Here is a 143,326-nt window from a genome sequence, read left to right as displayed (position 1 = left end):
GCAGGTCCTGCTGGAGAGAGTTCAGAATAGGTTGGGTTTGTGAGAGTGCTTAGTGTTCACTCGCCAGCCGTCCGCAGGTCCTGCTGGAGAGAGTCTAGAATAGGTTGGGTTTGTGAGAGTGCTTAGTGTTCACTCGCCATCTGTCTGCAGGTCCTGCTGGAGAGAGTCTAGATTAGGTTGGGTTTGTGAGAGAGTGCTTAGTGTTCACTCGCCAGCCGTCTGCAGGTCCTGCTGGAGAGAGTCTAGAATAGGTTGGGTTTGTGAGAGAGTGCTTAGTGTTCACTCGTCAGCCGTCTGCAGGTCCTGCTGGAGAGAGTTAAGAATAGGTTGGGTTTGTGAGAGAGTGCTTAGTGTTCACTCACCAGCCGTCTGCAGGTCCTGCTGGAGAGAGTCTAGTATAGGTTGGGTTTGTGAGAGAGTGCTTAGTGTTCACTCGTCAGCCGTCTGCAGGTCCTGCTGGAGAGAGTTAAGAATAGGTTGGGTTTGTGAGAGAGTGCTTAGTGTTCACTCACCAGCCGTCTGCAGGTCCTGCTGGAGAGAGTCTAGTATAGGTTGGGTTTGTGAGAGAGTGCTTAGTGTTCACTCGCCAGCCGTCTACAGGTCCTGCTGGAGAGAGTCTAGAATAGGTTGGATTTGTGAGAGAGTGCTTAGTGTTCACTCGCCAGCCGTCTGCAGGTCCTGCTGGAGAGTCTAGAATAGGTTGGGTTTGTGAGAGAGTGCATAGTGTTCACTCGCCAGCCGTCCGCAGGTCCTGCTGGAGAGAGTCTAGAATAGGTTGGGTTTGTGAGAGAGTGCTTAGTGTTCCCTCGCCAGCCGTCTGCAGGTCCTGCTGGAGAGTCTAGAATAGATTGGGTTTGTGAGAGAGTGCTTAGTGTTCCCTCGCCAGCCGTCTGCAGGTCCTGCTGGAGAGAGTCTAGAATAGGTTGGGTTTGTGAGAGAGTGCTTAGTGTTCACTCGTCAGCCGTCTGCAGGTCCTGCTGGAGAGAGTTAAGAATAGGTTGGGTTTGTGAGAGAGTGCTTAGTGTTCCCTCGCCAGCCGTCTGCAGGTCCTGCTGGAGAGAGTTAAGAATAGGTTGGGTTTGTGAGAGAGTGCTTAGTGTTCACTCACCAGCCGTCTGCAGGTCCTGCTGGAGAGAGTCTAGAATTTGTTGGGTTTGTGAGAGAGTGCTTAGGGTTCACTCGTCAGCCGTCTGCAGGTCCTGCTGGAGAGAGTCTAGAATAGGTTGGGTTTGTGAGAGAGTGCTTAGGGTTCACTCGCCAGCCGTCTGCAGGTCCTGATGGAGAGAGTCTAGAATAGGTTGGGTTTGTGAGAGAGTGCTTAGTGTTCACTCGCCAGCCGTCTGCAGGTCCTGCTGGAGAGAGTCTAGAATAGGTTGGGTTTGTGAGAGAGTGCTTAGTGTTCACTCACCAGCCGTCTGCAGGTCCTGCTGGAGAGAGTCTAGTATAGGTTGGGTTTGTGAGAGAGTGCTTAGTGTTCACTCGTCAGCCGTCTGCAGGTCCTGCTGGAGAGAGTTAAGAATAGGTTGGGTTTGTGAGAGAGTGCTTAGTGTTCACTCACCAGCCGTCTGCAGGTCCTGCTGGAGAGAGTCTAGTATAGGTTGGGTTTGTGAGAGAGTGCTTAGTGTTCACTCGCCAGCCGTCTGCAGGTCCTGCTGGAGAGAGTCTAGAATAGGGTGAGTTTGTGAGAGAGTGCTTAGTGTTCACTCGCCAGCCGTCTGCAAGTCCTGCTGGAGAGAGTCTAGAATAGGTTGTGTTTGTGAGAGAGTGCTTAGTGTTCACTCGTCAGCCATCTGCAGGTCCTGCTGGAGAGAGTTAAGAATAGGTTGGGTTTGTGAGAGAGTGCTTAGTGTTCACTCACCAGCCGTCCGCAGGTCCTGCTGGAGAGAGTCTAGAATAGGCTGGGTTTGTGAGAGATTAATTAGTGTTCACTCGCCAGCCGTCTGCAGGTCCTGCTGGAGAGAGTCTAGAATAGATTGGGTTTGTGAGAGAGTGCTTAGTGTTCAGTCGCCAGCGGTCTGCAAGTCCAGCTGGAGAAAATCTAGAATAGGCTGGGTTTGTGAGATAGTGCTTAGTGTTCACTCACCAGCCGTCTGCAGGTCCTGCTGGAGAGAGTTTAGAATAAGTTGGGTTTGTGAGAGAGTGATTAGTGTTCACTTGCCAGTCGTCTGCAGGTCCTGATGGAGAGAGTTAAGAATAGGTTGGGTTTGTGAGAGAGTGCTCAGTGTTTACTCGCCAGCCGTCTGCAAGTCCTGATGGAGAGAGTTCAGAATAGGTTGGGTTTGTGAGAGAGTGCTTTCTGTTCACTCGCCAGCCGTCTGCAGGTCCTGCTGGAGAGAGTTAAGAATAGGTTGGGTTTGTGAGAGAGTGCTTAGTGTTCACTCACCAGCCGTCTGCAGGTCCTGCTGGAGAGAGTCTAGTATAGGTTGGGTTTGTGAGAGAGTGCTTAGTGTTCACTCGTCAGCCGTCTGCAGGTCCTGCTGGAGAGAGTTAAGAATAGGTTGGGTTTGTGAGAGAGTGCTTAGTGTTCACTCACCAGCCGTCTGCAGGTCCTGCTGGAGAGAGTCTAGTATAGGTTGGGTTTGTGAGAGAGTGCTTAGTGTTCACTCGCCAGCCGTCTGCAGGTCCTGCTGGAGAGTCTAGAATAGGTTGGATTTGTGAGAGAGTGCTTAGTGTTCACTCACCAGCCGTCCGCAGGTCCTGCTGGAGAGAGTCTAGAATAGGTTGGGTTTGTGAGAGAGTGCTTAGTGTTCACTCGCCAGCCGTCCGCAGGTCCTGCTGGAGAGAGTCTAGAATAGGTTGGGTTTGTGAGAGAGTGCTTAGTGTTCACTCGCCAGCCGTCTGCAGGTCCTGCTGGAGAGAGTTCAGAATAGGTTGGGTTTGTGAGAGTGCTTAGTTTTCACTCGCCATCTGTCTGCAGGTCCTGCTGGAGAGAGTCTAGAATAGGTTGGGTTTGTGAGAGAGTGCTTAGGGTTCACTCGCCAGCCGTCTGCAGGTCCTGATGGAGAGAGTCTAGAATAGGTTGGGTTTGTGAGAGAGTGCTTAGTGTTCACTCGCCAGCCGTCTGCAGGTCCTGCTGGAGAGAGTTCAGAATAGGTTGGGTTTGTGAGAGTGCTTAGTGTTCACTCGCCAGCCGTCCGCAGGTCCTGCTGGAGAGAGTCTAGAATAGGTTGGGTTTGTGAGAGTGCTTAGTGTTCACTCGCCATCTGTCTGCAGGTCCTGCTGGAGAGAGTCTAGATTAGGTTGGGTTTGTGAGAGAGTGCTTAGTGTTCACTCGCCAGCCGTCTGCAGGTCCTGCTGGAGAGAGTCTAGAATAGGTTGGGTTTGTGAGAGAGTGCTTAGTGTTCACTCGTCAGCCGTCTGCAGGTCCTGCTGGAGAGAGTTAAGAATAGGTTGGGTTTGTGAGAGAGTGCTTAGTGTTCACTCACCAGCCGGCTGCAGGTCCTGCTGGAGAGAGTCTAGTATAGGTTGGGTTTGTGAGAGAGTGCTTAGTGTTCACTCGTCAGCCGTCTGCAGGTCCTGCTGGAGAGAGTTAAGAATAGGTTGGGTTTGTGAGAGAGTGCTTAGTGTTCACTCACCAGCCGTCTGCAGGTCCTGCTGGAGAGAGTCTAGTATAGGTTGGGTTTGTGAGAGAGTGCTTAGTGTTCACTCGCCAGCCGTCTACAGGTCCTGCTGGAGAGAGTCTAGAATAGGTTGGATTTGTGAGAGAGTGCTTAGTGTTCACTCGCCAGCCGTCTGCAGGTCCTGCTGGAGAGTCTAGAATAGGTTGGGTTTGTGAGAGAGTGCATAGTGTTCACTCGCCAGCCGTCCGCAGGTCCTGCTGGAGAGAGTCTAGAATAGGTTGGGTTTGTGAGAGAGTGCTTAGTGTTCCCTCGCCAGCCGTCTGCAGGTCCTGCTGGAGAGTCTAGAATAGATTGGGTTTGTGAGAGAGTGCTTAGTGTTCCCTCGCCAGCCGTCTGCAGGTCCTGCTGGAGAGAGTCTAGAATAGGTTGGGTTTGTGAGAGAGTGCTTAGTGTTCACTCGTCAGCCGTCTGCAGGTCCTGCTGGAGAGAGTTAAGAATAGGTTGGGTTTGTGAGAGAGTGCTTAGTGTTCCCTCGCCAGCCGTCTGCAGGTCCTGCTGGAGAGAGTTAAGAATAGGTTGGGTTTGTGAGAGAGTGCTTAGTGTTCACTCACCAGCCGTCTGCAGGTCCTGCTGGAGAGAGTCTAGAATTTGTTGGGTTTGTGAGAGAGTGCTTAGGGTTCACTCGTCAGCCGTCTGCAGGTCCTGCTGGAGAGAGTCTAGAATAGGTTGGGTTTGTGAGAGAGTGCTTAGGGTTCACTCGCCAGCCGTCTGCAGGTCCTGATGGAGAGAGTCTAGAATAGGTTGGGTTTGTGAGAGAGTGCTTAGTGTTCACTCGCCAGCCGTCTGCAGGTCCTGCTGGAGAGAGTCTAGAATAGGTTGGGTTTGTGAGAGAGTGCTTAGTGTTCACTCACCAGCCGTCTGCAGGTCCTGCTGGAGAGAGTCTAGTATAGGTTGGGTTTGTGAGAGAGTGCTTAGTGTTCACTCGTCAGCCGTCTGCAGGTCCTGCTGGAGAGAGTTAAGAATAGGTTGGGTTTGTGAGAGAGTGCTTAGTGTTCACTCACCAGCCGTCTGCAGGTCCTGCTGGAGAGAGTCTAGTATAGGTTGGGTTTGTGAGAGAGTGCTTAGTGTTCACTCGCCAGCCGTCTACAGGTCCTGCTGGAGAGAGTCTAGAGTAGGTTGGATTTGTGAGAGAGTGCTTAGTGTTCACTCGCCAGCCGTCTGCAGGTCCTGCTGGAGAGTCTAGAATAGGTTGGGTTTGTGAGAGAGTGCATAGTGTTCATTCGCCAGCCGTCCGCAGGTCCTGCTGGAGAGAGTCTAGAATAGATTGGGTTTGTGAGAGAGTGCTTAGTGTTCCCTCGCCAGCCGTCTGCAGGTCCTGCTGGAGAGTCTAGAATAGATTGGGTTCGTGAGAGAGTGCTTAGTGTTCCCTCGCCAGCCGTCTGCAGTTCCTGCTGGAGAGAGTCTAGAATAGGTTGGGTTTGTGAGAGAGTGCTTAGTGTTCACTCGTCAGCCGTCTGCAGGTCCTGCTGGAGAGAGTTAAGAATAGGTTGGGTTTGTGAGAGAGTGCTTAGTGTTCACTCACCAGCCGTCTGCAGGTCCTGCTGGAGAGAGTCTAGAATTTGTTGGGTTTGTGAGAGAGTGCTTAGGGTTCACTCGTCAGCCGTCTGCAGGTCCTGCTGGAGAGAGTCTAGAATAGGTTGGGTTTGTGAGAGAGTGCTTAGGGTTCACTCGCCAGCCGTCTGCAGGTCCTGATGGAGAGAGTCTAGAATAGGTTGGGTTTGTGAGAGAGTGCTTAGTGTTCACTCGCCAGCCGTCTGCAGGTCCTGCTGAAGAGAGTCTAGAATAGGTTGGGTTTGTGAGAGAGTGCTTAGTGTTCACTCGCCAGCCGTCTGCAGGTCCTGCTGGAGAGAGTCTAGAATAGATTGGGTTTGTGAGAGAGTGCTTAGTGTTCACTCGTCAGCCGTCTGCAGGTCCTGCTGGAGAGAGTTAAGAATAGGTTGGGTTTGTGAGAGAGTGCTTAGTGTTCACTCACCAGCCGTCTGCAGGTCCTGCTGGAGAGAGTCTAGAATAGGTTGGGTTTGTGAGAGAGTGCTTAGTGTTCACTCGTCAGCCGTCTGCAGGTCCTGCTGGAGAGAGTTAAGAATAGGTTGGGTTTGTGAGAGAGTGCTTAGTGTTCACTCGCCAGCCGTCTGCAGGTCCTGCTGGAGAGAGTCTAGAATAGGTTGGGTTTGTGAGAGAGTGGTTAGTGTTCAGTCGCCAGCGGTCTGCAAGTCCAGCTGGAGAAAGTGTAGAATAGGTTGGGTTTGTGAGAGAGTGCTTAGTGTTCACTCGCCAGTCGTCTGCAAGTCCTGCTGGAGAGAGTCTAGGATAGGTTGGGTTTGTGATAGAGTGCTTACTGTTCACTCGCCAGCCGTCTGCAGGTCCTGCTGGAGAGTCTAGAATAGGTTGGGTTTGTGAGAGAGTGCTTCGTGTTCACTCGCCAGCCGTCCGCAGGTCCTGCCGGAGAGAGTCTAGAATAGATTGGGTTTGTGAGAGAGTGCTTAGTGTTCACTCGCCAGCCGTCCGCAGGTCCTGCTGGAGAGAGTCTAGAATAGATTGGGTTTGTGAGAGAGTGCTTAGTGTTCCCTCGCCAGCCGTCTGCAGGTCCTGCTGGAGAGTCTAGAATAGGTTGGGTTTGTGAGAGAGTGCTTAGTGTTCACTCGCCAGCCGTCTGCAGGTCCTGCTGGAGAGAGTCTAGTATAGGTTGGGTTTGTGAGAGAGTGCTTAGTGTTCACTCGCCAGCCGTCTACAGGTCCTGCTGGAGAGAGTTAAAAATAGGTTGGGTTTGTGAGAGAGTGCTTAGTGTTCACTCACCAGCCGTCCGCAGGTCCTGCTGGAGAGAGTCTAGAATAGGCTGGGTTTGTGATAGATTGCTCAGTGTTCACTCGCCAGCCGTCTGCAGGTCCTGTTGGAGAGAGTCTAGAATAGATTGGGTTTGTGAGAGAGTGCTTAGTGTTCAGTCGCCAGCGGTCTGCAAGTCCAGCTGGAGAAAGTCAGTCTAGAATAGGTTGGGTTTGTGAGAGAGTGCTTAGTGTTCACTCACCAGCCGTCTGTAGGTCCGGCTGGAGAGAGTCTAGAATAGGTTGGGTTTGTGAGAGAGTGCTTAGTGTTCACTCGCCAGCCGTCCGCAGGTCCTGCTGGAGAGAGTCTAGAATAGATTGGGTTTGTGAGAGAGTGCTTAGTGTTCCCTCGACAGCGGTCTGCAGGTCCTGCTGGAGAGTCTAGAATAGGTTGGATTTGTGAGAGAGTGCTTAGTGTTCCCTCGCCAGCCGTCTGCAGGTCCTGCTGGAGAGAGTCTAGAATAGATTGGGTTTGTGAGAGAGTGCTTAGTGTTTCCTCGACAGCGGTCTGCAGGTCCTGCTGGAGAGTCTAGAATAGGTTGGATTTGTGAGAGAGTGCTTAGTGTTCCCTCGCCAGCCGTCTGCAGGTCCTGCTGGAGAGTCTAGAATAGGTTGGATTTGTGAGAGAGTGCTTAGTGTTCCCTCGACAGCGGTCTGCAGGTCCTGCTGGAGAGAGCTTAGAATAGGTTGGGTTTGTGAGAGAGTGCTTAGTGTTCACTCGCCAGCCGTCCGCAGGTCCTGCTGGAGAGAGTCTAGAATAGGTTGGGTTTGTGAGAGAGTGCTTAGTGTTCACTCGCCAGCCGTCTGCAGGTCCTGCTGGAGAGAGTCTAGAATAGGGTGAGTTTGTGAGAGAGTGCTTAGTGTTCACTCGCCAGCCGTCTGCAAGTCCTGCTGGAGAAAGTCTAGAATAGGTTGTGTTTGTGAGAGAGTGCTTAGTGTTCACTCGTCAGCCGTCTGCAGGTCCTGCTGGAGAGAGTTAAGAATAGGTTGGGTTTGTGAGAGAGTGCTTAGTGTTCACTCACCAGCCGTCCGCAGGTCCTGCTGGAGAGAGTCTAGAATAGGCTGGGTTTGTGAGAGATTAATTAGTGTTCACTCGCCAGCCGTCTGCAGGTCCTGCTGGAGAGAGTCTAGAATAGATTGGGTTTGTGAGAGAGTGCTTAGTGTTCAGTCGCCAGCGGTCTGCAAGTCCAGCTGGAGAAAATCTAGAATAGGCTGGGTTTGTGAGATAGTGCTTAGTGTTCACTCACCAGCCGTCTGCAGGTCCTGCTGGAGAGAGTTTAGAATAAGTTGGGTTTGTGAGAGAGTGATTAGTGTTCACTTGCCAGTCGTCTGCAGGTCCTGATGGAGAGAGTTAAGAATAGGTTGGGTTTGTGAGAGAGTGCTCAGTGTTTACTCGCCAGCCGTCTGCAAGTCCTGATGAAGAGAGTTCAGAATAGGTTGGGTTTGTGAGAGAGTGCTTTCTGTTCACTCGCCAGCCGTCTGCAGGTCCTGCTGGAGAGAGTTAAGAATAGGTTGGGTTTGTGAGAGAGTGCTTAGTGTTCACTCACCAGCCGTCTGCAGGTCCTGCTGGAGAGAGTCTAGTATAGGTTGGGTTTGTGAGAGAGTGCTTAGTGTTCACTCGTCAGCCGTCTGCAGGTCCTGCTGGAGAGAGTTAAGAATAGGTTGGGTTTGTGAGAGAGTGCTTAGTGTTCACTCACCAGCCGTCTGCAGGTCCTGCTGGAGAGAGTCTAGTATAGGTTGGGTTTGTGAGAGAGTGCTTAGTGTTCACTCGCCAGCCGTCTGCAGGTCCTGCTGGAGAGTCTAGAATAGGTTGGATTTGTGAGAGAGTGCTTAGTGTTCACTCACCAGCCGTCCGCAGGTCCTGCTGGAGAGAGTCTAGAATAGGTTGGGTTTGTGAGAGAGTGCTTAGTGTTCACTCGCCAGCCGTCCGCAGGTCCTGCTGGAGAGAGTCTAGAATAGGTTGGGTTTGTGAGAGAGTGCTTAGTGTTCACTCGCCAGCCGTCTGCAGGTCCTGCTGGAGAGAGTTCAGAATAGGTTGGGTTTGTGAGAGTGCTTAGTTTTCACTCGCCATCTGTCTGCAGGTCCTGCTGGAGAGAGTCTAGAATAGGTTGGGTTTGTGAGAGAGTGCTTAGGGTTCACTCGCCAGCCGTCTGCAGGTCCTGATGGAGAGAGTCTAGAATAGGTTGGGTTTGTGAGAGAGTGCTTAGTGTTCACTCGCCAGCCGTCTGCAGGTCCTGCTGGAGAGAGTTCAGAATAGGTTGGGTTTGTGAGAGTGCTTAGTGTTCACTCGCCAGCCGTCCGCAGGTCCTGCTGGAGAGAGTCTAGAATAGGTTGGGTTTGTGAGAGTGCTTAGTGTTCACTCGCCATCTGTCTGCAGGTCCTGCTGGAGAGAGTCTAGAATAGGTTGGGTTTGTGAGAGAGTGCTTAGTGTTCACTCGCCAGCCGTCTGCAGGTCCTGCTGGAGAGAGTCTAGAATAGGTTGGGTTTGTGAGAGAGTGCTTAGTGTTCACTCGTCAGCCGTCTGCAGGTCCTGCTGGAGAGAGTTAAGAATAGGTTGGGTTTGTGAGAGAGTGCTTAGTGTTCACTCACCAGCCGTCTGCAGGTCCTGCTGGAGAGAGTCTAGTATAGGTTGGGTTTGTGAGAGAGTGCTTAGTGTTCACTCGTCAGCCGTCTGCAGGTCCTGCTGGAGAGAGTTAAGAATAGGTTGGGTTTGTGAGAGAGTGCTTAGTGTTCACTCACCAGCCGTCTGCAGGTCCTGCTGGAGAGAGTCTAGTATAGGTTGGGTTTGTGAGAGAGTGCTTAGTGTTCACTCGCCAGCCGTCTACAGGTCCTGCTGGAGAGAGTCTAGAATAGGTTGGATTTGTGAGAGAGTGCTTAGTGTTCACTCGCCAGCCGTCTGCAGGTCCTGCTGGAGAGTCTAGAATAGGTTGGGTTTGTGAGAGAGTGCATAGTGTTCACTCGCCAGCCGTCCGCAGGTCCTGCTGGAGAGAGTCTAGAATAGGTTGGGTTTGTGAGAGAGTGCTTAGTGTTCCCTCGCCAGCCGTCTGCAGGTCCTGCTGGAGAGTCTAGAATAGATTGGGTTTGTGAGAGAGTGCTTAGTGTTCCCTCGCCAGCCGTCTGCAGGTCCTGCTGGAGAGAGTCTAGAATAGGTTGGGTTTGTGAGAGAGTGCTTAGTGTTCACTCGTCAGCCGTCTGCAGGTCCTGCTGGAGAGAGTTAAGAATAGGTTGGGTTTGTGAGAGAGTGCTTAGTGTTCCCTCGCCAGCCGTCTGCAGGTCCTGCTGGAGAGAGTTAAGAATAGGTTGGGTTTGTGAGAGAGTGCTTAGTGTTCACTCACCAGCCGTCTGCAGGTCCTGCTGGAGAGAGTCTAGAATTTGTTGGGTTTGTGAGAGAGTGCTTAGGGTTCACTCGTCAGCCGTCTGCAGGTCCTGCTGGAGAGAGTCTAGAATAGGTTGGGTTTGTGAGAGAGTGCTTAGGGTTCACTCGCCAGCCGTCTGCAGGTCCTGATGGAGAGAGTCTAGAATAGGTTGGGTTTGTGAGAGAGTGCTTAGTGTACACTCACCAGCCGTCTGCAGGTCCTGCTGGAGAGAGTCTAGAATAGGTTGGGTTTGTGAGAGAGTGCTTAGTGTTCACTCGCCAGCCGTCTGCAGGTCCTGCTGGAGAGAGTTCAGAATAGGTTGGGTTTTTGAGAGTGCTTAGTGTTCACTCGCCATCTCTCTGCAGGTCCTGCTGGAGAGAGTTCAGAATAGGTTGGGTTTGTGAGAGAGTGCTTAGTGTTCACTCGTCAGCCGTCTGCAGGTCCTGCTGGAGAGAGTTAAGAATAGGTTGGGTTTGTGAGAGAGTGCTTAGTGTTCACTCACCAGCCGTCTGCAGGTCCTGCTGGAGAGAGTCTAGAATTTGTTGGGTTTGTGAGAGAGTGCATAGGGTTCACTCGCCAGCCGTCTGCAGGTCCTGATGGAGAGAGTCTAGAATAGGTTGGGTTTGTGAGAGAGTGCTTAGTGTTCACTCGCCAGCCGTCTGCAGGTCCTGCTGGAGAGAGTTCAGAATAGGTTGGGTTTGTTAGAGTGCTTAGTGTTCACTCGCCATCTGTCTGCAGGTCCTGCTGAAGAGAGTCTAGAATAGGTTGGGTTTGTGAGAGAGTGCTTAGTGTTCACTCGCCAGCCGTCTGCAGGTCCTGCTGGAGAGAGTCTAGAATAGGTTGGGTTTGTGAGAGAGTGCTTAGTGTTCACTCGTCAGCCGTCTGCAGGTCCTGCTGGAGAGAGTTAAGAATAGGTTGGGTTTGTGAGAGAGTGCTTAGTGTTCACTCACCAGCCGTCTGCAGGTCCTGCTTGAGAGAGTCTAGAATAGGTTGGGTTTGTGAGAGAGTGCTTAGTGTTCACTCGTCAGCCTTCTGCAGGTCCTGCTGGAGAGAGTTAAGAATAGGTTGGGTTTGTGAGAGAGTGCTTAGTGTTCACTCGCCAGCCGTCTGCAGGTCCTGCTGGAGAGAGTCTAGAATAGGTTGGGTTTGTGAGAGAGTGGTTAGTGTTCAGTCGCCAGCGGTCTGCAAGTCCAGCTGGAGAAAGTCTAGAATAGGTTGGGTTTGTGAGAGAGTGCTTAGTGTTCACTCGCCAGTCGTCTGCAAGTCCTGCTGGAGAGAGTCTAGGATAGGTTGGGTTTGTGATAGAGTGCTTACTGTTCACTCGCCAGCCGTCTGCAGGTCCTGCTGGAGAGTCTAGAATAGGTTGGGTTTGTGAGAGAGTGCTTAGTGTTCACTCGCCAGCCGTCCGCAGGTCCTGCTGGAGAGAGTCTAAAATAGATTGGGTTTGTGATAGAGTGCTTACTGTTTACTCGCCAGCCGTCTGCAGGTCCTGCTGGAGAATCTAGAATAGGTTGGGCTTGTGAGAGAGTGCTTAGTGTTCACTCGCCAGCCGTCCGCAGGTCCTGCTGGAGAGAGTCTAGAATAGGTTGGGTTTGTGAGAGAGTGCTTAGTGTTCCCTCGCCAGCCGTCTGCAGGTCCTGCTGGAAAGTCTAGAATAGGTTGGGTTTGCGAGAGAGTGCTTAGTGTTCACTCGCCAGCCGTCTGCAGGTCCTGCTGGAGAGAGTCTAGTATAGGTTGGGTTTGTGAGTGAGTGCTTAGTGTTCACTCGCCAGCCGTCTACAGGTCCTGCTGGAGAGAGTTAAGAATAGGTTGGGTTTGTGAGAGAGTGCTTAGTGTTCACTCACCAGCCGTCCGCAGGTCCTGCTGGAGAGAGTCTAGAATAGGCTGGGTTTGTGATAGATTGCTCAGTGTTCACTCGCCAGCCGTCTGCAGGTCCTCCTGGAGAGAGTCTAGAATAGATTGGGTTTGTGAGAGAGTGCTAAGTGTTCAGTCGCCAGCGGTCTGCAAGTCCAGCTGGAGAAAGTCTAGAATAGGTTGGGTTTGTGAGAGAGTGCTTAGTGTTCACTCACCAGCCGTCTGTAGGTCCGGCTGGAGAGAGTCTAGAATAGGTTGGGTTTGTGAGAGAGTGCTTAGTGTTCACTCGCCAGCCGTCCGCAGGTCCTGCTGGACAGAGTCTAGAATAGATTGGGTTTGTGAGAGAGTGCTTAGTGTTCACTCGCCAGCCGTCCGCAGGTCCTGCGGGAGAGAGTCTAGAATAGATTGGGTTTGTGAGAGAGTGCTTAGTGTTCCCTCGCCAGCCGTCTGCAGGTCCTGCTGGAGAGTCTAGAATAGGTTGGATTTGTGAGAGAGTGCTTAGTGTTCCCTCGACAGCGGTCTGCAGGTCCTGCTGGAGAGAGCTTAGAATAGGTTGGGTTTGTGAGAGAGTGCTTAGTGTTCACTCGCCAGCCGTCCGCAGGTCCTGCTGGAGAGAGTCTAGAATAGGTTGAGTTTGTGAGAGAGTGCTTAGTGTTCACTCGCCAGCCGTCTGCAGGTCCTGCTGGAGAGAGTCTAGAATAGGGTGAGTTTGTCAGAGAGTGCTTAGTGTTCACTCGCCAGCCGTCTGCAAGTCCTGCTGGAGAGAGTCTAGAATAGGTTGGGTTTGTGAGAGAGTGCTTAGTGTTCACTCGTCAGCCGTCTGCAGGTCCTGCTGGAGAGAGTTAAGAATAGGCTGGGTTTGTCAGAGAGTGCTTAGTGTTCACTCACCTGCCGTCCGCAGGTCCTGCTGGAGAGAGTCTAGAATAGGCTGGGTTTGTGAGAGATTAATTAGTGTTCACTCGCCAGCCGTCTGCAGGTCCTGCTGGAGAGAGTCTAGAATAGATTGGGTTTGTGAGAGAGTGCTTAGTGTTCAGTCGCCAGCGGTCTGCAAGTCCAGCTGGAGAAAATCTAGAATAGGTTGGGTTTGTGAGATAGTGCTTAGTGTTCACTCACCAGCCGTCTGCAGGTCCTGCTGGAGAGAGTTTAGAATAAGTTGGGTTTGTGAGAGAGTGATTAATGTTCACTTGCCAGTCGTCTGCAGGTCCTGATGGAGAGAGTTAAGAATAGGTTGGGTTTGTGAGAGAGTGCTCAGTGTTCACTCGCCAGCCGTCTGCAAGTCCTGATGGAGAGAGTTCAGAATAGGTTGGGTTTGTGAGAGAGTGCTTTCTGTTCACTCGCCAGCCGTCTGCAGGTCCTGCTGGAGAGAGTTTGGAATAGGTTGGGTTTGTGAGAGAGTGCGTAGTGTTCTCTCACCAGCCGTCTGCAGGTCCTGCTGGAGAGAGTTAAGAATAGGTTGGGTTTGTGAGAGAGTGCTTAGTGTTCACTCGCCAGCCGTCTGCAGGTCCTGCTGGAGAGAGTCTAGAATAGGTTGGGTTTGTGAGAGAGTGCTTAGTGTTCACTCGCCAGCCGTCTACAGGTCCTGCTGGAGAGAGTTAAGAATAGGTTGGGTTTGTAAGAGAGTGCTTAGTGTTCACTCACCAGCCGTCCGCAGGTCCTGCTGGAGAGAGTCTAGAATAGGCTGGGTTTGTGAGAGATTGCTCAGTGTTCACTCGCCAGCCGTCTGCAGGTCCTGCTGGAGAGAGTCTAGAATAGATTGGGTTTGTGAGAGAGTGCTTAGTGTTCAGTCGCCAGCGGTCTGCAAGTCCAGCTGGAGAAAGTCTAGAATAGGTTGGGTTTGTGAGAGAGTGCTTAGTGTTCACTCACCAGCCGTCTGTAGGTCCGGCTGGAGAGATTCTAGAATAGGTTGGGTTTGTGAGAGAGTGCTTAGTGTTCAGTCGCCAGCGGTCTGCAAGTCCAGCTGGAGAAAGTCTAGAATAAGTTGGGTTTGTGAGAGAGTGCTTAGTGTTCACTCACCAGCCGTCTGTAGGTCCGGCTGGAGAGAGTCTAGAATAGGTTGGGTTTGTGAGAGAGTGCTTAGTGTTCAGTCGCCAGCGGTCTGCAAGTCCAGCTGGAGAAAGTCTAGAATAGGTTGGGTTTGTGAGAGAGTGCTTAGTGTTCACTCGCCAGTCGTCTGCAGGTCCTGCTGGAGAGAGTCTAGAATAGGTTGGGTTTGTGAGAGAGTGCTTAGTGTTCACTCGCCAGCCGTCCGCAGGTCCTGCTGGAGAGAGTCTAGAATAGATTGGGTTTGTGAGAGAGTGCTTAGTGTTCCCTCGACAGCGGTCTGCAGGTCCTGCTGGAGAGTCTAGAATAGGTTGGATTTGTGAGAGAGTGCTTAGTGTTCCCTCGACAGCGGTCTGCAGGTCCTGCTGGAGAGAGCTTAGAATTGGTTGGGTTTGTGAGAGAGTGCTTAGTGTTCACTCGCCAGCCGTCCGCAGGTCCTGCTGGAGAGAGTCTAGAATAGGTTGGGTTTGTGAGAGAGCGCTTAGTGTTCACTCGCCAGCCGTCTGCAGGTCCTGCTAGAGAGAGTCTAGAATAGGGTGAGTTTGTGAGAGAGTGCTTAGTGTTCACTCACCAGCCGTCTGCAGGTCCTGCTGGAGAGAGTCTAGTATAGGTTGGGTTTGTGAGAGAGTGCTTAGTGTTCACTCGTCAGCCGTCTGCAGGTCCTGCTGGAGAGAGTTAAGAATAGGTTGGGTTTGTGAGAGAGTGCTTAGTGTTCACTCACCAGCCGTCTGCAGGTCCTGCTGGAGAGAGTCTAGTATAGGTTGGGTTTGTGAGAGAGTGCTTAGTGTTCACTCGCCAGCCGTCTACAGGTCCTGCTGGAGAGAGTCTAGAATAGGTTGGATTTGTGAGAGAGTGCTTAGTGTTCACTCGCCAGCCGTCTGCAGGTCCTGCTGGAGAGTCTAGAATAGGTTGGGTTTGTGAGAGAGTGCATAGTGTTCACTCGCCAGCCGTCCGCAGGTCCTGCTGGAGAGAGTCTAGAATAGATTGGGTTTGTGAGAGAGTGCTTAGTGTTCCCTCGCCAGCCGTCTGCAGGTCCTGCTGGAGAGTCTAGAATAGATTGGGTTTGTGAGAGAGTGCTTAGTGTTCCCTCGCCAGCCGTCTGCAGGTCCTGCTGGAGAGAGTGTAGAATAGGTTGGGTTTGTGAGAGAGTGCTTAGTGTTCACTCGTCAGCCGTCTGCAGGTCCTGCTGGAGAGAGTTAAGAATAGGTTGGGTTTGTGAGAGAGTGCTTAGTGTTCCCTCGCCAGCCGTCTGCAGGTCCTGCTGGAGAGAGTTAAGAATAGGTTGGGTTTGTGAGAGAGTGCTTAGTGTTCACTCACCAGCCGTCTGCAGGTCCTGCTGGAGAGAGTCTAGAATTTGTTGGGTTTGTGAGAGAGTGCTTAGGGTTCACTCGTCAGCCGTCTGCAGGTCCTGCTGGAGAGAGTCTAGAATAGGTTAGGTTTGTGAGAGAGTGCTTAGGGTTCACTCGCCAGCCGTCTGCAGGTCCTGATGGAGAGAGTCTAGAATAGGTTGGGTTTGTGAGAGAGTGCTTAGTGTACACTCACCAGCCATCTGCAGGTCCTGCTGGAGAGAGTCTAGAATAGGTTGGGTTTGTGAGAGAGTGCTTAGTGTTCACTCGCCAGCCGTCTGCAGGTCCTGCTGGAGAGAGTTCAGAATAGGTTGGGTTTGTGAGAGTGCTTAGTGTTCACTCGCCATCTGTCTGCAGGTCCTGCTGGAGAGAGTCTAGAATAGGTTGGGTTTGTGAGAGAGTGCTTAGTGTTCACTCGTCAGCCGTCTGCAGGTCCTGCTGGAGAGAGTTAAGAATAGGTTGGGTTTGTGAGAGAGTGCTTAGTGTTCACTCACCAGCCGTCTGCAGGTCCTGCTGGAGAGAGTCTAGAATTTGTTGGGTTTGTGAGAGAGTGCTTAGGGTTCACTCGCCAGCCGTCTGCAGGTCCTGATGGAGAGAGTCTAGAATAGGTTGGGTTTGTGAGAGAGTGCTTAGTGTTCACTCGCCAGCCGTCTGCAGGTCCTGCTGGAGAGAGTTCAGAATAGGTTGGGTTTGTGAGAGTGCTTAGTGTTCACTCGCCATCTGTCTGCAGGTCCTGCTGAAGAGAGTCTAGAATAGGTTGGGTTTGTGAGAGAGTGCTTAGTGTTCACTCGCCAGCTGTCTGCAGGTCCTGCTGGAGAGAGTCTAGAATAGGTTGGGTTTGTGAGAGAGTGCTTAGTGTTCACTCGTCAGCCGTCTGCAGGTCCTGCTGGAGAGAGTTAAGAATAGGTTGGGTTTGTGAGAGAGTGCTTAGTGTTCACTCACCACCCGTCTGCAGGTCCTGCTGGAGAGAGTCTAGAATAGGTTGGGTTTGTGAAAGAGTGCTTAGTGTTCACTCGTCAGCCTTCTGCAGGTCCTGCTGGAGAGAGTTAAGAATAGGTTGGGTTTGTGAGAGAGTGCTTAGTGTTCACTCGCCAGCCGTCTGCAGGTCCTGCTGGAGAGAGTCTAGAATAGGTTGGGTTTGTGAGAGAGTGGTTAGTGTTCAGTCGCCAGCGGTCTGCAAGTCCAGCTGGAGAAAGTCTAGAATAGGTTGGGTTTGTGAGAGAGTGCTTAGTGTTCACTCGCCAGTCGTCTGCAAGTCCTGCTGGAGAGAGTCTAGGATAGGTTGGGTTTGTGATAGAGTGCTTACTGTTCACTCGCCAGCCGTCTGCAAGTCCTGCTGGAGAGTCTAGAATAGGTTGGGTTTGTGAGAGAGTGCTTAGTGTTCACTCGCCAGCCGTCCGCAGGTCCTGCCGGAGAGAGTCTAGAATAGATTGGGTGGGTGAGAGAGTGCTTAGTGTTCACTCGCCAGCCGTCTGCAGGTCCTGCTGGAGAGAGTCTAAAATAGATTGGGTTTGTGATAGAGTGCTTACTGTTTACTCGCCAGCCGTCTGCAGGTCCTCCTGGAGAATCTAGAATAGGTTGGGTCTGTGAGAGAGTGCTTAGTGTTCACTCGCCAGCCGTCCGCAGGTCCTGCTGGAGAGAGTCTAGAATAGGTTGGGTTTGTGAGAGAGTGCTTAGTGTTCCCTCGCCAGCCGTCTGCAGGTCCTGCTGGAGAGTCTAGAATAGGTTGGGTTTGCGAGAGAGGGCTTAGTGTTCACTCGCCAGCCGTCTGCAGGTCCTGCTGGAGAGAGTCTAGTATAGGTTGGGTTTGTGAGAGAGTGCTTAGTGTTCACTCGCCAGCCGTCTACAGGTCCTGCTGGAGAGAGTTAAGAATAGGTTGGGTTTGTGAGAGAGTGCTTAGTGTTCACTCGCCAGCCGTCTGCAGGTCCTGCTGGAGAGAGTCTAGAATAGGGTGAGTTTGTGAGAGAGTGCTTAGTGTTCACTCACCAGCCGTCTGCAGGTCCTGCTGGAGAGAGTCTAGTATAGGTTGGGTTTGTGAGAGAGTGCTTAGTGTTCACTCGTCAGCCGTCTGCAGGTCCTGCTGGAGAGAGTTAAGAATAGGTTGGGTTTGTGAGAGAGTGCTTAGTGTTCACTCACCAGCCGTCTGCAGGTCCTGCTGGAGAGAGTCTAGTATAGGTTGGGTTTGTGAGAGAGTGCTTAGTGTTCACTCGCCAGCCGTCTACAGGTCCTGCTGGAGAGAGTCTAGAATAGGTTGGATTTGTGAGAGAGTGCTTAGTGTTCACTCGCCAGCCGTCTGCAGGTCCTGCTGGAGAGTCTAGAATAGGTTGGGTTTGTGAGAGAGTGCATAGTGTTCACTCGCCAGCCGTCCGCAGGTCCTGCTGGAGAGAGTCTAGAATAGATTGGGTTTGTGAGAGAGTGCTTAGTGTTCCCTCGCCAGCCGTCTGCAGGTCCTGCTGGAGAGTCTAGAATAGATTGGGTTTGTGAGAGAGTGCTTAGTGTTCCCTCGCCAGCCGTCTGCAGGTCCTGCTGGAGAGAGTGTAGAATAGGTTGGGTTTGTGAGAGAGTGCTTAGTGTTCACTCGTCAGCCGTCTGCAGGTCCTGCTGGAGAGAGTTAAGAATAGGTTGGGTTTGTGAGAGAGTGCTTAGTGTTCCCTCGCCAGCCGTCTGCAGGTCCTGCTGGAGAGAGTTAAGAATAGGTTGGGTTTGTGAGAGAGTGCTTAGTGTTCACTCACCAGCTGTCTGCAGGTCCTGCTGGAGAGAGTCTAGAATTTGTTGGGTTTGTGAGAGAGTGCTTAGGGTTCACTCGTCAGCCGTCTGCAGGTCCTGCTGGAGAGAGTCTAGAATAGGTTAGGTTTGAGAGAGAGTGCTTAGGGTTCACTCGCCAGCCGTCTGCAGGTCCTGATGGAGAGAGTCTAGAATAGGTTGGGTTTGTGAGAGAGTGCTTAGTGTACACTCACCAGCCGTCTGCAGGTCCTGCTGGAGAGAGTCTAGAATAGGTTGGGTTTGTGAGAGAGTGCTTAGTGTTCACTCGCCAGCCGTCTGCAGGTCCTGCTGGAGAGAGTTCAGAATAGGTTGGGTTTGTGAGAGTGCTTAGTGTTCACTCGCCATCTGTCTGCAGGTCCTGCTGGAGAGAGTCTAGAATAGGTTGGGTTTGTGAGAGAGTGCTTAGTGTTCACTCGTCAGCCGTCTGCAGGTCCTGCTGGAGAGAGTTAAGAATAGATTGGGTTTGTGAGAGAGTGCTTAGTGTTCACTCACCAGCCGTCTGCAGGTCCTGCTGGAGAGAGTCTAGAATTTGTTGGGTTTGTGAGAGAGTGCTTAGGGTTCACTCGCCAGCCGTCTGCAGGTCCTGATGGAGAGAGTCTAGAATAGGTTGGGTTTGTGAGAGAGTGCTTAGTGTTCACTCGCCAGCCGTCTGCAGGTCCTGCTGGAGAGAGTTCAGAATAGGTTGGGTTTGTGAGAGTGCTTAGTGTTCACTCGCCATCTGTCTGCAGGTCCTGCTGAAGAGAGTCTAGAATAGGTTGGGTTTGTGAGAGAGTGCTTAGTGTTCACTCGCCAGCCGTCTGCAGGTCCTGCTGGAGAGAGTCTAGAATAGGTTGGGTTTGTGAGAGAGTGCTTAGTGTTCACTCGTCAGCCGTCTGCAGGTCCTGCTGGAGAGAGTTAAGAATAGGTTGGGTTTGTGAGAGAGTGCTTAGTGTTCACTCACCAGCCGTCTGCAGGTCCTGCTGGAGAGAGTCTAGAATAGGTTGGGTTTGTGAAAGAGTGCTTAGTGTTCACTTGTCAGCCTTCTGCAGGTCCTGCTGGAGAGAGTTAAGAATAGGTTGGGTTTGTGAGAGAGTGCTTAGTGTTCACTCGCCAGCCGTCTGCAGGTCCTGCTGGAGAGAGTCTAGAATAGGTTGGGTTTGTGAGAGAGTGGTTAGTGTTCAGTCGCCAGCGGTCTGCAAGTCCAGCTGGAGAAAGTCTAGAATAGGTTGGGTTTGTGAGAGAGTGCTTAGTGTTCACTCGCCAGTCATCTGCAAGTCCTGCTGGAGAGAGTCTAGGATAGGTTGGGTTTGTGATAGAGTGCTTACTGTTCACTCGCCAGCCGTCTGCAAGTCCTGCTGGAGAGTCTAGAATAGGTTGGGTTTGTGAGAGAGTGCTTAGTGTTCACTCGCCAGCCGTCCGCAGGTCCTGCCGGAGAGAGTCTAGAATAGATTGGGTTTGTGAGAGAGTGCTTCGTGTTCACTCGCCAGCCGTCCGCAGGTCCTGCTGGAGAGAGTCTAAAATAGATTGGGTTTGTGATAGAGTGCTTACTGTTTACTCGCCAGCCGTCTGCAGGTCCTCCTGGAGAATCTAGAATAGGTTGGGTTTGTGAGAGAGTGCTTAGTGTTCACTCGCCAGCCGTCCGCAGGTCCTGCTGGAGAGAGTCTAGAATAGGTTGGGTTTGTGAGAGAGTGCTTAGTGTTCCCTCGCCAGCCGTCTGCAGGTCCTGCTGGAGAGTCTAGAATAGGTTGGGTTTGCGAGAGAGTGCTTAGTGTTCACTCGCCAGCCGTCTGCAGGTCCTGCTGGAGAGAGTCTAGTATAGGTTGGGTTTGTGAGAGAGTGCTTAGTGTTCACTCGCCAGCCGTCTACAGGTCCTGCTGGAGAGAGTTAAGAATAGGTTGGGTTTGTGAGAGAGTGCTTAGTGTTCACTCACCAGCCGTCCGCAGGTCCTGCTGGAGAGAGTCTAGAATAGGCTGGGTTTGTGATAGATTGCTCAGTGTTCACTCGCCAGCCGTCTGCAGGTCCTGCTGGAGAGAGTCTAGAATAGATTGGGTTTGTGAGAGAGTGCTTAGTGTTCAGTCGCCAGCGGTCTGCAAGTCCAGCTGGAGAAAGTCTAGAATAGGTTGGGTTTGTGAGAGAGTGCTTAGTGTTCACTCACCAGCCGTCTGTAGGTCTGGCTGGAGAGAGTCTAAAATAGGTTGGGTTTGTGAGAGAGTGCTTAGTGTTCACTCGCCAGCCGTCCGCAGGTCCTGCTGGAGAGAGTCTAGAATAGATTGGGTTTGTGAGAGAGTGCTTAGTGTTCCCTCGACAGCGGTCTGCAGGTCCTGCTGGAGAGTCTAGAATAGGTTGGATTTGTGAGAGAGTGCTTAGTGTTCCCTCGACAGCGGTCTGCAGGTCCTGCTGGAGAGTCTAGAATAGGTTGGATTTGTGAGAGAGTGCTTAGTGTTCCCTCGACAGCGGTCTGCAGGTCCTGCTGGAGAGAGCTTAGAATAGGTTGGGTTTGTGAGAGAGTGCTTAGTGTTCACTTGCCAGCCGTCTGCAGGTCCTGCTGGAGAGAGTCTAGAATAGGTTGGGTTTGTAAGAGAGTGCTTAGTGTTCACTCGCCAGCCGTCTGCAGGTCCTGCTGGAGAGAGTCTAGAATAGGGTGAGTTTGTCAGAGAGTGCTTAGTGTTCACTCGCCAGCCGTCTGCAAGTCCTGCTGGAGAGAGTCTAGAATAGGTTGGGTTTGTGAGAGAGTGCTTAGTGTTCACTCGTCAGCCGTCTGCAGGTCCTGCTGGAGAGAGTTAAGAATAGGTTGGGTTTGTGAGAGAGTGCTTAGTGTTCACTCACCAGCCGTCCGCAGGTCCTGCTTGAGAGAGTCTAGAATAGGCTGGGTTTGTGAGAGATTAATTAGTGTTCACTCGCCAGCCGTCTGCAGGTCCTGCTGGAGAGAGTCTAGAATAGATTGGGTTTGTGAGAGAGTGCTTAGTGTTCAGTCGCCAGCGGTCTGCAAGTCCAGCTGGAGAAAATCTAGAATAGGTTGGGTTTGTGAGATAGTGCTTAGTGTTCACTCACCAGCCGTCTGCAGGTCCTGCTGGAGAGAGTTTAGAATAAGTTGGGTTTGTGAGAGAGTGATTAGTGTTCACTTGCCAGTCGTCTGCAGGTCCTGATGGAGAGAGTTAAGAATAGGTTGGGTTTGTGAGAGAGTGCTCAGTGTTCACTCGCCAGCCGTCTACAGGTCCTGCTGAGGAAATATAAATTTTATGGTCAAGTTGTGTTCCCTAGCGCGTACCCCACCGTCTCCATGTACAAGCTTAAAGTGCATGTAACTTCCCTCCTGTGCCAGCTATGAAGACGCAATTACATTTGCGTCCAACGTTAACATGTCTTTTTTCAGACCCACCCTGAATGGGTTAAATAGTCCGTTCCTAAGTATGCTATGCCAACGTCTTTTTGTAGTGTACCTTACACGTTTTTCAGCTCTGACAAAGTAGGCCCTGAATTTCTGCCATTGAGCCTTTTTTTCTGGCTTCTGACTCTGAAAGCCTCAGCCCAGGCTGCCTCTGTACCCGTGAACTCTGACTTACTCCCAGCGTGGCCCACCGCTCTTAGCTCAGCCTGCTGCCTGCCAAGACTGACTACAACCTTCGAATTATCTGTTCCGCTCCTCGAAAATACATTCCTGCCTACTAGTTCAAGTAAACACTCCCCAGTTGCAGAGCCAAAGGGCCGGCCTGTCTCCATGCAAGTAATTCATAGCCTCTGTTACCATGCTCCCCTGGAAGGCCCATGCCCCCACGCATCTCATGCAGACACTGAGGCGCTTATACACGCATTCATAGTCAGTATAGAATAGCTTCTGCCCCAGAGACCTTTTCCGTTCAGATAATATGGTTCCCAAACATCAGATATCAGATATGATAGAAGTACGAGTTGATCTGACATGCCAGACTTCTGTCTCTTTCCATCAGTGTAAATGTCAAGCCCCCTGCACCCTCCGGTTTCACGTCAATCACACGTCATGCAGCTGCGCGCGCATCCAAGCTTCCGATTTCTGCTGACATTGCAACATTTCTGTTTAGCACCACCCCTTTGTGACACCTGCCTGTGACGTTTCTAGCACACACCTCTAGTTCACGCCTAGTCCACGCCTTCTGATTACGTACTAGTAACACGTGGATACTGTTATCTTGTCTTCTCTCAGCTGTTACGCCTACTATATTGCTTTCTATGATGTAAATTAAGTATATAAGCTATGTACTGTTAATAAAATATAGCGCTCTATCCCTTCTTCCACCCCTTTGGTGGGAAGAACATGATATCCAGGTCTTGACCATTCCTTTTTAAGGAATAAAACCCCTAAGAACTCTAACACCACGGACTCTGTTTTTTTCTTTCCGATTTGAGTTATTATTGATTAAGTACTTACCTGCATAGAAATTAAGACGGTAAATTATATATTTACAACATTTTGGCGCCCGAATAGGGACCCCTCCCCCACCTCACGCGCCGGTTGGTGCGTTGCAAGCTCTGTCCCCTGCCATCAGTTAGAAGGAAACTACGCGTACCGGCAGGATTTCCTGCATCTCCCTCTGGCCCACGGAGGTGACGAAGACTGCGATCAGTACCCAGACGAGGCGGTGAGGAGTGCGGAGGATCCCGACCAGAGCCTAGCCGAAAGAAGCAAGGTCCAAGGTGTCAAGAGGCCCACCAGTTTTCCGAAGTTTTCCGAAGTTTTCCGAAGTATCCACGTGTCGAGTCCAGTCCAGTCGAGTTTTCCGAGGCCTTCTGTTTCCGTGCTTCCCGGTGAGTACCATTGCTGGGACGTATCTAGACGGGTTTGGGTACACAAGTCCGGTCTGCACTGTTTTTAGACAGTGTATCTGTGCTGTTTAGCAGTACATCAGTGATTTCAAGTTTCTGCACCGTTTTAGCAGTGTATCTGTGCTGTTTAGCAGTACATCCGGTATAGGGGGTAGTCATATATGTCTCAAATGTCTTCTTCATGTGATTAATGTCGTGGTACGAGTGTGACTGTTTTTAATGTGCATTAGTGTGTTCTTGTATAAACTAACTGTATCCAGTATTAAATAGCAAGGATTGAGCATTCAGTACTAAGTAAACAAGATGCCGTTTTTTAACAAGTTAAAGCAGATAGGAACTAGGAAAGGGATGTTAGAGGAAGAAATTCCTATCCCCCCTAGGGACACTCCAGGAAATTTTATGTACCACAAGCATGGCATAGATGCCATATTATATCTAGACTTATGGGCCGAGTATACTAAACATCTAGACGAAAGACACAGATGGCCTGTTACCGGAACATGGGATGCCGAGTGCATCATGAAGGTAGAGGAAGCACTATGGAAAAAGAAAGCCAGACAATCTCAGAAAGACGCCATAGAGTTTTGGCGTAAGGAATCACATAAGCGTGCTGAAAAAGAATTACGTAGAGAAGATAGACTTAGAGAATCAGACAAGGCCCAAGAAAACGAGTTAGTTACCGAGGGGATCCGAGTAAAATCAGAGCAAGTAGACCGCACCCGAAACAACCTCGTGAACTGTATGTATCTCGCGGCTGAGGGTTCGCCTGAGGCCATTTCAGAAATACCGAAAAATCTGCCGCCGCCATTGGTTCCAACTAAAGTAACTCATAGGACCACTAAAGACATATTCCTGAATTCCTATCTAGAGGATGTAGCACCCGCTTACACCAATCTGCCTGTCCGCGCCCTGCCTAACGACAGGGACGGGGGTGGTAACCCGCCCCAAGATCATATTCCACCAGTACCACAACAGAATCCTCCTGTTCCAACACCTCCACCACTTCCCGTACCTAAAGTTGATCTACCGAAACCACTTCTACCTGATCCTACTAAAAGACAAATTCAAGTTCAGGTACAGACTCCACAGAGAGATAATGTTCAAGCTTCCGCCTCAGGGGGTGCGACCGGGGGTCTTCACACCCCGCCATTAGCACGCAGGTTACAGCTCGGGGACTTGCGGAATCCTTTTACGTTCAAGTCACCCCGCCTTGACATATTCAAAGAAAACCTTTCAGTTTGCAGATATGATCCAGTACCCGGCAAAGACGATATAATGATGCTGGCATCACTACGGTTAAGATCTGCTACTGATTTCCTGCTGTGCTATGCAGGAATGAAGGAGCGCCTAGATAGAATATATGAGTTTGTTCAGACTGGGAAAGACCCTGACAGTATTAAGGATGCCATGGAGCGTCAGAAAGTTGACGTTCAAGCACAGATACTACGTTTTTTCATAAATTGCCTAATAAGAGAACGAGACAGGCCTGGGACAGATCAGAGTGAATTAGATGCACTAAACAAGTGGGGTCAAAATATATCTGAAGGAAAACACGACAAGGGGACTTGCATAGCCAGTATGTACAAGAAAATTAGAAAAGCAGTGATAGAAATGCACAAAAAAGAGAAAGAAAAGGCTTCCGAGGAGGAGGAAGAAGAACTCGAAGAACCAGAAAAGACTACAGATACTATAGCGTATGTAGGTAAGGGAACTTACCTTAGGAAAGGTATCCGTCCGGAAAGCAAGAGAGTTTTCCTCTCTGCCTTAACAAACCCGAATTCTTCTGAACATCAGTTCCAGGAAACTGATAAAAGACTCCGAGAGAGAATGGGGTACCATGTACTAAATTCTATGGATGAACAAGAACTAGCCCGGTCAGCCATATTATGGACTGAAAATCCGGATATATATAATGATGACACCGTAGCGCAGACATTTCTGAACCTCTCCCCAGACGAGCAGAAATTAGCAGGTGTATACATGATTCAGCACCTCCTCACGAAGTACAGAAACCAACATTCTGATCCAGGTCCCTTACCCGAAACATTAGAAGCACTACTCATGGATAGATGGAGAGGTCTCAGTACCAAGTTAATACAAATAATTCTAGAACAACGACATAGATATAACACTTTTATAAACTCTGAATATGTTCCCGCTCCACACCCAGAAAGAAAAATGTATCATATGGAACGCCTGAGTGGCATTGAAAGTCAGAACCCCTTACAAGAAGTACACCCAGTTATGGGTGAGGATCATACCTTGAAACGTGTGTATGTTCACACGCCATTGACTAAGTTAGAACTGTTAGAAATGAAGAAACTAGTCCCGTGTCATGATAAAGACCCTGCAGGTTTTCATAGAGAACTTAAAGACATGTTACTGATGGGGGATTACACATATGAAGATATCATGAAAATGTTAAAGGTACTGCTGCCCACGGGCATCTACGAGAAATTAAAGGAAAAAGAATGGGAGGTTGGAGAGAAAAAGATTGCATGGGCAGAAATAGAAGATGAAGAGAACAAACGTGTCCCAGGGCTAGGCCTTGGGGAGAAAACTAAAGCATTGCCAGGTTTGATAGTACAGGTTCTGCCTAGATTACTGACAACTAGAAAGGAAGACTGGGATGCAATCTCAGCATGTAAACAGAAACCCGACGAAGATACTAGTGACTTTTATTCAAGATTCGAGAAATGTTTTATTATAAATAGTGGTCTTAAACCAAGTAGTGAGTCGTACCCGCATCTTTTTGTATCCAAGTTAGTTGAGAATTCCCTGTTAGCAGTTAAAAACCGTGTATACAAGGTCGAGAGTACATGGCAAGCAAATACGCCATCACAGATGTTACAAATGTTACAATACCATCAGAACAGAATTAGAGAAGAACAGGATCAGGAACAAAAACGTATGAAAGACACGAAAATGAAAATGTTAGTAGCCCAGTCGGTCCATACCGACGGAAACAGAAAGGGTACGACCCAGACAGGTCACGCCGCAGCTCCCGTTAAAGGGACATGCAACTATTGCAAGCAGCCGGGTCACTACGTACATGAATGTCCAGTCCTGAAACATAACATATCAACAGGAAAAACTAAAGAGAGACCGCATCCACCAAGACAAGATCAGGTCCAGCAACAGACCTCACAGAATGTACAGCCCATGCAGAACACACAGCATACACATGCTCCATCCCATACAGCACAGACAGTAGCGGTACCGCAGCCACAGCCCATTGCCGCGACCCAACAAGTTTCTCAGCAGATGTACCAGTATGCCCAAGGTACTTACCCCGATTACCAGCGATACGCATGAAACAGCCTAGAGAGGGAGATGGGTTTGCCTCTTATTGAAATTCCTGTAGATCAAGAAGGTCCTTATGTACACAGTCAAGTATTGGGAAAAGACAGAAAGTTTTTAATTGACACAGGGGCAAGCCACACCACTATAAGCCATGACGAAGTCCCAGGGGCACCCCTCTCAGGCTCACAGAATGTTTCCCTTGGTTTTTCAGGACAGCCCATTGTAAATGAAGTATCAGAACCAGTCCCCCTGGCTGTGGGTCCATTATCACGAGTTACAGACTTGTTACTTACGAAATCATGCCCAGAAAATCTGTTAGGAATTAAAACGTTGAAGGCTCTAGGAGCCATAATTTGCTGTTCCCCGGAGGGAGTTAGACTCTTTCTGCGGGATTTCAAGGGTCATTATGTGTTGCGAGAATTCGATGTTAGATTGAAAAAGGTACCAGATCACTTGTGGGCAAAAGGCCCAACTGATGTAGGTTGTATGCATATCACACCATACCGTGTTACACTCAAGACAGGAGTTGTTCTACCACGAATCAGACAATACAAGTTACCACCCGATGCTGTAGTGGCTTTACTGGAAATCATTGAAGAGCTCATTGTCCGAGGAGTGGTCGTAGAGACCGACTCCAATATCTGTAATTCACCCATCATTCCAATTCTTAAACGTACTGATCCCAATGCACCGCCAGTATATCGGTTGGTGATTGATCTGCGAGAGCTGAATAAATGCATTGTTCCACAGTACCCTGTGGTCCCCGATATCTCTTCCCTATTGACTGCTATTGATTCAGAAGCAACGTTCTTTACTGTAATTGACCTCAAGAACGCTTTCTTCAGTGTACCTATTGATCCAGAGAGCCAATATCTCTTCGGATTCAGTTTAAATGGACGAAGTTTCAAATTTTCCCGCGCACCTCAAGGATTCACAGAAAGCCCCAGCATCTATAGTCAAGCACTGAAAAGACAACTAGATTGTATTCAAATGCCAGTTAACACCGCTTTACTGCAATACGTCGATGATCTGCTGATCACCGCACGAAGTGAGCCCGAATGTGAACAAGCATCACTGACAGTTTTACATTTCCTGGCAGACAAGGGACACAAGGTGTCTCCTTCGAAGCTACAATTCTGTGTTCAGCAAGTTGTGTACTTGGGTCACTTGCTGTCCAAAGTGGGGAGACAGCTCACTCCCGATCGTATTCAGTTAATTGTAAATATGCCACAACCCCAGACACAAAAGGAAGTGCGGGCCTTTATAGGCCTCACCTCGTACTGCAGACAATGGATTCCTCAATATGCATTTCTAGCTAAACCACTCATCCAGCTAACGACACAGGAGGCAGCGACTTCGACTGTTCTCCCTTGGACTCAGGAACACACACAAGCCTTTGAGGAATTAAAGAAAGCATTATGTCAAGCACCAGTTTTAGCGACACCATGTTACAGCAAACCGTTTACACTTTTTGTTACAGAACGTGATGGCACAGCATTGTCTGTCCTCACTCAAGACCAAGCCGGTTCACATAAGCCTTGCGCTTATTTTTCAAGTACATTGGATTCAGTAGCCCAGGCACTCCCTGCGTGCTTAAAGTCAGTAGCAGCAACAGCACTAGCGATCAGACAGAGCGATTCAATTGTTTTAGGCCATCAGTTGACAGTACAAGTTCCACATTCTGTAGAGGTTCTTTTAAACAGAACCCAGACTCAGCACTTGACCATAGCACGACTGACAGGTTACGAATTAACGCTATTCCAGCCACACATAGAAATCAGGCGCTGCAGCATTCTGAACCCAGCAACACTGTTACCTTCAATTAGGACAGATCCAGCCCCGCATGATTGTATAGAAATCATTAATGCAGTAACAAAGCCCCGACGAGACTTAACAGATGTTCCACTGACAAATCCAGACCTGACACTTTATGTGGATGGTTCATGTATGCGAACAAATACAGGAGAATTAGTGGCCGCATATGCAGTGACCACTGAAACCGAAGTAAAAGAAACACATCGTATTGACACACTGTCCGCTCAAGCGGCAGAGCTTATTGCTCTGACCCGAGCCTGTATTCTAGCCAAGAACAGAAATGTCAACATATACACTGATTCCCGTTATGCGTTCGGAGTTGTACACGACTTCGGCATGTTATGGCAAGAACGAGGTTTTCTGACCTCTCATGGTGCCAAGATCCAACACGGTCCCCTCATTCAAGCACTGTTAGAAGCAATACATCTGCCTTCAGGAATATCCGTCATGAAGTGTAAAGCACATACTAAAGTTACAGATTCTGTTTCCCAGGGTAACGACCTGGCAGACCAGACAGCAAAACATACAGCACTGACTCACACTCAGACAACCGATGTGACAAAGACAATAGGACCGACAAATTGTATGACAGTCAGGGATCCCACACTAGATGTAATCGATATTCAGACACATGCTACCCCAGATGAAATAAAGAAATGGATTGAACTAGGAGGGATCCAGACAGATCAAGGTTGGATGACGAAGGGAAAATCTACATGGTTTCTCCCTGATTCTATGGTTCAAGTCATGATCAATACAGCACATAGTCCAGCACATCTAGGAGAGAAAGCGATGTTAGACAGTTTACAAAATCTTTGGAGCAATAAACACTTACGAGCAGCAGCAAAACAGAAAGTGCGTACTTGCATGATCTGTTGTCAGTTCAATCCAGGTAAAAGCGTCCCTGTAGAGCAAGGTGGATTTCATCCTCCCGATCACCCTTTTGAAGTCCTCCAGATGGATTATATCCAGATGGACCGTTGTCGAGGATTCAAATATGTCCTTGTAATTGTTTGTGCACTGTCCCGTTGGACCGAAGCATACCCAGTCCCAGATTACACTGCTCCGACCACTGCCAGGCAGTTGGTTCGTGAATTCTTCCCACGGTACGGCATGCCTCGTATCGTGTACTCAGATAACGGTCAGCCATTCTCATCCGAATTAATGAAGCAGGTTTCCTTGCTGCTAGGATATCAATGGAAATTCCATTGTGTCCGACATCCCGAAGCCGCAGGCCTTGTAGAGAGGCATAATCAGACACTAAAGACACGCCTTGCTAAAATATGTCAAGAGAAAGGGGTCGACTGGATAGTCGCGCTGCCAGTGGCACTGTTCTATATGAGAATGGTCGCCCATTCGAGATCAGGACTATCCCCGTACGAAGTGGTCTTTGGTAGACCACCGAATATGTGGGGGACGCCCATTCCTAAGAAAATTACTGATGTTGATTGCAATATGTTGACAGATTACCTTGCCTCCTTGATGTCTGCACTCCAATCATGTCGTTCACAGGTTGCCGCAGCATTCCCTGACAACACTGATGTAAAGCCGCATGATGTCCGTCCAGGCGACCTGATTCTAATAAGGAACTTTGACAGGAAAAGTCCGCTGGAGCCCCGCTGGAAAGAGCCGAAGACCGTTCTACTTACTACGAGGACAGCGGTGAAAGTGGAGGGCCGAAAGGGGTGGATCCACACGAGCCATGTTAAACTATGTAATGAACTGAAATCCGACCCAGGCTCATCCACCCCTTCCAAAGACTGTATCGAGCCCAGTGACTTTAAAGTTTCCAAACGAGAGAAAACTACACAAGAAGAATACAGATCAAAGCTCCGATCTAGCAAGTCAGACAGTTTAATTGTTTAAGTCCTCCCCTAGGTGAATCGGTTAAATAGTTTCTGACATGTATCCCCTAGATCGAGATAGAGAGAGAGAGAGACAATTCAAGAAACGTACATACTGCAAATCACTGCGTAGTCACTGTATAATGACATTGTTAATAATGTTTTTTCTAAGTCTTCTGATCATTGTTGCCAGTATACTCCTTCCTATCTATTGGCCTATTTTCAAGCGTGAACAATCTGCTTACAATGTTTCTGCCGAACATACTTTCAGCGAGTTACCTCCACATGAACTCTCTTACAGACTTGCGCTGCGCAACAACACTTTCATTAGTATGTTACATCATTCCCATCAGACTAATAATGCTACAAATTGCTGGATATGTGGCCGACTCCCTCCCTACCAGAATTACAAGGGAGCTCTGCCCCTCTTTCCGTATCCGTTCACTCACAACGGCTCCTGTGGGGCATGGTTTAAAATAATTAATTCCTTGGATCCTGATATTGCTGTCTTCGATGGGGGCTGGGTTTGGGGAAACTTGAACTTGGTCCTGCTCGACGTCTGTTCCCCTGATAAGGAGGGACTCCCCATTAGAATAGGAACTGATCTAGAAAATGAAGTATATGGATTAAGCAATTACACAATTAACCTTATGATTCTTACTGTTGAATCCGAAGCTGCACCAGTTCTGCCCGCTATGTCAGTATTACCCGTCACTGGTGAATTATGTGTCAGGAAGAAAGGTTCAGTACACTTAGGTCATAGTAAATGTACTACTGTGGTTGAATTCAGTGATCATGGTAAATCGTCCTTTAAAGCTGTCCGTCATTCCTATTTTGTTTGTGGTCATACCGCATACATACGTTTACCTCTAGATTGGGATGGTACCTGTTATATTGCATTCCTTCTGCCACCTGTTTTTCTAGCTCCTCCTGATTATCACAGAAATACAAATCTAGTAAAGAATAGACTCAGAAGAGATATCCCACTTGTCGACTACACAGAAACGGCATGGGAACAGTACACCGATTTTAATAAAGGATTCTTTTTCTTTTTAGGCCCTGTCCAAAATAGTAAACTGATACACAGATTAACTAGAACACTTGAAGCAGTAGTGAATGAAACTGCCTCCGCCCTAGGTAACTTAACAGAAGAGCAGTCTGCCATGCGGGTTGTTGTTCTTCAGAATCGTCTTGTTATTGACGTCATCTTGGCAGATAGAGGTGGAGCCTGTAAGGTCATCGGGTCAAGTTGCTGTGTTTTCATTCCAGAAAACGGGCCATCTGTATACAAAGCTATTACACGTCTTCATAAAATTGCTAATCTGATACATCAGAATCCAGGCACCTGGACTTGGTCCGGTTGGTTCTGGACAACGTTAACCGCTTGGGGATGGAAGATCCTATCCTTCCTAGGCATTGGCCTAGTCCTAGTATTCAGTTGCTGCCTGTGCTTGCAGTGTGGGCCAGCGATTTGTGGACTGTGTGCCACTTCATGCATTGAACATTCCAGTTTCCTTTCAAGACGTGAAAGAAAGAAAGAAGAGCAAATGATGTTACAAGAACAGACTGATCGATTCATGAGGATCGATATATCATGAAGGGTCCGTAGGGAACAAGGAGGGAATGAGGAAATATAAATTTTATGGTCAAGTTGTGTTCCCTAGCGCGTACCCCACCGTCTCCATGTACCAGCTTAAAGTGCATGTAACTTCCCTCCTGTGCCAGCTATGAAGACGCAATTACATTTGCGTCCAACGTTAACATGTTTTTTTTCAGACCCACCCTGAATGGGTTAAATAGTCCGTTCCTAAGTATGCTATGCCAACGTCTTTTTGTAGTGTACCTTACACGTTTTTCAGCTCTGACAAAGTAGGCCCTGAATTTCTGCCATCGAGCCTTTTTTTCTGGCTTCTGACTCTGAAAGCCTCAGCCCAGGCTGCCTCTGTACCCGTGAACTCTGACTTACTCCCAGCGTGGCCCACCGCGCTTAGCTCAGCCTGCTGCCTGCCAAGACTGACTACAACCTTCGAATTATCTGTTCCGCTCCTCGAAAATACATTCCTGCCTACTAGTTCAAGTAAACACTCCCCAGCTGCAGAGCCAAAGGGCCGGCCTGTCTCCATGCAAGTAATTCATAGCCTCTATTACCATGCTCCCCTGGAAGGCCCATGCCCCCACGCATCTCATGCAGACACTGAGGCGCTTATACACGCATTCATAGTCAGTATAGAATAGCTTCTGCCCCAGAGACCTTTTCCGTTCAGATAATATGGTTCCCAAACATCAGATATCAGATATGATAGAAGTACGAGTTGATCTGACATGCCAGACTTCTGTCTCTTTCCATCAGTGTAAATGTCAAGCCCCCTGCACCCTCCGGTTTCACGTCAATCACACGTCATGCAGCTGCGCGCGCATCCAAGCTTCCGATTTCTGCTGACATTGCAACATTTCTGTTTAGTACCACCCCTTTGTGACACCTGCCTGTGACGTTTCTAGCACACACCTCTAGTTCACGCCTAGTCCACGCCTTCTGATTACGTACTAGTAACACGTGGATACTGTTATCTTGTCTTCTCTCAGCTGTTACGCCTACTATATTGCTTTCTATGATGTAAATTAAGTATATAAGCTATGTACTGTTAATAAAATATAGCGCTCTATCCCTTCTTCCACCCCTGTGGTGGGAAGAACATGATATCCAGGTCTTGACCATTCCTTTTTAAGGAATAAAACCCCTAAGAACTCTAACACCACGGACTCTGTTTTTTTCTTTCCGATTTGAGTTATTATTGATTAAGTACTTACCTGCATAGAAATTAAGACGGTAAATTATATATTTACAACACTGCTGGAGAGAGTTAAGAATAGGTTGGGTTTGTGAGAGAGTGCTTAGTGTTCACTCACCAGCCGTCCGCAGGTCCTGCTGGAGAGAGTCTAGAATAGGCTGGGTTTGTGAGAGATTGCTCAGTGTTCACTCGCCAGCCGTCTGCAGGTCCTGCTGGAGAGAGTCTAGAATAGATTGGGTTTGTGAGAGAGTGCTTAGTGTTCAGTCGCCAGCGGTCTGCAAGTCCAGCTGGAGAAAGTCTAGAATAGGTTGGGTTTGTGAGAGAGTGCTTAGTGTTCACTCACCAGCCGTCTGTAGGTCCGGCTGGAGAGAGTCTAGAATAGGTTGGGTTTGTGAGAGAGTGCTTAGTGTTCACTCGTCAGCCGTTCGCAGGTCCTGCTGGAGAGAGTCTAGAATAGATTGGGTTTGTGAGAGAGTGCTTAGTGTTCCCTCGACAGCCGTCTGCAGGTCCTGCTGGAGAGTCTAGAATAGGTTGGATTTGTGAGAGAGTGCTTAGTGTTCACTTGCCAGCCGTCCGCAGGTCCTGCTGGAGAGAGTCTAGAATAGGTTGGGTTTGTGAGAGAGTGCTTAGTGTTCCCTCGACAGCGGTCTGCAGGTCCTGCTGGAGAGAGCTTAGAATAGGTTGGGTTTGTGAGAGAGTGCTTAGTGTTCACTCGCCAGCCGTCCGCAGGTCCTGCTGGAGAGAGTCTAGAATAGGTTGGGTTTGTGAGAGAGTGCTTAGTGTTCACTCGCCAGCCGTCTGCAGGTCCTGCTGGAGAGAGTCTAGAATAGGGTGAGTTTGTGAGAGAGTGCTTAGTGTTCACTCGCCAGCCGTCTGCAAGTCCTGCTGGAGAGAGTCTAGAATAGGTTGGGTTTGTAAGAGAGTGCTTAGTGTTCACTCGTCAGCCGTCTGCAGGTCCTGCTGGAGAGAGTTAAGAATAGGTTGGGTTTGTGAGAGAGTGCTTAGTGTTCACTCACCAGCCGTCCGCAGGTCCTGCTGGAGAGAGTCTAGAATAGGCTGGGTTTGTGAGAGATTGCTTAGTGTTCACTCGCCAGCCGTCTGCAGGTCCTGCTGGAGAGAGTCTAGAATAGATTGGGTTTGTGAGAGAGTGCTTAGTGTTCAGTCGCCAGCGGTCTGCAAGTCCAGCTGGAGAAAATCTAGAATAGGTTGGGTTTGTGCGATAGTGCTTAGTGTTCACTCACCAGCCGTCTGCAGGTCCTGCTGGAGAGAGTTTAGAATAAGTTGGGTTTGTGAGAGAGTGTTTAATGTTCACTCGCCAGCCGTCTGCAAGTCCTGATGGAGAGAGTTAAGAATAGGTTGGGTTTGTGAGAGAGTGCTCAGTGTTCACTCGCCAGCCGTCTGCAAGTCCTGATGGAGAGAGTTCAGAATAGGTTGGGTTTGTGAGAGAGTGCTTTCTGTTCACTCGCCAGCCGTCTGCAGGTCCTGCTGGAGAGAGTTTGGAATAGGTTGGGTTTGTGAGAGAGTGCTCAGTGTTCACTCGCCAGCCGTCTGCAAGTCCTGATGGAGAGAGTTCAGAATAGGTTGGGTTTGTGAGAGAGTGCTTAGTGTTCACTCGCCAGCCGTCTGCAGGTCCTGCTGGAGAGAGTCTAGAATAGGTTGGGTTTGTGAGAGAGTGCGTAGTGTTCTCTCACCAGCCGTCTGCAGGTCCTGCTGGAGAGAGTCTAGTATAGGTTGGGTTTGTGAGAGAGTGCTCAGTGTTCACTCGCCAGCCGTCTGCAAGTCCTGATGGAGAGAGTTCAGAATAGGTTGGGTTTGTGAGAGAGTGCTTAGTGTTCACTCGCCAGCCGTCTGCAGGTCCTACTGGAGAGAGTTCAGAATAGGTTGGGTTTGTGAGAGTGCTTAGTGTTCACTCACCAGCCATCTGCAGGTCCTGCTGGAGAGAGTTCAGAATAGGTTGGGTTTGTGAGAGAGTGCTTAGTGTTCACTCGCCAGCGGTCTGCAGGTCCTACTGGAGAGAGTTCAGAATAGGTTGGGTTTGTGAGAGTGCTTAGTGTTCACTCACCAGCCGTCTGCAGGTCCTGCTGGATAGAGTTAAGAATAGGTTGGATTTGTGACAGAGTGCTTAATGTTCACTCGCCAACCGTCTTCGGGTCCTGCTGGAGAGCGTTTGGAATAGGTTGAGTTTGTGAGAGAGTGCTTAGTGTTCACTCGCCAGCCGTCTGCAGGTCCTGCTGGAGAGAGTTTAGAATAGTTTGGGTTTGTGAAAGAGTGCTTAGTGTTCACTCGCCAGCCGTCTGCAGGTCCTGCTGGAGAGAGTCTAGAATAGGTTGGGTTTGTGAGAGAGTGCTAAGTGTTCCCTCGCCAGCCGTCTGCAGGTCCTGCTGGAGAGAGTTAAGAATAGGTTGGGTTTGTGAAAGAGTGCTTAGTGTTCCCTCGCCAGCCGTCTGCAGGTCCTGCTGGAGAGAGTTAAGAATAGGTTGGGTTTGTGAAAGAGTGCTTAGTGTTCACTCGCCAGCCGTCCGCAGGTCCTGCTGGAGAGAGTCTAGAATAGATTGGGTTTGTGAGAGAGTGCTTAGTGTTCAGTCGCCAGCGGTCTGCAAGTCCAGCTGGAGAAAATCTAGAATAGGTTGGGTTTGTGAGAGAGTGCTAAGTGTTCCCTCGCCAACCGTCTGCAGGTCCTGCTGGAGAGAGTTAAGAATAGGTTGGATTTGTGAGAGAGTGCTTAGTCTTCCCTCGCGAGCCGTCTGCAGGTCCTGCTGTAGAGTCTAGAATAGGTTGGGTTTGTGAGAGAGTGCTTAGTGTTCAGTCGCCAGCGGTCTGCAGGTCCCGCTGGAGAGAGTTAAGAATAGGTTGTGTTTGTGAGAGAGTGCTTAGTGTTCACTCACCAGCCGTCTGCGGATCCTGCTGGCGAGAGTTAAGAATAGGTTGGGTTTGTGAGAGAGTGCTTAGTGTTCACTCACCAGCCGTCTGCAGGTCCTGCTGGAGAGAGTCTAGAATAGGTTGGGTTTGTGAGATAGTGCTTAGTGTTCACTCGCCAGCCGTCTGCAGGTCCTACTGGAGAGAGTTCAGAATAGGTTGGGTTTGTGAGAGAGTGCTTAGTGTTCACTCGCCAGCCGTCTGCAGGTCCTGATGGAGAGAGTTCAGAATAGGTTGGGTTTGTGAGAGTGCTTAGTGTTCACTCGCCATCTGTCTGCAGGTCCTGCTGGAGAGGGTCTAGAATAGGTTGGGTTTGTGAGAGAGTGCTTAGCGTTCACTCGCCAGCCGTCTGCAGGTCCTGCTGGAGAGAGTTCAGAATAGGTTGGGTTTGTGAGAGTGCTTAGTGTTCACTCGCCATCTGTCTGCAGGTCCTGATGGAGAGGGTCTAGAATAGGTTGGGTTTGTGAGAGAGTGCTTAGCGTTCACTCGCAAGCCGTCTGCAGGTCCTGCTGGAGAGAGTCTAGAATAGGTTAGGTTTGTGAGAGAGTGCTTAGTGTTCACTCGTCAGCCGCCTGCAGGTCCTGCTGGAGAGAGTCTAGAATAGGTTAGGTTTGTGAGAGAGTGCTTAGTGTGCACTCGCCAGCCGTCCGCAGGTCCTGCTGGAGAGAGTCTAGAATAGATTGGGTTTGTGAGAGAGTGCTTAGCGTTCACTCGCAAGCCGTCTGCAGGTCCTGCTGGAGAGAGTCTAGAATAGGTTAGGTTTGTGAGAGAGTGCTTAGTGTGCACTCGCCAGCCGTCTGCAGGTCCTGCTGGAAAGAGTTTAGAATAGGTTGGGTTTGTGAGAGAGTGCTTAGTGTTCACTCACCAGCCGTCTGCAGGTCCTGCTGGAGAGAGTCTAGAATAGGTTAGGTTTGTGAGAGAGTGCTTAGTGTTCAGTCGCCAGCCGTCTGCAGGTCCTGCTAGAGAGAGTCTAGAATAGGTTGGGTTTGTGTGAGAGTGCTTAGTGTTCACTCGCCAGCCGTCTGCAGGTCCTGCTGGAGAGAGTCTAGAATAGGGTGAGTTTGTGAGAGAGTGCTTAGTGTTCACACTTGCCAGCCGTCGGCAGGTCCTGCTGGAGAGAGTCTAGAATAGGTTGGGTTTGTGAGAGAGTGCTTAGTGTTCACTCGCCAGCCGTATTAATGAATGAATGAATTAATTGGAGATTTGTAAGAGCGCAACTTAACCCGGAGGCATCAAGGCGCATCAGATGGAAAAACAACTGAGTGGTCAGAGGCATCTGAGAGAAGCAGAACTTAAAGGTAGGATTCAGCAAATAGCCAGGTTTTAATATTTTTTTCTGGAAGAGGGCAAGAGATGGCTGGGTTTTAAGGTCAGCTGGAAGCATGTTCCACAGTTTGGGGGCGAGGGAGAAAAAAGCCCTCCCTCTCCATCTGGCCTTGGCGATCCGGGGGGTCGCTAGAAGATTTTTGTGAGCAGATCTCAGGGCTCTGCCCGGGGTATAGAGGGACACGAGAGACCCAATGTCCTCAGCACCCAAGCCCTGTAGGGCCCGGTAGGTCAGAACCAGGACCTTAAAATTGATCCTGGCCTGAACAAGTAGACAGTGGAGATTTTTTCTGATTCCTGTAACAGAAACACGTCTTGGGGCATTCACCACAAACCTGGCTGCAGCGTTCTGGATAGTCTGTAGGCGGTGGATGAGCTTTTTGCAAATACCAAGATAGAGGGCATTGCAATAATCCAGGCGGGGTGAAATGAGGGCAATAACCACCTGTTTCCGGGCATCGGGGGAGAGGTAGTGTACTAACTTCCTGAGGATCCTCAAAACCCCACAACAAGTTGACACAGTTTTGTTAACTTGTTTATCAAATGCCAGTGGGGTATCGAAGGTGACCCCAAGTTTCTGGCAACTAGGGACGGCAGGGGGCAGGTTCCAAGGAAGGGTGGCCACCAATCAGCCGACCAGAGATCTTGTTTGCCACCAAAGATGAGGATCTCGTTTTTTTCCCCATTTAGCTTAAGGAAGTTCGAGGACATCCAGCCTGCCACGGCTTCCATGCAATTCTTAAAATTGAGGGCCGTGGACTCCACAGAATGGGATAGGGAGACCATTATCTGGGTGTCGTCAGCGTACGATAGGACTTCCAATCCGTAAGATCTAACAAGCCTTGCAAGTGGAGCCACATATATGTTGAACAACGTAGGGCTCAAAGATGAGCCCTACGGGACCCCACAATGCAAAGGCTTAGCAGAGGAAAGGAAGTCACCCAGTTTGACTTTTTGGGAACGTTGGTTAAGGAAGGATGTCAGAAGACTAAGGACTGGTCCTTCCACTCCCATCTCACCAAGCCGCCTAGACAAGATGGTTGGGGACAGGGTGTCAAAGGCGGCTGTAAGGTCGAGCAGGATCAGTATGGTAGAATGACCTCTGTCGACCTTAGCGCGGATGTTGTTGACTACCACTGTGAGGGCTGACTCGGTGCTGTGCGCCTTTCAGAAGCCATACTGTGAAGAGTCAAGCAGGCTAGCTTTGTCCAGAAAGGCGCTAAGATGGTGATTGAGGTGGGCCTCAAGCATTTTGGATGGGGCGGGGAGAAGGGATATGGGACGAAAACCTTTAAGAGTACCAGGGTCTAAAGTTGGCTTTTTCAATAAGGGCTTTATGATAGCCAGCTTCCAAGATGCAGGGAAGACACCATTAGAAATTGCCAGATTCATAACCTCAAGGTAAGGGGGGAGAAGGACTTCTCTGCAGTCTTTCTAAATTTTGAGAGGGCAGGGGTCCAGGGGGGAGCCAGATTTAAGTTTATTTAGAAGAGCATTTAAGCCTTCATGGGAGGGGGGGGGGGGGGGGGGGAATTGGACAGGCGTCCTGGAGCTGCTGGAGGCAAAGCGGGGTGGGGCATGGGGTCCAAGGGTGGAACAAGAGCTTGGGTGGAATTAAGGGCTTCTAAAGCAGAGTGAATATCCACGATTTTGTTATGAAAAAACGTGGAGATCTGGTCACAGAGTTCTTGTGTCGGGACAGTGGGATCGGGAGACGGAGCGAGAGAAAGAGAGTCCACAATTTTAAAAAGATCTCTAGGGGAGCTGAAGGAGGTGGTCAGGTTGGTGAAATAGGATTGTTTGGCCGCTAAAATTGCGGCCTTATAACCTATGATAAGATTTTTCAGTTTCAGTTTCATAAACTTTTATTCGATTATCAGTTGTATAATCATAAAAAGTACATACAGATAGAAAAAGCTTTTTAACACATGAATGAGTTTAAAATAAGTCTAGCTATAAAGGAACATACTAAGAATAAAATTTGCAGTTCTGCGTGCTTCCGGTTAAATTAGAACATTTTGACGTATTGTTAAGACTGCTTTAAGAAAAGTCACTATAAGTTTAGCTTCATGTGGCGTGTTCAGGGACTGCAAAAAGAGAAAAGCAGAATGGCATTGTCTATGGCCACTAGATCGGAGGAATGGAATAATCCAGGTTTTTCGTGGAAGTTTGTAAAATTTGCAAAATAAAACAACGTGGATCGTTGACTGTTCGGAAATTCCATCGCATGGACACTTCATCAGGTTGCGGGACCAATTTTGGATTTCCGGAAATGAAACTAAACGGAAAAAGATGTTAAAACGAAGTCTTGTTAATAAAAAAATTTCGTAGTTTGATAAGAAATACGTCAAATATGCTTGGATGCCTTTGCCGGATTGTTGAGCACAGATTTTTTCGTTTAGTGGTTTTGAGATCTCAGCTTGGTTCCGTAACTCCCTCAAGTGACTCAGACACATTGATTTTAACTGTTTCCTGGAAATATCTTCTACCGAAGCAGGATCTTCGAAGTAAGACTCATGGCCCAGGTCTTTGAAGAAGTTCCATATGTAGGTTAGCCAAGGAATTTTTCGCCAGTTTGTCAAGGCTAAACAGTCGGTAATAAGGGATCGAGTTAAATGACATTCAGGGTTGGTCCATATTCGATGCCACAGTAAAATTGGCTGGCAGTGAATAGTGTCAACAATATATTCCATACCAAGCTCACGATGAGAGGCTAGTATCGGGGAACTTTGAGGGAGAGCTAAAATGTATTTTTAAAATATTTTTATGTTTGGTCTTTTCCTCAGGCTCAAGGTGAGCTCTCCAGAGTCTTTCCTGTCTCCTACATTCCTGCCTACGTAATCTGAGGGAGAACCAAGGGGCCGAAAGGCGTTTCCTGGCGCAGTAGTGGGGTTTCACAGGGTCTAAAGTATTGACAGCTTCTGAGATGGTATTAATCAGCTCCAGAGCGACAGCATCTGTATCGGGTTTGGAGGAGGAGATGAAGTTAGAGATAAAGGGGCTGAGTGCTACATTATTGAGGCCTCTATAGTTCCTTTTGAGAGTCCAGACACTATTTTCCTTTGGAGGCGGATCCCGTAGTCCAGGATCAAACTCAAAGGGAACTGCCTTATGATCAGACCACGAGAGGGAGATGGGAGGGCCTACTTCCAATCTGGAGTCATTGGTAAAGACCCTGAGAGAGCGCAATTTGAATAAAAAGTATGTATGTACCATATTCACAAGCACATAACGCAAACGTAGAATCTATAACGTGAAGTTAACACTTGTAGCGTAAAATTAGCCGATGTAACCAATGTAATAGGAAATGTATCTGTACCTATTCTATAAAGTGTATTAGAATTAGAAAGGCCCGTATACATAGTGGGCTAATATAGAAATGTATAGTAATGCTTAAGAACAGCAGAATGTGCAAAACTGAATATACGTGTGTAATCATTAGACGGAGAAAGAAGACGAAACGTAAAGCGAAGAAATGTGCAGAGTATGTATAGCACTATGTAACGAACGAGAATAATGTTGTATTCTATGTAAGATGTATTCGCGTATAATCATTGCTTTGCTAAATTCGATTATATATAAATGTGTGTTAAAGGTTATACTGTGTAGAAGGCTTTTTGTAGGAATGTTAGAAAGGTTTGGTCATGTGTGATTTTAACCTAACTGACCAAGAGTTCGCAGGAGTGTAGTCCGCTGTATGTAATTTAGTGGGCTCACAGGAATCGTGGATAGCCTTGATCTGAATGTGCGAGACAAGAGTCAAAGGTCTTGCTAGATTTAAGGTGACAATGCTGGACGAAGTTTATGGCCTAAGTGAGATAAGAGACGCTTGGAATTTGAGTCTTGTTTAGAAATGACCGTTCACAGGACCAAATGAGGTTAAGAACATAGTCGTAAAGAATAAAGGTCTGTTGAGGTGATAGACTTTGCTCCGAAAGTGTCAATTGGAATGTCAATGAAGTCACCAGCAAGAAGACGAAGATGGTGCCTACGAAGCAAGGTCAACTTAACGGACGACGCGAAGAGATGAAGCTATGGAAAGAGCTAGAAATGACCTCATGTGAATGTGTACGTGGTGGGCGTCAAGGGGCGTTCCACCCATACTGTGATTGTGTATTTAGGGACAGCACCCTGGGGAGGAGAAGTTATGCGCAGATGGCCTGAGAGAAGTTAGGAGCGCAGAGAGAAAGAGCAGAGCGCAAGAGAGCAGTAGGCCGAGGACCCTTAGAGAGCGGATGGGTAGGCAGAGAGGGTACTGCTTCTCGACACAAGTTACCTTTAGAGGCTAAGAGAGTTTGAACTTCTTTGGAAGTCAAACTGCTGACACCTTTTTTAGGTAAGGAACTTGCGAAGTAGGGATGTCACCTAGTACAGAGTAGGGACAGAATTAACTTGTTTATTCTTTTTGTAGATGACGCAACGGAACCACTTTGTGTCTATGCTTTTTAATCTGCTGATATTGGAATTGACTTTAATTGTATTCTTTTGTAGACTGAGGTGCTTTAGGGAATTTATGTTCCTTTTTGTTCCTGTATACTTGTTGAATCTTATCCTGAGAGGATTGTATATGCACTTAATTCTGATTTTATATTAAACTTTTAAAACTTCATCAGTCGTAAGTGGTTCTTCAGAGTTGCGTCAGTTTATGGGGTTTATTTAACCCATGCGGGGTTTGTCTTTTACTCAATGACAGAAAATAATCGATCCAAATAGATGAATGAGATAGGTATCTAAGTGATCAGAAAAGGTATCAAAATCTCATTCCCCGCAGTTGGTAGCAGAGAAAGATGGTTTTCTTCTTGAGGAAGACAACCTAGGTCAGGTCTAGATTACCCCAAGGTCCCTAGTCATCGACGACCAGAAGAAGAATCCCTGCCGAAGACGGTGCTGACGGTGCGAGAGAAAAGCAGCAGAATCGGTCGAGAGTGAGTATAAGGGTCATGCGTTGCCAGATTGCGGTGTTTTGTGTTGTACCTATGTTGTAATGTCAAGCGGAGTTGAATGCCTGTAGTGTGATTGAGGGAAGGTTGTGAGCGCGCGCAACCGGATAAAATCTTAAGTTCAAGGAGAGCTTAAGTGGTTCGGGTGTATCGAACACCCAGAGTAATTGTCTACCATTGAAAGGGGGTCATGAGGTACCATTGATCGCCCGAAGGACCGATGATAGGGGGAGTGACAGAGTGAGTGTATGAGTAACGGACGCTGGTCGGACGTTTACTGTGTGTAAGTAACCTATCAGTTAAGGCGAGCGTCTGACCGTGAGAGGAAAGACGTCTCGTCAGTTGAGGTGACAATTACAATTAGACTGTGGCCGTACAGTCAGAGAAAAGTGATCGCTTGGACGGAAGTAGTCATTTTTCGGCGTATGAATGAAAACGCATGCAAGACCGTGAGACGAGTTGAGAAAGGAGGGGAACTGCTGCAGAGGGGACGAGTGACGTCAGCGTAGAGCCGCGCTGAGATTGGTCGGTCAGCGTAGAGTCGCGCTGGGATAGGTCGGTCAGCGTAGAGCCGCGCTGAGATTGGTCGGTCAGTGTAGAACCGCGCTGGGATAGGCTGATCAGCGAGAGCCGCGTAGGGATTGGTTGTTTGTCATCAGGAAGTAAAAAAGGAAGAGAATAAAGGAAAATCGTAGATTTTGAAAATGAAGTGTTTTAAACGTTTAAGGGCAATCTTTAAGAGAGATAGAGGAAACTTGTATGCAGGAGAAGAAGCTCCACCAGAAGGCACACCAGCTTAACATATGGCAGTGAATGTAGGCTTACACTCAATATTATGGATCTCTGAGTGGAATAAGCTAACAGAAGGGAATAAGGAATTGACGTTTCCGAGATACGGGACGTTTAAGCTAGAAGTATTGAACCAACTGAAAGCAGTAATGCTTGCAACGAGACCTCTACCGAGGCCAACACAGTTCGAAGCCCTTAGTGCATGGTTTAGAACGGCACACGAAAAGAGCTTGAATAGGCGCCAAGAAAGAGTGAGACGATCGGTAAAAGCAGTGCAGGATGCTAAATGGGACGATGAAGCTAAAAAGTGGAGGGTGCAAAAGATAGAAGCAGACAAACTGTTCACAATGCTAGAGACTACGGGAGAAAAGAAACCTCTAGAAGAAGATGAGGATAGCGAGCCAGATGAGGATCTGATAGATAGGCTATTGTTAGATAGACCACCTCCGTACAACAGAGAAGCCGAAAGTCCCGAACTACAGCAAGGGGACGGAGCTAGATGGGGGGAATATAAACCGCTCCCAGTAACAGAGTGGGATTCTAAGAAAGGTGAGGAAGTACCTCAATCTAGTCCCGTACAGAGAGTAGTAGGAAGATTCGTGGTCCAGAATGTGCCAGAAACGCAGCATGCAAGGTCGTATCAATTGCCAGATGCTCTACAAGTACCTGTTACCATAGGTCCTATAGTGTCAATCTACAACCCAGAGGGAGTCCAGCAGGAGGAACAGGCACGATGGGACAGGGAAAGGGCAGAGATGGAGAGTAGGAATAATACGATCAATTCCCAAAGGCAGTTGCTAGGACCAAAGAGTCGGAGTACCCCATTGGATTCGGCAACGGGTCCCTGGATAGAACAGAGGGAGAGAGGACAGATGGATTTGAGGGGACCGAAACCGAAAACCTTTAAAGAATTAAGGGAGTATTTGAAAGAATGGGATGCTGCCGAAGAGACTCAGAATAAAAAGTTAGAAACAGAAGCAGAATGGAGAGATCAGGATAACAGGATCCTCTCTCACTGCGGAGCTGGCGAAAGCAGCCCAGAGTGGGAGAGAGGGAGTCAAGGAAGCAAGGGAGATACTTGCCATACCACTAGTGGCAGTAGACAAATGTGCGACGACAGGAGTACAGGGTGCGGGGGAGTGCCTCGCCTCATTCTTAGTGAGGGCGAACGAAAGACGCAGGAGTACCGAGATAGCTTCAGGTGCACTCACCATCCCCCGGGAGAAAATGTGCGACATTGGAGTCACGAGAATATAGAGAGTCGCGAAAGGTCTCGCCATACATCCAGTGATCACGGACGGGATCGCGGGAACATGGAGGACCGTGAAGGACCTTTCCATTTATTAAGTGACACCAGACAGCAAGGAGGTTGCAGTGATGTAGAACAGAACGAAAGATCCTATCTCGCATCTAGAGAGACCGAGCCGAAAAGACAGAATGTAGTAATGGGGAATAGATCAATGTTCCACCATACCCCAAGGGAGGATGGAAATGCTTGGGATCTAGAGAGGTGGGAACAAAGAGAAACAAGAAGGACGCCTCATAACTCACCTGCACCGAGACGTAGGGCTCGTAGTGGGGGTGAGAGGGATGTAAGCGAACCACCTAGGACTGAGGTACTGAGAGCCGAGATAAAAGCAAAACGGCTCGATGTAATGAGTTTGAAGTCAGACTTGGATGAAATAATAGACGGCACAGTGGCAATGGAAAGGATAGAGCTGTATGAACCGGATGAAATACTGTTTATGTCTAAGGATGTTACTCGGAGAGCGAGGTCAGCTCATGAAAATGTATCTAATTTGGCAAATAGGTATATGATAGACCTATCACGAACTAAAGCTTTACAGGGTAACCATAGGCTAACTTGCACGGATCAGGATCTGGATGAGCGTAGAACGATCGCGCTGAAAGTACACATAAGGGAACTGATTCAGAGTATTAGATTGTGGAGGAATTTGGATAAATGGGAGGAAAGATGGTCTAAGAGGGGATCCGTCAGAAGGAGTACACTTGCGAGGTCCCAAGATGGAGAGCTAATGCGAATGGAAGCTTTCCCTTTGCGAGAAATCGCGAACGGAAACTACGTGCATGTGCCCTGGAGTAGGGGAGATTTAGCGGCTTTAACCAATTCCTTTCCAAAGCTCAGAGAGAACCCCGTTGAGTGGTACAAGCAGGTAGAGAGGTTCGTGAAGATCTCTAAGGTACTGTGGATCGATTTGAACACTCTGTTTGATATCGTAGTACCCGGAGATTTGTGGACGGCATGCAAACTTAGTATTGAATGGCCCGCTTGTGAGCCCCCGAGGGATGCTCAGACAAATGGTCCATCAGAGAGAGTAATGGAAAAGTACGAAAGAGTAATTGCATGGTTAAAAGAGAAAGTGCCAGTGCAAGACATAGACTGGGTTAAGATAGATCGAACAACTCAGGAGCCTAAAGAGACCGTTCATGAGTTCTATGAGAGATTGCTGAAAGCATTCAAACAGTACAGTGGGTTGGATGTAATGGACCCCAAGGACATAGGACAGTTTGTGTCGAAGTTTGTCCTAGGATTGAGGCCAGACATAAGCCTGATGATTCAACAGCATTTGATTTGTTGGCAGAACAAACCTTTAGATGAGATTCTGAGGTATGCAAGATACTGTAGCGACGAAATAGATTCAAAAGCAAAGAAACTTAAGGAAAAGCTGATGTTGGTGCAGATGCAATCAGCTGGAAAGGGTGGACAGCGGCAACAGGGAACAGGAACCCCAGGAAAGAAACAGAATAATCAAAGCAGAGATGAGGAAGAAAGACCGAGACCGAGGGTAGATATCGCGACACTGAAAAAGACAACGAGGTGCCATCAGTGTAACGAGGTAGGACACTGGAGACGCGTGTGTCCTTATAATGTCGAGACGGGGGAATTAGAACAGGAGGAGGATGAGGTTCAAACCAGCATGGTTAAGGGAGCAGTAGTCCCGAAGGGAAAGTTTATCAAAGGGGGGACTCAGACTCCTCGAGCCCCGTTCCCTCAACCGCCTCGCATTACAAATGGAGGGAAAGCCTATAGACAAATGCCATTGTTCGTAGGAGGAGAAGAATGCTACTACGTTGATCCTCTTACAGGGCAACGAGTGAATAGGGAAGAAGACTGTACTCTAGGAGCAGCCCTGGAAGTAGACCAGAGAGGACCATACGTAGAAGCTGAGGTGGCTGGATGTCCTACGACCTTTTTGGTAGATACGGGGGCAACTCGATCCACTTTGAGATCGGCGGTAGTCCCAGGTTTGCCAATGTCGGGAGAGACGATTCAGGTGGTAGGAGTCGCAAACAGGAGAATGACGAATCCTCTGACTGAACCAGTGTCAGTGAAGATAGGGAATTACAGTGATGAACATCAGTTTGTGATCTGTGATTCTAGCCCTGTGTGTCTGTTAGGAAGAGATCTGTTGTGTAAACTAAATTGCACCATATATTGCACGCCTGAAGGAGTAGAAGTGCAGACTAATGATGATGATGCCGATTTTAAGGTTGTAAACTCGCAGGAATGCGTGGAACTATATCCTACCCTAACGGTGGAGGAGCTTCCACAGGACTTGAAGGAGACAGTGTCAGCTGAAGTGTGGGATTTTACTGGAGAAGAAATAGGACTGATTAAAGGGGTAGAACCGGTAAAGATCATGGTAAAACCCAATGCTGAATATCCAAGAACACCACAATATAAGTTGACACTGGAGACAATTGCAGGAATAAAGCCTGTGATCGAATCCATGATTAAACAGGGAATACTGAAGGAGATCGTGGGAAGTCCATGTAACTCCCCGATTATGGGTTTGCAGAAGCCTAGTGGGAAATACAGAATAGTGCAGGACCTTCGAAAGATTAATAATATCGTTGTCTCATGTTGTCCAGTGGTACCGAATCCATCAGTGATATTGTTTCAGATACCGTTCCAAGCTGAATGGTTCACAGTGATAGACTTGTGCCAGGCTTTCTTTTCGATTCCTTTAGATGAGGAGAGCCAGTATCTTTTCGCTTTTAAGCTGGAAAATCGCGTTTTAACATGGTGTCGTATCCCCCAGGGGTATACAGAAAGCCCATCGATTTTTAACCAGCTGCTGAAGAAAAATCTTGAAAGTCTAGTACTGCCCAAGAACTCGGTTCTAGTCCAGTACATAGACGACCTCCTATTGGCGTCAGAAACTGAGGAAGCTTGCAAGGTAGACACCATCACCTTGTTAAATCACTTGGCCGAGAACGGACACAAGGTGTCTCCAAGTAAATTGCAGTATTGTCTGACTGAAGTGCAATACTTGGGCCATAGGATTGAAAAGGGAAAACGGAAGGTGTCTCCAGACAGAATAGAGGCGATCATGAAAATGAACGCGCCTAAAACACAAAGAGAAGTCAGGATGTTTCTAGGCATGGTCGGTTATTGTCGGCAGTGGATAGCCAACTTTTCACTGAAGGCAAAACCTTTACTACAACTGACGCACAAAGGAGTAAGTGATCCGGTACCATGGGACAAAGATTGTTTGATGGCATTTTTGCAGCTGAGGGAGGACTTGTGTCGCGCCCCGGCTTTGGGAATGCCTGATTACGAAAAGCCATTCTTGCTTTACTGCTGCGAAAGAGAAGGTTGCGCTTTAGCAGTTTTGGCCCAGATACACGGCAATGCGCGTAGGCCAGTTGCTTACTTTTCGGCTACATTAGACCCAGTAGCCGCAGCGTTGCCCGGGTGTCTCAAATCCGTAGCTGCAACGGGTGTCAGCATTGAAAGATGTGAAAGTGTGGTAATGGGACATCAGTTAGTGGTGTACGTACCGCATTCTGTGGAATTGTTAATGACCAGGACTAAGACTCAGCATTTGACAAATAGTAGGCTCACACGCTACGAGCAAGTCATTTTGGCTGCCGAGAATGTGACCCTAAAAAGATGCTCTGTCTTGAATCCTGCTACTTTGATGCCACTTCCAAATGAGATTGATGATGAAATTTGTACAGATCATGACTGCCTTGATGTGACTGAACTATGCACCAAACCGAGACCTGAAATCGTAGATGAGCCATTGACTGACCCCGATGAAATATTCTTTGTTGATGGTTCATGCGTAAGAGACGATATCGGTCAGCTGAGAGCAGCATATGCAGTTTGTACAATTACCAGAGTTGTGGAAGCCGCTTGCCTGGAAGGAGTACATTCCGCTCAGGTAGCTGAAATTATTGCTTTGACCCGTGCCTGCTTAGCAGGTAACAAAATTCGAGTCACCATATACACCGATAGCCAGTATGGTTTCGGGGTAGTTCACGACTATGGGCAGTTATGGTCTCAAAGAGGTTACATGACCTCCTCTGGTTCTCCTATTAGGAATGGAGAATTCGTGAGATTATTGTTAGAGGCATTACAAGGTCCGACAGCCATAGCGGTTGTCAAATGCGCCGCGCACACGAAGAATGTAGACTTTGTGTCGCAAGGCAACCGTTATGCCGATGAGGTAGCACGTTACTGTGCAGAACAAGGTTATTCTCACACCAATGTAGAAGTGGGGGGAATACAGGAAAGAACTGAATTGACTATGTTGTTAGACACTGTAGATACGTGGGACGAGTTAAAATGTGTTCAGGAAAATGCACCAGATGATGAGAAAAAGAGCTGGGAAACAGCTGGATGTACTAAAAGTGAAATGAATTTTTGGATTTCTGCAGATGGGAGAGCAGTTTTACCAAACGAACTTGTTAGTCCAATGGCAAGGAAATTGCATGGATCAACACACATAGGTAGAGATGCTATGGTGAGAGTATTCAGACAAACGTGGTTTAATCTGAAATTTAGAGTAGCGGCAGAAGCAGTATGTCAGCGTTGTGCGATCTGTCAGCAACTAAACGTAGGAAAGAGAACACCAGTTACTTTGAGTCACATAGGGAGGTCTGGGGGGCCTTTCAATAGAATGCAGCTGGATTTTATTGAAATGCCCAAGTGCAATCGACTCAGATATGTCTTAGTGATTGTCTGTATATTTTCTAGATGGGTTGAAGCTTACCCGACACGTAGGTGCGATACACTTACAGTAGCAAAATTGTTACTTAGAGAGTTGATACCGAGGTTCGGGGTGCCATCCTCTTTGGAATCGGACAGAGGAACTCATTTCAACAGCGAAGTAGTGAAGATGCTATGTTCAGCCTTGAGTATCGATCAGAAGCTCCATTGCAGTTATCGACCAGAAGCTTCAGGGATCGTAGAGCAAATTAACAGTACGATAAAATCCAGACTTGCCAAAGTTTGTTCATCAACATCTCTGAGTTGGCCTGATGCACTTCCATTGGTTCTTATGAGCATACGTAGCACACCAGATAGAAGAACAGGTCTCTCTCCACACGAGGTGCTAATGGGAAGAGCTATGAGATTGCCATCGGTTCCGACTGCAGCGTTGTTGAACATCACAGACGATTTGATCTTGGACTACTGCAAGGGACTATCTGATGCCATTCATTCTGTGTCCCTCCAGGTCCAGGCTGCAGAGGTTCCATCAGCACAAGACTTGTGCCATGACCTGTGTCCGGGGGACTGGGTCCTGGTGAAGAAGCACGTCAGGAAGAACTGTCTAGACGTGCGCTGGCGAGGACCGTTCCAAGTCATACTAGTTACGAACACTGCAGTAAAGTGTGGAGGCTTGCCCAACTGGATACACGCCTCACACACCCGAAGAGTGCCAAAACCTCTGGAAGAAACAGCTCCTCTCTCGGATGAGAATCCAGCAGAAAGTGGAGAAGCCATAGAGGGGGAAAGCAAAGCTGTAGAGGTGATCGAAGAGGCTGAGCCTGTGTAGGAACAGGCCGACGACGGTCAGGACACCAGTGAGACCGAAGTCGTCTCAGAAGAGGAAAGTAGCTGGGAGTTCGAATCAGATACCGAACAAGCTGTGAGTGATCGAGAGACAAGTCCAAGAACAAGGAGCAGGAGGACAAGGAGTGACGAAGCTAGTTGGCCGGAGAGTAGGAGAAGGCCAAGCTTAAAGGCAAATCAAGAGAGAACCCTTGTCCCGATCTCTGAAGAGTCGGATCAAGAAGAAGAAACTACGGATTCAGGCTCTGAGAGTCCGAGAAGATCAAGAAGGGTACGTGTGCCCTGCAGAAGGTACGCCACCCCAGAGTGGACTTATCTAGCAGATGTCTTGGGGACAGAAATCTGGGAGAGTGAAAGAAGTGAAAGTGATCAATCTCGATCCATTTGTGGCAGTGGAGATATGGATGTTGACGCCTGGACTCGAGACTGAGGGGTTACTGACTTTCACACTTCCCATACCCCCTTACCTGAGTCGGATCAAAGATCTAGTACTGAATAGATTAGAGTTTCCGACTTTTGGTCATCAAATACCAGAACAAGAAGAAAAAGTCATTCGTTTAGAACTATTGGAACATGTTATTAGAGCTGCAGGTGCGAGAATCATTGTAGATGCATAAAGACTTTTGTGTTTAAGCTATAAAGAAGAAGATAACCTAGCGCCGAGTGGAAAGAAGAATAAAATTAGGGATTACATTTAGAGGACGGAGAAGGGTTAGGGTTGTCTGATGCTGAAGAGAAAAAGACATTGTTGTGAAAAGAGACTTTTTGTTGATTAAGAGCACTTTACAGACTGAGAAAGCAAACAAAGCAAGACAAAGACTCGAAAGAAACTTTTCTTCGAAAAAGAAAGAGCTACGCTGTTTTGATAACATGGAGAATGGCAACCCAAACCGAAGAGCTAAATGCATAATAGGTACACTAATAGCGGTAGTAATTTTTCTTATTATTACAGTAGTTACCACATCGTACATGGTAGGACATGCAAGTGAAAAAGAAACAACAGATGTAAAGCCTGTAACGACTTTGAAACCTGCTCTTGTTGGGAAGAAGGAGGAGAGCAATGTCATCCGTGAAAAGACGTTACTGGCAAATGAAGCTCGTAGGTTGCACGTAGACGAGTCACAGGGAAATTTTAGGTCAAATGCATATGCAAAGTTATTGTACGAGTATATTGATGCCATGGAGGCCAAGGATTGTTATGTATGCATGCAATTGCCGGCTTCCGTAGACGAAGGCATCAGATATCACCATCTCCCACTGACATATGGGATAACCTGTAGTTTATTGCTCAGTATATTTTATGGTAGAGAAGGGTTTGAGTACTACTTTTCAAATTATGATTCGGTACTGCCTGAAGTCCCGAATTATAAACAAATGAATAAGTGGGACTATTACAAAAAGGAAGATAGATTAACAAAGTTCTTTCTTCCTTGGGATACATTAGATACTTCATATGCACGCAGAAATAATCTGACTTGCAAAGTGTCAGAGGTAGAGAAAAAGTTCATAGGACAAGTAGATGACCGATACAGAAGGCAGAAGATTCTAAAAATGTCAGGACAGTGGAAAACTGATTGGACCGAAGAAGAAAAAGCACACAAGAAGAAGGGTAGCAATGGTCCAATAGCTTTGGATAGAACGCAGAAAGGAAAGTTATGTTTAACTCGAAGCAAGACGTATTATGAGAGTGTATTTGTAGGTGAAGTTAATTGCGAACATGCTTTTCGATTAGAGTACTATACGAAAGATTTTATGAAAGGGATGCAAGCGATTCCTAATGTATATTTTGTATGTGGAAGAAATGCCTATGTAAAACTGCCTGACAATTGGTATGGTTCGTGTTACTTGGCAATTGTCTTCCCCAAAATATATCATGCAAAGGATTTAGCGAACATAGAAGGAAAGGCTTCGACAAGAGTGAAAAGGGAAATAGGAGATGCTGAAGTAGTTGGAGACATTTTTGGAACAATGTTTCCTATGTTAGGTTTAATACTTAACGATGTTAAGATCAGGAGACTAGCTACAGTTGTGACTCGCTCCTCGCCTACAAGCTGAGTGGTCGCTCCCAGTGTCTCTTGCAGGCATCTGGTTTTACCGCGCTGCATTGCCACCACATTGATTTAAAGCGTCCCTCATTGGGTTCATATCGCCTGCTGCATTTACCTTTTATTAGCGCTGCCTTGTTTAAATTGTTTAACCTTTTGTTAGCGCTGCCTTGTTTAAATTGTTTACATTGATCTGTTACATTCCGCATACTGCATTCATAGCGCTGCCTTGCCTGAACTGCTTATTTGTATTATCCTCTTCCGCTGTGTTGGTTATTGCCGCTTTGCCTCACGAGCGCATTAATAGTTGTTTTTCACACCGCCTTCAGTCCTTTTAGCGCGTCTGACTGTAGCGCTACGCTGTGCCCCCCCCTCCGCCTCCATTTTGTTTGTTGTTGTCCTCGTGTGCCCGCCCCGCCTCCCAGCTGTGACGCCCTCCCACAGAATAGAAAGAGCGCTCCTCTCCTTACATTCGCCGTGACTCGCTCCTCGCCTACAAGCTGAGTGGTCGCTCCCAGTGTCTCTTGCAGGCATCTGGTTTTACCGCGCTGCATTGCCACCACATTGATTTAAAGCGTCCCTCATTGGGTTCATATCGCCTGCTGCATTTACCTTTTATTAGCGCTGCCTTGTTTAAATTGTTTAACCTTTTGTTAGCGCTGCCTTGTTTAAATTGTTTACATTGATCTGTTACATTCCGCATACTGCATTCATAGCGCTGCCTTGCCTGAACTGCTTATTTGTATTATCCTCTTCCGCTGTGTTGGTTATTGCCGCTTTGCCTCACGAGCGCATTAATAGTTGTTTTTCACACCGCCTTCAGTCCTTTTAGCGCGTCTGACTGTAGCGCTACGCTGTGCCCCCCCCTCCGCCTCCATTTTGTTTGTTGTTGTCCTCGTGTGCCCGCCCCGCCTCCCAGCTGTGACGCCCTCCCACAGAATAGAAAGAGCGCTCCTCTGCTTACATTCGCCGTGACTCGCTCCTCGCCTACAAGCTGAGTGGTCGCTCCCAGTGTCTCTTGCAGGCATCTGGTTTTACCGCGCTGCATTGCCACCACATTGATTTAAAGCGTCCCTCATTGGGTTCATATCGCCTGCTGCATTTACCTTTTATTAGCGCTGCCTTGTTTAAATTGTTTAACCTTTTGTTAGCGCTGCCTTGTTTAAATTGTTTACATTGATCTGTTACATTCCGCATACTGCATTCATAGCGCTGCCTTGCCTGAACTGCTTATTTGTATTATCCTCTTCCGCTGTGTTGGTTATTGCCGCTTTGCCTCACGAGCGCATTAATAGTTGTTTTTCACACCGCCTTCAGTCCTTTTAGCGCGTCTGACTGTAGCGCTACGCTGTGCCCCCCCCTCCGCCTCCATTTTGTTTGTTGTTGTCCTCGTGTGCCCGCCCCGCCTCCCAGCTGTGACGCCCTCGCCCCTCCCCCTCCACCATCCATATATGACAGTTCTTCCCGCGCGCAGCGTTCACGCGCAGCGACCGCGCCCAATCCGCGCCGAAGGTGCGCCAAAGGTAAGCCCGTCTACGCCCGTCCGCGCCTGGACCGCGCCCAGCGCCAGACCCCCTGCCCCTCGCGCTGCCCATCCCTCCCGCATTACCTACGATGCTGCCACCCTCCTAGCCCTTAACCCCGGTCGCGCCCCCAACTGCGTCCAAGCCGCTCCTGGTCGGACCCATGGCCCGTTCTCCTGCCTCTCCTGCAGATTCATCGGCACCAACAACATCTCTGCTGCGACCACAACACCGACTCCCGACCCCAACCACCTAGAATGCATCCTTCTCAACACCCGCTCGGTCCACAGGCACGCCATTGACCTTTGGAACCTACTAGACACCATCTCCCCTGACGTCGCCTTCCTAACGGAAACATGGATGAACGCTTCCTCCGCCCCTGACATCGCCATTGCCATACCTGATGGATACAAGATCACACACAAGGACCGCACTGACCATACAGGAGGTGGAATCGCTATCGTCCATAAGAAATCAATCCGCATCTCAACTAGCTCTGACGCCAACCTCGCCAACTCCGAACACCTTCACTTCCAGATCCACATCGACCCCAAGACCACACTCAGAGGCACCCTCCTCTACAGACCACCAGGACCCCGCGCAAAATTCAGCGAAGACATCACGGACTTCATCACCCCACACGCGCTCCCCTCCAAAGACTACATCCTTCTGGGAGACCTCAACTTCCACCTTGAAAAGAGCTACGACCACAACACCGCCACCCTCCTGGACAACCTAGCCAACCTCGGACTTAAACAACTGGTCACTTCCCCCACCCACATCGCAGGTCACACACTCGACCCCATCTTCACCTCCAGCAATCATGTCTCCTTCAGCCACACTACGGATCTCCTCTGGACCGACCACAGCTGCGTGCACTTCACCTACAACAAACCGAAACCCATCGTCCACCTCCAACCAACTCTACAAAGAAACTGGAACAAAATCACCACGGAGCAGATCTCCACATCGCTCCTTCAAACTTCCCCTGCCCTCTCTTCTAACGCCAACGAAGCCGCATCTAACCTCACCCTCTGGCTATCCAACACCGCCGACACCTTAGCACCAATGAAAAAACGTCAACACACACTTGGCATCAAGAAGGCCTCATGGTTCAACGATGACCTCAAGAAGTCCAAGAAACTGTGCCGCTCCCTTGAAAAGGCCTGGAAAAAAGACCCATCCACCATCAACAAGGACACCTTCAAAGGCGCCATCCGTACTCACCACCAACTGATCCGAAAAGCCAAGAAAACAGCATTCAAAAATCGACTTGACAACAACGCCCACAACAGCAAGGAACTTTTCAACATCGTCAAGGAATTTTCCAACCCCTCGGCCAACGCCAACGACATCTCCCCCTCTCAAACCCTCTGCGATTCCCTAGCCTCTTTCTTCCACAACAAGATTGCGGACATCCACAACAGCTTTGACAACCAACCCGGAAGCCAACCCACCCTACCTTCAGCTGACCATCTTCCCCCCGTTAACACCCTTAACGCCTGGAACCCTATCTCCACTGAGGACACCATCCGCCTGATGAATTCCATCCACTCTGGATCCCCCACAGACCCATGCCCTCACCACATCTTCAACAAAGCAGACTCCGTCATAGCTCCTCACCTCCGAGACGTCATCAATTGCTCCTTCAACTCCGCTACCTTCCCAGAAGACTGGAAACACGCTGAACTCACCGCCCTTCTGAAAAAACCAACAGCAGACCCCACCGAACTCAAAAACTACAGCCCCATCTCGCTTCTTCCATTCCCGGCCAAAGTCATCGAGAAAGCTGTCAACAACCAACTCGCCGCCTTCCTCGAAGCCAACAATTCACTCGACCCCTCACAATCGGGCTTCCGAGCCAAACACAGTACTGAGACCGCCCTCATCGCAGCAACAGACGACATCCGAACTTTACTGGACAATGGAGACACTGTCGCCCTCATCCTCCTCGACCTTTCTGCAGCCTTCGACACAGTCTGCCACAGCACCCTGTTACACCGCCTCAAAAACATCGGAATCCAAGGAATGGCACTGGAATGGGTCACCTCGTTCCTCACCGGAAGAACCCAGAGAGTCCGCCTCCCACCATTCAAGTCCGAGGCCTCTGAAATCATCTGCGGCGTACCACAAGGATCCTCACTCAGTCCCACCCTCTTCAACGTATACATGAGCCCCCTCGCGGCCATCGCCCGCCAACACAACCTCAACATCATCTCTTACGCGGATGACACTCAACTGATCCTATCTCTCACCAAGGACCCCAGCACCGCCAAAACTAATCTTCACGAAGGAATGAAAGAAGTCGCCGAATGGATGAAACAAAGCCGACTGAAACTGAATTCAGACAAAACAGAAGTCCTCATCTTAGGTAAATCCCCCTCTGCATGGGACAACTCCTGGTGGCCGGAAGCCCTCGGAAATGCACCCATCCCGACAGACCACGCACGGAACCTTGGCGTCATCCTGGATTCCTCACTATCAATGAACAGACAAGTCAGTGCCGTATCCTCTTCCTGCTTTAACATTCTTCGCATGCTCAGAAAAACATTTCGCTGGATCCCCACCGAAACAAGGAAAACAGTCACCCATGCTCTGGTCACGAGCCGACTGGACTACGGAAACACCCTCTACGCAGGCACCACCGCTAAACTCCAGAAGAAACTACAACGAATCCAAAACGCCTCAGCCAGGCTCATATTAGACATCCCACGCAACGAACACATCTCTGGTCACCTTAAAGACCTCCACTGGCTACCCGTCAATAAGAGGATCACTTTCCGACTGCTCACCCACGCACACAAATCACTCTACGACATCGGACCAGATTGCCTCAACTCTCGACTGTCCTTCTACTCCCCCTCCCGCCAACTCCGCTCTTCCAGCCAAGCCCTCGCCACTGTACCTCGCATCAACAAAACTACCATGGGAGGCAGATCCTTCTCCTACCTGGCTGCCAAAACATGGAACTCACTCCCCGCCTACCTTCGCCTAACCCAGAATCACCTAGCGTTCAGAAAGCAGCTTAAAACGTGGATATTTGACAAATAATCCACCTCCCCCTCCTAAGCGCCTTGAAACCCTCTGGGTATGTAGTGCGCTATATAAATTTCTTGACTTGACTTGACTTGAGTTGTAGATAGATTATCTGCAAGCACTGCAAGGTCATTGATGCTAGTAGAAGGAGAGATGCAGTCGATTAGAGCAATGGTTCTTCAGAACCGTCTTGCTTTAGATGTACTACTAGCAAAAGAGGGCGGAGTTTGCAAGGCTTTGAAGGTCCAAGAATGTTGTACTTACATTCCAGATAATTCAAAACCACTTGAGAAAGTCATACGGAACATTACACAGATACACCAAGAAATCGAAGATTTATCAAAAACAAATGTTTGGGAGAAAGTAGGTCATGGAGTAGGAAAGGTTGGAAGTTGGTTTGCCAACCTTGGTAAAAGCATTGTGTGGTACATATTAAAACCTGTATTAATAATATTAATTTGCATTATTACATTGTTAGGGTTAGTGAAATTGTATAAATGGTATAGGTCGAACCGGTTACAAAGATCCATGAGAGAGCAAGAAAGGAGATTAGACAAAAGTTTAAGAGCTCTCGAAACGATAAAAAGAGGGAATCTTGTAACTAGTTCTGTGTAAGGTGTTGTTCAAATTGCATTTAGTGATGACTCCTAGAGGTCATCAAAGGGGGGAACTGAGAGAGCGCAATTTGAATAAAAAGTATGTATGTACCATATTCACAAGCACATAACGCAAACGTAGAATCTATAACGTGAAGTTAACACTTGTAGCGTAAAATTAGCCGATGTAACCAATGTAATAGGAAATGTATCTGTACCTATTCTATAAAGTGTATTAGAAGTAGAAAGGCCCGTATACATAGTGGGCTAATATAGAAATGTATAGTAATGCTTAAGAACAGCAGAATGTGCAAAACTGAATATACGTGTGTAATCATTAGACGGAGAAAGAAGACGAAACGTAAAGCGAAGAAATGTGCAGAGTATGTATAGCACTATGTAACGAACGAGAATAATGTTGTATTCTATGTAAGATGTATTCGCGTATAATCATTGCTTTGCTAAATTCGATTATATATAAATGTGTGTTAAAGGTTATACTGTGTAGAAGGCTTTTTGTAGGAATGTTAGAAAGGTTTGGTCATGTGTGATTTTAACCTAACTGACCAAGAGTTCGCAGGAGTGTAGTCCGCTGTATGTAATTTAGTGGGCTCACAGGAATCGTGGATAGCCTTGATCTGAATGTGCGAGACAAGAGTCAAAGGTCTTGCTAGATTTAAGGTGACAATGCTGGACGAAGTTTATGGCCTAAGTGAGATAAGAGACGCTTGGAATTTGAGTCTTGTTTAGAAATGACCGTTCACAGGACCAAATGAGGTTAAGAACATAGTCGTAAAGAATAAAGGTCTGTTGAGGTGATAGACTTTGCTCCGAAAGTGTCAATTGGAATGTCAATGAAGTCACCAGCAAGAAGACGAAGATGGTGCCTACGAAGCAAGGTCAACTTAACGGACGACGCGAAGAGATGAAGCTATGGAAAGAGCTAGAAATGACCTCATGTGAATGTGTACGTGGTGGGCGTCAAGGGGCGTTCCACCCATACTGTGATTGTGTATTTAGGGACAGCACCCTGGGGAGGAGAAGTTATGCGCAGATGGCCTGAGAGAAGTTAGGAGCGCAGAGAGAAAGAGCAGAGCGCAAGAGAGCAGTAGGCCGAGGACCCTTAGAGAGCGGATGGGTAGGCAGAGAGGGTACTGCTTCTCGACACAAGTTACCTTTAGAGGCTAAGAGAGTTTGAACTTCTTTGGAAGTCAAACTGCTGACACCTTTTTTAGGTAAGGAACTTGCGAAGTAGGGATGTCACCTAGTACAGAGTAGGGACAGAATTAACTTGTTTATTCTTTTTGTAGATGACGCAACGGAACCACTTTGTGTCTATGCTTTTTAATCTGCTGATATTGGAATTGACTTTAATTGTATTCTTTTGTAGACTGAGGTGCTTTAGGGAATTTATGTTCCTTTTAGTTCCTGTATGCTTGTTGAATCTTATCCTGAGAGGATTGTATATGCACTTAATTCTGATTTTATATTAAACTTTTAAAACTTCATCAGTCGTAAGTGGTTCTTCAGAGTTGCGTCAGTTTATGGGGTTTATTTAACCTATGCGGGGTTTGTCTTTTACTCAATGACAGAAAATAATCGATCCAAATAGATGAATGAGATAGGTATCTAAGTGATCAGAAAAGGTATCAAAATCTCATTCCCCGCAACCCCGTCTAAAGTATGACCTGCAGAGTGGGTGGGGCATTTTACCTTTTGTAGAAGGCCACAGGAGGCCAGGGAATCCAAAAGCGAACCGGTGTCAGATGAGTTGGAGTTTTCCAGATGGAAATTAAAGTCCCCAAGGATAGTAAAATTGGGCACATCAATGAAGGGTTCAAGGATTTCCAAGAGGCTGGTGGTGAAGGCTGACCTGGGGGTCTGTAAATTAGAACGCCCGTGAAGGACACAGTGGGAGAGGGGTTGAGTGTAAAATGGGCAGCCTGGAAGGAGTTTTGGAGGGAGGGGAGGCATTCAATGCAGCAACGAGATGAAGTTTTATGCAGGATGCCAATACCCCCACCTTTCAGGCCAACTCTGTCCAGTCTTACGAGGGCGTAGCCATCGGGAATGGCATCAACCAGGTCAGGACCAGCAGAGTCTGAGCCCCATGTTTCTGTGACAAAAACGCACAAGGGCTTTCTGTCAGAAACGAAGTCATTAAAAGCAATATTATTTTTCACCAGGGAGCGGGCATTGATAAGAAAGCCCGTCTCCTTGGATTGGAGAGAGGGGATATGCGTCTCAGTGGTCGGGGGTATAAGAGGAGAAATATGTTGCTGATCTTTCCTAAACACAGACAGTTACATCCTTTAAACAGTTCCTCCGGCCGGTGTTTATAGTGACATGTTAACCTCGGTGGTTGGAGTTTCATGGTGCTGATGGAGTATGCGCTATATAGGATGGGAGAACTACTGACATCAGCAGCTTGACTGGCACCTGGCGCCTCCTTGGCGCTGACGGGCGCAGACGGGCTCTGGCACAACTCCGGCACGCAACCGGCACGTCCGCTGCGCGGAGTCATGACGTCCTCTTTTAAAGTAAACTAGAGCACGTCACAGCGCCAATTCTCTCCCAATATGGCCGCTAAATTCACAACGCTCTGCCGAGAGCGATCATCCTGTTAGTCGGCTGAGGCGTGGGTCGGGCAATAAGAGTCTGTGTTTTAGAATATCGCGGTTGAAATGAAGCATCATTCTTTTCTGCACCAATAATAACACTCTCTGTGCAGCTGAGATTGAGATTTGTATAATTGTATGGAGCGCACATTTGCATAAGTGATTCACACTAACTGGCCCGTCTATATTTCTTGACACACGGGCCTCTAAAACTTCCTTTTTGTCTGCTGCACAGTGTTGATCCATGAGTGAGGTCTTGTTAAGCTAAGCAAGTGTCTCTCAGCCCCATCAAACTTCCCTCTCTTGTGTCTTCTTTGCCGCAATTAGTTTAAAAATGTAGTTATTTTAGAAAGAGGTTGTAGGTTAGTGACCTTTCATTTCAGTAGTGTCCCATTATTTTCAAAATATGTTTATAGCTTCTCATTGTTTAAAATATAGAAATTTCTGATATTTATTTCTTCCAATGCACTTCATTCGATGATTTTTCAGGAGGCAGTGTCTGTCCTCAGCGCATGCGCAGGTGGTCATCCAGCAGACCCTCGGTAACCCTCGCTCGGGTGCTGCGCAGTGGAACGTAGTGTCCGTTCTCCGCGCATGCGCAGTTGTTGATCGATAGGCAATCTTCAACTGTGTCTGTCCTCAGCGCATGCGCAGTTAATGCGAAGCCTCTAACCCGCGCTGATAGGTTGTTTGGCACAGGCGCCATTGACAGGTCACTGGGCGTCCAGGTGGGTCTGGGTCAAGGGGTCTCAGTTTCTAGTTCCTCAGTGGGCCCCATGGCGGGTGTTTGAAGAGTGGATACTGTTAAACGGAATTTCAAAGCCCCTGGATCCTTTTTCGATGTATAGTTGAGTGCATTCGGTCTTCTCATTTTTTCTTCTCAATGTAACAACATGTTTACAATAGGAACTGATTCTAGTGTTATTTCTCACAGCTCGATGTTTCCACAAAGCAAATGGTGCAAGCACATTAGTTGTGAAGTGTTCACAGCTCTGGGGCCTATTTCCTTTAAGTGATTAACTCTACAAGATGCTTACACTGCAGAGTTATCAACATTATTTAGATTCTAATGGAAGAACTGTGAAAAGTAGTACATTCTACCTGGTCTTTTCTCACTGATGCATTGCCCCAACCCAGAGAAAGATGTGTGTTCACGCCCTTGGATTTGTAAGCGCTGGACATGTGCATTGACCTGCCATTTGCACATTTGAGTCGAAATGACCAACCTGTGGCCTGCTGAGTTATGTGCCACCCTCTTTGTTTTATCAAAAATATATGTATTGCTTTAGCACGAAAATGCAAAAGGTGCACATGGAAAAGAGTTTGTTTTAAAAAGGTCGATATTGCTCATGGTAAATTGAAACTAGCATTTGCAATGCAATAGGTCTCGCATTTACCAGAGTTTTGTAAATGCAACACCTATTGCATTGCAAATGCCTGTTTGTAAAAACGCCCATGCAGCGCAGTAACTTTAATGTTGGCCGGGCCCCTTTTCTTAGACGAGCCGTGTCTAAAGAAAGGGGTGGGTCGGCATTAAAGTGAAAGAGCAGTATGGGGCGCTCTTATAAAACAATCATTTGCAATGCAATAGGTCTCGCATTTACACAAGTTTCAGCTATTGACATTACAAATAACAATGCCTTTTATTTTTCATTCGTTTTTAAAACATAAATAAAAGGCATTGTCATTTACAATACAAATAGCTTAAACTCGTGTAATTGCGAGACCTATTGCATTACAAATGCTGGACATAGATTGGTAAACAGAAACAGGCTGTCTTTTACTGAATGCAAACATGGAATGGGAGACAGATGTATTGATACAAAAACAGTCAGACACATCAACACAGCTCCCATTTAACGTCACAGCTACACCTGCCAACATTTGAAATAGCGGTATTTCATTTATTTCTTTTACCAATCAAGTGGCATAAAGTATGCAAAATGAAGCCGCATCCACTGTAGTTAAATGAAGTAAGCCATCCCTTTCCTCTGGGCAGGAAAACAATGCAGCAGAAGAGAAATGCACACATGCGGCTGCTGTTAACCTGCTGCTCGCAGGTGTCTCCACTCCAGATACAAGCTTCCTAGGACCGGTTTCTGGCATTTCAGCCGTCTTCAGCCAGGCTTGCTCGAATCCAGTGGCAAAGTGAGCAAGGGACTCCCGCCCAAGCATACCCTGCCAACTTATGGCGAACAAAGCGGTACAAAAGGGGGTGGTGATGGACCGCTTTGTTCAGCTGAAATGCCAGAAACTGGTCCTAGGAAGCTTGTTTCCAGTCCAGGGAAGGCATGGCTTGGCAGTTCGGGCTGGACTGTTCACATGAGGCACAGGGTCAGACTGATTTGCATATGGCCATGTCTGAACTGGGGTGGCAGAGTGGGCTAAAGAACAGTGATGGAATAAATCCAGATCAGTTGACTGGGTGTGAGTGTTTGATTGGTTCAGATGCTCCGTCTATCACCACCCCCTTTTGTACCCATTTGAAACCAGGCCTTTTTTGCCTTTATTACGCCACTCCCTTCATGGTGACACCACTCTTTCCTCATGTGCTTCCAGGGTGAGCAATATTCCTCGCCCCGGCCAGCACATGCGCAGGAGGTCTCTGACCTGCTGTGCCCTCGTCATCGTCCGTCCCTTGACGAAAAAAAAACCAGTCAGAGTCAGACTGACTGAATTGAATTTGTGACACACGGGGCAGTGAGCAGTTCATTGATTTGACGCTGCTGCATTGCGTGCGTGTGGTACGTGTCTCTCTTGTATTCCTCCCCGTCCCGACTCCCAATGCTAGTGGGGCAATGCCCCATTCGCCCCTATGTACCAACCGCCACTGCTTATACCACGTGCAATTCATCCTCTCCAAAGCCAAGCCTCAAGAATTCCTGAGTGTGAAGGGTGGCTGATCCTGATTGGGTGCTTGATAGTTTTCCAGAAACTCATGTTCTTGATTGTTCATGTTTGTCAGTAGTTAATTAAACATGCCCAGGGGGTTTATCTCTTCAGTTGACAGAAGCTACAATAAAAGTTTCTTTGTCATTGCAAAAAAATATGAATGGCGAACGAGCCTCTGTCTGTCAAAGAATGGAAGGGCTGGGGAACTGTCATTCATCTCACTGCTAAGCAGAGCCATGTCATGCTTCATCCTCCGTCAGGCCTCTGATTTTGACCAACATCGCTTAGAACACTGGGACTTTAGAGCCCATCCTTTTAATGAGAAAAACAAAACTACAAGTCCAATAAGCAATAGTGGTGGAAGGTGTCACGCATGACCTGGGACAACTTCCGATTCAGCACATCCAGTTCCATTTTTTAAGTATTTGACACAATATTGAATGTATAACCTTTGTTTTTTATGGTCATGAGTCACCGGGATACTAAAAACGTGTCTTTTATTTTCAAGGTCAATTAAGTAATGGTCATCAGCTTGGAAGCTCAGTTAATTCTTCAGTATTTGTCATTGATCTCCATGTGTGGCTGGTTTGTGTCTGCCTCCTGCATCGTTCCCGATAACTCACACAGGTAAGGACCTTGTAGCAGCAACATGATACCCCCATGCTCGTCTGTAAGAAGTGCGCTCCGAGGCAGGTATCCGATCATTTTTGTGAAACAAGCAAGCACCAATATCTGCTATGTACATTTGTTAAAATAAAACACAATCAAGTCAATTCAAAATATACTTTATTCGGCATAACCGAATACCATAAAAGTACAGTGTTAAAAAACAATATCTCATACATTATAAAAACCATACTAAAAACCTGTTTAACAACAATACATAAAATATAAATGATTCGGCTTAGGGATCATCTTATAGAAATGACAAGGAGGTACCCAGTTAAAAATGTTTCATCCATAGTATAGTGCAAATCAGAGCAAATATTGAACGCACAGGACCATTATTCCTCCCCTCTACTGGTTCTGAGTTTCATCGCTAATCTTAGAAAATGTACTACACAGAAAAGTTTTTAAAGGTTCTACTGACAATTTCAGAAACAGTAGGACCACCTTAACTTGTTTGAACTTGGCCTTCCTTAAAATACCTTTTAAAAATAGTCGCCTAGGGTAAGCGTAAAATGGGCACAGTAGGACCAAATGGAGCGTATCCTGTGGAGACCGTTGGTCGCAGCCACAGGGGCCCTTACTCTCCAAATGCTTTGTATACCCTGCTGGAACTGCCAAAGTATGGTGTAACAAATCTAGCCTGAAACGGGTCATGAGAAATCTGTTTTGAGGATTGTAAATAAGACACAAATAAGGTTCCATGCCCAGGCACGACTTTGTTAACTGATGAGTTCTTACTGATGGCTTAGTCAGCTCTCTTGCTTCCCTATTTGACTTGGCTCTGTTTAAAAATTCGGACTTAATACGGCCCTTATCCTTAGATAGCAATTTGGTTGGGTGGGTAAAATATTCAACACTACCCATGGCTAACAGGTTTTCCTTGATGTGTCTAATCCAAGGAATATTGTAACCTCGTGCCCGTGCAATGCAGTCTGATATTATTTGTTGACTTAACGCCGCCTCTGGGTTTGTCTATACCTTAATCCAGCATGCTAGGGGCTTCCATTGCAGCCTATCGCACAGATGGGTTATACCCAGTTCCTCGTGAACCATGTAGGAGGAAATGCTTTGTGGGACTTTCAGTACCCGCCTCCAATATTTGTTTCCTTCTATTTGTAACTTAAGCGGGTCTATAAAGCCCCAGACCTCACTCCCATATAAAACTTTGGCACAGCTTACAGAACTGTAGAGGTTCAGGATTCGTTCCGGAGCCCATCGGCCTAGCCTCTTTGCAAAATTCATAGTTGCCCCTGTTGAGTTAATTAGTTTATTGCATTGCTCCTCCACAAGGGCTTTAAAACTAAGGCGACTGCGAACACGATCCCCAGATATGAAAATGACTTGACCTTTTCCAGTCCCTGTGTGCCTATTGTATACTTAGTTTTGCTGGATGGTCCTTCCCTACCTCCATAACATATGATTTGGTGAGGTTCGGTGACAAATCTAAGCTATCCATAAAATGGACAAAGCCATCTATGAGGCGCTGCAGTCCACGCGCAGTGCAGGCCAAGAGTACCGCTTCATCTGCATACAGTAACACCGGTATCCCTCTCCTACCCATCTGCGGGCAGTCCACCCCTAGAGCTACCAGCGCCTGGGTCAAACCATTTATATATAAAGTAAAGAGGAAGGGGGCCAAAATACATCCCTGCCTCACTCCCCTTAAGCATGGGACGTGGTCTGTGACTTTTCCCTCCTTATCATATCTGACCTGGGCAGAAGTATTCTGATGCAGTGTCCGTAAAATATTTACCAGACCAGGGTCAACTCCCAAGGCCCCCAATAGTCCCCACAATTTCTTCCGATTTACCCGATCAAATGCCGCGGTGAGGTCCATGAAAGCCATGTACACCGTCCCCTCACTGGCTACGGTGTACTTGGCTGCCAGGAGATATAAATTAAGGCATTGAAATGTGGGGGAGCGGCCGTACCCAAGCCCATACTGGGTATCCGTAATGATCTTATGTTCCTCCGCCCAATCGATCAATCGGTTAAGAATGGCCCTACCTAGCACTTTCACTGTAACATCAATTAATGAAATAGGCCTATAGCATTGAGGGCTATTTCTGACCCCTTTTTTAAATATGGGGACTATTGTGGCCGTAGACCAGGATATTGGCATCATTGTTTGCACTGCGGTATTTATTACTCTGGTGAGTACGGGCACCCAGAGTTCTTTCTGGCTTAAGAGGAGATCTGGTGGAATCCCATCAGGTCCTGGCGCCTTATTACGGGTTAGCCCCTCAATCCCCTCCTTTATTTCTCCCAAGGAAAAGGTAATCTGGGGTGGGTTCACACTTTCCAGTTCTCAATGTTAACATGGTTATACAGACCCTTGTAATGCTCAAGACAGGTTTCTGGGAGGATGTGGCAGGAGGCCAGCTTGGGTTTATTTGAATCATCAAAGCATGGTTCATTAACAACTCTCCAAAAAGCAGTCGAGTCCTTTGTCTCGGCCGCTTCTCTCAAGTTTTCCCATGCCTGGTTCTGCAATACGGTTCTGCGGCATCTTAGTGTTTTATTGTACCTAGCCCTGCAGCTTGATACCTTCCCTCTGTCCCTAGGTACGCATTTCAGAGCCGATTTCAGATCCCTCAAGGCGAGGGTGCAGTCATGATCGAACCACCTTGGTGCACTGTGTTCCTTGTTGACCTTCCTGCCCCTAATTAAGCCATCTATTTGTTTGGCTGCTCCCTCAGATGCCTTGATGAGGTCTGCACCCCCAACCTCCAAGTCCAAACACTTCCAAACGTTGGACTCGGCCTGTGTCAGTAAGATTCTGTAAAATGCCTCACTGTCTGTGTTGACCCACCTTAGTCTCCTACCTTGGTCAGTGGCTTTAATCAAACCTGCGGCCCCCCTATGTTGTGATAGAAGTACCGCATTTGGATCTATGATGCACAGGAGAAGCGGGTTATGGTCGCTGAAAATGCTAGCCTCTATCTCAAACTTTGTAACCTGACACTTTAACATGGGTGTAACGAAAATAAAATCAATTATAGTGCCCTTCGCCCTGCCTTTGAAAGTAGGGGTGACCGTGCTATTGCCCTCCCCACCAATCAAATCCATGGTATATGTTAGGGCATGCCTGCCCAGGATCTTATTCAGCGCTCCTCCTTCCCTTGTGTGATTCAGGTGCCACCCCTCTCAATCGGGCAAGCCGACCGGTTCCCCTCATTCATTCTTAGGAAGGAGCATGGGTGACAATTGAACGCCCCTGCTAATAGTAGCTGGGAGCACAGTGCCCCTTGCTCCTCCATGCCTGCCAGCCGAGCCCCTAATTCATTAAGGCTTTGGAGAGTTTGTCCTGGAGTAATGGCATTATAGAAATTTACAACAGTTAAATTAAAACGCTTATTACGATATGTGAGTCCCAGTGTTCAGTCCGAGGCCCATCTAAGTTCACTCCACCTTCCTGAGATTCTGAGATCGACATAAATAGTCAGACACCCCTTTGCCCTCCCCGGCGCTGACTTACGTGCTGGGACGAAAATCATTTTGTAGCCTTCTATTGCCTGGGTGTTACTATGTACTCCCATGTTTCTTGTAGGAGGATTATTTGATGTTTCTTAATATACGTTAGCCATTTGTGATTTTTGATTTTTGAGGCTAAGCCCGTTACATTCCAGGATATGATCTTAATCTCTCCCACTATTTGACTGCCTGCCGTGACAGTTGTAGGGTTAGTGGGCATTACAGGAACTTCACCCAAATTCCCTGCATCTTTCTCCACATTTCTCCCACCGGGCTCTATACCTCTCACATTGGCATTGGAATCATCTGACTGTGTGCGCCCTGGACCTTCATTGTCTCCTATTATGGGTGACCCCTCCCCCTCGCGCTATTCTCGTCTTTCAACCCCCTCACCTGTCAATCTATTTCATTTAGGGCTGAAGCACAGTGGAGAGGTGCAAATCTGTTAATGAGTGAAACTAGCTGTCCCCTCCCATCTGATGCAATCCTATTCCTCCTATGGTCACCTTGCATATTCCTATGGGCCTTATCCCTATAGAAAAAAGCCAAGGGGAGCAGTCTGATACTGGACCCTCCATCCCCTTGGTATTGACCGCTGGATTGACTATGGAGGAGCTCATTGACTAACTCTGGATATCTGAAATTCAAAATCTCACAATCACCCGCAAAGCTCTTCCTGCTACTTCCGATCCAAGCCACCCTCCTTGCCATCAGAATATGTCTGTGTTGTGTGATATTGAAACCTGTGTTTTTGACTAGCGAATGTGCTGTCTTGTTAATTAGAGTGCGCTGGGATTCCTCCCTCTCATCCCCGTTAGTAGGAACCCCTACAAGGACCACTGTGTAGGGGCTTGAGGCTGTGGGAGATCCAATGTCGGTAAACCCCTAGTGCTCTGCACAGCAACCGCTATTGTTAACTCCTCATCACTGACTATTGCCCTTCTTCCCTCCGAGCCCCTCTGGGCTGTGTCAGGACAAACCGTATTAGGTGGCCCCATTCTGTTTATGCTTAGGGTAGTCCCGTTCGTTTTACCCACCAAGGCACTCTTGTTGGTGCCCTCACTGTCTTTGCCCAACTGCCCACCTTCGCGGTGCCCCCTCCTTGACCCTCATAACTAGTTGTGGGCTTTGAGTATGATGTGGCTTCTGCTCCCCCCATCTCCGGTCCCCTAATTCTACCTGGCACACTATTCCCCTAATCACATAGTCGAGATAGTTTTTCCTCAATAACCTTAATTCTCTTTAGCACCGGTCCCAAATGGGTGGAATAAAGGACCTCTAAGTTTGACCTTAATAGATCTTCCATTCCTTGTCCGCTCCCCATCTTCCCACAGTTTGAACATTGCGTGCTACAAATGGGTCCCACGGCAGGGTTCACTCTGCTGATCTTTACGGCACCCTTCTGTTTTGATTTTGGCTTTGAAACAATCGGCCCCCTCCCCCCGATCGTGTGCCCCTGGTCCTTGTGTCAGCTAGAGGTGATACCAGCTGCGTAGTACATGTGTCTTTTATTGCACCTTTTGATCTTGTGATCACTTCTCCGCCCCCCCTTACTATGGTTCCCATACCTGAGTTGGCCCTAGACGCTACCAACTCTGATGGCCCTTGTTCTGGCCTGTCAAACACTGGAGTGGACGCGCTGGAATTCTTCTCCACCTCTTCGATACTAATGTGAGACCGGTCAGGGTCAGAATCCGTTATAAATGGGTCATCAGGGTACATAAGTGAGCCACCCTCCTGTGTCATATGGGGAACATGAACCATAGCACTAGTGATGCTGCCACTATCTTGCTTTGATTGACCTTGGAGGATACTTTTACTTGGTGTTTTAGACCTTGCTATGGGGCCCATTGATGATCGCTTATGTTCTAGCAGTGTATCTAGCGACAATCTTTTTTCTGTGAGCTGAATTTCGTGGACTAACAGTGATTCTGCTCTTTGAAGAAATGCATCAAGGGACCCTTTTCCCCGCACCCTACCCCAGGAATCACCTTCCTCTTACTCATACTGAGTGGTGTTCGATACTCCCACCGGTTACAGCGCAGATGTGCTATAGAACTATGGTCAGGTCCTACGTTACATACAGTACGAAAGGCACTAAAAATGAAATAGAGTCCACAAAGCACAAGGCGCTGCCTCCCTAACTGCTAAAACTGATGTAATCAGCGATTACTTCCACTCATTCACTGGAGGACGTGTCCACTATGTGTATCCTCCCGTATTGATTTTTTTTTGATCTCCCAGGGGTTGGAGTTTTCGCAACAATTTTTTTTTTAATGCATTCTCAGATCACGCAATGCTCACATTGGAAATCCATCTGGGGGAAGGATTGAGACTCCCAAAACGGTGGGCTTTCAATAAGCAGTACTTAAATGATGAAGACTGGGTAAAGTCCATGGAGTTAGAGATTAGACAATTTCTGAATCAGAACACTATGTCTGCTTCACCACATAAAGTTTGGGATTCACTTAAAGCATTTGTACGGGGGCTATTAATAGGCAAAGATGCAGCCATGTCCAAGAAAGCTATGCTGGAAAAGGTACAGCATGAAGATAAGATCCAAGCCCTAAACGAGATATTTTTGAAAGATCCTACTGTTTCTAATAAAAAACGTCTTGATCAGGCCAAACGTGAGCTCTGCTCTGCTTATAACATCCAAAGTGAGATCTTTTTTCAACGCTTTCAACAGAAGGTTTATGAGGAAAGTAGTATCACTGGTAGGCTATTGGCGTGGCAGGCCAAAGAGCAGGCCGCAGCAAATCAAATTAAAGCATTAAAATGCCCCCTGACAGCAGCTCCACCAGAAGACCCAGGGATAATAGGGGACATTATGATGGCCCACTGCGACTCTATCTATGGTAAATCACAAAGGGTTGATGGCCAACTGCTTGCTAAATTCCTTCAAGAAAATCCATCCTCAACCCTGTCTGAAATAGATAACCAATCTATGGTGAGCCCTTTCTCTTTGTCAGAACTGGAGGAAGTCGTAAAAAGTTTGGCGAATGGCAAGGCCTGTGGTCCAGATGGACTACCTGCAGAATTTTTTAAGGTCTTTTTTGGAGCACTTTCAGATTTTTTTCTATTCCTGATTAATTCTGTATTAGAAGGAGGGCCAGTTCTGGAATCTTTTGGGCAGTGGAACATTGTAAGTTTCCCAAAGAAAGGTTAGGATAAGATGTATCCTAGCTCTTATCGTCCGATCACGCTGCTGAACTCGGACTACAAAATCGTTACAAAACTTTTATCTTGTAGGTTCAATACATTTGCAGCACAGTTGATCCACCCTGACCAGAACGGGTTTCCAGCTGGTAGACAATTGTCTACTAACACTCACTTTCTCGCAGAAGCCCTGGATTACTTTGAGGGTCAGAAGATTCCGTCTCTCATCTTATTATTAGATGCAGAAAAGGCCTTTGACCTTGTGGTCTGGGAGACATTTTTTTTAATTTTACACTCTTTTAATATCCCAAGGTCATTGATACTTTTAATTCAGACCCTATATGAGAACGCGATGGCCAAAATAATCATTAATTCGGAAGTGGTAGGATCTATTAAAATTAAGCGAGGCACGAGGCAAGGTTGCCCTTTATCACCGGTGCTATTCGCGTTCTTTATTTAACCCTTAGCAACAACTATTCATAACTGTGTCGATATTTGTCCTCCAATTACAGCAATGCCCAAAATAAAGCTGTTTGCTGATGACATCATGCTCTTAATTAAGCCCACAGTTGAGGTGCAATCCAAGGTCTTCAAGTTGTTTGAGGACTTTGAAGCTTTAGGGGGATACCGCATTAATAAGGGCAAGACGGAAGTTATTCAGTGTGGGAGTGACGCTATAAATCTACACCTTGATATTCGGGGCTCTGTTAACTCGAATCCAAAGAGATATTTGGGAATATTTTTCTCAAATCTAATAGATGATCTATATAAATTAAACTTTGATCCCCCTAATAAAGAAAGTTAAAGGGCTGTTCTACCGATGGAATTTACTTCCTTTGTCTATTATGGGACGAGTGGCTCTGGTTAAGATATCTGTTTTACCGCTATTTAATTTTTTGTTTGCCTCAATTCCGTGCACTTTATCAAATTTCTTCTTTTCTCAGGTTGAGTCAATGTTTACATCCTTTATATGGGCAAAGAAAGTCCCACGCCTTGCACTTAGCACTTTATATGAAGACTTGGATCAGGGTGGTTTAGCACTTCCCAATCTTAAAAGCTACTATGATGCGTATTTTGCACAATATTTATCGAGGTTTAAGCCCGCACCACAAACACATTGTTTTACCAACTTTTTTATCAATCTTATGTGTCAGAACACCCAAATTCATTCTCCCCTGTTAATGTTCAGATCTCCAAAGCTGGTCCGCTACAAGAGCTTGCAGTGGCTTTTTAAAAGAAGGCAGGCATTCTTTAAAAATATTCCATATCTGCAATCAACTCTGCTTCCTTGTTAGAAGAAATTCTCCCCTTCATAGGTGTTAGACAACCTAGATATCTGGCTGTAAAATGGGCGGAAGCAGGGTTTGTTAAAATCTCTGACTTTATACGGGATGGTAACTGGGTGTCTATGGTAGATATGCGCCAATCATTGACCAATGATTTTATCTTAATGAATTCCTATGGCGTTTTATTTAAATATCTTGCCTAACTAGCGCTATTTCCTTTTTGGCTCAGAATCGGTTGGTGGAGGATCTTTTAGTTTAGGTATCAGACAAGAAGCCTGTTGCCTGGAAGAAATATTTGACCTCGGTAAGGGGGGTGGATGTTGAATCTAAAGCTTTAAGGAAAGGGTCAGAACAGGAAAACTGTGAAATCTCCCTCTATATTGTGACCACTATTAACAGGTTGAAGTTCAGCTCCTTAAGAGGGGCAAATTGGCGCAGGATGCTATTTTTTAGTAAATGGCTGCTTTATCGAACCCCAGCAGCCCAGGCCAAAATGTACCCCAATCAGTCTTCCCAATGTTTCCGATGTTTGAACTTTCCTGCTGCCAATTGGTCACATATTATGCTCCGCAGTCCAAAGATTAATGTGTACTGGGTAGAGGTATTTGTGTATCTCGAAAAAGAATGCAATTTACAGTTGGAAGTAAATGACAGGTTAATTCTTTTTGGCTTTGACCCGTGTGGAAAAAGGTAGGGCCGATGACCTTTTTCAGGGTTGCCCGGCGTTAACCGCCTCTATTACCACTCAAGTTACCAAACAAAGAGGCAGGCGCTGGAGACTGGAAGGCAGGAAACAGAAGTTTTATTCCGACGGAGCAGAACACATCAAATCAGACAACAGGGTATCTTCTCGAGGTGCTCTAACCGCATCTCTGAGGCGTGGCCTCTTATACACAGGTTTATGATCTTTATTACAGTTTATTGCATGTGGCACATTCTTGCAAATGCTTTGAAGTATAAAAGGACATCCTCGGAATCCCCGCTTCAGGCCCGTTCCCACACACATTTACAGTTGAAGTCCCCACCCCGGTCACAACAGGTGATAATGGTCGCGCAGCTGGACATTCCGCCGATTCACAGAATGTATGTGGTTGATCGGATCTCATGGGGTGGGGGCTTTGATCAACTCGTGGATCCTTTGATGGGAGAAGCTTCCTACTGTATGGGGGGGGGCAACAAACAGTATCCGCAGGGCCAGGTGGTGGCCTGGGAACGAGTAAGACAAACGGGCACAGAGGAAAGAGGGGGGGGGGGTTTATCAAAGGACCCGGGATCATGAAAGGAATGGAGGGAGGTGTTGAGCCGAGAACAGGATGGGGTTCCGAGGCAGAGTTGTGCTGAAGAGGGGTTTATGGCCCAAGGCATGTGAGAGCGGGGGCTGTCAGCGCGCGGGGGATGCTTGCGAGGTCAAGAGAGAGAGAGAGAGACGCGCTGGCTGTCGGCGATCATTCAGAGAGGCCATGGTATTTAAAATGGCTGCCGCTTACGCGCACGAATGGGCTCGAAAAGGGGGGCAAGATGGCGCCGATAATGTTGACACTGCAGTCTAGGTTTTAACAGTCCTCCCTTTTCAACATATCTAGCCAGCTTGTCTACTCCAGGTCTATCTGCATTAAATTCCTAACCTCAACATCATACAGTGCTCCCATGCGTTCCTTTCCAAAGTCCACAGTCTTAGGGCAGATACAATTCGCACATAATGAACACAGAGGCGGCAGGCATTGAATTCCTAAACAGAACCCACATATTACCACCACAGGAATCAGGATAATGGTAAACAGTCTCCAGCCCCAGTTCTTAACAGTACTCCAGAACCATCCACCAAGCGACCATTCTTCCTGTTCCTGGTGAACTTCTGAGGAGAGTCTGTGGAGATGTTCGATGGCCTTGTACACTGAGGGTGAATTGTCCGGTATATATGTACAGCAGCTGGACCCAATAATGCGGCATGCTCCGCCACGATCCGCTAGAACCACATCTAGAACAAGGCGGTTCTGGAGAGCCACCAGGCGGACCGCTTGAAGCTCGGCTGTGTTGTTTACAAGGATACCAGCTGTGATGTTCATTGTTGTCTCGACTGCCTGAGTCAGATGTCGGATGGCACGGCTGTTTGCCATCGGGCCCCAGAGTGGAACAAGTCCCTTCATTGCATCGAGGAACTGTGCTCTTGTAGAGTCGGCTTGTTCAATGTCCTTGGCTCGTTTTTGTCTATGGTGATTCGCTGGAGCCACATAGGTCGGAGGAAGGACGAAGGAGATAAAACAAGTGCCCCCCCAGCCTTTGGGGAGCCAGGTGTAAGCTTTTGTGCCGCAAACGAAGTACATGTTTGGAGAGGATACAAAGGAAGGTGGATCAGTAGAGTCCAAAGTTCTGGTGAAGCGGCAAGCACTGCGGCCCACCAGCTGTGTCCCAAGCCCTTCTATGCACATAAGGCCTGTGACGTTGATGACCGATAGGGCCACAGTCAGGGTGGCGGCTGTTCGCTTCCGAAGGTAGGAGAAGGTGGGTCTGGTCGGATTGTTGAACACCTGCATTTCAATTCGTTCTTTGGCAGGGATGTCCATGTGGATAGAGTCGTTGGAGGTCTGCGGGCAGAAATGTGTCTTCGTTTTGTTTCGCCAGACCTCATGAAAGAAATGCGTCATGGTTTTGCTGGAGGTGGCATTGTCTCTATAGTTCTCTTGCAGGAGGATCAGCCAAGCAAGGCAGGAGCCGTGAATTGAGAAGGGTGAAGGGATGAAGGGTATCGAATGTCCAGTGGCGTGGGGTAGCAACCCACAGATCCAGCAGTTGGTGGCATTGGTGGCAAGATTGTGCTGGCGCAGCAGCTGCACAAAGGAGTTGTTCCAAAACTCCTTTCGCCTTTCTCTGAGTTGGGGAGAGAGGGAGATCAAATAATGCTCCTTCATGGTGGTAGGCTGTGCAGTGGTCAGGAATGTCTCATGAGCGGGTGCGTTTTCTTCCACAATCCAGAGTGTGGTCATGAGGAGAAGGCCGAAGAGGATCGTGATAAAAAGTGCAATTGTCTTTGAACTGTGGATTCTGTCTGTCTTTGGGTTCCTGTAGCAAATTTTCGGATGTCCGGTTGCTTCCATCACCTTCTTATCGGGCGCTTCCATCATCTTCTTATCGGGCGCTTCCATCATCTTCAAGGGAGCTCGGTAGCGGGCAGAACCAAAAACCTCGTCTGGCTTTCTCTCCAGACAGCCTTTGTAGTGTTAGGCCACCGATCTGAGAATTATGACTTAGTCAATGGTCTGCTTAGCCGAAACTCTCTCCCTTCGTCGCAGGTTATACCCTTCTTTGGATGGCACAGTGGGGTCAGGAATCTTTGCAAGTTCAAGTGTCTCTGTGTCTGGGTAGCAATTCAACGATGGTCGGTCTTTGTTTAGGAGCTCTTCCTGGGTGGTCACGTCTTCGGTTGTCGTCAGAGTCGGGGGAATCCGCTTGCAATGGTGCACATGCACCCAGGTCCGCTTTCCTTCCACTCGAAGAGCTGTTCGGGTAGTGAGTAGGACTTGCCAGGGGCCCGTCCACCGGGGTTCCAGACTCTTGGCGCGCTGGAAGTTCTTTATCAGGATGAAATCCCCGGGTTGCAGGTTGTGTCCGGGACCCCTGGAAGCGTCAGGGATGGCATGCAGCACCTGTTGGTGAATGACAGACAGAGTTTCAGTCAATTTATACAAGTAATCAGACATTAGGACGTCCAGGACATCATGAATGGAAGTTGGTTTTGGTGCAGACCAGATGCTCATGGGTCGGCCGAAAACGACCTCGTAAGGCGTCAAGTGGTGTTTGGTGGGGGTGGAGCGCATCGATAGCAATGCCAGTGGGAGAGCGTCTGGCCATTTTAGTCCTGTGGTAGCCACTATCTTGGCTAGTTTTAGTTTTAGTGTGGCATTGTGTCGCTCAACAAGTCCAGCAGACCGGGTGGTGGAAGACTGCGTGGAACTTCTGTTTCACACCCAGCCCTTTTAAGATGAGCTGGATAACTTCGGCTACGAAGTGGGGGCCATTGTCGCTCCATAAAATTCGACAAAGGCCGTAGCGAGGGAAAAATTCTTTTAATAGAACTTTTGCAGTGGCCATAGCAGTGTTATCACGGGTTGGGTATGCTTCCACCCATTTGCTGAATGCGCACACCACAACAAGTACGTATTTCAGGCCTTGGCATCCGTCTAGTTGGATGTAGTCCATCTGCAGGACTTCAAACGGGTGATTGGGAACCCAAACCCCTCCCCGGGGTACCACAGTTCCTTTCCCGGGGTTATGTTGCAAGCATATCAAGCATTGTTGGACCAGACGTTTGGCGGAGTCTGTGATTTTGTCGTTTTGCCAAACTCTGGAGACAAGTTCAATCATGGGGGCTGATCCTATATGAGCAGGGGAGTGTGCCATAGTCAGTATGGGAATCAGGTATGAGTCAGGTAGCAACCATTTGTTCGTGTCTTTTGTCCGCCAGCAGCCTTCATCGTCTTTCAGTCCCACCCGTGCCCATTCAGTCAATTCGTGTTGTGTGCTAGCCATTTGAATGTCCCTAATAGTGTCCCTAGGGTCGGTCCATTTCTCTGCTTGGGACCTGGTTACGTACATGCGTGTCGTCGTCCTATTTTCAGCTGTGGTTCGAGCAGTGATATCGGCTAATGCATTTCCCTGTCCAATAACGTCTGTCACTTTCTTGTGTGCCTGGCATTTGATGACCGCAAATCTTTTGGGGAGAAGGACAGCTTTGATCAGGGCGGAGACCAGATCTCCATGTAAAATGGGGGTGCCGTGGGAGGTCAAGAATCCCCTTTCCTTCCAAAGGAGCCCAAAATGGTGAACCACCCCAAAGGCATACTGGCTGTCGGTGTAAATGTTCGCTGTGGTTTCTGCTGCTAGGATGCATGCTCGTGTCAGGGCAATCAGTTCCGCTGCCTGTGCAGATCGTTGTGTGATGCGGGCTGTCTCTACTACAGTTCGGGCCGTGGTGACTGCATAGGCAGCTGAAGTGGTGCCATCGGGGAGTTTGATGCAGGAGCCGTCCACCCACAGCTCTCCGTCTGGGTCAGGAAAAGCCGTGTCTCTGAGGTCAACCCTTTTTCTAGTCTGTTCGTCCGTGAGGGTCACACAGTCATGTAAAGGGGCACATTGGGATCGTTCTCTGGTAGGGGCAACAAAGTTGCCGGATTCAGCGTGGTGCATCTTTTCAGGGTGATGTGGGGTGCGAGCAGAGTCAGTTTGTATCCAGTCAGTCGTACACTCGTAAGGTGTTGTGTCTTAGTTTGGTTCAGGAGGGTGTCAACTGCATGGGGTACTAATACCGTGAGAGAATTCGAGAGCACGATCCCCTCACTCTGTCGGATAGAGATAGCAGCGGCAGCTAAAGCTCGAAGGCAGGCAGGCAAGGCTCTGGCTACGGGGTCAAGAGTGGCAGAGAAGTAAGCGCATGGTCGTTGCTTTGGGCCAATGGACTGGGCCAAGACAGATAAAGCACACCCCTCCCTTTCGTGAGTGTAGAGGGAGAAGGGCTTTGTGTAATCGGGGGTACCTAGGACAGGCGCTGACCAAAGGGCATCCCGTAGCTCTATGAAGGAGGATTGGCATTCAGGGGTCAAAGGGAGGGGGAAGGGGACATCTTTAGCTAGCAGAGAAAGCAGCGGTTTCACAATGAGGCTGAAGTTTGGTAACCACTGCCGACAGAAGGAGGTGAGGCCTAGTAGGGAGCGGACCTGTTTCTGAGTCTTAGGGACAGGGGTTTCAAGAATGGTTTGGATCCGGTCGGGGGTAAGTTTCCTTCCGTCTTTGGACAGAAGGTGGCCTAAGTAAGTGACCTGGGGTTGGCAGAATTGCAACTTCTTTTTGGAGACCTTGTGGCCATTTTCCGCAAGGAAGTGCAGGAGTTGAATGGTGGCTGTGACTGCTAGTGGAGTGGTGTCGGCTGCCAAAAGGATGTCATCGACGTATTGTATCAATACCACTCCATCGGGTAACTGGACCTCATCTAGTTGTCTCTTGAGGGCCTGACTGTAGATGCTGGGGCTTTCTGTGTAGCCTTGGGGTGCTCGACAGAATCTATATGAGCGGGCTTTTAGGGTGAAGCCGAAGAGATATCGGCTGTCTGGGTGGATGGGGATAGAGAAAAATGCGTTTTTGAGGTCAATGACAGTGAAGGTGGTGGCAGTAGAAGGAATCAAAGTCAGGATAGTGGTGATGTCTGAGACCACGGGGTACTGGGGTACAACTACTTTGTTGATCTCTCGGAGGTCGATGATGAAGCGGTATGCTTTCTCATCTCCCTCTCCTTGTTTCTTGATGATGGGCAAGATAGGGCTGTTGCAAACGTTGCTAACCACTTCCTCTACCACTCCTGTGTCTATCAGTGACTGAATAATCTTTACCAATGCCTTCTCGCCCTCGGGCGATATCCGATATTGTGGAAGTTTTGGGAGTATTGCGTCCGGTCGAACAGTGATGTGCACTGGGTCAATCATCATGCGTCCTACGTCCGAATCTGTCTTGGCCCACAGATACGGAGGCAGAGTGTCAAGTAGGGACGAGTCAGTGTCAGTGATAGAAAACATGCGTCGGGAAGGGCAATGTCTAAGCAGAATGGGGTTGTCGTACAGGAAGACTCGAACTCCGTCTTGGGAACATCTAATAGTCGCTCGGAAATGCTTCAGTAAGTCAAGTCCCATAATGGCGTCAGGAGTATTGGCGGAAAGCTAAAACGTCGTATCAGTTGTATTGTTCTCTAAGTCAAAGGGGATCGGAGTGGACAAAGGGTTAGTGGAGGGCGTTCCATCGAAACCTATCGATGTCACAAGTGAGCCAGAGAAGGGTGCCCTTGGAATCAGTCGTTTAGATAATGCACTACGTGTCGCGCCAGTGTCTACCAGAAATGGAGACTTTGTACCCAGGACCTTAGCGGTGACATAAGGGCCTTGCTGGTCAACATAGAGCTCAACTGGATCCCTCCCTTGCCCTTGGCAGTCCTATGCGAAGTCGTGGGCATCGTCGCAGTCAGACTGCTGGTACTGATTCTGTTTGAGTCGGTCAAATGTATTTGGTCTGTTTGATTTATCGTTAGTCGTGTCATTTGCGGGCCCCCGTTGCTGTCCTCTATTTCTGGGTCTACCCACTACGTCCTTGGGGTCCCTATTTCTGTTCATCTCTAACAGAACCGGGCACTGCGATTTCCAATGGCCGAATCCTTTGCAGAAGGCACACTGGTCCTCGCTAATGTCTGTACGTCCAATGTGGGGTGTTGAGGTGCGGTCTTTAGGAGGTGCGTTCCTAGGGACATTTGTCTGGTAGTTTCCTTTGTATTGTTCTCGTCCTATAGTTACCCCTTGCAAGTGCGCAATCATCACCCTCTCTTTTAAGTCTTTCTTCTTTTTCTCTGATGCTCTATCGTTTTCATTTTTCTGGTGCTCGTAATATTGGGCCATCTGAAGGATAGCCGCAGGTTTAGAGGCCGCCCAACTACTTTCACTGGCCTGCAGTTTTTGAGAGACCTCCGGCGACAAACCCTTAACATAATTCTGGACAAACAGATGGTGTCTGGTTGCAGTGGTCATGTCGTGGGACCTGTTTAGGAAACGAACCTGTAGCGCCAGGACGCCAGAGGAGCATAGCGGAGCCTCAGTGCAGCAGACCCTTTGCAGCTGACCCCTTTGTGGATTCCGCCCGCATCCACGCCTCGCCGGACCCGCTTCGCGGGTCCCGCAGCGCGTCGCCTGCCAGGAGGCAGCAACTGAGTCATCAGGAGGAGCGCGGGGCAGGCGAGTAACCAGCGGGGCTGCGAGCATAGGCAGGGGACTCCAGTGTCCAGGAGCCCCTGCGCGCCCAATCACCATCACCTGGGCTGCTCTCCCCGCTGGCCACGCCCCCCCGCCAACGGAGGTAAAAACAAACCTCACCTTTTGCCTGTGGGACCTGTTTAGGAAACGAACCTGTAGCGCCAGGACGCCAGAGGAGCATAGCGGAGCCTCAGTGCAGCAGACCCTTTGCAGCTGACCCCTTTGTGGATTCCGCCCGCATCCACGCCTCGCCGGACCCGCTTCGCGGGTCCCGCAGCGCGTCGCCTGCCAGGAGGCAGCAACTGAGTCATCAGGAGGAGCGCGGGGCAGGCGAGTAACCAGCGGGGCTGCGAGCATAGGCAGGGGACTCCAGTGTCCAGGAGCCCCTGCGCGCCCAATCACCATCACCTGGGCTGCTCTCCCCGCTGGCCACGCCCCCCCGCCAACGGAGGTAAAAGCAAACCTCACCTTTTGCCTGTGGGACCTGTTTAGGAAACGAACCTGTAGCGCCAGGACGCCAGAGGAGCATAGCGGAGCCTCAGTGCAGCAGACCCTTTGCAGCTGACCCCTTTGTGGATTCCGCCCGCATCCACGCCTCGCCGGACCCGCTTCGCGGGTCCCGCAGCGCGTCGCCTGCCAGGAGGCAGCAACTGAGTCATCAGGAGGAGCGCGGGGCAGGCGAGTAACCAGCGGGGCTGCGAGCATAGGCAGGGGACTCCAGTGTCCAGGAGCCCCTGCGCGCCCAATCACCATCACCTGGGCTGCTCTCCCCGCTGGCCACGCCCCCCCACCAACGGAGGTAAAAGCAAACCTCACCTTTTGCCTGTGGGACCTGTTTAGGAAACGAACCTGTAGCGCCAGGACGCCAGAGGAGCATAGCGGAGCCTCAGTGCAGCAGACCCTTTGCAGCTGACCCCTTTGTGGATTCCGCCCGCATCCACGCCTCGCCGGACCCGCTTCGCGGGTCCCGCAGCGCGTCGCCTGCCAGGAGGCAGCAACTGAGTCATCAGGAGGAGCGCGGGGCAGGCGAGTAACCAGCGGGGCTGCGAGCATAGGCAGGGGACTCCAGTGTCCAGGAGCCCCTGCGCGCCCAATCACCATCACCTGGGCTGCTCTCCCCGCTGGCCACGCCCCCCCGCCTATCACGTGGTAGAAGAGTCTTAAGGAGCCTAGCATTCCCGCTTCGCGGGAGCGAGCGGGAGCGACCGGGAGAAGCCCGGGACAAGGGCGGGGCCGTCTAAGGCCGTCCAAGGACGTACAAGGTCGGGTCGGGGCTACCCCCCTTCTATCTATCTATCGTTTCCAAATTGTTTCCATTATAATTTTCATTATTCATATTCATATTAATTTGGCACTATAAATTGTGCTTTTTTCTTAATTTCTTATGATGTCCACACGCTCAGGGAAGAATAGACAGATCACCGTTAAAACAAATAATGGCAAAGCCACTGGAACTTTGGACGATTTTATCAGCCGGGCAACCGGGATTTTAGAAAAGGAAATTGCCCTCACAGAAAAGCGTCTGTCACTTGACCTGATCACAGGAAAACGCTCGTCCCTTGGGAACATTGCATTAAAAATTACCCCTACCAAATTACCTACTCCTGAGCAAAGCTTACTTTGTTCGGATAGTAATTTGGAGGCTAGCCCTAATCTAGAGATAATCCCTGAATCACAGACCGTCCTGATAGCGGACCCAGGGGATTCCCAAATTGAGGTATCTTCACTTACTCCCATACCCATTTCACCAGATATTACGGGAGTAAATGTAAATGTAATAGATAACAACCCGAGCAATTCAAGTAAAAACGTTCCTATTCCTACACAAGATCAGATAGTGGCATCTCAGCGGGAACCTCATAACCCAAATAAACGTAAGAGAGGTGGCACACATAGGAAAGGGGCAAAACCAAAGTTAGCGAAGCCAGCACCTAAAACCCTAACAATCCCTACTAAACAAAAGGGTCCCCTATTAGCTGACATGGGACAGAAAACCTTCTCTTTTAGTACCAACAACAATGACCGCCTTCTGGGGGAAATTGAGAAATTAGTTCAAATACTCCTGTTGCCTGTTTTAGAGAAAATCCAGATTGTTAACCTGAAGTTAGATCAAATAGAATATATTATTTCCTCCAATTCCAATCCCCCTGATACTCCAGCAAGTAAGAACAAATTGCCGGAAGAGGGGGGTACAAAAAATAAGAATAAAAACATCACTGTTAGCAGTAGTAACCCAAAAAAGGGGAGTGAGAATAAAAGTATAAACACAAACGCCAAAATGCCTATAAATTCTAATCCTAAGGTGGCACCGGCCCCGCCAGTCCAAACAAAACCGATACCACTACCCCGTTCTAAACCTGTTTCTGCGAATGTGACAGGGACAACTGGTAAAAAAATGGGCAATGTGGCATCAACGACGGAAGCCGCGACCCCCAAACAGGGAAGTACTCAAGGGCAAAAACAAATTAAACAAACAGGTTTACAGGGTTCTGTAAAAAATACAAAAAGCAACGATGGTGAGGCAGTACATCGAAAGAAACCACCACCCCTGAACTTGCCGCCAGATTCAGCCCCTTTTATGGTAATATTAACTGGAGTACCCCCACTCCCCCCCAATAAAACAGAATCTACCCAGGAGCTAAGAAATAAAATAACATTCTGGCTTAACATTAATAGACCACTACCCTCCGACACCACAACAAACATACTTAGTGTACGTAGAGTCCCCTGGGTAGGCCCGAGTGAGAAGGATCTCGAGGGGGATTGTATCTTGATTAACTTCAGTAACACCTGGGTAAAAGATATCATCTGTAGCAAACCGAGATTTGCTAGAGTTGGGGATATCCAGTGCATAGGTCTGGAGTATTTTTACCCAAGCCTGAATTTTGCACCCCAATCTCTCCCCTATAAGAACGCTAGGCAGGCATTTACTAACGAAATGTATCCTACGTGGACCCACAGAAATAGGGTTATATGGCCAAGCCAGAACAACTGGGGACCCTCCCAACAGAGTGATGCCTTTTCCTGGGAAATGACCCACAATAACAACAACTACCCCTTGCAAGCTTGGCATAACAACTTAAGACCAAGGTTTCAGGGAGAGGATTATGTAGGATGGCCCCTAAATGGTGTCCCCCTGAGAAACCGCTTTAATCCACTTGTAGGCATGGAAGAGATCGATTGACCATCACAAGATCCTCCCAGGATCATGGATAACTCAGTATTAGGAGAACTCAGCCTTTGGGAGAAGGGGGAAAGGGGCAACAATTTCGCACAGGAGATTGTCCCCATCGATGATGACCGAACTCCCGATGCTCCAGTATCTAAGGTATCTTCTGTCAGAGAATGTGATTTAAGCTTAACTCCTTCTGGGAACAATCTAATAGAAACAGTAACAGAACCGGATATGAGGCATAAAAATGATCAAAAGATGGGTCTAATCTCGTGGAACATTGCTGGACTTGCATCAAGACTTGAGGACGAGGCATGGTTGGACTTCGTGGGGGACTGCGACATCCTGTGCCTGCAGGAAACATGGAGTAGAACTGCCCAGAGCATGGAGGGTTTCCAAGCTTTTAATACCTTAGCAATACCCTCTCAAATGGGCAGGGCAAAAGGTGGTTTAATGTCAGCAACCTCGTTAAAATTATGTAAACTTGTGGCCTCTATAATAGTCGATTCACCTTGGTTCCAATTGTTGATGTTGATCAATTTGTTCCCTGAACCATTGTTGCTGATTAATTGGTATTATAATATTTTTGACAACAATGAGACAACTGTAATCCTGGAATTAGAAAGGGCAATAGCTGGGGTACGTCAAGAACAACCCCAAATATTTGTTATCTGGTTGGGTGATTTCAATTGTTCACTATGTGCCCATGGTGATTCAAAGGTGTGTGGCTTGACAGATTCACAAGATCAACCGCTGTCACATTTTAAACACACACCTCAGGGGGATGCGTTAAATAATATCATTATTTTAAATGACTTACGTATATTGGAGCCCTGGGTTGGCCCAAACTCCGTGCCTATACCGACGTTCCAGGGAACCAGGGGCACTATGAGTTTTATTGACTTTGTAATTGTCTCTAGTGGGCACCTTTCCTATGTCGATAAGTTGGAAGTAATACCCAATGCTGCCAGTGACCATAATCCTTTAATTTTAACCCTGTTTTGTCCGGTTAAACCCAAACATTCTATTTGGGAGCAACCGGTAAAGTATAGTAAAAATCAAGGTATCACCCTTAAATGGGGCAAAATAGACGCAGTGGGTCTTGAGGCGGAGATTCTAAATGAATATAGCGCTGAATATGAGGCCTGCCTCACACCTACAACCGGTCCAGAAGAGGTTATAGGTAATTTTGAATCCCTATGTGAGCATGTAGCTGAGCGCCTAATAAAACCAATGGGTAAAAACAAAAAGTCAGGCCCCAGATGGTTTGATGCTGCATGCTCAGCAACTCAGAGATTGCTGAAAGCAGCATTAAAACAAAAACCAAGGGACATAAAATCAGTTAGAGCAGCTAGATCAGCTTATAAAGAAGCTATTAAAACAAGGAAGTTGGGTTTAAAAAATCAAGCCTGGGAAGACTTAGAAAAGTCAACAGAATTAAAGGATAGCAGACTTTTCTGGGAAGTCATCAACCGCCCCCTTTTTGTAAATAATGATATGGATAATATCGTAATGGAGATTGATTGTGATTCGTGGGAAACCCATTTTGGGAACATTTTTAATCCTCATAACATCCAACCAAATGTGATACCGACAGTAGATGAAAGGGTATCTGTGGTTCCCCAATCTTCCCTCTCCCTGAGTTCATCGCTGACTCTGCAAGAAGTGGAGGACGCGTTATTAAAAGGTACATCACTAAAAGCACCTGGCCCCGACCGAGTACCTTTGGACTTTTTTAAGCACAATATCAAAGTCTGGGCACCTGTATTGTTGAATGTTTTTAAAGCAGTTGTCACTAGCCACATTCCAGCATCGTGGAAGGAGGCAGTGGTGGTGCCAATTTTTAAGAAGGGCGATAGATCTGATCCCCGATGCTATCGCCCAATCTCTCTAATTGACGCATCATGCAAAATTTTGGGCAGGGTTATTTTAGCACGATTAGAATCATGGGCGGACTCGGTGGGTCTGATTGTAAATTCCCAATATGGATTTAGAAAAGGAAAAGGCACTGTTGAACAGTGCCTTAATTTGGCGTTAATTATTGGGAAATACACAAAGGCAAAAAAATCTTCAATCCATCTTGCTTTTATGGACCTATCAAGTGCATTTGACACTGTGTGTCGTAGTAAGCTGTGGCAAATGATGGAGGAAATGGGTTTCGAGGAACCCCTGGTCACTCTTCTTCGCAGACTCCACGAATCCACCACGGTGGCCATAAGGTTTGGACCAGGGGGGGAGAAAACCAAGTCCATCCCCTCGACCGAGGGTGTCCGACAAGGATGCATATTAGCTCCTTTTTTATTCCTTGTATATACTAATGGCCTGGAAAAATACCTGTTGGACCATTGCCATGATTTCCCAAAAGTAAATGGTAGAAGCATTTCAATGCTTTCCTATGCCGATGATACGGTACTCATGTCACTCACTGCAAATAGTATGCAGCACTGCCTTGATGCCTTTCATAAATTTATGTTGGACCTAGATCTCAAAGTGAATTTTGCTAAGTCTTTTATCATGGTCTGTGGCCCGAAGGGCACAAAGAGCAGAAAGTTCGCAGTGAGTACCTCCGTCATTGACAAAGTTGAAAATTTTAATTATCTGGGAAACCTTTTTAATCACAAATTAAGTTGGGCACCATTAATGAAAACACGAGTGCAGAGTGCTAGTCGCTCAATAGAGGGATTGTTCCGCTTTTGTGGCAAATTAGGCCAAAAACCCATTTCACATTTAAAAACTCTGTATAAAGCAAAATGTCTGTCAATTGCTACCTATGGGGCGGGGGTCTGGGGGACAGATAGCCCCGACACGATACAGATTATGGAAAATAGATTCCTAAAACGTGTCTTGGCTATCCCATCAGGCTCCTCAAATAAATTCGCTCACAATGAACTAGGCTTAAATTATGTAAGCGACATTATTCGTCTTTCTCCTTTGTTGTTATGGGGCAAAATATGGGTATCGGAGGACTTACAGCTTACTAAGGATATCATCCAGGACTGTTTGAAATTGTCAAATATGAACCAAATCCCCTGGTTATCCTATGTAAATGAAATGTTTCATAAGATAGGCTTGGGTGACACTTTTGACAACCCTGAAAACATACAGGGAGATATCAAAAATGTAATTAAATCACAATACTGGAAATCATCGATTGTAAATTGTATTGACAGTCCCTATGCCCCTAAGGCTGTCTTACAGCATCAGTTCTATCTGACCTTTACAAATCATGTACAATGGCGTTTTTACTTGACAAGATTCAGGTTACATACTTTGCATTTTCTTTTTGCATTCCCCATACAGGGGGGCTGGTGTAAGGAACTCCCACCTTGCAACTGTAACTACAAAGATAGCCAAAACACAATGCATCTTGTTCTTTTTTGTTCCTTATATAAAGACCCGAGAACCAGGTTTATCAAACCGATTCTCAAGGAAGAACAAATACGCCATTATAAAGAGGGCTATGATTTCTTAATATCTCTGTCATCCCCTACAGTCTGCTGTGCAATGTTGAACTTTATACGAGTGTCACTCCAGATCAGGAAACGGTATGGCTAGAATTTTGCCCCAAGAACTTTACCATTTGACATATGCACTTTATAATCCTGCAATTTATAATCCTGTACCGTGATTCTTTTTATTATTTTTACTTGTTCCCAAAAACACCCCTGCCTGATAAAATTATGTATATCCAGAGATGATTAACTTAAAGTAAAAATGGTTATATGATCTTATCTGCCAATCAACTTTTATAGTGCCATAAATTGTAAAACTGTTTTCATAGCGAATTCTTTAACTGTGTGTCTTAAATGTACTTCTACTTTTATGATTCTTGCATTGAATCGAATAAAGTTTTTGAAATGAAATGAAATGAAATGAAATGTCGTGGCTGCTGTAATCGGAGAACACCGTTTCAAACCGGGAGAAGTAGTCCGATACCTCTTCCTGGGGTTTCTGACGACAAGCCGTTACTATCGACCAGTCCACTTTCTTTTCTGGGATCAGGGTTTTCAATTTCTGCACAATCTTGTCTGGGAGGTCTAAAATGGATTTCAAAGGCTTCTGTCCAGGTTCTCGTTGCCTATCTATGCCATCGAGCTGTGACCAGGTATGTCCGAACAGCTCAAGGTGGTCGACTTTCCGGATTTGCTTCCACACATCAGCTGGCAGACATAACCCGAAAAACAAGTCGATGTCAGCCAGGGTCATAATCGTTGAACCTAGGGCTGTACCTAGTTCAGTGTAGAAGGCAGTGGGTTTTTTCGCAAATCGGGCAGAGATTTCCGGAACGTCAGAATATCTTGCCGATCCCATGGCTGGTAGACCCAGTTGTACACTACCCTCCCTCTTGCATCTTGGTGGTTGACGTCATCGTGTGTTCCTAGACCTCGTGGAGGAACCCAGTAGGGGGCAGCCTCTCTTATTGGCATCATGGTGCTAGCTCGCTCAGTTCGTGATTCGGTTGCTACGGGTGTCGTGGGTTTAGCTTCCGATTCCTGTTCAGTGAGGTGGCGGAAAACCTCAAGCGTACACGTAAGGAGGTCCGTCACATCACACTCGCCCTCATCCCCGATATCGACCTTCCTATACAGAGTCGTTAGGCTCTCGGGACCTTTGTCTCGATATCGGTCCTCATACGCATTGAGGGCATGATAGCACAGTCGTACGGCAAAATGTCGTCTGTGGCTCCCTGCATATGAGTTGTACATATCCGTGATGTGCTCTTCACTTTCCTTTCTTTCTACCAGTGTCCTCACTTTCTTGTCAATCCCTGCTCGCTCATCCTTGCTTAATCTTTTCGTTCTTGCGGAATCAGCCTTTCGGGTCTCTGGGTCATCTAACACTGTCGCTTGTGCTGTATCTAGTACAAGGGGTTCGGCCGACGCGGAGGCCATAGGGACCGAAGCTCTGGTACCACTCTCGTCTGCGCTTGGAGATAGCGGGAGCTGTGCTAAGGTTTGGGAAGGGGCATATGGAGGGGGCATGTAGATGATCGGAGGACCTAACAAGAGATCATCATTGGCTCGCTGCTTTGAGGGTATTCGGGGTAGAGCGTAGAGGGCGTTCTAACCGGACACTGGCTTGATGTCTCTACCTCTAGTTTCTGTTTGGCTTCTTCTCTTTCCTTAATCTCTTCTTCTAATTTCTTGGCAGCTAGGTGGGCTGCCTTTCGCAGCTCTTTCCCAACCTACTTTCATTTCTCTTTTTACGCTGTTCGGTTTCTTTGCGCCACATGCCGAGACTATCAAGCATAGTGGGTGTTGTCTTGTGCTTCCCAAGGGCTGTTTCTAACGCGCTTATTTTATCCTCGTCGAAGGATCCTATCAGTGGCCACTGACATTTCTGGTCCTTCTTCGTATATTTATGCCACAGCTTGCTATAAGCTATAGCGATCAATCCATGCTTCATGAACATGTCCTTATTAGGGGTGCCTTCCAGTGGAGCCGGATGGTTCATCTCTAATAAGCGGTCCGGGCTAAACAGGCTACCAATCAGTGGGGAGAAGATAGGCATGACGGATTACAACGGGGACAAAGGTCTGCACTACCTATCTTATCACTGCGTGCAAAGACAAGACAGAATATTTCTATTCTTCGTTGTTTGCAGGCGGTGAATACCTCAAAAGAACCAATATCGAACAGTCAATGTTCGGTCAATCAAACAATCAATGGGGAGAATAAGTAGGCACAACGGGTTACAACGGGGACAAAAGTCTGCGTTACCTACCCTTTCACTACCTGCAAAGAGAGAACCTGTTCTTCCCTGTTTGCAGACAGAGAATCTCCAGAAAACAATCCGCGAACAACAGTTCGGGCCAAACAATCAATTAGTGGGGGAGGAAGATAGGCACGACAGATTACAACGGGGACAAAAGTCTGCGTTACCTATCCTTCACTGCTTGCAAAGAGAGAGCCTGTTGTTTCTCCGTTTGCAGACAGTGAATCTCCAAACGAACCAACAAAAGAGTAATACTAGTATTATCCAAATCAAACAATCATTTCGCAATTTGTCGCGTTTACACGACCTTACCCGGACTGCATGGACAGTTTCTTGTCTTCCGAATCCAGCGCCCGATCGTCCTCTATTCTTCGTGATCTTCGCGGCACTCCTGATGGTTCCCAGTCAGGACCGTAGATCACTCGAGAGAGGTCTGTTCGGAACCAGTGAAGTTCGGATGATCGGCTGTCAGACGAGGGTCTATCGGACAGGAGCTCTCCCGATCGTTGCAGTCGTTCACTCTGTCGTCGGGACCTCTCCTACTGGATCCACGAGTCGCTGATGGGCCCCACGTTTGGGACGCCAATTGTGGAAAAAGGTAGGGCCGATGACCTTTTTCAGGGTTGCCAGGCGCTGGAGACTGGAAGGCAGGAAACAGAAGTTTTATTCCGACGGAGCAGAACACATCAAATCAGACAACAGGGTATCTTCTCGAGGTGCTCTAACCGCATCTCTGAGGCGTGGCCTCTTATACACAGGTTTATGATCTTTATTACAGTTTATTGCATGTGGCTCATTCTTGCAAATGCTTTGAAGTATTAAAGGACATCCTCGGAATCCCCGATTCAGGCCCGTTCCCACACACATTTACAGTTGAAGTCCCCACCCCGGTCACAACAGGTGATGATGGTCGCGCAGCTGGACATTCTGCCGATTCACGGAATGTATGTGGTTGATCGGATCTCATGGGGTGGGGGCTTTGATCAACTCGTGGATCCTTTGATGGGAGAAGCTTCCTACTGTATGGGGGGGCAACAAACAGTATTCGCAGGGCCAGGTGGTGGCCTGGGAACGAGTAAGACAAACGGGCACAGAGGAAAGGTGGGGGGTTTTATCAAAGGACCCGGGATCATGAAAGGAATGGAGGGAGGTGTTCAGCCGGGAACAGGATGGGGTTCCGAGGCAGAGTTGTGCTGAAGAGGGGTTTATGGCCCAAGGCATGTGAGAGCGGGGGCTGTCAGCGCGCGGGGATGCTTGCGAGGTCAAGAGAGAGAGAGAGAGAGAGAGAGACGCGCTGGCTGTCGGCGATGGGCAGAGAGGCCATGGTATTTAAAATGGCTGCCGCTTACGCGCACGAATGGGCTCGAAAAGGGGGGCAAGATGGCGCCGACAATGTTGACACTGCAGTCTAGGTTTTAACACCCGGATATCCATTTTGCAGATTCAGTGACTAGATTTCTCTACATAGCTATGGCGATTGCAAGATCACTGGACTTTCAAAATTGGCGCTCTGACTTAATTCCGTCAGCCTTGGAATGGGGGCAAAAGATCAGAAGGGTAAAGAAAAGTGAATATACCTTTGCAGCAAGAAATGGGGGACTTAATAGATTTAATAAAACATGGGGTTCGAGATTTGATTAAAACAGAGGGTGAGGATGTAGTGGCCAGTTTGTTTGGTGGCGGGTGGGAATGAGATTTAAGACCTCGTCAATTGTCTATTTATCTTTTTATTGTGTGAATGTTTACAGGGGGCTTTTTCTACTGGATTTTTGTACTTTTATACCTGATCAACTCTCTTTTATGAAATGTATAACAAGTTCGTGACCTGGGATAGCTACTTAAAGTGATTCCTTTGGTTCAAATAGATTTGTTTTTGCTGTTCAGCTTTTTGCTATGATATAATGTTGGTTTATGCAAATGTTTATGTTGACAAACCTTGGCTTCAATAAAATAAAATTTTAAAAAAGAGTATCCGGTGGTTCACTTACTGCCACTCTGGGTCTAGCGTCCGTCCCTATGGGAGGTGTCCTGTTTTCAGACTCAAGGGGGGTGGCCCTGCTCGGCCTCCTCCGGCCTTTGACAGACAAGGACGGGCCTGCCCTTGGCCCGGGCTTAGCCCGGGCGAGCCCACGCTCGTCCCGCGCAGCGGGAGCCCCAACGCTAATTTATCCTTGTTGGCCCGATGGGAATGTCGCGAGAGCACGCTGCCTCCTGGGAACTGGAGTCCCGGCAGTCCCGCGCTCCGCGATGTAGATGGGGCAAAGTCCGTCAAAGAAGGCAGCCACTAACAACAAGCAGGTCCCTGGACAGCATAGAGCAGCAAAGGGCAGGTGGACATGGCCGGTAGGTCAGAAGGGCAATCAAATCACAGTATACTGTTCCAGAGGTTCAGTCCCAGAGACATTATCTGTAACTGAACCCAGACACCCTTGGAAGCATGTGCGTTCAAGACAAGTTGCATTCACTCACCTGAAGGTGACATGCTTCATCATTGGGCTATACTCCTCACCAGGCCGGCGCTACAATGCCTGGCGAGCCCCACAAGAGGACACTTTGTCGGAGATCTTTCATTAAGTACTCGGGATGAGCATAGTAGGACAGAGGATGCTGTGTCATAAGATGTGAGATTGGTGAAAGTCTGAATATAAGATCAACTATCGGCCAGTTGCCGCAATATAGTTAATGTGATCATCCTGGTCCATGTTGAGATTAAAAACAGTGGCAGAGAAAATGAGGCACTAATGGCCCCTATCACTGTGTGAAAGTGTCGCTCACCTATGGACCTGCTGGTAAGCTGGGGTCTATACTTCAGGTCAACTTTGTTCATGCCCTGTGTAGTCATGAAGCAATCTGTTGGCATTTCATCAGGACCAAATATGGGAAAATGGGTAAATGTGACCTAATCTTCTCCACAGCATGAGGAGCTCTGTAACTCAAAGCCCTGCACCATGCATAGGTGATAAGGCGCCTAGTACCATCTTACTACCACAGGTGAGCGCTGTCTAACAGAGTGCACTACATATGGTAACCCTCCTAAAATTCAGGACATTTTGACTTATCCAATAGTGAGGACGCCGCATCAGAGGGCAACTGGTTTGAAAAGCACATGCTTCCTAGAGTGCCTGCGTTCAGTTAGAGATAAGGTCTGTGGGACTGAACCTCCAGAACAGTATACTGTGAGTTGATTTATATGAAGAATGTGTATACTGGACTGTCATTTTCCTCGTCATCACTTGTGATATGTAAAATAAAACACAGCACACCCGGAGGCCAACAAATCAATCATACATTTAACGCAACAAAAAAAATATTTTTTTCTTTTTTTTAAAAGTTTTCAAAAACCTTTATTGAGGAACAAAATCATGGCAGACACAATACACCGAGCAATTCCGCAGCTCACATCATCAAGATACAATTCAAGTCAGTCATTTAGTAACAGGCAGATTACATTGAATACATTTAATGCAAAAGTAGCAAAAGGCCAAGCAAACTAACAAGTGACAATTGTCTTTGCAATGGACGAGAGCATCCACCCTAAAGCAATTTGAGTATATAATGCTAATGCTACACAATGTATTTTTACACACTTTTCTCCTAATACAAGTCAATGAAACATGAACACATGATAGAAACAGTTACTGAAACGACACTAATGAGTAGGAGGCAGGATCTTCTCTCGAGAGGAATGTGAGGAGTCCGCGAGGTGCAGATAAAAAATACACAGACAAGCTGCAGAACTCACTGTTTCTGGAAATAACACTTCTGTTTGTCAATATTCAATTTACTACAAGATGCAGGAAAGTGTGCAGATGGACATCACTAAATAAAATGGTTCTGGGCCCTAATAGAATCCGTTGGAAGAGGAGTTGAAGGGTAGTGGGGTAGTAGAGGGGTAGTAGAGGAGTAATAAAGGGGTAGAGGGGTAGAAAAAAGGGAAGAGGTGTAGAGAGTTAGAAGAGGGGTAGAGGGGTAGTAGAGGGATAGAGCGGTTGTAGAGGGGTAGAAGAGGTGTAGAGGTGTAGAAGAGGGGTAGAGGTATAGAAGAGGGGTAGAAGAGAGGTAGAGGGGCAGAATAGAGGTAGTGTAGAGGTAGAGGGGTAGAAGAGAGGTAGAGGCGTAGAAGAGAGATAGGGGGTAGAAGAGAGGTAGAGTAGAGGTTGAGGGGTAGAAGAGAGGTAGTGTGGTAGAAGAGAGGTAGTGGGGTAGAAGAGGGGTAGAAGAGAAGTAGAGGGATAAAAGAGAAGTAGAGGGGTAAAGAGGGGTAGGGGTAGAGGAGGGGTAGAGGAGTTATAGAGGGGTAGAAGAGGGATGGTAGAGAGGTAGAAGGGTAGTAGAGGGGTAGAAGGTTAGAAGTGGGGTAGTAGAAGGGAAGAGGGGTGGTATAGGGGTAGAAAAGAGGTAGAGTGGTGGAAGAGTAGAAGAGATGTTGAGGGATAGAAGAGAGCTAGATGGATAGAAGAAAGGTAGAGGGGTAGAAGAGAGGTAGAGAGATAGAAGAGAGGTAGGGTGGTAGAATAGAGGTAGAGTGGTAGAAGAGGTAGAGGGGTAGAAGAGAGGTAGAGGGGCACCAGAGGGGTAGTAGGTTACAGGGGTAGTATGTTTGAGGGGTAGTAGAGGGGTAGAGATGTAGGGGTGTAGGGGGTAGAAGAGGGGTAGAGAGGTAGAAGAGAGGTAAGAGGAGTAGTAGAGAGGTAGAGGTGTAGAAGAGAGGTAGAGGGATAGAAGAGAGGTAGAGGGGTAGAAGAGAGGTAGTGTGGTAGAAGAGAGTTAGTGGGGTAGAAGAGGGGTAGAAGAGAAGTAGAGGGGTAAAAGAGAAGTAGAGGGGTAAAAGAGGGGTAGTAGAGTGGTAGAAGAGGGGTACAGGGGTAGAAGAGTGGTACAGGGGTAGAAAAGGGGTAGAGTGGTAAAAGAGAGGCAGTTGAGGGGTAGGCGAGCAGTGGTAGAGGGGATGAGGTATAGTAGAGGGGTATAAGAGGGGTAGAGGGATAGAAGAGGGGTAGTAGAGGGTAGAGGGGTAGAAGAGAGGTAGAGGGGTATCAGAGGGGTAGTAGAGGGTTGTAGAGCAGTAGTAGAGGGGCTGAAGGGTAGTAGAGGGGTAATGGGGGGTAGTAGAGGGGTAGTATTGGGGTAGAGGGGTAGTAGAGCGGTAGAGTGGTAGAGTGGTAGGAGAGCGGTGGTAGAGGGGTTGAGGTATAGTAGAGGGGTATAAGAGGGGTAGAGGGGTAGAAGAAGGATAGAGGGGTAGAAGAGAGGTAGAGTAGAGGTTGAGGGGTAGAAGAGAGGTAGTGTAGAGGTAGAAGAGGGGTAGTAGAGGGGTAGGGGAGGGGTAGAAGAGTAGAAAAGAGGTAGGGTTATTAGAGGGTTAGAGGGGTAGAAAAGGGGTAGAGGGGTAGAAGAGGGGTAGAGCTGTAGAAGATGGGTAGAGAAGTCAAAGGGGGTAGAAGGGTAGTAGAGGGGTAGAACGGGTAGCGGTGTAGAGGGGTATAAGAGGGATAGAGGTGTAGAGGGGTAGACGGGTAGAAGAGAGGTCGATGGATAGAAGAGAGGTAGAAGAGAGGTAGAGGGGTAGATGGGTAGAAGGATAGAAGAGAGGTAGAGGGATAGAAGAGAGGTAGAGTAGAGGTAGAGGGGTAGAAGAGAGGTAGAGTTAATGTAGAGGGGTAGAAGAGAGATGGAGGGGTAGAAGAGAGGTAGAGTAGAGGTAGAGGGGTAGAAGAGAGGTAGAGGGGTAATAGAGGTTTAGTAGGTTAGAGGGGTAGTAGGGTAGAGGGGTAGTAGAGGGGTACAAGTGGTGTAGAGGGGTAGAAGAGGGATATTAGAGGGGTAGTGGAGGTGTAGAGGGGTAGAAAAGGGTTAGAGGGGTAGAAGAGGGTTAGAGGGATAGAAGAGAGGTAGAGTAGAGGTAGAAGGGTAGAGGAGAGGTAGAGGAGTAGAGGAGAGGTAGAGGGCTAGAAGAGAGGTAGAGTGATAGAAGAGTAGAAGAGGGGTAGAGGAGAGGTAGAGGGATAGAAGAGAGGTAAGGAATAGAAGAGAGGTAGAGGTATATAAGAGAGGTAGAGGGGTAGAAGAGAGGTAGAGTAGAGGTAGAGGGGTAGAAGAGGGGTAGAGGAGAGGTAGAGGGGTAGAAGAGAGGTAGAGAGATAGAAGAGAGGTAGGGTGGTAGAATAGAGGTAGAGTGGTAGAAGAGGTAGAGGGGTAGAAGAGAGGTAGAGGGGCACCAGAGGGGTAGTAGGTTACAGGGGTAGTATGTTTGAGGGGTAGTAGAGGGGTAGAGATGTAGAGGTGTAGGGGGTAGAAGAGGGGTAGAGAGGTAGAAGAGAGGTAAGAGGAGTAGTAGAGAGGTAGAGGTGTAGAAGAGAGGTAGAGGGATAAAAGAGAGGTAGAGGGGTAGAAGAGAGGTAGTGTGGTAGAAGAGAGTTAGTGGGGTAGAAGAGGGGTAGAAGAGAAGTAGAGGGGTAAAAGAGAAGTAGAGGGGTAAAAGAGGGGTAGTAGAGTGGTAGAAGAGGGGTACAGGGGTAGAAGAGTGGTACAGGGGTAGAAAAGGGGTAGAGTGGTAAAAGAGAGGCAGTTGAGGGGTAGGCGAGCAGTGGTAGAGGGGATGAGGTATAGTAGAGGGGTATAAGAGGGGTAGAGGGATAGAAGAGGGGTAGTAGAGGGTAGAGGGGTAGAAGAGAGGTAGAGGGGTATCAGAGGGGTAGTAGAGGGTTGTAGAGCAGTAGTAGAGGGTTGTAGAGCAGTAGTAAAGGGGCTGAAGGGTAGTAGAGGGGTAATGGGGGGTAGTAGAGGGGTAGTATTGGGGTAGAGGGGTAGTAAAGGGGTGGTAGAGTGGTAGGAGAGCGGTGGTAGAGGGGTTGAGGTATAGTAGAGGGGTATAAGAGGGGTAGAGGGGTAGAAGAAGGATAGAGGGGTAGAAGAGAGGTAGAGGGGTAGAAGAGAGGTAGAGTAGAGGTTGAGGGGTAGAAGAGAGGTAGTGTAGAGGTAGAAGAGGGGTAGTAGAGGGGTAGTAGAGGGGTAGGGGAGGGGTAGAAGAGTAGAAAAGAGGTAGGGTTATTAGAGGGTTAGAGGGGTAGAAAAGGGGTAGAGGGGTAGAAGAGGGGTAGAGCTGTAGAAGATGGGTAGAGAAGTCAAAGGGGGTAGAAGAGGGGTAGAAGGGTAGTAGAGGGGTAGAAAGGGTAGCGGTGTAGAGGGGTATAAGAGGGATAGAGGTGTAGAGGGGTAGACGGGTAGAAGAGAGGTCGATGGATAGAAGAGAGGTAGAGTAGAGGTAGAGGGGTAGAAGAGAGGTAGAGGGGTAGATGGGTAGAAGGATAGAAGAGAGGTAGAGGGATAGAAGAGAGGTAGAGTAGAGGTAGAGGGGTAGAAGAGAGGTAGAGTTAATGTAGAGGGGTAGAAGTGAGATGGAGGGGTAGAAGAGAGGTAGAGTAGAGGTAGAGGGGTAGAAGAGAGGTAGAGGGGTAATAGAGGTTTAGTAGGTTAGAGGGGTAGTAGGGTAGAGGGGTAGTAGAGGGGTACAAGTGGTGTAGAGGGGTAGAAGAGGGATATTAGAGGGGTAGTGGAGGTGTAGAGGGGTAGAAGAGGGTTAGAGGGGTAGAAGAGGGTTAGAGGGATAGAAGAGAGGTAGAGTAGAGGTAGAAGGGTAGAGGAGAGGTAGAGGAGTAGAGGAGAGGTAGAGGGCTAGAAGAGAGGTAGAGTGATAGAAGAGTAGAAGAGGGGTAGAGGGGTAGAGGAGAGGTAGAGGGATAGAAGAGAGGTAAGGAATAGAAGAGAGGTAGAGGTATATAAGAGAGGTAGAGGGGTAGAAGAGAGGTAGAGTAGAGGTAGAGGGGTAGAAGAGGGGTAGAGGAGAGGTAGCGGGATAGAAGAGAGGTAGAGGAATGAAGAGAGGTAGAGCGGTAGAGGAGAGGTAGAGGGGTAGAAGAATGGTAGAGTAGAGGTAGAGAGGTAGAGTAGAGGTAGAGGGGTAGAAGAGAGGTAGGGATGTATAGGCAAATGAAAAGGAAGCTCTCAACTTCAGGAATGTGAAATAAAGCTCTCGTATTTTGAAAGCTGATGACCCATGAGGAGAGAGGAAAGCCAGAAAGCTCCTCTGCTCGTGAGCACGTAACCGCAAGCTCTAGGCCACAGTGGTAGAATTTTCTGAAGCCCACTTACTTAAAGTCTCGCCAGTGCAGGGCATGCACTGGCTCAGGTGAGACCTAAAAAGGTCGCTTTCTGACCGAAGCACTACCTTTTTGCCAATTTTGGGGTAATTCCGTTCAGTAGTTTCGGCTGTAGCCTTGCACAAATTTTCCTATGGGAAATTGATTTTTTTACTCTTCTTTTTTGATTTTCTCAAAAACTACTAAACGGATTTACACCATTTTAAAAAAGGTCGCATTCTGAACCAAGCTCTACCTTTTTTTCCAAATTTCAGGTAATTCCGTTCAGCAGTTCGGGCTGTAGCTTGTCACAAAATTTCCTATGGAAATTAACATGGAGAAAACGCTTTTGCTTACGCTTTTCCGCCTCTCCTGCTAATTCCATTTATAGTTCGGAAGCTCAGACAAATGTCCCTCACTGATCTTAATAGCCCCCACATGTTCTCGTCAACCTTGGTACTCTCATCCTTAGAACTCTCCGTGGTTTCACATCAAAAGCTACATATCACATCTTGTCTCCTCACTCCGAGCCATGGAGAAATCAGACATCCAATTCCCAGAGAACTCAACCTAGCGATTTGGCTCCTGAAGTCATAGAGTTTGGTTATTTACAACTATAACCAGACTGTATGAATATTCTCAAGGAAGCTAGAAAGCCGACTACTAGAGCATGTTATGCAGCAAATGGAAACGTTGTGTTGCCTTTTGTAACAACAACATCATCAATCATCTTGATGCGTTTGTGCAGAACATCATTTGTTATCTGTTGCATTTACAGCAATGTGGATTCACTTACACATCCATTTGTTTACACCTGGGAGTCGTAGCTGCAAACTTGCAAAATAGACAACACCTATCTCTCTTCAGAGTACCAGTGATTAAAGTCTTCATGGAAGGATTAAAAAGGGTTATACCACCAAGTATTCCCCCTGCTCCAGAGTGGAACTTAAACATAGACCTTACAAGACTAATGGGCCCGCCTTTTGAACCAATGCACCAATGTCCGTTACAATTCCTGTCATGGAAAGTTGCTTTCCCCATAACGATAACCTCACTAAGGAGAGTTGAGGAACTTCAGGCATTAACTATACAAGAGCCTTTCTTTCAACTTCACAAAGATTGAGTGGTTCTACGTACCAATCCTAAATTTCTCCTTAAAGTAGTTTCTGCTTAGGGGTAATTCATGTGCAATATCAAATTAAAATAACATATCTTTAGCATTTTCATTATTAATTTAACCATCGTAATTCTTGTATAGAATGTATGTGCTGCTATGATAAGAGAGCAAAAGACACACAATTGATGGATGGAATGCAGAACAAATCAAAACATTCACCCCCAGTCAAGAGATCTGGGTTAAATCCATCATTATTTTGCTCACCATGCCACCCCAGTTTAGACCTGGCCATATGCAAATCAGTCTTGACCCTGTGCCTCATGGGTTCTGCCGGGGAGGAAGGAGGTGATAAAAGTAATTAGCAGTATAAGCACATTGAACAGAATAAATAGTTCCACCATCTTTCTAAAACAATGTACATATGCAAGCATATAAAAACTGTATATAGCATTTTCCTACTATGCTTTCCCTTGTGTGTGTGTCTGTGTGTGTCTGTTGGTCTCTGTGTTTCTGTCTCCCATTCCCTGTAGGGAAAGTATGTAGCTCCCCGTTGTAGAAGAGTGGGTCAAGAAGGAGCACACTGCATTGAATAATTTCTTGGTTTGCACTTTTTATTAGTATTACAGGAAATCACAATGATTGATTGTCTCTGTTATATTCTTCTTTCCCACAGGGTCTTCCTCTTCAGTCCCTTAGGTGAGCATCGGCCGCCGTCGTCCCTCGGACAGAAGGAAAAGACTCAGGTAAGTGTTTTTGCTTTATGGTTTAGTCAAGGGAGGATGTGAGGGATAAATAATAGCTATGCATAAATATGAAGGGAGGGGGTAGAGGTTGGAGCAACCAAAAGAAAAAGAGTAGCCGATGATTTCTGCTCTTCTCTTTGTTTCCGTCTCACTTATTTCCTTTTCCCTGGGTTCCTTTCACCCCTCAGCCTCCCCTCCCATCCCTCTCTTACTCAGCCCCTTTCCAAAAACCCCGTAGACGCCCACGCACCTGGAAGAGTCATGACCCTCCGGTGCCATGGCGTGGTGACTCTGCGTCCTTCAGTGAGGTCTGGTCTTCTGGTTCGGCTTTCCCTCCTCCGCCAGGTTCGTGTGTTCTGCTCACCGACAAGCTGTGACCTCCCCTGGGCTCCGGTTCTCTCTCTCGTAAGGCTGTTAGTCCTTCTCTGTCTTTCCGGTCTTCCCCCACTGGTTTATCCGCCTCGCGTTCCCATTCCACGTGTATCTGGACCAACTACTGACCAACCTGCCGCGCTCTCCGCCCCCGCCTTCTTCAAGTGTGTATCCTCTGATGTCCGTCCTCATCTCCGGCTTAAAGGAGCCGTCTGCCGATTCCCCTCTCTCCACTTCTTGATGACAGCAAAGCGGACATCTGGTAAAAGGGGACTGTGAATATAGGAGGGGAGAAATATATGAAGGGATGGCATGGCACTCCTTAACCTCTATCCCATCGTCTACCACAGTGGCTACCTGACACACCCCACCCCCAGACACACCCAAAAATAGCTTATCCTAAAAACCCACCTCCCAAAAACAAGATACCAAACAAAAGGAGAATCTTATGAGCTTCAGGTGATGTCCCTAGTGTCTGATTACTGGTGTTTGTTTAGGTTGACAGGAGTCCAGAGGTTACATAGCAAACCTTGTCTATGCATGCTGTGTATTTTTCATTCATTATTGTAGTATTTATGAAATCCACTCACCGCGTGCCAGAAGGGAGATGTATTTGGCTACAGTTGTTTATATAGCGCCAGACTAGATCAGGTCTGTGTCTCCTGCTCCACAGCTTGTACCCGTAAAAGTGCATCAATGTCTCCTTCCCTTGGAAGCAAATCCACTTGTATTCCAGTTGAAGCATATTTATTCTCATAGAATCAGTTTCAAAATCCACTGTTCCGCAAGTAAATTTAAATTCAGTCTGCCCAATTCATTTTGGGGGTTCCCCCTTCATCAGGGTATGCATGTGAGGAATCTATGTTGTATGTTGTGTGCGGAAAATAGTGACATAAGAATTAACTTGCAATGCAATCTAATCCTACATATACATTAATGAATAGTTTGCTACATGTCCTGGTAGAGCCTAACCGTATGTCTGCGTTTGTGTTAAACGAGGGTCTCCACCTTTTCGATAGTGAGAGCTACTTCTGATCGAAGAGAATCATCCTGATCGACTGCCTTTATCACGTGGCTTAGCTAAAGGTAGATAAATGCCAAGCAACTTAATTGCTGCCCTAGAGCGCCCAGTCCTGCTGCAGTGAGCACATAGCATTTGTAGCACTGGGTTAGGAAAGGTTTACCTGTAGGCCCCCTAAGCCTTAGTAGCACTGTTAGGTTTACCTGCGGGACCCCAAGCATTTATAGTACTGGTAGGAACGGTGTATCTGTGGGGTCCCCAGGGACGCGTTATGTTCATTTTGTTCTTATTAACGAATCACATATGAGAGGTGAGTGTTTCACTGAGGGTTGTGTTCTCTTTGTCATGCAATACATGGGATGGCATTGTTCTCTCTAAGTGCGTGAGAAGACAGAAGACTTCTATTATCTGGTGAGTTGTCCTCCTATTCATTGGCTCCTGTCCAGATCCGGGCCCTGCTTTAACAATTCAAGATTAATGTTCAGTAGTGGCAGTCACAGTATAAGGACTGTGAGCAAGACCTGCTGTAGAGTTTCCGCTGTCCTAGGAAATATGTCTCAATGTAGGAAAGGGCCTGTTTTGGACATGGTTAGCCTTCACTTTTTATCTGGAAAATGATATAGTATTTACTGGAAGTGAACAGGGTCCCTGCCAACCAGGTCCCCTGAGCCCGATCTCCTTCCCTTAAGTGTACCAGTCGTTTCCACGGTTGTCACCCCATTAGCTCACATATAAGTCCCTTGTAAAAGATACCTCTGGTACTAAGGGCCTTGTTGTTAAAGAGGGTCTCTAAAGGCTGCAGCACAAATTACGCCACGCTAAGGGACCCCTCACCAAGCACATACATACATACACACATACATTCATACTGCCACTGCAGCTGTGTGTCTTGGTGCAGACAAAACTGAAGAGACGACATGGCACACATCCCTGTATGCGATGCCTACAGGGACTGTCTGAGAGATAGGTAAGACGCCCCTCTAGCAGGCCTTATAGTGCATGCTGCTTTAGGGATATCTCCTGTGAGGGCGTATCTGCATGAGCAGATATGCCCCTGCAATATCTTTGTCGATTCATGGATATTGCAAGTGACCAGGCAAGCTCTATAGTAAGCACATTGGCTGGACACTTGTCATTACGAGTTCCACAGCTCCATGAAGGTTTCACTGAAATATGGGATATTTGATACCAAACATCTCAGCATAATAAACCTATGCCGATTGCAGTGTCCGATTTATTAAAAATTCCACACAGAGGGCCCCTAGAGGGGTCCCCTAAGATCTACCAATCCTTAGTGTGATCATCAACTGACCGGAGCCAGCCTGCTACCACCAGAGTGTGTTCTGTCCTCATGGGGAGAGTGCCTGTGCACTCTGAGGTCGAGAACAATGCCTTTCCTGGGTGGAGGTATTCACACCTCCCCCTGGTCAGGCAGAGCCATCTGTGGCAGGGATTTTCAAAGGACTTGCCGCCTTTGTAATGTGACCCCAGCCTCTCCTGTTAGAGGGAGCAAGCGATCTTCCTGTCCTCACCCCCTTTTTGGCGCAAGGACAGGTGGGAAACCTTAGATATAATAGGCCAAGATTTCCAGAGATCAGTGGACTTGTTCTCAAAGCAACCCTCTTCAAAGTAAAGACTCCGTGACCTGAAGAACTGCGCAGCCTGCCCCCCGGTTTTACCTCTGCACCCGATGCCACCAGCCCGAGTTCAAGGGGCCCACCAGTTCAGCAAGGTTCCCCTGCTCTCAAGAGCCCAACTCCACCATGAGCTGACCTCTCCTGGACTCCTAGAAGTTGCCTGCAGCTTCTGCAAGAAGTCCCCTCAACCGCGATGTGCACTGGTTAGCCATTTCTGACACCAAAAGACACCCCTTCACCCGTCCATCCTGGGCCTTGCTGAAGAGGACAAAAGGTGTTCCTACGTCCCTGAGCATCATAACTTACCTCAATGGCTGTTGGTTTCCTTCGATCGGCCTCCTGGCTGGAGCCTGCAGCCCTTTTCAGATTTGGCCTGCCTCCATTGCTTTTCATTCGGAATCTGATGCTAAGTTGGCACCCTGCATCCAGCCGCCCCTGTGCCGCTAGTGTTGTAGTATTGGTGCCGCCTTGGCCCCTGCTCAGTGTTAGCCTCAGCCCGGAGACTGGTCCTCCAAGCTACAGCTTCTTACCTGCATTTTATAAACAGAAACAATGGTTCATGTGGGAAGATATATCTAGATGTGATACTAATATGCGTAATCACAATGCAGGTAAGGGTTACGTCGTTATCCAAAGGAGAAAAACCATATACAACTCAATATTTGGTAATACCAATAGTTATTTATATACATCTAAATAAACATTTTTCAGACAACAGTGCAATGTGTGCCCTGGTTCGGTCCCCTTGAGTACAGCTGTTTCAAAAATCAAACTCTTGCTGTAGTTAGGAAACCAGTATTAGGGATTTTTCATCTCCAAAATGGTTCCCAACTTTGTAAAGACAATGAGTGCTAGAAGTAGTCACTCAGAAGAGCTGATACAGGTGGAGGAAATCAACCTCACACCGTATGTCTTTAAATATAAAATAGCTCAGAGGCTTGGGTAAAACCTATAGCCTCAGGACTGGGTCAAACCCTACCAAAGCAAAGCTCCAGGATCTTTTGGAAGAATATGACAAAGAGCATCAGAGGATGACTCTGATCTTACAGATCAAAATACTGACCGTAAGAGTGACCGTGTGACATCCCAAGACAAAGAAGCCTCTTCAGACGAAGAGCTTGCTCTGCTAAGACTAGCCAGGAGGGCAGCTCTAGAAGCCCAACTCCTAGCTACAGAAGAGAGAGAAAGGAGTTTGGCCGAGGACCCATCTTTGGTGGCATCGCAATCATAAATAAGGAGAAAGTAGATTCCTTTGACCCTAAAACCCCAAAGGGATTATTTATGTGATGATATCACCAAGTAGTTCATTGCTTTTGAGCGGGCTTGTCGTAGCAGGCAGGTCCACAGGAAGCCGTGGAGTGCTATCCTGTGGGAAATGTTCTCAGAAAAGTGCAGGGATAGACTCCTGACACTCAGTGAGAAAGAGGCTGAATCCTATGACCTCATGAAGGGTCCCCTAAGTGAGGGCGTTGGATTCAGTACGGAGTATAGAACCAGTTTCAGGGAGGCTCGAAAAACCCATAGCCAGGCCTGGGTAGATTGTGTAGACTATTCACTGAAATCAATAGGAGGTTGGTTAGTAGGTAAGAATGTGCATGCCTTTGAAGGGCTTTATCATTTGATAATGAAGTAGCATATTTTAAGTAATTGTTACCAAGGGAAGCTACATCAATTCCTGGTGGACCTTGGTCCACTTTCTCCTCAAGAGTTGGGGAAGAAGGCAGACCACTGGGTCAAAACAAGGGTGACCAAGACTCCTGCTGGTGGGGAGACCAAAAGAAAGAGGTCAGAAAGCGACCCTAGGGAAATGGGGTAACCCGAAAAAGAAAGATTCTACTTCAGGCCCCCAAAAACCTGTTCAAGAGAGTGGGTCCAGAGACTCTTGACAGCCAAAGGGTGGGTTCCAGGGTAAGAACTGGGATCCTAAGATGGGCTTGGTGCCATGGCTGTAGGTCACTTGGACACTTTCCTTGAGACTCTGGATGTAAAAACAAGAAATATACCCCTGGTCCACCTGCAGTACCTGCAGCTGCCAATCTCCAGATGGGATCTCAGGAGAGCAATGGCCAGGCCAAGGAGCTTACTGAGGCGACTCGAGTAGGGATGTGGCCTTAGCCACCTTAGCTGCCTGGCCCACTAACATGCACATGGGGTTAGGGTGGAGGCCTTGAGAGACACTGGTGCCAGCATCACCATGGTGACTGAGCAGATAGTTTCCTTAGAACAGCATCTGCATGGAAGGACCTTTCCAGTCATCAATGCTGAAAATGTGACCAAAACCCATCCCGCAGGCGAGGGTTACTTTTGATTTAGGAGGAGTTGCTGGCAACAAAGAGGTAGCAGTGTCTTCATCCATACTAGTTGATTGTTTTCTTGGCAATGATTTGGAACCCTTAGCCTGGGCTGAGGCAGAACTGAGGGTCCATGCAGAAATGCTTGGAACCTCACATTGGGTGTGTGTGTGAAAACCATAGCACAGAGCAGAGCCCGGGTGTAAAAGAGGTGCTGAAGTCTGGAATAATGCCCCAGTCCTCCAAGAGAAAAGGCAGGAAAACTGGAGAACCAGCTTCTAGTCAGACACCAGACCGTTCTCCTCTTGAGGAAGAAGGGTCAGCCCCAGAGACAACTGAGCCTCAGGAGCTGAAGTTTTACCAGGATGAGCTTTTGGCCCTGGGGCGACCCTCTAAGGAAGATCTGTGCCAGGGACCGAAAACCTGTCCCACTCTTGAAAACCTGTGACTGCAAGCTGCAGCACAGGAAGGAGGTGATGGCAGTGGTGCCCACGGGGCGTATTGGGAGGAGGAAATCCTTTACACTGAGGCCAAAGACCCCAAACCTTGTGCCACTAGGAGAGTGGTAGGGCCTCTGGCGTTTGGGGGAGTTCCTGCGCCTCCATTTGTGCATTATAAGCAGCCACATATACAACTTATTCTGTCCAGACTCTTTGAGATTATCAAAGAACGGACTGTTCTTCTCTGCTTTCCATGACAGAACTTCGGGTCAGAGTTGTATATGACGTATTGTTTGGCGTCTGTGCATCCACATCTTCTTTAAGATCAGTGAAAGCAACCACGAAGCATATCTGGATGAGAGTCTTGAAGGTAAGTAACTCTCAGAAGCTCCTGTTAAGCTATCTTCCCTTCAGTGGGGCAAACTTGTTTGTATCTTTCATAGAGGACCTGGTTGTGAGTGGCTGGCAGAGATTTCCAATTCCAAGTCCTTCCATCTGGCCTTCGCTCCGCACCCGAATGTTCACTAAAGTCTTGGCCCCGGTGGCAGCATATCTTGGTCAAGCTGATGTCCAAATATTTCGCTACCTCGACGACTGCCTTATAAAGGCCTAGTCGTTCACAGTCACAAGCAGACACACTCAATCATGCCTGTCTCTGTGTCTTTCCATCACTCTGGAGAAGTCTCAGTTTACCCCCTCTCAAGTGAGGACCTTCTTGGGGGCCATCATAGACACACAGCAAACAAGGGCTTTTGTCTCAAACGAAAGACAACAGCGGATTTCCAAACTGGCAACTCTCCTGCGCACATAAAAGTATGTTTTTGTTCGACAGTTCAAATCGCTTCTGGGGATGCTGTCTTCCGGTATTCCCCTAATTCCCAACTGTCGCCTCAAAATAGGACCCCGACTGGAGAACTCGACAACCAATTGCAACAAGTCTCAGGGTCCTTCGACAATGTCATCAACATCACGTCTCAGATATGAAGAGCATTGCTATGGTGGACTCGCATACCAAACATCTCTGCAGTTCGTTTGTAGTGGACACTCCAAGTTTCATCCTCACGACAGATGCCTCCCTCGAATGGTGGGAAAGTCATCTTCAAGCCCTCACAGTCAAGGGGAAATGGGACACCCACCTATGAACTTGGCACATAAACCTTTTGGAGTTACTGGCAATATTTCCGTCTCTGAAGTCCTTTTGCACCCTCATTCAAGGAGCTTCAGTGTTGATCCCAATGGACAACACAACAACCTGACCCCAGGCCACCCCCCACGCCGCTCGGCTCCTCCGCTGTGACAGAGTTTTTGCCCCCGGCGCCGCAGGTTCGCCCCTGACCTCGGTGTCCCCCTGCTGCTACCTTCTCCTTTCTGCTGCTGCCCTCACTTGTGAATTGTGCTTTTTTTTCAGGACTTCTGCATTTTTCTGTATTTTTCGTAGTTGCTGTTGTATCCCTGTCCTCTGTGTGTGCCCCCCCGCTTCCTGCCGCAGCTCCCCCGCGGCCCGCCCCTTTTCTTTTGTACCCCCTGCCCATTGGCCGCCCCGCTCCCGCCTCCCAGCTGCTCCTCCCTCCCACTTCGTCTCATATGGAGGCCTCAAGGTGGCCGCGCGCAGAAGGCACGCCAAAGGCAAGCCCGTCTGCGCCTGGACCACGCCCAGCGCCAGGACCCCTGGCCCTCAACGATGCCTGCCCACCCGACTGACTTACGCCGCCGCCACCATCCACACATTCAACGCCGGCCGGAACCCCGCCTGCTACCGAGCCATCCCGAAACGCACCCAAGGACCCTTCACCTGCCAAGCCTGCAAATTCACCTGCCTCCAAACTTGCACTGCACCCGCCAAGTCAGCTACCAGCAACAATCACCTCAAGTGCATCCTGCTCAACACCCGCTCCGTCCACAGGCACACAGTCGAACTCTGGAACCTCCTGGACACATCACCAGACGTCACCTTCCTCACAGAAACCTGGATGAACTCCTTCTCAGGCCCCGACATCGCCATAGCCATCCCGGATGGCTACAAAATCACCCGGAGGGACCGCGTCAACCAAACCAGAGGAGGCATCGCCATCGTCCACAGAAACACCATCCAAATCACGACCAACTCCGACGACACCCTCACTGCCGCCGAGCACCTTCACTTCCAGATACACACAGACCCCAAGACCACCCTCAGGGGCACTCTCATCTACAGACCCCCGGGACCACGCAAACAATTCAGCGAAGCCATCGCAGACTTCGTCAGCCCGCACGCCCTAACCTCCTCAGACTACATCCTCCTAGGGAACCTCAACTTCCACCTGGAGAACAACAATGACAGCAACACCGCCGCCCTGCTGGCCAACCTCGGACTCAAGCAACTGGTGAACACCCCCACCCACTACGCCGGCCACACGCTTGACCCCATCTTCTCCTCCAGCAAGCACATCTCCTTCAGCCACTCCACCGGACTACACTGGACAGATCACAGCTGCGTCCACTTCAACTTCAGGAGAACCACGACCCACCACCACCCGCAATAGGTTCCTCGCAGAAGCTGGCGCAAGATCACCACCGACCAGCTCACCACCTCCCTCAGCCAGAACTCTCCCACCAACACGACGGACCCCAACGAAGCAGCCCGCACCCTCGCACAGTGGCTTACCAACTGCGCCGATGAACTCGCACTATTGAAGAACCCTCCCAGCAGACCCGGCAGCAAGAAAGCCTCGTGGTTTACCAACGACCTCAAAAACTCCAAGAAAACCTCCCGCAACCTCGAGAAAGCCTGGCGCCACAACCAGACAACAGAAAACATGACAGCCCTCAAGTACACCACCCGCAAACACCACCAGCTGATCCGCACCACCAAAAGGACAACATTCAAAGAACGACTGGACAACAACACCCACAACAGCAAGGAACTCTTCAGAATCGTTAAAGAGCTCTCCAACCCCAGCACCTGCAACAACAACATTAAACCATCGCAAGACCTCTGCGACTCACTCGCCTCGTTCTTTCACCGCAAGATCGCCGACATACACAACAGCTTCGGCGCACAGACCACGCACCCTACCACCGAACCATCTCCCCCGCCACCAGCACCCTATGCACATGGACCTCGGTTAGCACCGAAGATACCACCCGAACGATTAACACCATCCACTCCGGCTCCACAACCGACCCCTGGCCACACCACATCTTCAACAAAGCGGACTCCATCTTCGCACCCCAACTCCGGGACATCATCAACAGCTCCTTCGCATCCGCCACCTTCCCGGAGAGCTGGAAACATGCCGAGCTCAGCGCCCTCCTGAAGAAACCCACCGCGGACCCCACGGACCTCAAGAACTTTCGCCCCATCTTGCTCCTCCCGTTTCCGGCCAAAGTCATCGAGAAGATCGTCAACAAACAACTCTCCGCCTTCCTCGAGACAAACGGATCCCTCGACCTCTCGCAGTCCGGTTTCCGAGCAAACCACAGCACCGAGACCGCCCTCATCGCAGCTACCGACAACATCAGGTCCTTGCTCGACAATGGGGAAACAGCTGCCCTCATCCTCCTGGACCTCTCAGCAGCCTTCGACACTGTGTGCCACCGCACCCTAATACAGCGCCTCAGCAACACCGGAATCCAAGGAAAAGCCTTGGAGTGGATCATCTCGTTCATCGCCGGAAGAACCCAGAGAGTCCGCCTCCCCCCGTTCCGATCCGCGTCCACCGAAGTCATCTGCGGCATACCGCAAGGATCCTCGCTCAGCCCCACCCTCTTCAACGTCTACATGAGCCCCCTCGCAGCCATCGCACACCAACACAACCTAAACATCATCTACGCTGACGACACCCAGCTGATCCTCTCACTCACCAACGACCCCGCCACCGCCAGAGCCAGCCTCCAGGAAGGAATGAAAGACGTCGTGGAATGGATGAAGCTCAGCGTCTGAAACTGAACTCAGACAAGACGGAAGTCCTCATCCTGGGACCATCCCCCTCTGCCTGGGACGATTCCTGGTGGCCCCCTGCCCTGGCACCGCCCCCACGCCAAAGGACCATGCACGCAACCTGGGCTTCTTCTTGGACTCCTCCCTCAAGATGACCAAGCAAGTCAACGCCGTCTCGTCATCCTGTTGCAACACCTTGCGCATGCTTCGAAAAATCTTCCGGTGGATCCCCACCGAAACCAGGAAGACGGTCACCCAGGCCCTCGTCACCAGCCGACTGGACTACGGGAACACCCTCTATGCTGGAACCACAGCCAAACTCCAGAAAAGACTCCAGCGGCAGCGCATACAGAACGCCTCTGCACGACTCATCCTGGACATCCCCCATCACAGCCACATCTCTCCACATCTGAAAGACCTGCACTGGCTCCCCGTCAACAAGAGGATCACGTTTAGACTCCTCACCCATGCACACAAGGCTCTCCACGACATGGGCCCCAAATACCTCAACAGCCGCCTCACATTCTACACACCCACCCGCCAGCTCCGATCCGCCAGCCTCGCCCTCGCCACCATCTCATGCATTCGCAAAGCCCCCGCCGGAGGAAGATCCTTCTCCAACCTGACGTCCAAGACATGGAACTCCCTCCCCACCCACCTACGGCTGACCCAGGACCATCTCTCCTTCAGGAAACAACTCAAGACCTGGCTCTTCGAGCGGTAGCGACTCCCCCACCCCCTCCTCCCAGCGCCTGAGACCCTTACGGGTGAGTAGCACGCTTTACAAATCTGTTGATTGATTGAACAAGAATGCATTATGTGACCAAACAAGGGGGCACGAGATACACTTTGCTATCCCTACAAGCTCAGCAAATTTGGGTTTGGGCGATTCAACATCAGATCACAGCAGTCCATGTTCTGAGGGTGTCCAACCTTCTAGCGGACTCCCTGAGCAGGTCGGTCTCGTCAAACCACTAGTGGGAACTTCATCAGCCGACGCTGGACCGCATCTTTCAGCTTTGGGGACACCCCAATCTGGATTTATTCGTGACCAACCTGAACCGCAAATGCCCATTCTATGCAAGTTGGCTTCCCAACTCAGAATCGTGCAGAAATGCGTTTTTGATGAACTGGTCAAAAATATATGCTCACGCTTTTCCACTGATTCCTCTAGTCGCAATGGTACTTTGGAAAATGCAGAAAGAACCCTGCGGCATTCTTCTCATAGCCCCCAGATGGCCTCGCCAGTTCTGGTTTACGGAGCTCCTCCTTCTGTCGGAGTGCAATCCAATTTGGCTGCGCCCAATTTCGAATCTTCTTACTATGAACCATGGCCTGATCTGCCATCCGAATCCTACTGGTGCCTGAGCACTATGAGTTTGCTAAATTGATTATTCCTCCGGACTGCAGGGAGGTCCTCACTAACGCTAGAGCACCCTCCACTATCAAAACCTACAAACTCAAGTGGAAACGGTTCTAACTTTGGTGTGAAGCTTCAAATTTTTCAGTTTAACTCTGAGAAGACAGAGATTCTACACTGTGCAGTAGATAGAATCCCTCCTAAACTTACGCTTGAGTTTTGGCCAACATCCCCTGCTACTCCATTGGCTCCCAGTAGCGTGGTACATAACCTGGGAGTCATGGTTGACAACAAATTGACATTAGAAAACTGTCAACAAAACAGCTGGAAGTGGTTTTACTCTGATCAGAGCATTTCGGAAAATCCTTCCGATGTTCTCTTACAGAACAGAGCGATGATAGTCCGGAGCACCATCCTCAGTAAGCTGGACTATTGTGATGCCCTGTTACAAGAATCCCCGCAATATCTGATTGAGAGATTGCAGAGAGTACAGACCATGGTGGCCAAAATGGTACTAGTGCAACCACGCCACTCCTCCGCCTCCCGGGCACTCTCAGATTTACACTGGCTGCCAGTCTTGCAGAGGATACGATTTAAGGCATTATGTATAGTATTTAAGGCTCCACATGGTCAAGGGCCCAAATCTCTGTAGGAGAAACTGACATGGTATGTCCCTTCATGAGCACTGCGCTCCTCATCGGCTAATCTGGTGAGGGTGCCTAGATTTAGGAAAGTCAAATCAGGAGGTAGGGCCTTCAGTGCGTCAGAGACCTGCCTTTGGAATACTCTTCCATTTGATACAAGACAAATGGACAAAATCCTGCAGTTTAGAAAAAGGTTAAAAACCTGGCTCTACCCTCGGGTATGCTCCTTGGCATCCTGCTAACTTCTTCCAGGCGGGGGACACTGTCTCTCGGCCCTAAGCTAGTCGCCTGTATCACAGCGCCAGGTTACCCGTAGGGTGTCAGTTGCTAACTTAAATAAATAAATAAATGTTCACCCTGTTCACTCTACGCCAGAGCAGCTTCTGTCTTTTTTCGTACATTTAGCAAAATCCGGCCACTCTCACTCTACCCTGAAGGTTTTTCTGGATGCAGTTCCAGATTCCAGCGCGATGGCTCCAATTCTCTTTATTCTTCAAGAATTATTCAACAATTTTTCAAAGGCTTATTTCAGATGTTCCCTCCAATTCGACGCCCGCCTCATCCTTGGCATCTGAACATTGTGTTGGCACAACTCATGAAGTCCCCATTTGAGCCCATTCGTAGGGCTGATCTTAAATTCATCTCCTGGAAGACATCGCTGCTTTTAGCTCTTACTTCGAGTCAGCGAGATACAAGCTTTTACTATCAAACCACCTTTTCTTCAATTCACCACAGACGCTGTGGTGCTCCGCACTAATCCGGCCTTAATTCCTAAAGTTCCATCTGATTTCCACCTGAATGAGCCTGTCATCTTTAAGACTTTTTTCCCTAATACACAGTTGCCAGCAGGAAAGACTTTACATTCTCTAGATGTTAAGAGATGTTTGACATTTTATTTGCAAAGAACAACCAGTATCCGTAAAACTGATCAGCTCTTCATAGCCCACGGCAGGATGCGTAAAGAACCTCCAGTTGCAAAACAGACTATTGCACGTTGGATATCTAGAGCAATTTCCTTTTGCAATCAGCAAGCAGGCAAGACACTTCAAGCAACGATTAAAGCGCCCTCTACCAGAGCAGTCTCCTCTTCTACTTCTCTCTTTGCTGGTCTGCCTCTTCATCAGATTTGCAGAGCTGCGACCAAGCACTACTGTCTGGAAGCTGCCAACAATGCTGACACTGCTGTTGGGCAAGCGGTGCTACGTAATCTTTTTAAGTAAGGTGAGCCTCTGTTTCTTACCTTCTCCTGCACACATTGTATACATGTATATATTTCTGCTTTTTGCAGATGTGCCCTTGTTTACTGCTATACTGTAATATACGTATATGTATTCTCTCGTACTCTGTTTACAATGTACCTATGGCTTACTATGCACAGTTCTCGAATTACTCCTATCTACTCTGATTCAAGCATGTGAATCTATGAAAGATACCCCAATACTGGAGAAGAACATAAGTTACTTACCTGTAAACTGTGCTTCTCCAGTATTGATATCTTTCATAGATTCACAAGTGACTCATCCACCTCCCCTCAGAGGCTCCCCTCTTCTCCTTGGCTCTTATGCCACACTTGTGCTAAAAAAATTGGAGAGTCTGAGCCTCTGAGGTGAAGGTTCCAGAGGGTGCTGTCGCCTGATTGGCTGGAGTTTGGACCATATCTAATGACTTTGACATGACTGTCGCCCTCACTCTGTCTGTCGCCCTCCCTCTGTCTGTCTGTCGCATCACCACAGCATCACTCAGGGGCACCACAACATCACTATGCGCTACCACAGCATCACTGAACGCGACAGCATCACTCAGCGCCACCAAAACATCCTTCAGCGCCACCACAGCAGCAATCTGTGCAACAATTCAACAACTAGTTCAAATATGTTCTCTCAATGTTTCAAGCTTTATTACAAATGTCACAAAAAGATGTTAATATTTCACTTCTGTTCTTGGATTTTCGTCACAATACAATACACTGAACATAATCTTCACAAAAGTTATTTACAAACGTTTAAGCAATTGCCATTATAAATTACAATAACTTTTACTCAAGTATTAATTATTTAAAAAAATTAAAAGCCATTGTTATTTGTAACATCAATAATCTAAGTCACGTAAATACAACACATATTGCATTACAAATGCTATAGGTGTCACATTTGCGAAAGTTAAAACTATTGGCATTGTAAATGACAAAGCTATTAATTTCGCTATTTTCAAAACCAACACATAAATAAAAAATGTGTCATTTACAATAACAATAGCTCAAACTTTCCTAATGCAAGACCTATTGCATTGCAAATGCTTGTTATAATTACAAGGGTGTGACAACACCACATAACACCGCATAAGCAACAAGTGCAGATTAAACCACAGGGTTAAAAAAAAGAACCACACACACCGTAAGCTTAAACCTGTACTAAACACACACGCTGCAATAACAGGTACATCATAGAAAGACTGATGGACATAATGAAGCGGACCTAGAGATACATGCGTAGCAGTTTAGGACACCCCCCGCGCCGCACGGCCACCAGCTGCTGCGTGTGCCCCCCGACTGCCTGCCTCTGTGCTCCGGCTGCCGCCGCGTGACCACGCCCCCTGCCTCGAGCAGCGTGGTCTCTGCTCGCTTTCCTGCCTTGCGCCACTGTTTATGTTGAACTGTGTTTCTGAATTGTACTTGTTGTAAATTGTATATTGTATCTTTTCCCCCCTTTTTGCCTGCTTGCCTGTTTTCCTTGTTCGCCCCGTCTCATCCTCCCCGCTCCCCGCTTCCCGCCACCGCCGCTAAACCCCGCCCCTTTCTTCATTCTGTACCCTCCCCGCTCCCGCTTCCCAGCTGCTCCGCCCCCCCTCGCACTTCGCCATATATGGCGACCGTGCGAACGCGCAGCGGTCACGCGCAGCGGGCGCGCCGATTGTGCGCCGAAGGCGCGCCAAAGGTAAGCCCGTCTGCGCCCGTCCGCGCCTGGACCGCGCCCAGTGCCAGGACCCCTGGCCCACGAAGAACCCTGCCCACCCGCCTGACGTACACCGCCGACACCCTCATCGCACTCAACACCTGCCAAATCCTAGGATGCTACCGAGCCACTCCGAAGCACACCCACGGACCCTTCAGTTGTCACGCCTGCAAGTTCACCTGCATCCGGACCTGCCCTACACCAGCACCCGCCAAGCCGAACACCAGCAGCAACCACCTCAAGTGCATCCTGCTCAACACCCGCTCCGTCCACAGACACGCCATCGAACTCTGGAACCTCCTCGACACCACAGCCACTGACGTTGCCTTCCTCACGGAGACCTGGATGAACGCCTCTTCTGCGCCCGACATCGCCATCGCCATCCCAGAGGGATACAAGATCACCCGGAGGGACCGCTCCGCCAACCAGATGGGAGGAGGCATCGCCATCATCCACAGGAACACCATCCGCATCACGACCGACACCGACGACACCCTGACAACCGCCGAACACCTGCACTTCCAGATCCACACCGACCCGAAGACCACCCTCAGAGGCACCCTGATCTACCGACCCCCGGGACCACGCACACAATTCAGCGAGGACATCGCCTACTTCATCAGCCAGCATGCCCTCCCCTCCACTGACTACATCCTCCTGGGGGACCTCAACTTCCACCTGGAGAACAGCAGCGACCGCAACACCATCACCCTGCTCGACAACCTCGCCAACCTCGGACTCAAGCAGCTGGTGTCCACCCCCACCCACCTCGCCGGACACACACTCGACGCCGTCTTCTTATCCAGCAAAGACATCACCTTCAGCCACGCCACAGGACTCCACTGGACGGACCACAGCTGCGTCCACTTCACCTTCAAAAGAACGACGTCCCACCACCACCAGCAACAGGTTGCCCGAAGAAGCTGGAACAAGATCACAGCCGACCAGCTTGCCGCTTCCCTGAGCCAGCACCCTCCTGCCAGCTCAGCGAACCCCAGCCAGGCCGCCGACAACCTCATGAAGTGGATCAGCAACTACGCGGACGAACTCGCCCCACTGAGGACCCCGCCCAGCAGACCCGGCAGCAAGAAGGCCCCATGGTTCACCGACGAACTCAAGAGCTCCAAGACGAACTGCCGAGCCCTCGAGAAAGCCTGGAGAAGGGAACCAACACCGGACAACATGACCACTCTCAAGCTTGCCACCCGGAAGCACCACCAACTGATCCGCGCCGCCAAGAAAACTGCATTCAAGGAATGGCTGGACAACAACGCACACAACTGCAAGGAACTCTTCAACATCGTGAAAGAGCTCTCCAACCCCAACGCCGGAAACAACGACATCACCCCATCGCAAGACCTCTGCAACTCCCTCGCCTCCTACTTCCACAACAAGATCGCGGACATACACAACAGCTTCAGCATTCAACCGACGCACGCCACGACCACAGCAACGCCGCCCACCACCACCCTCCGCGCCTGGACTCCGATCAGCACCGAAGACACCGTCCGCATGATGAACTCCGTCCACTCCGGATCTCCGACCGACCCCTGCCCTCACCACGTCTTCAACAAGGCCGACGCTGTCATCGCACCCCACCTGCGGGACATTATCAACACCTCCTTCAACACCGCCACCTTCCCTGAGAGCTGGAAGCACGCCGAACTCAGCGCTCTACTCAAGAAACCTACAGCGGACCCCACAGAACTCAAGAACTACCGCCCCATCTCGCTCCTCCCGTTTCCAGCCAAAGTCATCGAGAAGACCATCAACAAGCAGCTGGCCGCCTTCCTCGAGACAAATGGATCCCTCGACCCCTCACAGTCTGGCTTCCGAGCCAACCACAGGACCGAGACCGCCCTCATCGCCGCCACCGACGACATCCGGGCCCTGATGGACAACGGAGAAACAGCGGCCCTCATCCTCCTAGATCTCTCCGCGGCATTCGACACTGTCTGCCACCGCACCCTAGTGCAGCGCCTCAGCAATGTCGGAATCCAGGAGAAGGCACTGGAATGGATCGTCTCCTTCCTCGACGGAAGAACACAGAGAGTCCGCCTACCACCGTACAAGTCAGAGGCCACCGAAGTCATCTGCGGCATCCCTCAAGGATCCTCGCTGAGCCCCACCCTCTTCAACGTCTAGATGAGCCCCCTCGCGCCCATCGCACGCCAACACAACCTCAACATAATCTCCTACGCCGACGACACCCAGCTGATCCTCTCCCTGACCAACGACCCCGCCGCCGCCAGAGCCAACCTGCACGAAGGGATGAAAGATGTAGCCGAGTGGATGACGACCAGCAGCCTGAAACTGAACTCAGACAAGACGGAGGTCCTCATCCTGGGCCCCTCGCCCTCCGCCTGGGACGACTCCTGGTGGCCCCCCGCCCTGGGCACCGCACCCAAACCGACAGACCACGCACGCAACTTGGGCTTCATCCTGGACTCTTCCCTCTCCATGACCAGACAAGTCAACGCCGTCTCCTCGTCGTGCTTCAACATCCTGCGCATGCTACGGAAGATCTTCTGGTGGATCCCCACGGAGACCAGGAAGACAGTCACCCAGGCCCTCGTCACCAGCCGACTGGACTACGGCAACGCCCTCTACGCCGGAACCACCGCCAAGCTCCAGAAAAGACTCCAGCGGATCCAGAACGCCTCAGCCAGACTCATCCTCGACATCCCACGAAACAGCCACATCTCTGGACACCTGAGAGACCTGCATTGGCTCCCCGTCAACAAAAGAATCACCTTCCGTCTCCTCACCCACGCACACAAAGCCCTACACGATCAAGGCCCAAGCTACCTCAACAACCGAATCAACTTCTACGCTCCCAAACGCCACCTCCGATCAGCCAGCCACGCCCTCGCCGCCATCCCCCGCATCGGAAGAGCGACAACAAGAGGAAGGTCCTTCTCCCACCTGGCCGCCAAGACCTGGAACTCCCTCCCGACTGACCTGCGCTTGACCCAAGACCACCTCTCCTTCAGGAAGAAGCTCAAGACCTGGCTGTTCGAGCAGTAGCGGCACCCCCCCCCCCCCAAGCACCTTGAGACCCTACGGGTAAGTAGTGCGCTCTATAAATGTCATTGATTGATTGATTGAAGATAAAGCTCTTGATTTAGAGTTTGGTGAACAGGGTACTCCTTCACAAGCGTGGTGTAATGTAATGTATACTTGTAAAGCGCACTGTTGCCGAGTGGTTTCCTGGCGCTGTATACCGCTGGGGAACCCGTCCTGGCTTTCCCTGAGGGATGGTCCCTCCTGGGTATCCCCAAGGTGAAGCCAGGCATCCCCGGCGTTGATGGGGCCGTTGTGGAGATGAGGCAAGCTAATGCCCAGAGTTGCCGAGTGAGACCCCTGGTTAGAGTAGGCACCGAAGCGAGAATTATCGAGTCTGTTGACCCTGGTCCACGACCCTGCCGCGTTGGTAATTCAACCCTGGTCCCGGGCCGTCCTCTGCTTCCGGGTCTGCCGCCTCTAACCAGTGAGCCACATTACTACAACACATATTGTAGATCAACTTCCTATAGATGGTTGAGATTGCTTTTTCGGTCAGGGGATTAGTTAGCAGCTGGTCCTCCAGTGGGGATGCATCAGGCAACTCCCCCCCCCCCCCCCCTTCCCAGATGTTACCTTGCAGAGCGTGACCCACCTGCAAATGTCAGAACCGTTTCTAGTCGCCTAATTCATACCAACCGGACCATCGAGTTGCACCTCCACCAGCGAATGGTCTGAGATTCGTCTGCCTGTCAAACCACATGCCATTCACTATTTCATAGTGTTTTTCTGCTTTTATTTACCACTTGTTTTATGCATGTGGTTGGTTGGGGGGGGAGATGGGCGAAGCAGGGGAGGGAAGGGGAAAGATATTTCTAACAGAGGGAAGAATTGTGTGTTTCCCCCAGTTAGTAAAAAAACAGCATAAGTCTTGGCTGCTTCTGCTGCACCCAGAGTCTTGTGGGTCTTTTCAGTCTAATTTTTCTGTCTGGAAAAAAATGTTGTCCTGTTTTTCTGCACAAAAGCCTAACAACTGATAATCAGGTGGAATAAAATGAACAAATGAAAGTACTCCTTAATTTCATTGCCCTTGATTCATACTCTGGACCATAGTTGAGGGTTAGGTCTAGGCATAGTCCTCGCAACACACAATAGATTTGCGTGCGGCTGAGGCCAGAGCTCAAAAGTCAGGTTACCAGATACAAGTAGGTGGTAACTCAGGGCAGGGCGAAATGCCTGTTGTCCGTGGAGGGGAAATTCCCATCCTAGAAATATACATTAAAATTAATTAATAGTATTCTATTTTAAATATCTTTTTGGTGCCAGTCCATATGACTTTAATGTCTGCTTTTGGGATTCCATGTTACAAGTCCATAGGGTACATGTATCCTTTCTGAGCTTAATAAAATGTTGGAAATTCTACAAATCCTCACTCCTAGATCCAAGTACTCTCAGGCTACCATTCTACACTCTGCTCTGTCTGAAGAACGGCTCAACACTTTCAAAATTCTGCAATTCTGCATTGATATGGCTTGTAAATTATTTTTGGGGATATTTACATGTATTAACTATTTAATTTTAATACTATAGGTGATTGCAATTACGGACGAAGAAAGCAAGATTTAGCACCAGCCAACTGAATGTTAGTGCCATAAGAAGGATTATTTTGAAAAACCGAAGGACATCCAGCATTCTAAGTTTAAACAATTTCCAAAATCTAGGTGTGGCGAGGAAGTGGGAGCTGAGGAAAGTACTATACCTGTAAGTGAAGTCTCTAATTTTGCATTTCGTTAACCCAGAGCAAAGTCATATCTGTCCACACAGCATCAGAAATAGTGCCAGAAAGACCAATCACAACATCCTCATCTGAAATATTATCAGAAAGACAAATTGTCTCAGCATGACAGAATAACGTTCATCTAAAGGACGCATGATCTAAAGCATCATGTAATTCCAGAGAGGAAGCACACACTGCATAAAAGAAAGATATAACAAAAGGTTTCTTCTGCAAACCATCAAAGAAAAGACACTGATATAAGACTCCGAAGCTGACACGCTAACAACCAAAAGATTGGAAAATCACCTTTGTTCAACAACCGTTTTTAACCAGTTATGCAAGTTTGAGACTATCTGCCTCGGGATAGAACACCTCGACCCACTCTGCTCACTCTGGCGAAAACCTTAAAAATTCACCACTTTATTGTGTTGTTCATGACCATCTCAGATTGTTTCCTTTTTTATTGTGTACTGTTCTGTAATTCTATGTAAATCGCCTCAACCTTATCTGTTGTGCAGGAATGATATGTAAAACTGTTAAATATCAAAATGGATTAAATGAGCACCGTTGCGCTATAGCTAATGTAAATAAATCCTCGTCTTCAGAACTACAATCTTTAACCTTACACCAAACACAGAACGGGTAAAAGGAACTGATGTTCTGTGACTGATGAGCCACAATATTACTGTGCATGTTCTAATGTTCTCAGTTACTGCCATTGCGCCAGTGCAAAAAGGTACTTCTCAGTTTAATCATTAAATATCAGACTAACTCCTTATCACTGCGTTGCTAAGAACCTATACAAATAGATTTGAGAAAAACTTCAGTCACAAAATAAGTTGCTGCCGGAGAGGCTATAACCAAAAGACTATTATCTGCTACAAACATTTCGACAGGTGTTACAGGGCTGCATCCAGACATATTTTGCTCAATGCAAGTGTTAAGAAGATTACACACAATATCTTTTAGAGATAAATGCTGAACATTATCTAAACAAGCCCGACTCTAAAATCGGGTTCACTCTTACCGTGGCATATAAGCAAGAGAAAACTAAATGTAGAGATATTAACTCTAGGAATACACCTTTTAAAAACACGGGCTGTTAGAACAATTTCAGTGTTCAAACTGCCTCAATCAAAGCAAAATAACCCAAGTTGGGGAAAAAGTTACCTGAGCCAAAAAAGATTAAGCCATAAATCTCATCTCACTGAATTTGAGAGAATGCACACTGGGAAAATCCTCTCTCAGTGCTCTGAATGCCAAAAAAGTTTCAGCAGTAAATCTTATCTCACTGAGCATATGAGAATCCACACTGGGGAAAAACCTTATCAGTGCTCTGAATGCCAGAAAAGGTTTAGCTTAAAAGCGAGTCTGTATCGACATGTGAGATTCAGCCATAAATCACATCTCACTGAATTTGAGAGAATGCACCCTGGGAAAAACCTCTCTCAGTGCTCTGAATGCCAAAAAAGTTTCAGAGATAAATCTTATCTCACTGAGCATATGAGAATCCACACTGGGGAAAAACCTTATCAGTGCTCTGAATGCCAGAAAAGGTTTTGTAACAAACAAAGTCTTTCTCAACATGTATTAACCCACACTGGGGAAAAACCTTATCAGTGCTCTGAATGCCAGAAAAGGTTTTGTAACAAACAAAGTCTTTCTCGACATGTATTAACCCACTCTGTAGAAAAACCTTACCAGTGCTCTGAATGCCAGAAATGTTTCAGTTTAAAAAGTAGGCTCACACATCACATACGAATCCACACTGGGGAAAACCCTTATCAGTGCTCTGAATGCCAGAAAAGGTTTAGTTTCAAACCGCAACTTTATCGACATGCATTAACCCACTCTGTGGAAAACCCTTATCAGTGCTCTGAATGCCAAAAAAGTTTCAGCAGTAATTCTTATCTCACTGAACATATAAGAATCCACACTGGGGACAAACCTTATCAGTGCTCTGAATGCCAGGAAAGGTTTTATAACAAAAAAAGTCTTTCTCGACATGTAATAACCCACTCTGGCAAAAAACCTTACCAGTGCTCTAAATGCCAGAAAAGGTTTAGTTTCAAAGATAGTCTAAATCGACATCTATTAACCCACTCTGTGGAAAAACCTTACCAGTGCTCTGAATGCCAGAAATATTTCAGTGAAAAAAGAGACCTTACAGTACATACAAGGACCCACACTGGGGAAAAACCTTATCAGTGCTCTGAATGCCAGAAAAGGTTTTGTAAAAAACAAAGTCTTTCTCAACATGTATTAACCCACACTGGGGAAAAACTTTACCAGTGCTCTGAATGCCACAAATGTTTCAGTACAAAAAACAATCTCATTCATCATATAAGAACCCACACTGGGGAAAAACCTTATCATTGCACGGATTGCCAGAAATGTTTCATTAGCCAAACCCAGCTCACTCTGCATAGAAGAACCCACACTGGAGAGAAACCTTATCAGTGCCCGGAATGCCAGAAATGTTTCATTGACAAAAACAGTCTCACTCATCATATAAGAACCCACACTGGGGAGAAACCTTTTCAGTGCTCTGAATGCCAGAAATGTTTCCGTGTAAAATTCAGACTCACTGAACATACAAGAATCCACACTGGGGAAAAACCATATCAGTGCTCTGAATGCCAGAAAAGGTTTTGTAAAAAACAAAGTCTTTCTCAACATGTATTAACCCACACTGGGGAAAAACCTTATCAGTGCTCTGAATGCCAGAAAGGTTTCAGTTTAAAAAGTAGTCTCATAAAGCACATAAGAATCCACACTGGGGAAAAACCTTATCAGTGCTCTGAATGCCAGAAATGTTTCAAAAACAAACTCGGTCTCACCCAGCATATACAGACCCACACTGGGGAAAAACCTTATCAGTGCCCTGAAAGCCAGGAAAGGTTTTGTAACCAACAAAGTCTTGCTCAACATGCAATGACCCATTCTGTGGAACATCCTTATCAGTGCTCTGAATGCCAGAAATGTTTCAGTGTAAAAAATAGTCTCACACAGCACATAAGAATCCACACTGGGGAAAAACCTTATCAGTGCATTGAATGCCAGAAATGTTTCAGTGAAAAAAGAATACTCACTCGGCATACAAGAATACACACTGGGGAAAAACCTTATCAGTGCATTGAATGCCACAAATGTTTCAGTGAAAAAATCAATCTCACTCACCATATAAGAACCCACACTGGTGAAAAACCTTATCAGTGCTCCGAATGCCAAAAATGTTTCAGCCGTAAATCTGATCTCACTGCACATGTGAGAATCCACACTGGGGGAAAAACATTATCAGCGCTCTAAATGTCAGAAAAGATTCAGAGGTAGTGATGGTTACATGCACCATAAGAAAACACACCATCAAAAATACTTCAGTGCTCCAAGTGCCAGAAAAGCGTCAATTTTAAATGCAATCTCACTGTACATGAGCAGACGCACACAGGGAAAAAATATTACCAATGCTGTGAATGCTAGAAATTCCTATTTTTTGATAGGCACAGCCTCACTAACCATAATCAACTCCATACTGATGAAAACCTTATGAGTGCTCTGAATGCCAGAAAAGCTACAGAGAAAAACGCTATCTCACCATGAGAAACTCCACACTAGAGAAAGTCCTTATGCCATAAAAGCTTGAATCTGAAAGACAGAGTTATGCTTCATGAGAGATCCCACTCTGGGGAAAAACCTTATGTGTGCTCGAAATGCAAGCAAAGTTTTGGTCACAAATTACTTCTCACTTGACATGAGTAAACTCACAAGGGAGAAAAAAGCCTTATGTGTGTTGGGAATGTCAGATAAGGTTTATTCACGAATACAATGTCATTTCACATGAGAGAATTCACACTTGACTAAAGCCTTATACAGGAGGGGAAAGCCAGAAACGTTATACTCAGAAAGGAGATCTCACTTAACATGAGAAATGCACCCACATCAGGTGAAAAGTAAGGCGTATCTTGAGTTGCAGAAAAGCTTCTAATAGCCTGACTTTACATGAGAGAGCACATATTGTAGTTGCAATAGGATTCAGCAAGAAATTCTTGCCGGATAACTTAGGCTGGCCGCATGCAACCTCCAAAGAAATTTCAGGCCTTGAAAATGTTTTAATTGCAACAAAATGCTCAATTTGAGTATCTGAAAGTTACAAAACTCTCAAGGTCTTTACTTGACACAGAGAAGTGTTCGTACTTGCAAACATCAACTAATTAACAAAAAATTCACAATATTAATGTCTTTAATTTTCTCCACCCAAAAGGTTTCTGCTCACACTTGTTTCTTAACATATGACTGAAATCTAAATTTTCATGATAAGATTAGGCCTAGGCGGTGTTCCGCAATGAAGAACTCCGCAAAGTGTCAAAAAAACTCAACCGCTCAACGCAGAGTTCTGCGAGCAGCGGAGTGCGTTAGGGTCCATTTGAAGCGCTTTTTCGGTGAGTAGCACGCTACTCCAGGATCCAAAAATGATTAGTGGTGAATTAGTGTAGGGAAATATAAAATGTTTTTGAGAGCTGGACTTGTTGGTCTGTTAGTTGGGTTGAAGAAGAGAGTGGAGGGATGTAAGAGGGAAGGTTTTGCATTTATAGAGCGCTTGCTACCCCTGATGAAGTGTTGAAGCGCTTTTCAGCGAGTAGCATGCTACTCCAGAACCCAAAAAGATGAATAGATAGATCAATTATTGTGGGTAGGTTGTTTTATTATATAAATACAACTGTACGAAAATTCATAAAATTTTGTTGTAAAGTTGTATCCAAGAGGCAAGTATAGTCTCTGATAATAATGTATACAAAGTTGGCTTGCCATCAAGACTGATGCCCCGTAATGTTGATGCAAAGTCAGTTGTGCTGGAGTATCCTAGACTCTTGTTGAATTGTAACATCCACCTTGTAGGTACTGCTATTTGTATCAGGTCCACGTTCTAGGCAGACACAAACGCCGAAATTGTGCACTATTTACATTAAGCATAATGTAGGTGAACAGATTACAGTAACCACTGTACAAGCTGTAGTAGGTGCTTAGAAGTAGAGTGACATAGAGGGCAAAAAACACTCCACTAACTCTGTCACTCGCTTAGTACAGACGAACGCCAAAGGTCCTCGTACATGATGAAGCATCAGAGTGCACCCTCTTTCTGCGTCCCATGGGCATTTTGGCTTTTGTTCTACAGAAGAGGCTGCAGGCACTTCCATAGCCCTTTATGTAGTGTGGATCACGTTGGAGAGATTCTCAGCGGGCATGCTTTCCGTTGTATTGGGCATGGCCACATTCAAATGTGGGAAAACCTTTTGTCTTGCGACTGCACTGTATTATTGACATGGGCAAAAGGGCAAACAAGCAGTTAAGAGGCGCACTGATTGTATACCCCCCACCTGACAGGATGGTGACAGACCCCAACCACCTGCAGGGGAAACGGGCCAGCTCGTTTAATAGCTCCCAGACACTTTACTTTGTAAGCAGACTGTTGGTTTACAACTGTACCTACGTTGGGGCACCACATGCTTTTTCCAGCATAATCTGGTGTACTCCCCCTGTGTGGGATGATAGCACCCACTAAAGACTGCATCGTTGTGTAGTCTGGGATAGTGCACCTTCCATGTAATTCTGAACTGGGCCTTTAAATACGGTATTATTTTGTGTTTTAATTCAGGTATACAAAGAATGTGGTACTACTTGTATACTAGGGTAGGACAAGGAAGATTGAATTTCTACGGTGGCAGCAATGTTTTTGTCAAAGCGCTTTATGCCCTCAACACCCTCCCGTACCCTGAACATAATGGGATTACGTAGATTACACCTCTACGTGCCTAATGCTGCCATTTGCATTTCAAGACAGTGATTAATATGGCTTTATCAAGTTCAACGCCATTAGGCTTTCCCGACCTGTCTGATACTTGCATATGGAAAATATGGGTCATTTGGAACCTAAAGATAGATAAACATATTCATAGGTCACAATTTAAGTCTGCATCTAAAATAAAACTGTAAATTAGGAGAGGTGAGAAGTGAAAAGTTAAAAGGCAGCCGTTAATCGAGCTGCATTTGTACATAGGCCTTCCTATATTATGAGATCTATTCCTGCTTCAGTCTTTAATTGCAATGAATACTTTAATACCCAGGCATGAAGTCATCATCAAGCTGTTTAAATAATCCACCTGTCTCCCACCTCTTCCCCAATGCATCCTTAACCAGTGGCCTAGCCAGTGTGCCCTGGGCCCCAAGACAAGAAAGGAAATGTGACCCCTGCCCTCTGTTTGGACTGTGGAAAACAACAATAATCATTGTTCTGTGGGCCCCTCAGGCCTCTGTTTGAACTGTGACAAACAACAGTTATCAGGGTTCAGTGGGCCTTTAAGGCATCTGGGAGCTGGTGCCACTGCACCTGCTGCACCAATGGGAAGCTAATACCCTGCCCTTAACAGCTTCTATTCTAGCCCCACTGGAGAACCGAAACAGCCAAGTACTTATCTGGCCATATATGCAGGCATGCAGCCGCCTCTTCCACTGAAGGGATTTAAGTCGCATGAAAGCAGCATGCGGGAAACAACCATTTTCTGAGGTAAAGTCAACCAACACCTCGTCTGTTCCAACCTGAACCATTTAAAACCAGGGACAAAAACAGGTTCATCGTCATCCCTCGCTTATCAGAAGAGTAAAAGAGATTCATCTAACATTACAGTTTACCACATAAAAAATGGTGGTTCTGTGTACAAATTAAAACTGGCATGCATATAGAAAGGGGAGCCTTTGGCCAAAATAGCCATTTTCCCTTCTTTGAATTTGAATGAATTATAGATAATCTCCTGTAATGTTCTCTGGGACATAGTTAAACCTGCCTGGCTCTGTAGGAACCACGTTTTTACCCTTCACAGGGCCTACTACTCCCCCTAGAGACTGTCTAACTTTTCAACAGGGGAACCGGTGGCATGTGCCCGGTGTGGTTTAGTGGCAGCCTCAGAGGCACACATGTTTTATGAGTGTCCATACTTGACGTCTTATTGGGATTCAATCGGCAACAAACTAACAGCTTCAATAGGATCCACAGTGGCTATAGATCTTCGGCTGGTAATCTTTGGTGTAGTGGATCAAAAGCGATGTCCTGCTAATAACCTTTTGTATTATTTTATCTTGGTGGCCCGTAGAGAAATCTGCAAGCGGTGGAAAGAAGCTTCTCCTCTGTCGTTACATGACTGGTGTTCCTCTTTGTTACAAATATCTAAAATCGATCTCGCCAGGGCCAGGAAACCAGATAAAAGAGCCTTTTGGCATATACTCGATTGGTCCCATTAGTCCGATCTGTTTTTTTTTTTTGTTTTGTTTTTTTTCCCTAGGTCCGATGATTACGAAGCCATGATATACTTTCCCTGCCAAAACATCTCCGCCCTTTTTTTTCGCCGAAATGGTGTTAACGGTAATGGTGGTAACTGGCTAATGGTAAAAATCTGAACTACTGGCGTAAGGATTGGCTGGGTGAATGACATAGCTATAGGGTTTTGGCAGATCGGTACACCATGTATACCCTTACCAGTCTTTGACTGAGACAGCTTGTCAACTCCCCAATATGCCATTCCTCCCTGTCCATAGAGATGAGGACAAAAAAAAAACAAAAAAAAAAACATTACAGTTTACCAGATAAAAAATTGTGATTCTGTGTACAAATTAAAACTGGCATGCATATAGAAAGGAAAATAGCCATTTTCCCTACCCATACTTTTAAAGCATCTTATACAAAAAATGCTAACTACATTGTCATCCGGAAATAGTCATTAGTGCCTACTCATAACCAAATGCCACTTAGAATTGTCTTTTACTTCAAGCTTTTAAAAGTAAATTGATATAAAGGCAGTATTGAATTTTTTGACAATGTGTACTCTTACCAAAATTTAGAGCATCATTTTTATGACACACAATAGAAAGAAGGAGTTGTTTATATATACTAAACCTCCAGAAACGTTTGATTAACCAGTTATAAAGTCACGTCTAGCTTAGTTTATAGTCTTCTTTTTTTAATAGAAATTATTTCACATTGTTACTTGATCTGCATGGCTAAACACTTAGCCAGTTTTAACTTTCCCTCTGCTGCCCCCACTACCCTGAGCTCATTATTGTGGTATTTAGTTATACCTTTCTCTATAACAAAATATGCCTGAACTCCTTCCTCTCAGTGAGGGGGTTGTATCACGGTGCAAGGAGATTCCCAATAAAAAAATGGTGATGGATCAAGCCCTGATCTTTGGACTGGGTAGGAGTGGTCTGCTTAATTCAGATACTCTGTCCATCACCACCACCCTTTTCTGAATCCCAATAAGGAAGCATGCCAACTATGGTGGGTGAGGGAAATCTTCCCTTTAAAGGGATATTTCATCTTAGCTAGGTCTTCATTTGCAACAGTAATCCTCATAGACCCAAGGGTTTCTTGTTTGTGATAGAAATACATTTTTACCCCTTCATTGTACGTTCAAGCACAGACCATTGCATGAAATGTTGTGATCTATGTAGGGAAAATACTCTGTGCACTGAGAAAATGTGTTAAAATAACGGAAAGTTGATAATCGCATTTAATAACTTCTCATACCTGGATTTAACTAGAAGAGAAGTCTGTTAATTCTAGCTGATTTTTCATACCACAAGGTATAAGAAATTAGGGGATCTTTATCTGATATATTTATCAGTAAATTATCTGAAATTATTGAACATAAACCTTTGCAATTATTATTTTTAAATGTAAAGTAAGTTCTATATTGGTCTTTTCTAAACTAACCCCAGTGCGTATGACTACAATAACCACCGCTCTCAAATCAATATTGTGCTTGTTTAGTGAGAAAGCTAAATGATCTAGGAGAAACCAGGAACTGGCGTCAGTATTTTTCTTAAGAAGCTTCAAGTTAGAGAATGAAAACACTTTTTAGAATGCCCCAAAAATTGTGATAAAGATATTTCAATATGTTTGACAAAAAGAATAGGTACATTTCATGACAATATTGAAATAACAGAAACACATATTTACACAACATTACAAAAATATTAGAGACTACATTTAAGCAATATAGGAAATACTGAGGTTCATGTACTAATAATCCATTTAGTAAAAAGTGGTTGCTTGTAGACTCAGCACACTACTGTGTCTGTGATTGCTTTTGAATAATGGAATTTTTTAATGCACCTCATTTTACTTTCAGATTTACAAATGTCCCCTTGGGTTACTACCTCCTGTTACTGTTTTTCAGCCCACATATGGTTTCAAAGCTTAATACATACCTTAAGGATGTATTTAATATTAAGAAGGTAAACTATTAACATCCCCCTTCCAAATTCTGAATTGTTAAATGGGCTTAGTACATTTCTCAAAGGGGTTTAGCATTTGCAAACTCTGTGAAATACCGAACCAGTGGATTTTTTAAATAAAACCCTTGGTACATGAGGCCATTTTTCTCAATTCCCTCCAAATTAAGTTTGATAATAATGTTAGTTGAATGATAACCTGTGCATGTACCTATTTAGTGTTAGTGTTGCTTCAGATCAAATAAAAACCATCACACGTAACTCTTACACAATACTTAAAGACAGAATTTCTGACATCCAGCTTTAATGTTTTGTTAAATATATTTGCAAATGTTGTAACTTAAACAGGAAAGCAGTCTCTGGACATAAAATAGGATGTAATCATAATCTTTAGATACATTTTCTGAGTTTCAGGAACAATGTGTGTCTTCTGGGTTTACTCTAAACCACTATAATAAACATATTCAATCCTTTTAGATTTGATTTGTTTGTACTGGTGTCTATTGCAGACAATAATCTAGATTTAGACCAAGGATCAATTCCACCCATGGCTTTTAAAATCTATTTATCAATGATCTCTATTAGTGTTATTGCAACTAAAACTGTAAAAGAACTGATCTGAGAGATGGACCTTCAAGTATTATGCTCAGTCAATTTATTGAACAAACTATGGAGTTAAAATCTGAATAGATTATATCCACAAGCATTGCCTGAACACTGTATTTTTCACCAATAGATTACTTATCAGCACATTTTCACTCATCTTCTATTTTTCGCGGAGTTCGTGCTGGGTCTGTTTGAATTCTTTTGAAATATGACATTTAAATGTCCAAAAGTTCAGGAATTCTAGTTTAAAGCCTGGTCAAACCTTAATGAATGCTACACCAAAAGATGCCATTCTGTTCCTACATTTTATTGTGCACCATGATTCAGAAATGGTATGTTTTTGCTTTCGGAGGTAAAATTCTAAACATATTTATTGTTGTTGCCATCCGAAAAATTATCACTAATTAGGAAGATAACAGTGATCCTGTGATGCGTGCTGGAAGTGTTTGATTAGAAGGTGGATTGAATTAAAGTTTAGGTGACAATTTCACAAAAATATCTGGATTTTGTATATATTTAAAATTGTTGATCTCCAAAAAGGCCTAAATCAATAAATTGAATTGAAATTCAAGTTTATCATTTGAATCCTATTGTTGGAAAAGATGAGATTTTGAACCCCAGTAGGTGGTTCCTTTCCAGAAAGCATTCAGGTTGTAATCATGAGTCAAATAAGGCTGAGGAGGTTAAAATATTCAAATTGAATTCTATTTCCATATGAAATGTTCATTGTTCAGTATATTTCTCTTAGTACTTTAGTGTGCAGACTTTATTGCTTAAGGAAAATAATTAGTATTTCCTGTTCTTTATGAACGTTTCTATTGTTGAATTTTAAATATTGCCCGAAATTAAGAATTGTGCTCTACATAACTTTGCTGTGTTACAGTATTTTGATTTTTATGTACACATTTTGTCTCTTATGTGCATAGCAACTGATGTTTTGTTTTGCTTTAATAATCAGCTTATGTTTATTAGGTTTTGTTATTCAATAAAATGTTTCAAACACAGCAAATGGTAGTTTATATGTATTTACAACTGCAGCATTTTTATTGTATGGGAACTTTCAAAGGGGCCAAAAATATGGTCTGAGGGATGACGGAGGACCACATTGGCATCATCAGGGGGAGGTTTGGGCAGGTGATTGGGGGTATATGTAAGGTTGGAAGTAGGGGGAACAAAGCATGTACATTGTGTGGACTGTGACTCCTGGAGTTATTGTGAGGGATACCATGCTACCCTGAAAATGAATCCCCTAGTGATTATTATCAACCTACCGTATTCGGTTTTATAAAAGAAAACGATAAAAGTCATATATAAAATGATAAAACATCTTCCAAGTTACAGATTGACAAATATAATATGTCTAAGTTCATCAAAACACAAGATAAAAATTCATGAATTACAGTACATAAGTTAGTCTCAGCTTGACCTGAGTCTAACAGCAACCAGTAAAAAGTTGTAAAAAGATAAGAGCTGGTCTCACCCGCCTAAAACCCGCTTTTTTGAGAATGGGAATAATCAATAACTTTCTAGGGACAGCATAAAAACTACAAAACATTACAAAGTGCATCATGTCCTGAGGAGACTCACTGTTGTAGCCACAGGGCATGAGGCACTGGCCTCTGTGGAAGCTGCAAGGGTGTGCCAAGAGGTAATGGAAGAGGTTGACCTGAAACCGGGTCACTAGAAAATGATCATGGATGCTTTTAAACCCTAGAAGATAAGGTTCATTGGTTGGTACAGTTTTTGACACGATGTACTTACGCACACTAGGCTAACACAGCTCATTTCCCTCTCTATCACAGCGGCTCATTCTTAAAAAACACTCTTTGACCAGAGAAAGGTCCCTCTTACATATGCGCTCAGGGTTAGCGAATAGTTCCCACCTACCCTGGTAAGGCCAACTCTTATATACAGGAGCCATCGGATGCTTGAGACATGGTCAAGTGAAAGGCATTCCCATAGGACGTCTTTGCGAATTGTATTTTCTTACCTAGCCCAAATATTAAGCCACAAAGCTAGGGGACGGAAAGTCAGTACATCTTAGAGGAAAGGCATCCCCAACTCTTCATGCACGACATAAAATGGGGTGCTTTGTGGGACTGAAAGGCCCATCGCAGGAAAGAGTTTTCAGCACTTTGTACTGCCCCTACCCCAATGTGGCCCAATATCTCACTCCCATAACTAACCTTTGAGATATATTTAGCTTCATATATCTTCAAAAGAGGCCCTATTGGCTTCCCTCCCACTCTGCTAGCAAAGTTAAGAACAGCTGCAAAAGCTTTCACTAGATCGCCTTTCTTCCAAGTAAGCAAAGGGCACCAACTCAAGGAATCGTCAAACACTACTCCCAAATAGGAGAAAACATTGGTCTTCGGTATTGATGAAAGTCCGAGTTTAAAAGTGAACTGTTTAGCTTTACGAGAAGTTGTAGGCCCTTAGCTGTCATCGCCAAGAGGACTGCGTCATCCGCGTATAGAAGGACTGGTAGACTACGCTTGCCTACCTGGGGACAATCCGCATTTGTGGCCAAAAGGGCCTTGGCTAAGGAATTAATATATAGGTTAAAAAGAACGGGTGCTAAAATGCACCCATGACACATCCCTCTCTTTATGTCAAGCTGACTGGACACTTTCAGGTCCTTTGAATAGCGGACAACCGCGGTTGAATCACGGTGAAGATCCCTCAGAAATAAAATGATGTTACTGTCAATGCCAATGGAGGACATCAACTGCCACTGCTTGGACCTATTGACCCAGTGGAATAATGAGGACAGGGTCATGAGGGCTAGGTATATGGGGCTGGAACGAGCCACAGTGTATTTGTTCAGAACCATGTACAGGTTTAAACACTGTTCCACAGTGGAACGACCTGGGCGAAAGCCGTTTTGGATATCGGATAAAAAGTTGTTTTCATCAACCCAGGATACAAGTGTGTCAAGTACCATGTGGCCCACCACCTTCACCACAGAGAAATGAGCCTAAAACAATAGGTACTGTACCGATCTCCCTTTTTAAATGCCGGGACTATATAAAGCCCAAGAATCTGAGTGGCCAACCTGGACTGCAGCATTGATAACAGTTGTGAGGACAGGCACCCAGGTTTCCATGTGGGCGATGTAGAGATCTGGCGGGATTCCATCTGGCACGTGGGCCTTGTTTTTAGACAGACCCAGAATACCGCCTCTCACCTCTTTCATGGTGATAATAAGTTCTGACTTACCTTCCACCCTTTCCTGCCCCTCAATTGGAGGGGTATCCGACTGGAAGATACTCTCGAAATTATGTACCCAATCATCCTCTTTGACATGGGCATCTAGTAATTCTAGTAATTAGCATTATTTCAAGATAGAAATGGGCTGTTAATAATGCCCCAGAACTTTGAGCTATTACGCAGTGTACTAGCCTCCACTAAATCGATCCAGGCCTCCTCCTTCAGGGCAGGCTTGCAAGTTGCTAGAGCAGCCTTATATGCTCTTCTTAGTCCTTTGACCGCCACCCGGTCTTGGTGCTTAACACCCAAGGCCAGTCTCAGGTTCCTGGAAGCGTGGGAGCACGTGAGTCAAACCATCGTGGACCTGGTTGCTTACGGCCCCTACCCGGGGCTTGTAGTAACTTCCTTATGACAGTAGACATGGATCCAAATGCACCCATGATTTTCGGAGCACTTGCATCATCATCAAGACAGGTGGCAAACTCACTGCGAGACTGAGTTAAAAGGGACTAATGGAGTAGCTCTGGGACAATTCAACCCCATGTTACGCTCCTTCCTGCTTCCACCACTTTAAGGGAGACACCAGCCCCCCAGCCCACCTTGGTGTGTCCGAGTGTTCGGGTCTAGCCTGTTAAGACACAAATGGGGTTGTGGACACTACATTCACTCGCCTGCACAGAAAAATCAGTAACCAGTGAGTAAAAGGGGGTATATACAATAAAGGTCTCACACCCTCTCCCAAAAAGGTGGAAGTAGTGTCTTTTTTCCCTGGAGGCAGCTTATTCATTACAGATGTCAGATCAAATTCAAGCAAGATGGAGTTAAGCTCAATACCCTGGGGAGTATGTTCCGTGTGTAAGCCTGCTTGTCGTACACAACCCATAGCTTCCACTCCTCCTTGCCTGATGTCCCCACACATGAGTGTTAAAATCCCCTGTTAGAAAAATGTAGTGATAACTCTGACCTTTCAAGATGCTATCCTGAAGTACAGACCCCAGCAGAGTTATATTGCCCTCATCCGGGTGTGTAACTCCCCCGTTGTAATAGTTTACCCAGAAGTAGCTTGCTTTTTCCACTGGATAACAACATCACATGTGAATTGGGAAAGACATACAGTGAGGTATTGTAAGAAACTGGCTCTGTATACTGCACCAAAGTGAGGTACAGTGTGTGTATAGAGTCCAAGGGTCTCCAGAGGTCGGCAGAGGTTAAAGTTAGATAGAACCTTACTCTCTAAAGTGGTAGCTTGGTCGAGCAGTAAGGCAGTATCAGAGGACAGTGTTAAGCATTTGATGTACACACTCAGTCAGCAAATGAATCCACACACTCAAGAACTAAACGCTAGGCCAATTGTTTTTGTATAAAAAAAAATACTGTTGTTTTATTTCTAGAACCAAGCAAGCCTGGCACAGGTAAGCATAAAAATACTTTGCAGTAATCATTTACTTGTATGAACACAGTTCAAGTAGGCAGTAGAAATTGTACTTTGTTTGAATTACAGGAGAGCAGTAGTATCTAACACTTAGCAAATAAAGTACATTGAAATGAATAGGCTTTTTCAGTAAATACTTAAAAAGTAAATTGTAAATTTACTTTTTACGTTACTTTTCTAACTCAGTGCTGGATACCTAGATTCAGAACAGGGACATTTCCTAGAAACGGGTAAGTAATTACGTTTTGGTTATTCACATGATTTTTAAAGAATATTTTCAGTTTTCAAAACACCACACTTGGAAACTTTTTGGAGCAGCACATTGAAATGAATGGGCTTCTACAATAAATTGCAGATAAGTTGCTTGTTGCAGTACTTTTCTAACTCAATACTGGATACTGGAGAAAAAGTGTCCATGTTATCCTATGGAGGGAAAACAGAATAACGGTTCTCAGGTAAGTAATTGACTGTGAGTGTTCAGGTTCTGGGGTTAGACTCAGGGGTGACCCAGGGTCAGTGATGCACTGTTGTTACACCTTCAGCGGCACTAGGACAGCGGGGTGCAGAATGTTGAGGCCCAATGTTATCCTATGGAGGATAGGGGAGCACTGGTTTGTCGCGGTTGGCAAGCAGGCCACGGGATTGTGGGAGCAAAGCTCTTAGGGTTTAGCTTAGGGCAAGTTGGGGACTAAAGGTGCACCCTCAGCGGCACTAGGGCGGCCGGGCACAGAGGGCTGTTTTGAGGTCGGGTGCCCTGTTGATTTCAATGGAAATTCTCGGGACAAACAAAACACCCTCGGGGACGAGGATCTTCGAGGAGCGACCACCACTTCGAGGGGTAAGTTGGGATGTTGAGGGTTGGTTAGGCACCGCTGGGTTGGGCACACAAGGCCGTGGGGCGTGGAGTGCAGGGGGCCCTTTCAACATCAGTTTTTCTTACCCGCTCTGGTCGCGGTAGGGGGCACCTCTGGATTGAGGCTGCAGGCGTCGTCTGGAGGCTTGAGACAGGTCAGGGGTCGCTGGATCTCTAGTCAGGATTGCCGGGGGGACCTCCTCGTGGTGTTGTTTCACTCAAGCTCGTGCCAGGTTCGGCAGGTGCACAGTGGGCTGGATTCGCGGTTTCTGGCTGGCACCAGAAGCTGCAGTTTAAACATGTCCGGTGTTCACAAGAGAAACAGTCTTGAAAGGGAAGGCAGGTCCTCCGGCGTTTGTGAGGTAGCTGGCTACTGGGCACGCCGGGGTTTCGCAGGAGCAGGTTCTAGGGGAGACAGGCCTGTAGAGCTTGGGCCAAGTCAGTGGGCGTCATCCTCTTATTAGCTCTTTGCAGGAATCGTCCTTCTTCTCTTCTTTTCTTGTTGTTGCTGGATCTGAGGAAGGAAGGTTCAGGGTGCCCCTAAATACGAAATTTAGGGGCATTAAAGGTAGGTAAAGGGTAGGGACTAATGGGTCCATTCCCCTGGGGTGGGTACACCCCCTATTCTGTGACTCTCCAGTGGGAGTGGGGCTGAAGCCTGTCCCTGGTTGGCTGGGTCCCCCCATCCTCAAGATGGCAGGGACTCGTGGTAGTGCTTCACCTCGCCTCCCCCACCTTAGGGGTGGAGGTGGCAGAGGTGGCACACCTCTCTTCCTCACTTGTTTTTCCTGCGGGTTCTCCCGCCCAAAGTGGGGGGTAGAACCAGTGGGGAACAGTTGCTGAAAGTGGCAAATGGTCTGGAGAGGCTCACAAAGGCGGCATGGCATGCCTTTGAAGCTTCCCCTTCATGAACCCTGCCCATCCTGGGGGTGGAGGCATGGCACCTCGTCCCAGGATGTGCATTGTTTCAGGTCCCCGAGAGCATCAAGCTCTCGACCCAGGGGTCCAGAAACATGTCTGGCGGTGGCAGCCTAAGCAGCCACTCAGTCAGGTCACTAGGAGCTGGTCGAGTTCCAAGGGGCATCTCTAAGATGCCCTCTGTTGTGCATTTTACATTAAATCCCAGACTGGCATCAGTGTGGGTTTAATGTGCTGAGAAGTTTGATACCAAACTTCCCAGTCTTCAGTGTAGCCATTATGGTGCTGTGGAGTTCGTAATGACAAATTCCCAGCACCATATACTCTTAATGGCAGCACTGCACTTAAAGTGCCCGGGAATAGACTTGGGCACTGTAGGGGTACAGGGCTCATGCACCTGTACCCTCACCACTGGCATAGGGCACCCAGTTAGATGGGTGACTGATGTATGCCAGGGCAGTGGTTTGTGGGCATGGCACACAAGGATTGGTGCCATGTGGACTCTTCACTTTGTTCTGCATCATGACACGCAGCCTGCAAAGGCAGTGTGTGAGTGTCAGGGTACAGGGCCTCTAAGGGTGGCACAATAAGTGCTGCAGCCATTAGAGGCATTCTCTGTCACAGTGCCCTGGGGACCTGTGGTACCATTTACCAGGGGCTGAACTATGGCCAGAGATGCCAATTGGGTTAGTTTTGGGGCAAGAACACAGATCCTGGGAACCTAATTGGCAGGGACCCAGGGTACACCAAGAAAAAGTGCATCAGTAGTCTGGCAGAAAGTGGGGTGTTACTGCAACAGAAATCCACTTTCCTACAGGTAGCGGAGATGCCAAGGACAGCTAGAGAAACAAAGGTGATAAGCCCCTCTTGGCTCTCCCTGACCTGGACGGGGTAGCTGGAATGAAGAGGGTTTAATACCCATCCTGGTGATAATTATTGTCTACAGCCCGCGATATTCCAAGAAAGAAATGTATACCCTCCATTCACACTCGATACCTGTTCTGGGGGCGATACATTACCCTCGGATGCAGGTGCCACAGGGTCCGAGGGACCCACCCATCGTCAATCGCAATCTTCCTATGAGCTCAGAGTTTAGTTTAGTTTATTTGTTGTGCTTACTCCTGTAATCCCCTCTGCACGACCCCTATGGCCCACATCTTGGAGCCGCTCACGCTGGGACCATAGTTGGTAATACTTGGGTCTGTAGAAGTGTCAAGATTGCTCAGTTTCAACACCTGTAGTTAGACTGGGCAACCGTGCTTAAGATGCGGCTTACCATAACTGGATTGTTAAAATTGATGATAATGCAGTCCCCGAGCCAGGATTTCTTGGTACTACCAACCCACTGTGTCCAGCGCACCATGAGAATTTGGTTTTCCACCCTAAGCCCAGGGTCAGTGTTGGAATTGAGCCAGTGCACCACCTTATTGTTCAGCTGGTAAAAGTCTTCCTTGCTCCCGGGGTTGAGGCACGTTACTCCAGCTAACACTACAACAAGCGGAGTGGACTCAGGTAGGAGATGAAGAGAGCCCAAACTAGGAGAATAGTTATTCTAGTCCCCGGGGGCATGGCTTCCAGCCCTTCCCACCTATCATCAAACTGTACAATCCGCCCACTTTGAAACCCTGAGATTGCAGATACTGAAAATATACTGAGGTCTAGGTGACCCCCGCCCCCCTCTGGTTGGCTGGACGGTCTTTAGGGTCAGTCCTGGGCATAATAGGTGGCGTTGTATCTCCTACCATGTGACTAGGCTGCTTCGTGATAGACACTGCTCTGTCTCCTGCCCCCGTGCCACCACCACTGGGATTGGAAATGGTGGTTGAGATCATAGGCCTTGTAGGAGGGATACTTGTGGAGAGAAGGACATGGTCCCCTTGCAAGGATGCGATCAGTGCAGACAGGTTGCTTTCCAGTGCAGAAAGTTGTAGTAGGATGTGGTCCAATTTAGTTCCAAGTGCTGACAGCAAGGCTGCTATGAGCATGTCTAACTGAATAGCATCCAGGTTAGGCACTACTGGGTGGACTGCTGAAGATGACTGTGATCCAATGTTCTTTCTGCGTTTACAAGGGCCCCCAACCGGGGAACGCTTCCTTTTAGCGCCTCCTGGGCCCAACCCATTGCCAGGGGTCATGTCAGGGGCTGACCTAAAAATTGGCGACTGGGCACCGACCCGCGTGACAACAACTGGTGCAAGGAGGGTTAATACCCACAGCCTGGTTTTGAGGCATATCTTGAGGTATGTCCACCAAGCCTACTTGAGGGGACTGAGGCTGAGAATGGGAACCGGCATATGGAGCAACAGAAGAAACCACTAGGGAAGGGTGGGAAGGTGAGCAAGATAATCGTCTAATAGCCAATTCCATCTCCTTGTTCAGAACCCCAGCAGCCTGCTGCAAAAAAACTTCATATGCATGACTTCTATGGTTTTTTTGTTTTATAAAACCGGATACATTTTGTTGAATCCCCTAATGTTTAGAAGAAACATAGATTAGACAGTAATGGATCTTAAAGTAGGCCTTTTCTGCCTGCTATTGCTGCATTTGGGGAGCCAAGTTTACACAGGCTGTAACTTTATTGGTATGAAATATATTCTTAGGCATCACTATCTCCTTATTCCTTTAGTCTATTATCTGTAAACACTTTGAGTGTTTGGTAACGGGCTCTGTTAAAGTACAGAGTGCTTTAAAAAATCCTTGTGATCCCTGCAACAAGGTGTTTAGTTCACAGAGTTGGGCAGCCACAAACCTCATCCATTTATTCCTGGCTTGACCTCTTTGCCAAAATATTGTGGTTGTGAACTCTCTATTAAAGGTCTGGGCAGCTCGCACTCAGTGGCATTTCCTTGATAAGAACAGTCCCGGTCTCACCATCACAGACAGTGACATCCACGTTGTGTAACAAACAAGATGGAATCTAGAAAACCAGGAGATTTGTTTTTCAGCCTCCCCTTGTGACAAATTGTGTTCTCAAGATCTATCTCTTTGTTTTTAACAGTTACAGGAATAACTTAAATCAAACTAAACATTTGAAGTAAGTTTGTGATTGAAAAACAGGACTATAACATTGGGTAGTCTTAGATGCATACTTCGTATCATCCCACTTGTACCATACAGCAAGCAGCAGCTAAACCGCCACCCAACTGATTGGCCATCTTTAAACACTGTAAAAACGTGCATGTACACGCTGGGGCTGCCAGCTGCATCCCGCTTATGTTGTAGGTATTCTCTGCCGTGTTTCGTTAACCAGAAGCGCAGAGAGAAGCCACAATAATTTTTTTCGTTCTTCAGAAATCGAACATGGAGTTTTGAAACTTTTAATGAATATATGAATCTTTTACTTATACTTTAAGTTATTAGACTCTAAGGGCCAGATGTAGGTAAATAGTATTTACCGATTCAAAAATACCGAATTTTACCGATTCGGTATTTTAGAATCGGTAAATGCTATGTAGGCAAATATTCGGTAAAAATTACCGAATCGTTAAGATTCGGTATTTACCGAATCAGTATTTAAAGATTCGGTAATTGCCATTCCTTCCTATGGGCCTGGAGGCCCATAGGAATGAATGCCAATTACCGAATCGGTAAATACCGATGCGGTAAAATAGGGAAACATTCAAGGGTGGCAGGGTGTCACATTGACACCCTGTTGCACCCCTGAATAGTGCTTGTGTGCACATGTGGCACACATACATGCCCTAAGGGCATGTATGTCTGCCACATGGCACTGGTGTAAATGCACAGATTTGCATTTACAGAGGTATTCATATTTACCACCAACTAATAGTTGGTGGTAAATAACGAATCCTTAAAGCACTGAAGCACTCTTCAAAGTGCTTCCTACATATCATTTACCGATTCGGTAAATACCTAATCGGTAAATGATGATTCGGTAAATACTGAATCGGTAAATACCGATTCGGTATTTATCGAATCTCCCCCACATGTCAAATGGCTCAATACTGGTCGGTAAACCTGAAATTTACCGAATTTCGGTTTTACCGACCGGTAATGGGCCACTTACATCTGGCCCTATGTTCCCTGACTGATTGTAACAAAATGTAAATTTTAGCAAGGACAAGTGGATACTGTCCTTATAGAATCCCTTTGGGATCGTAAAGAAGTGCCACACTCAGCGCAACTCCCGGCTAATTCGTTTTTCTACTGTCCTGCACTGTAAAGCTAGGAAAGATTGCATCAAAGATGGCATTATGAACTTTGGCACTATATCTTGTATAGCGATCCTAATTTAATTCATTTTCCCAATTAGGTTACCTTGCCCCATGGACAAAACATTGATCTACAGTTTTCATCTCATCCCGGCTGGGAAGTGAGTCTTAACATTACTTTCTACATTTGACTAGCCTCTAGATTTAGATAACATTAGGCTACCAATGGCTTTCATTCCTATTCAAGGGCCGTATTAGGTCTCTCCTGGGTAGCGCTTGTGCTATCCCTTTGAGACATGCTGTATTCAGGATATGGGGGTGTAGCTCCTCCCACTTTCTGCCCATCTTTTTAATTGTCTCCTGTTACTGTCAATTGTAAATGGTGGCTTTTCATTGGTCAATAGAATTCACCCAGTATATGGAACACACTCCCTAGAGACCTCCGATGCCACTGCTCCTTCTCCTGCTTCAAAGGGAACCTGAAACTCCTCAACAAATACCTTACCACACACGCCAACTGAACTAGGCTCCAATAGCTCATTCTCTCCATTACGCGACGGTTTGAGATAGTTAGTTATTTGATTGTTTCAGTGATAAAGTATGTCATTCACTTCTATAATTTATGCTGTTCTAATTAGTCCGCTCACTGTAAACACACCTTTTTTTGCCTTATTCTCTTTATCTCAATTCATGCTTGCTCGTTAATCTAAGTGTATAGCATCCTACGCAGAAGTATGTTATTTTATTTCTCATTTTATGCATCCTATGTAAAGCTGCAATATGCCATTTCTTTTCATGTAAAGCGCTCTGATACCTTTTCGTCTAACTTACACTATATAAAATTTATAAAAAATAGGATTAGTACTCCCATAGAGCCACCTTTTCTCATGTTGTAACCTCCCATTGTGACTGCCCTCTTACTTGTGTTGCTGCGCTGTATGTTTTATTTACAATCTGGAGCACTATTTCCCTAAAAGACTTTCCCCAACCTGTTGTTGTAGGCACAACACGCTCATCCGCAATGTAATGACTTTTTGCAATGCAGCATACTCTGCGTGGACTTTAATAATGGTGGCCGCTCGACTTTTCTTTTGTTGTGTGTGTCTCACCCAACTTCATTTTTGAAACATTGTACGATTTGTTTCTCCCAGCATGGCATGATGCTAATGGAGCCCATGTGTCTTCTTTTCAAAATGTGCGGTTCTACTGACTTGCCCCTCACATGAAACTTGATACTTTATCAAAAAACAAATATATATATATATATATATTTTATTTTTTCCACGTTTTGCTCAATTTCGCTGCTTGGCGCTGCTTACAGCCGTGTGGTGTCCCACGGGTGAGCAACCCGCTCTATATTCTCCACACTTTCCTGATGAAAAGCAACGGATCGCACCACAGCAAACTTCTTGGTAAATCTCAGATTTTATTAGGTTTTTCCGTAACAAACAAACACCAACGCGTTTCGTTCTAACCTAGAACTTGATCACGGTGCCACCCCCAAAGTACTTCCTGTATTTAAACCAATCATTACTTCATGTTAGTCACATGATTTAGTGCCAGGGGCATTGTGGTTCATATAGTTTATCTTGTTATGTTTACAATTCATTACTACAATTTTGAACCGATATGTCTGCAGCTGAGGGACGTGCTCCAGCCAAGGTGACTTGCCACATCCCTCAGCTGCAGACAGGCCCCCCCTCGTGTGTGGTTGCCTGGGCTGAGACAGCTTCCCGGGCACACACAGACCTGTACCCGAGTACTTCACAGGTCTTTTAAAGACCTCTAGTTTGTTAATGAGGCTTTGTTGTTTTGTCACTATGTCTAGAGCCTTTGTATCTCCAATTTAACTATTGCTGGGAGACCCAAAATGTTTTTCCAGCCCCCCACCCCCACTAAATGTGGCTCTAGTTGCGCCGCTGGCTGCAGGGCTTGTGATTTGCTCCTGCCCCTCCCCTCCCATCACCGTAAATGCACTGGCGTAACGAAAATTGAGGGGGCCTCCCTGCACGGCATGCAGAGGGGCCCCCTCCAGGCTCAATCAGGAGCTCTCTGGGCATAGTGCAGTGCCGAGGGGGCCCTCTGGAGCTTAGGGCCCCCCACACTGCGGGGGCTGCAGGGGCCTGTGTTACGCCCCTGCGTAAATGAGGTGTGAAAGGCTGGCTGGAAATGCACCAAGCAGTGGTCACATTTCCAGGCTACCTTCACAGACTGGTGAATAACAATTAGAGCAGCCCCTCCGATCTGCTGAAGGACCTGCGCCCCCTAGACTGGTAGCGGGAGGGTTTAAAGACACCATGCCTCCTGCCATACTCTCGCATCACTGTAGTTCAACAAGAGCACTAGGTTGAACCCAAACTGCATCTCCCAGAAAGCATTTGCAACTATTCTTAACATGTAGTTTCTTTATAGGGCAAACCTGGCCCACAGGTATAAGACAGCTTTACAAAAGAACCAGACTATGTCACTTTTTTGTCACAAGGAGTTTAAATGATTTGCCCAGAATCACATGATGTTGGGTCAAGGCCGAGATTTGAACATACTTTCCGATGGTCCAATGCCATCATTTTTCGTCTTTAGACCAAACTTCTCCTTCCCTAGGCAAACAGCAGCTTAAAGATTTTTTTCTTTTGCAGCAACCTAAAATTGCTCCCTTTTCAAGGCTGTTCCGTCGCACTGACAACTATAAAAACCTTGTTGCAATGTACAAAAATTGGTACAGCGCAATAATGATGGCTTTCTTTCAAGACTAAGGACTATTAAATCTCACCTCGACACTCTCCCTTCTCACATACGCAGATATCAGACCCGCCAGGTAGAGCTAAATTGCAAATGCCCTTTAGATCAATTGTTTCTCAGCGATTTCCATAGTGACTGCCTTTGTGGATTTGATATTCCAATGGCGAGACCCACAACACAAATAATTTTTCTTCGGAATCAGTTTGTCTCTCAATCTTTGAAACAGTTTGATAGAAAACACAATTTATTTATGTTTGCTCTGGGGCATGTCTGCGTTCAGGTTTGTTTGGGGAAAACATTGTTATTTGATGAACGCAATTGCCCTGCTGCATAAAGAATTGGCACACCAGCATAATGGCGCTTTATTATTTGAAATTATCCTTCATACATTCAATAGGCGAGACAGGGTTCCATGAGAATAGACAGAGAGAAGGGACTAAACCCCGGGAGAGGCAGCAGGTTTCCTTACAGTGCGGGAGCTCGTCGCAAGTCTTTTGGGCACCATCAGAACCTTGAGTCTGTCAGGAAGACAGACATCTCAAGGACTGAAGCGATGTCTCATCCACTGTAGCTTTTATGTACTTTCCACATGACTGCCACCTGACACTACTGGCTGTCTCATAGTACTACACTGCACTGTGTCTGGCCACACTACCATCTCATAGGCACCCGTACTATTCCAGTAACTGAACTCTCCAGAGGAGCCCCTGGCTGCCTGGTTCCCTCTGAAGTACCCAAATGTCTATAGTGGACCTGGTTACACTGCCTACCTGACTGCCCAGTCCATGCAATAGGTACCCCGACCACTTTGTATTAGTTTTAATTTTATTTTTGTCTCGGATTTGGAGCCCCTTTTAAGTTGGCATCACAGCCTGCACTAACTAAATGGAGGGACCGCTGCTGCTGAGAGCAGGGACCCCTTAGCCGGCTGGCACTCTAGGTCTGTAGCATTGTGGGCATCACAGGCTGTAGCGGTTACAATTAGTAAGTGGCAGCGAGGCCTGGCACAGCACGATAGCCTGATGCCAGCGCTGGCACAGTTCCATTTATGCATGTATGAGCCGCTTTCACGTGCACTTCCTTCCTATCTTGGCACCAACATAAAAGTGGCTCCATTATCGAACCATAAACCTTAACAAGCATTGGTATAGCCAATAGGTCTCGCCTTTGGGACCTATAAGTGTTTATCCATGCAACAGTTGATGTTGTTGCACCAAGGATATTGTGCTGCATAACTAAATACTTATAAGTTCCCAAAGGCGAGACCTATTGGCTATGCCAATGCTTGTTATTTGTTTTCTAGTACAATATATACTATAGTGTACTAGAAAACTAAAACAATTGTCAATTTAAATAAATGTGGAAAAATAGTAGCTGTAGCGTCGTCTTTTGCTTGTGGCAAAAATAAATGTGGATAAATACAGAAAAAATGGCAAAAAAATAAATACCTTAAAACTGGGAGCCCTAACTATGATAGAGGGGCCTATGTGAAGGAGTAGAATATTTTCGAGTAGTGAAATGCCCCTCCCCTGTTCCTCAGACCAGTAACACCCACTCATTTTTATGATACAAAGCAAACTGTGTGCAAAATTTCTGGTTCATACTTGATATCTTTGTCTTAGGAATTAGTTGTTTCAAAGATAAATTGCTTTATTTTTTGTCAGTGAATCTTTGTTGAGAGAGGATGGTGGTTACTGTAAACAAAACAACAAAGCCTGGAAGAGGCCGCTATCTTAATATTTTAGGAGACAGTTGTGCTCTTAAACCAGAAACTCAAAACCTAATTAGAACCTACAATTCAGTCTTGTTTGAGGATATAAAACTGTATCAAATATAAGGAATACACCACAGACACAGGAAAATTAGAAATAAGCTGTTCCTTCAATTGTCGCTTTGACACATCACCTATGTCACATTGTACTTGATCTGGTGTTTAAAACTCCATTGTATTTACCTCTGTTTACTTTGTTTTTTAGCACGTTGTGGATTTGAAAGACTGCAAATAAATTATTTAAAAGAATAAATAAGCTGTCCAGTTTGATTGCAAAACTGACCGAAATACTCATATATTCATTAAAATACCGATATATTCAATGAAATACAGATATATTAATTGAAATTCAGATATATTCATTGAAATACAGACTGGCACTTCCAGTTGTCACATTTCTGTAAACACTCTCAAGTCCTTTATTTCAGTGTTTGGAAGATGCTCATCTGAAGTGAAGCTATAAATACTTTTCCACAGCAACAGCCAAGTGTGAGGCCCTATACTTGATCTGTCCGACCCTTAAAAGCATTCATGTCTGTGACATCTGAAATCCCAGGTCTTTACAGGTATAAGTGCTTGTTTGTGTGAAATGTATTCACTCCTGGAGCCTGGAGGCGGCGGTTCCGTCAGCGGCAACCAGAGGGCGCTCCTCCCCTGCTGATGAAACCCACTGATCTGCACACTGTATGGAAGGGAGAAGGGTTTCCTCTTCCGGGTCAGCAGCGGCAGAGACAGCACCAGCAGCAGTGGTGACATCACTTCCGGCTTCCCCTAGTGTGTTCAGCCTGCTGCAGAGGAGGAAGGAGCCCTGTCTGGTGGGCATTTACCTTCATCTTCAGATCCACACAGACTCCTCCCTCAGACCCCGGACCTGCGACCCCAGGAGGAGAGCTGCTGACTCCCCCATAGGCATTCATGGTGACGTCAGGAGAGCTCAGCTCTTCCTGCTGATGAGCCTGAGTGAGGAGAGGAGGAGGTGAGGCCTGTCCGGGGGTGCAGAGGAGGTGAGGCCTGTCAAGGGGTGCAGAGGAGGTGAGGCCTGTCCAGGGGTGCAGAGGAGGTGAGGCCTGTCAAGGGGTGCAGAGGAGGAGAGGCCTGTCCAGGGGTGCAGAGGAGGTGAGGCCTGTCCGGGGGTGCAGAGGAGGTGAGGCCTGTCAAGGGGTGCAGAGGAGGAGAGGCCTGTCCAGGGGTGCAGAGGAGGTGAGGCCTGTCCAGGGGTGCAGAGGAGGTGAGGCCTGTCAAGGGGTGCACAGGAGGAGAGGCCTGTCCAGGGGTGCAGAGGAGGAGAGGTTTGTCCAGGGGTGCAGAGGAGGAGAGGCCTGTCCAGGGGTGCAGAGGAGGTGAGGCCTGTCAAGGGATGCAGGGGAGGAGAGGCCTGTCCAGGGGTGCAGAGGAGGTGAGGCCTGTCAAGGGATGCAGGGGAGGAGAGGCCTGTCCAGGGATGCAGAGGAGGAGAGACCTGTCCAGGGGTGCAGAGGAGGTGAGGTCTGTCAAGGGATGGAGAGGAGGAGAGGCCTGTCCAGGGGTGCAGAGGAGGAGAGGTTTGCCCAGGGGTGCAGAGGAGGAGAGGCCTGTCCAGGGGTGCAGAGGAGGTGAGGCCTGTCCAGGGGTGCAGAGGAGGAGAGGCCTGTCCAGGGGGCATAGGAGGAGAGGCCTGTCCAGGGGCAGAGGAAGAGAGGCCTCTCCGGGGGTCAGAGAAGGAGAGGCCTGCCCAGGGGGCAGAGGAGGTGAGGAATGTCCAAGGGGCAGAAGAGATGAGGCCTGTCCAGGAGTGCAGGGGAGGAGAGACCTGTACACGGAAAAGAGGAAGAGAGGCCTTTCTAGGGAACAGAGGGA

At 47.5% G+C, this 143,326-nt stretch overlaps 1 protein-coding gene and 1 long non-coding RNA gene across 3 annotated transcripts; both read left to right on the top strand.

The window, feature by feature from the left end:
• The first annotated feature begins 62,342 nt into the window (after positions 1-62,342).
• On the top strand, positions 62,343-117,525 carry LOC147737221 (uncharacterized). The gene is made up of 3 exons (XR_015295587.1): positions 62,343-62,462; positions 97,020-97,089; positions 116,318-117,525. It is a non-coding gene; the product is annotated as an uncharacterized LOC147737221 (long non-coding RNA).
• A 158-nt stretch (positions 117,526-117,683) lies between these two features.
• Positions 117,684-120,085, top strand: LOC147737220 (uncharacterized). Of its 2 annotated transcripts, none has more exons than XM_086919388.1 (2): positions 117,684-118,060; positions 118,145-120,085. In XM_086919388.1, exons 1-2 carry the CDS (start codon positions 117,726-117,728, stop codon positions 119,811-119,813), a joined length of 2,004 nt encoding a protein of 667 aa, XP_086775514.1. In that variant the 5' UTR covers positions 117,684-117,725; the 3' UTR covers positions 119,814-120,085. The 2 variants fall into 2 exon arrangements, with proteins under 2 accessions (XP_086775514.1, XP_086775534.1); XM_086919408.1 differs by having other exon boundaries at positions 117,684-118,509; positions 118,594-120,085.
• The last annotated feature ends 23,241 nt before the right edge of the window (positions 120,086-143,326 follow it).

The sequence above is a fragment of the Lissotriton vulgaris genome, chromosome 1_1 (assembly GCF_964263255.1).
Source record: "Lissotriton vulgaris chromosome 1_1, aLisVul1.2, whole genome shotgun sequence".
In the NCBI taxonomy this organism is placed as follows: Eukaryota; Metazoa; Chordata; class Amphibia; order Caudata; family Salamandridae; genus Lissotriton; species Lissotriton vulgaris.
This window is presented reverse-complemented; position numbering and strand designations above follow the sequence as displayed.

Coding starts and splice junctions, on each gene's coding strand:
- LOC147737220 (XM_086919388.1), top strand. CDS start 117,726: ATGCACACTGGGAAAATCCTCTCTCAGTGCTCTGAATGCCAAAAAAGT. Junction 118,061..118,144: donor TGCTCTGAATGCCAGAAAAG/GTTTTGTAACAA, acceptor ATGCCAGAAAAG/GTTTTGTAACAAACAAAGTC.